This window comes from Theropithecus gelada, chromosome 7b (genome assembly GCF_003255815.1).
Source record: "Theropithecus gelada isolate Dixy chromosome 7b, Tgel_1.0, whole genome shotgun sequence".
Lineage (NCBI taxonomy): Eukaryota > Metazoa > Chordata > Mammalia > Primates > Cercopithecidae > Theropithecus > Theropithecus gelada.
In genome coordinates, this window is record NC_037675.1 from 64,941,280 (window position 1) to 65,085,458 (window position 144,179).

At 41.9% G+C, this 144,179-nt stretch overlaps 2 protein-coding genes, 1 non-coding gene and 2 pseudogenes across 4 annotated transcripts in view; 1 reads left to right on the forward strand and 4 right to left on the reverse strand.

The window, feature by feature from the left end:
• Positions 1-4,427: 4,427 nt before the first annotated feature.
• LOC112629045 lies at positions 4,428-6,234 on the reverse strand (annotated as a pseudogene).
• A 2,146-nt stretch (positions 6,235-8,380) lies between these two features.
• Positions 8,381-55,195, reverse strand: WDR89 (WD repeat domain 89). Of its 2 annotated transcripts, XM_025392053.1 has the most exons (4): positions 54,763-54,831; positions 54,257-54,365; positions 38,253-38,354; positions 8,381-10,927 (listed from the first exon to the last, which is right to left on the reverse strand). In XM_025392053.1, the coding sequence occupies exon 4, from the start codon at positions 10,894-10,896 to the stop codon at positions 9,733-9,735; it is 1,164 nt and encodes a 387-aa protein (XP_025247838.1). In that variant the 5' UTR covers positions 10,897-10,927; positions 38,253-38,354; positions 54,257-54,365; positions 54,763-54,831; the 3' UTR covers positions 8,381-9,732. The 2 variants fall into 2 exon arrangements, with proteins under 2 accessions (XP_025247838.1, XP_025247837.1); XM_025392052.1 differs by having other exon boundaries at positions 54,257-55,195.
• On the forward strand, positions 31,365-31,461 carry LOC112629513 (annotated as a pseudogene).
• A 4,004-nt stretch (positions 55,196-59,199) lies between the features above and the next one.
• LOC112629636 lies at positions 59,200-59,413 on the reverse strand. The gene has a single exon (XR_003120719.1). It is a non-coding gene; the product is annotated as a small nucleolar RNA U3 (small nucleolar RNA).
• Positions 59,414-99,234: 39,821 nt separating this feature from the next.
• Positions 99,235-144,179, reverse strand: part of SGPP1 (sphingosine-1-phosphate phosphatase 1) — a 47,665-nt gene continuing 2,720 nt past the window's right edge. Inside the window, exons 2-3 of the mRNA XM_025393013.1 lie at positions 114,163-114,252; positions 99,235-101,682 (exon numbers count right to left, since the gene is read on the reverse strand). Coding sequence (XP_025248798.1) covers positions 101,131-101,682; positions 114,163-114,252 — 642 coding nt within the window. The 3' untranslated portion in view covers positions 99,235-101,130. The remainder of the gene's footprint in view (positions 101,683-114,162; positions 114,253-144,179) is intronic.

The following is a 144,179-nucleotide window of genomic DNA, read 5'->3' on the forward strand; positions in this document are numbered from 1 at the left end:
GTGTTATGAAGGGATCTAACTTTGGCTGGGCACAGTGGCTCATGCCTGTAATCCTAGCATTTTGGAAGGCTGAGGCAGGTGGATCACCTGAGGTCAGGAGTTCAAGACCAGCCTGACCAACATGGTGAAACCCCATCTCTACTAAAAATACAAAAATTAGCTGGGCACGGTGGTAGGCACCTGTAATCCCAGTTACTCGGGAGGCTGAGGCAGGTGAATCACTTGAACCCAGCAGGCAGAAGTTGCAGTGAGCCGAGACTGCAACATTGCACTCCAGCCTGGGCAGCAATTGCAAATTTCTGTCTCAAAAAACAGAAACAAAAACAAGAAAAACAAAAATTAGCTGGGCGTGGTGGCAGACACCTATAATCCCAGCTATTCAGGAGGCTGAGGCAGGATAATTGCTTGAACCCAGTGGGAGTGGAGGTTGCAGTGAGCCGAGGTCACGCCACTTCACTCCAGCCTGGGTGCAAGAGTGAACCTCTGTCTCAAAAAAAAAAAAAAAAAAAAAAAAGAAAAGAAAAGAAAAAAGACAAAGAAAAAGAAGAAGGGATCTAGTTTCATTTTTCTCTAGCAAGACCGTATCCTCAACTCCATCTAATAAAAACTCTTCCTTTTTCATGGTGTCATCTTTGTAAATATTAAATTGCCATATATCCATGGGTTGTCTCTGGACTCTATTCATTTGCATTATTCTTAGGTCATGTCACAGTTTTTACTACTATGATTTCGTAGAATGTCTTAGTATCTTAGTATCTTAGTAGGGAAAATCATCTCTTTTTTTCGGGGGATGGAGTTTCACTCGTCGCCCAGGCTAGAGTGCAATGGAGCAATCTTGGCTCACTGCAACCTCCACCTCCTAGGTTCAAGCAATTCTTCTGCCTCAGCCTCCCGTGTAGCTGGGATTATGGGCGTGTGCCACCATGCCCAGCTAATTTTTGTATTTTTTAGTAGAAATAAGGTTTCACCATGTTGGTCAGGCTGGTCTCCACCTCCTGACCTCAGGTGATCCACCAGCCTCGGCCTACAAACTGCTGGGATTACAGGCGTGAGCCACTGTGCCTGGCCCTTCCATATAAATTTTAAAGTAAGCTTGAGTTCATCAAAAGATCCAACCAGAATTTTTATTGGGATTAATGTAATCTGCTTTTTCACATTAAATTTAGAATGTTCACTTTTATAATATTGCCATCTCATTGGAAGCAAAGAATGTTCCTTAGATTATTTTCTATGTCTTCATTAGAGTTTTAAAGCTTTCTTCAAATAGACCTTGTGTAACCTTGGTTAATTCCTTGATATTTTACATTTTTATACCTATTGTGAAATGATATGCTTTGGATTTTTGTTGGCTGATCTGATTTATACTGGCGACCTTGCCGAGTCTCTTAGGAGTTAGAATAGTTTGTTGATGGTTGAATTTTTTAGGCAGATATCATTTGCAAAGGAGAGGTTTTGTTTTTGCTTCTCTTCCAATCCTTACATGCTATAATTGTTTTTCTTTCCTTATAGTATTAATCAGGATTCATACTACTATGATAGGCCTCTCCAGTGACTCGTGGTCTCAAAAGGAATGCATTGAATCTAACATTTCTCCATTAAATGTAATGTTTACTGTAGGTTTTGGTGTTTTTTTTTTTTTTTTTTGAGACGGAGTCTTGCTCTGTCGCCCAGGCTGGAGTGCAGTGGCCGGATCTCAGCTCACTGCAAGCTCCGCCTCCCGGGTTCACGCCATTCTCCTGCCTCAGCCTCCGGAGTAGCTGGGACTACAGGCGCCCGCCACCTCGCCCGGCTAGTTTTTGTATTTTTTAGTAGAGACGGGGTTTCACCGTGTTCGCCAGGATGGTCTCGATCTCCTGACCTCGTGATCCGCCCGTCTCAGCCTCCCAAAGTGCTGGGATTACAGGCTTGAGCCACCGCGCCCGGCCCTTGGTTTTTGTTTTGAGACACAGTCTCACTCTGTCACCCAGGCTGGAGTGCAGTGTTGCGATCATGGCTCACTGTAGCCTCCCACCTGAGCCTCCCAAGTAACTGGGACTACAGGAACACACCACCACACCTGGCTAACTTTTTGTGTATCTATTTTTTTTTTTTTTTTTGAGACGGAGTCTTGCTCTGTCACCCAGGCTGGAGTGCAGTGGCCGGATCTCAGCTCACTGCAAGCTCCGCCTCCCAGGTTCATGCCATTCTCCTGCCTCAGCCTCCAGAGTAGCTGGGACTACAGGCGCCCGCCACCTCGCCCGGCTAGTTTTTTTGTATTTTTTAGTAGAGACGGGGTTTCACCGTGTTAGCCAGGATGGTCTTGATCTTGTGACCTCGTGATCCGCCCGTCTCGGCCTCCCAAAGTGCTGGGATTACAGGCTTGAGCCACCGCGCCCGGCCGTGTATCTATTTTTAATTTTTGTAGAGATGGGATTTTGCCATGTTGCCTAGGCTGGTCTCAAATTCCTGGGCTGAAGCACTCTGCCTGCCTTGGCCTTCTGAAATGCTGGGATTACAGGTGTGAGCCAGCAGACCCAGTCCCTACTGTAGGTTTTTATTGTATAAACTTTCACCAGGTTTAAGTACTGTATTGCTAACTTAGCCAGGCGTGGTGGTGTGCACCGGTAGTCCCAGCTACTCAGGAGACTGAGGCAGGAGAAGTGCTTGAATCCAGGAGGTAGAGGTTGCAGTGAGCCAAGATTGCACTCCAGTCTGGGCAACAGAACAAGACCCTGTCTCTCACACACACACACACACACACACTCTATTGCTAAGTTGATGTTTATATTTTTCATAAATAGTTGTGAAACTTTTCCATGTTTTTCTGTATCAATTAAGAAAATCTTGGCCAGGTGCAGTGGCTCACGCCTATAATCCCAGCACTTTCGGAGGCCGAGGTGGGTGGACCACCTGAGGTCAGGAGTTTAAGACCAGCCTGGCCAACATGGCGAAACCCCATCTCTACTAAAAATACAAAAAAAATTAGCTGGGTGTGGTGGTGGGTGCCTGTAATCCCAGCTACTTGGGAGGCTGAGGCAGAAGAATTGCATGAACCTGTAAGGCAGAGGTTGCAGTGAGCCCAGATTGAGCCATTGCACTCCAGCCTGAGCAAAAAGAGTGAAACTTGGTCTCAAAAACAAAAAGATAATCTTGATTTTTTTTTCCGTTTGTCCATCACTGTCATAGATTTTCCTATTTTGAGTCATGCTGGTATTCCTCAAAGTCTACTTGGTCATGTTTTTTCTTTTTAAAGATACCATTGAATTTGGTCACCAAATATTTTTAAATGTGAATACATATTGATAAGCAAAATGGAACTATTTTCATTTTTATCTGGTTTGGGATCAACATTACATCAGCCTTATAAGTTATTAAGATAGCTGCCCTGGCTTTTCTTTCCTATTTGGCATTTTTGTTTTGTTTTGTTTTTGGTAACAGCTTTTACTGAGATAGAATTCATTTATTTAAAGTGTACAATTCAATGGTTCCTAGTATATTCATAGCTGTATAACTATCACCACAGTCACTTTTTTTTTTTTTTTTTTTTGAGGCGGAGTCTTCACTCTGTCCCCCAGGCTGGAGTGCAGTGGCACCATCTCGGCTCACTGCAAGCTCCGCCTCCCGGGTTCGCGCCATTCTCCTGCCTCAGCCTCCCAAGTAGCTGGGACTACAGGCGCCCGCCACCGCGCCCGGCTAATTTTTTTTGTATTTTAGTAGAGACGGGGTTTCACCTTGTTAGCCAGGATGGTCTCGATCTCCTGACCTCGTGATCCGCCCGCCTCGGCCTCCCAAAGTGCAGGGATTACAGGCGTGAGCCACCGCGCCCGGCCTACCACAGTCACTTTTAATACCCCCTCAAAGAAATCTCAAACCCTTTAGCTGTCACCCACCAATCATCCCATCCTTCCCCCTCCTCCCAGACCAAGGTAACCTCTGACACATGTTCTTTCCCTATAGATTTCACTATTTTGGCCATTTCATATAAAGGAGATGGTTCAATATATGGTCTTTTGTGGCTTTTACTTAGCATGTTTTCAGGATTCATCCAAGTTGTGGCATGTATCAATATCAGTATTTTGGGGCTGGGTGTGGTGACTCATGCCTGTAATCCCAGCACTTTGGGAGGCCGAGGCGGGTGGATAATTTGAGGTCAGGAGTTTGAGAGCAGCTTGGCCAACCCAGTGAGACCCCATCTCTACTAAAAATACAACAATTAGCCAGGCATAGTGGTGTGCACCTATAATCCCAGCTACTTGGAGCCTGAGGTAGGAGAATCGCTTGAACCTGGGAGGCAGATGTTTCAGTGAGCTGAGATCGTGCCACTGCACTCCAGCCTGGGCGACAGAGTGAGACTCTGTCTCAAAAAAAAAAAAAAAGATTCATTCATTTTTATGGCTGAATAATATTCCACTGAATGGATATACCACATTGTTTGTTTTGTTGTTTTGTTTTTTTCACAGCCAATTTTCATACTGTTGTTTCACATTCTCACAGCCCTCAGCACATGCCACATCCCAGCCCAGCTCTGGGACTTTGGTTCAGGGCTCAGAGCCTCTGGTCTGGGCTGATCGAAAACCTCCTTTGATCCTGTGGCAGTAGGTGGACCTTGGCTCTGCTCCTCCCTAGTCAGAGCTCAGGGCAGTGCCCCATGCAGCTGCCCCACTTCCACGAAGGCCTCCACGCGGCAGTCAATGTCTTCCTTATTGTGCACTGCTGAGATCTGTACCCAGATCCGGGCCTTGCCCTTGGAGACCATGGGGTAGCTGAACCCAATGACAAAGATGCCTCTCTTCAGCATGTCATCTGCCATGCGAGAGGTCAGCTGGGCATCACCCAGCATCACAGGGCGGATAGGGTGACTGGCTCCTGAGACAGTGAATCCAGCAGCTTCCATCTTACTACAGAACCACTGGGTCTTGGCAGCTATAGAGTGGATGATGGTGTTACTCTCCAGGAGCAGATTTAGGGCCTTGGAAAGGCAGCCAACAACAGCAGGTGGCAGACTGTTAGAGAAGAGGTAGGGCCGGGCGGCAGCAGGGACACCAGGGGCCCATGCCCTGTCGTGTAGCCCCCTGTTGCTCCACCCAGGGCCTTCCCCAGGGAGGAGTTGATGATGGTGACCTGGCCCATCACGTCCAACAGCTCATCTGTGCCCCCTCTTGTGGGTCCCAGGAAGCCAGTGGCATGGCATTCATCCACAAAGACCAGGGCGCCATGTCTAGAGGCGAGGCGGCAGATCTCCTGTGGAAGTATGCTGTCGCCATCCATGAAAAAGGCCCCATCGGTGGCCACCAGGCATAGTCGATGCTTCTGGACCTCCTGCAGCTTCTAGGTCGGCCACGTCCAGGTGGCGATAGCGGTTACTTGTGGGCCTTGCACAGGCAGATGCCGTGGATGATGGTGGCATAGTTCAGCTCGTCCGACAGCACTGCGTCCTTAGAGGTCAGGAGGGCCTCAGAGGCCGGCATTGGCGTCACAACAACTGGAATAGAGGATGGCATCCTCCCGCTGGTGGAAGCGGGTTATTTTTGCTTCTACATTCTTGTGGATGCTTTGGGTTCCACGGACGAAGCAGACAGAGCTAAGGCCAGCTCCAAAGAGCCTTCAGACCTGCCTGAATCACCTCGGGGTGGCTGGCTGCTCAGGCCCAAGTAGTTGTTGGCACAGAAGTTGAGGATTCCACCGGAGACGCCGTCCACGCGGATGTGCGGCCCCTGACGGGACGTGATGACCCGCTCACTCTTCCAGGTGCCAGCTCCGCGGATCCCTTCCAGCTCCCCCTCCAGAATGCCGCGCAGCTGGGCCAGCGCTGACTGCGCGCCGCCCCGCAGGGCACTCCGGAGAGCGCCGCGCGCCAGGCGTTCCCAGCCCACATTGCTCCTACCTCGCCAGAGCGCGCCTGCCTGCCCGAAAGCCGTGCGCACTGCCCACATTGTTTATCCATTCATCTACTGATGAACACTTGGATTGTTTCCACCTTTTGGCTAGTATGAATGTTACTATGAACACTCATGTCCAAGTTATTGTGTGGACATATGTTTTCAATTCTTCTGGGCATATACCCAAGAATGGAATTGCCAGGTCAAATGGCAATCGTACAATTGCTTGAGGAACTTCTAGACTATTTTCAGCTCCACCATTGTACATTCCCACCAGCAGTGTATAAACGTTCTAACTTCTCCACATCTTTAGAAGACACAATTTTTATTACTATTATAGCCACCTAATGGGTGTAAAGTGTTTCGGTTTGCATTTCTCTGCTAATGATATTGAGTATCTTTGCATTTCTCTGCCAATGATATTGAGTATCTTTGCATGCGCATACTGGCCATTTGTATACCTTCTTTGGAGAAATGTCTATTCAGATCCTTTGATCAATTTTAAAATTGGGTTGTCTTTTCAATATTGAGTTTTAAGATTTCTCCATAGTTCCTTATCTATGATTTGCCAACATTTTCTCTCATTCTATGGGTATTCTACGGGTTAATATTCTATGGGTTAGTAGTCTATGGGTTGGTGCAATCACTTTTGTACCAACCTATCTTTCTGAGGGTCTCTTTTAATCGGTGAGTTAAATCCACTTATACTATTTACACTGTTCTCCACATGGTCAAATGCACTGGGTAACCTGTAAGTTGATTCTTCTCCCTGGACAGCTCCCTCCTGACATCCTCTGTCCTGCTCCAATCTGGACTGAATACTCTAGCGCTGCAAAGCTGTTATCTTGCCACAATGCTGGGTTGGTTCCCTGATTTTTGCTATCTCTGCTCTTCCTTGATTTACTTCCTTAATTTCTGTGGAGTATATCCTTCAGCAGCCTTTGAAAAAAATGGCATGGAGAGTAAAGTTTGAGATTTTGTGCCTGCAATGTTTTTAACTTCATGCGTGAAGACAGCCTGATTGGTCATAGAATTACTGTTTCCTGGGTTTGGTCAATGAGAGTTTGGTTACAAATGGATACTTTGTTAGATATATCAATTTGGTTTCTGAGGTTCAGAGAACTAGGAAATATTTATTTGACAAGGGATATCTCAAAAAATTTTTCTTTTTTTTTTTTTTTGAGACGGAGTCTTGCTCTGTCGCCCAGGCTGGAGTGCAGTGGCCGGATCTCAGCTCACTGCAAGCTCCGCCTCCAGGGTTCACGCCATTCTCCTGCCTCAGCCTCCCGAGTAGCTGGGACTACAGGCGTCCGCCACATCGCCCGGCTAGTTTTTTTTTGTTATTTTTTAGTAGAGACGGGGTTTCACCATGTTAGCCAGGATGGTCTCGATCTCCTGACCTCGTGATCCACCCGTCTCGGCCTCCCAAAGTGCTGGGATTACAGGCTTGAGCCACCGTGCCCGGCCAAAAAAATTTTTCATCTATTTACTGCATGAGTTTGGAGAGCTGGAAATTCAATAGGTAGGAATCTGTCCTCAGAACTCTGAAGGCATTGATCCACCATCTTTTGTCATCCAGATTTGCTAATGAGAAGTCTAACACAAATGTAAATCCGTTCCTAAGTGATTTTTTTTCTGGACATTTGCAGGATCTTCTATTTACTCTGGGGGTTCTGAAACTTCACAGTGCTATGCCTTGATGTGGATCTTTTTCATTCATTACACTTGACACTCTGCTATGCCTTTTAATCTAAAGATTGAAGTTCTGGAATAGCCACTGTATTAGTCCATTTTCCCACTCTATAAAGAACTGCCCAAGACTGGGTAATTTATAAAGGAAAGAGGTTTAATTGACTAAGAGTTCAGCATGGCCGGGGAGGCCTCAGGAAACTTACAATCATGGAAGAAGGCAAAGGGGAAGCAAAGCACCATCTTCACAAGGCTTCAGGACAAACAGTGAGGAGTTAAGGGGGCAGAGCCCTTTATAAAACCATCAGATGTTGTGAGAACTCACCCACTATCACAAGAACAGCATAGGGGAAACCAACCCCAGGATCCAATCACCTCCCACCAGGTCTCTCCCTAGACACGTGGGGATTATGGGGATTACAATTCGAGATGAGATTTGGGTGAGGATGGCCGGGGGCGGTGGCTCACGCCTGTAATCTCAGCACTTTGGGAGACTAAGGCGGGCGGATCACAAGGTCAAGAGATCGAGGCTAACCTGGCCAACATGGTGAAAACCCGTCTCTACTCAAAATACAAAAATTAGCTGGGTGTGGTGGCACACGCCTGTAGTCCCAGCTACTCGGGACGCTGAGGCAGGAGAATCACCTGAATGCGGGAGGCAGAGGTTGCAGTGAGCCGAGATTGTGCCACTGCAGTCCAGCCTGGCGACAGAGAGACTCCATCTCAAAACAAAAACAAAAACAAATTTAGGTGAGGACACAGACAAACCATACCAGTCATTTATGTTATTTCTAATAACCCACTGCCTCCATTTCTATTTTAACTTTTTTCACTTTCTAAAACTGTTAGTCTGGTTTTAGACCCCTATATTTCTCTTCTGTGGCTTTCATCTTTTCTCTTTGTCTCTTTCAGTTCCCCTTTCAGGAATATTTTCTCACCCGCATCTTCCAACACTATTAATTACTTTTGAATTTTAAATATTTTTAATTTTAAAAAGCCCTACTGTTTTGATACTGCTTCACTTCCAATTGTTTTATGAATGCGATTTCTCCAGATATCTTTCAAACTAATTCTTTCATTCACTACATAGCACTGTCTTGTATTTTAAAGATTCTGAAAAACACAATTTTTTAACGCTTATGTAGTGCTACATCAAAACATCAATGTACTGAAGATTTTAAGCAGCATGTGGCATCATCAGATGTTTTTGTTTCTTCCCCCTCATTTCCCCACCCCTACCACATCTGTTTTTGATGTTTAGCCTAGAAGTAGCAAGAAGGATGAACTAAAGCAGATTAGGGATCAAGCTGGTAATCCAGGTGAGAAATAATGAGTCTTCTCTAAGGTAATAGTGGTGAGGTAAAGGCAAAAGGATAGCTGACAAACATTAGGAGGTGAAATGGCACAGGACTTGGTGAAAAGCTGGTTAGGAGAAGAGGGAAGAGAAAAGTCCAGGTTATCCTCAAATTTATGGTTTGGACAACAGGAAGAATAGGAATTTCTCCAAGTTGAGTCCTATTATAAACATTTTCAGTTTTGTATTTCACTTTGAGTCTCAATCTACCAAGATAATTTCCTTTCAATCAGCAAAACACCTGTTTACTACTTACTAACAATAGTAAAGATGCAAATATTTACTAAACATATTTTTCTCATTTTACATACATGGCTATCATTTTATTTCTAAAAAAGTTTAATTCTATTTACTCATTAAAATACTTACATTTAAATACTCCAACATAATACATTAGGTGTATTAAATATAGAGATGCTCCTCAAATGAAGAATATAGTCTGATCTGGTTTTATACACAATAACGACAATTTAAAATGTAAAAAACTGGGCTTAAAAAATGCAGCCAACCACCTGTTTTACTAAGTTTTACCAGGTATCTCCTCCTAAAAATTCCTTATCAGAGCTATTTCTTTAAACCCAACATTTACTACACTAACAGATGGGTTCTTTAAATGAGAAATTTTACTTTCAACTCACTGATTTTATACTTAGAGGCTTTAAAATTTTTTAGAATATGTGAAGACCGGAATTAAACCATTCTCTCCGTATTTTTCCTGGACTGTTTGCTGACTGCTTGTTTTTACATAAAGCTTTAAACATGTCTACCATGGGTAGTAAACAAAAAGGACTACTTGAAACTATAAAACCTACCAAAGTGCCAAATGCATTATCACTGCTTTTTCCTTCTTTTATAAGAATCATTACTATGAACTCGTACTCGTTGGTGCACAGAGGATGCTATTTTCATGCTCTCTTTCTTAGTAAAGGTCTTCTCTATAGCTCCAGGTTTCCAAAGTAACAACTGTGCATCTTCTCCTCCAGTCAACAAAGAATCATCTTGCACATTCCAACAGAAAGAACGGACTGTAGCAGCATGCCCTCCCTGAAGGCTAGTCACATGAGTCAGTCCTGACGTGCTGCAGTTCATCAAGTGAATCCTTCCTGTGTTTGTTCCTCCAATAACATGCAATGTGTCTGTCTTTTCATGGTACAGGCCACCAATCAAATAGTCCAAAGAATCTTCTTTCATGTTAACTGCCTCTCTGACATCCTGGATGTTCAAACGTGTAACTGGTTCATCAGTATCCAGATGATTAAGATCCCACCAATAAAATCCTTCATCATGTGTCATGCAGTAAATCTGTTTATAACCTTTCCCAGACCAACCAATACAGCTTACTGATGAAATTGAGTTACAGGTTGTAACCAGTGCATCCTCCTCATTATCAACATTAATATCAAATACATTTACCAGGCCATCAGATGAACCTGAGACTACCATGTTGGGATTGCTGGGATGGAAACGTACTTGAGTGACATCATCACTATGTGTCTCTGAATATGCACCAAGTGGGTCTTTAGTTGTAGATAAATCCTGAGAATTCATCCTTGCATCCCAAAACACCAACAATGCATCATCATCAACTTTTTCTGTACCACCACAAATAATATGATCATTACAATTAATATCAAAACTGATAAAAATATTGGAAGGGTAACCCTTGAAGAGCTGAACAGGTTTTTCTCTGGCTACTCGAGCATCCCAACATTTCACAGTGCCATCAGTACATGCTGAATATACACTATCACAGGAATTTGCAAATCTGACTCCATTAAGAAGTCCAGGATATCCACTAAATTCTCGTAGTACATTTAACCTTTCTTTATCATATATTCTGATTGATCCATTAGAACATAAAACAGCAGCCAAGTTTTCTGTTCCTGCTTGGACAGTCTTTGATGTGTCTATACCAAGAAGGTAAGTGGGCTCTTTGGTTCCTGAGGAAGATTTAACAATGTGCAGATTAGCAAACTGTTCCTCAATCTTTTCCATATCAACAGCAGCATCCAAGGGTAGTAAAACTCTGTAAAAAAAAAAAATAAATAAATAAAAATAAAAATTAATGCTTAACAATGGAGATACATAAAAAATTTTAACCTGAAGTTTCTTTAAAATTGCAAATAAATCAAGAACATTTTCCTGAGGGCTGGCATGAATCAATCAATCAATAGAAATGTATTCTAATACTATAATCGTTTCTTTACTATGATGTAACTAAAACTCAGCTGCCTTCTAATTCAATCACTCTTTAATACTGAATTTACTGCCAGGAGTGGTGGCTCACACCTGTAATTTCAGCACTTTGGGAGGTGAAGGCAGGAGGACTGCTTGAGGCCAGGCATTAGACACCAGCCTGAACAACAAGGTAAGACCCCCGTCTCTTCAAAAAATAAATTAGCAGGGCATGGTGGCCTCTGCCTGTAGTCCTAGCTACTCAGGAGGCTGAGGTAGGAGGATTGCTTGAGACCAGGAAGTTGAGACTACAGTGATCCATGATCATGTCACTGTCCTCTAGCCTGGGGAATGAAGTGAGACCCTGTCTCAAAAAAGAGGAAAAAAAAAAAAAAATGCTGAATTTACTATATATATTTTATGCTAGTAAGAGAATAACAAGCATGTGCAACCACCACCCAGCAGTTCTTTTTAGCTCAAACCCAATTAGTGGTTCTACTCAAGTCATCCTCAGCATTGGCAAGGATCTCCACTTTGGAATAATCTTCTCCTGGCCCCAGCTGCCTTACACAACTTTAGAATTTAAACATAGATATGTGTGGGGGGGGGGGGGGGGGGAAAGGTTTCCCAAAAATATTCATGCCTTAATCCCTGGAACCTGTGAATATGGTTACAAAGGAAAACTGAAGTTGCACATGGAATTAAGGTTGCTAATCAGCCTAATTTAAGGCTAACCTTAAAATAGGGAGATTATCCTAGATTATCTATTATCACCCTGGCCCAATATGGTAACAAGTGTCTTTAAAAGTGGAAGAGGGAGGCAGAAGAGTCAGAGGAAGAGGTTCCCATAGAAGGCAAAGACACAGAGAGATACAATGTTGCTGGTTTTGAAGACAGAGGCTGAGGGTGGCCTCTAGAAACTGAAAAGCAAGAAAAGATTTTCCTCTAAGCCTCCAAATGGAAATGCAGTCCTGTTGACATCTTAATTTTAATTAAGCCCAGTGACATCCATTTTGGACTTCAGACCTCCAGAACTGTAAGATAATAAACTTATGTTATTTAAACAACTAAGTTTGCAGTAATTTGTTATAGCAGCAATAGGAAACAAATACAACAGAGGTTCCCAGTATAGAATCCCGGAGAAGTGCTTCTAAGGCAGTAGCAGCTTGCCATGGTAGAACTGGGATTTGATCCTAGGTATTCTGGCTTCAGGCTTCACACACTGTGCTCTACACCACCATACTAGACTGCCTCTCCAGGGTGGGCTGTATGTAGGACAAGTTCAAGGTCAGAAAAACATGCATGCCTAGTAACACTATTATAAATCCTTCTATTGTGCTTTCTCATCAATGAATATTCTTTCTAGCCTGTGTAACAAATTCATTTTCATTCTTAAGACGAAATGTTTTTTCTGTTGCTTTGGTGATATCTTCTTAAGCATCTGTCTTTTCATCTTTAAAAGGAGAAATGAGTACTAACTCAAGAACTGTTAGGAAGATTAATGCATGCCATGTGTTCTGCACAACGTCTGGCATATCATAGTACATACACAATAGATGTAATAGGCCAGGCGTGGTGGCTCATGCCTGTAATCCCAACACTTCTGGAGGCCGAGGCAGGGATCACTTGAGGTCAGGAGTTCGAGACCAGTCTGTCCAACATGGTAAAATTCTGTCTCTACTAAAAATACAAAAATTAGCTGGGCGTTGTGGCACACACCTGTAATCCAGCTACTCGGGAGGCTGAGGCAGGAGAATCACTTGAACCCAGGAGGCAGAGGTTGCAGTGATCCAAGATCGCACCATTGCAGTCTAGCCTGGGCAACAAGAGTGAAACTCCATCTCAAAAAAAAAAAAAAGATGTACTTTAGTAAGTTGGATTTGGGTTTATTATTATTATTATTATTTTTTCTATATTTTTAGTGGAGATGGGTTTCATCGTATTAGCCAGGATGGTCTCGATCTCCGGACTTCGTGATCCGCCCGCCTTGGCCTCCCAAAGTGAGCCACCATGCCTGGCCTGGATTTGGGTTTAAAATAGAAATAGAAATAAAATAGAAATAAGCATTCCCCCTAACTTTTAATTTTCAACATTTATTTTTACTTATTTTTTTCCTTTGGAGATGGCATCACAGCTCATTAATTTTCTTTTTTTTTTTTTTTTTTTTGAGACGGAGTCTCGCTCTGTCACCCAGGCTGGAGTGCAGTGACCGGATCTCAGCTCACTGCAAGCTCCGCCTCCCGGGTTTACGCCATTCTCCGGCCTCAGCCTCCCGAGTAGCTGGGACTACAGGCGCCCGCCACCTCGCCCGGCTAGTTTTTTGTATTTCTTAATAGAGACGGGGTTTCACCGTGTTAGCCAGGATGGTCTCGATCTCCTGACCTCGTGATCCGCCCGTCTCGGCCTCCCAAAGTGCTGGGATTACAGGCTTGAGCCACCGCGCCCGGCCTAATTTTCAACATTTATAAGTGCACACACACAAAAAGCTCCAATGCACAGACACAGTTCATCCTCTAGGTTCACTGTTAACTTCTTGCCACATTTGCTTTCTCTCTATATACATACACACACATACACACACACACACACACACACACACACACACACACACCCCACTGCTTTTTAAAAATGAACCCTTTGATGAGAGTTAGCTGCAGACAAAATATCACTCCATTCCTAAATACTTCACCATAACAGCATCTCTCCAACCTTCTGTTTTTCATGTCATGGAATTTTTTGAATATCCTATTCTCCAACAACTTTCATCCAAAGAGTTCAGGATCTATTGATTGTTCTTGCCTGAATCAATGATTATGCTAGAATCTGCAAAACAGTCATTTTCTAATTCTATCATTCTTTCTACCTTAGCAGGCATTCTTCTAAAAACAAGAGCTTTTTTCCTTTCTCTATTTCTTTGACTAGAAAATCACGATTCTTAAAAATTGTGTATCACAATCTATTGCTTTGTTGCTTTTTGATGCTCAAAGTGTCTGGATTTGGCCATTAAGACCCTTAAAGCCAGCTTCTGTAGCCTTTTGACAGGACCCCATCAGTCTGTAAACCCTACATGAGAAACTCCATGGAAGCATTAGGTAGCTCTAAAAATGGTGTGCTTCCCTCAACTTAAGTATTCAGACATGAAATGACCATTTTCCAGTAATGCTGGGGTAGTCACCTCCACAGCTGCTGAGGTAACTAGAACAGTTCTGTGGTTTTCCCGCCAGATGAAATGGCCTTACCTTGAACACGTCAGGTTTGCTCCTGCCTCAGGACTGCAGCAACAGCTGTTTGCCTGGAGTATTCTTTTTTTTTTTTGAGGTGGAGTCTCGCTCTGTCACCCAGGCTGGAGTGCAGTGGTACGATCTCCGCTCACTGCAAGCCCCGCCTCCTGGGTTCACACCATTCTCCTGCCTCAGCCTCCTGAGTAGCTATGACTACTGGTGCCTGCCACCACACCCAACTATTTTTTTTTTTTGTATTTTTAGTAGAGACAGAGTTGCCCTGTGTTAGCTAGGATGGTCTCGATCTCCTGACCTTTTGATCTGCCTGCCTCGGCTTCCAAAGTGCTGGGATTACAGGCGTGAGCCACCGTGCCCGGCCTGCCTAGAGTATTCTTTCCCTGCATGTCTGCATGAGTGACTCCTTCCTGTTATCCAGGTCTCAGCATATGTCACCTGCCCAGAGAGAGTCTCTCCCCCACCAATCAACATGAAGAAGTCCCTGGTCATTTCCTATCACATCCTTATCCTGTTTCATTAAAAATTAAAAATGCTGGCCAGGTGCAGTGGCTCATTCCTGTAATCCCAGCACGTTGGGAAGGCAGGGCAGGCAGATTGCTTGAGCCCAGGAGTTTGAGACCAGCCTGGGCAACAAGGCTAAACCCCATCTCTACAAAAAATCCAAAAATGAGTTGGGTGTGGTAGTGTGCGCCTGTAGTCCCAGCTACTCAGGAGGATTGCTCGAGCTCGGGAGGTGGCGGTTGCAATGAGCCAAGATCATGCCACTGCACTCCAGCCAGGACAACAGGGTAAGACTCTGTCTCAAAAAAAAAAAAAAAACGACAAACAAAATTTAAAATGTTTAATTATGAAGTATTTCAAATGTACAAAGGTGTAGAAAAAAGTATAACAGACACCCAAATATGTACCACCAATACTTAACAAATATTAATACAACAAATATTAGTACTTTTTACTCTATCTGCCTCAGTTTTAACAAAATGGAACATTACAGACACAAGTAAAACACTTCACTCCAATAATTAAGAATTTAGAATAATGGCACCACATTTACGTGTATCTTTCTTGCAATTTGCTCTTTTCACTCAATATAATTTTTTAAAAGTCCTGTTTTAGTGGTGAACGTATTACCTGACTCTTTCTTGCTTATTGGTTAATAAGTGGTTGCTGAATACATTAATGCATAATTGATTCAACTTTCACACATTAAAATCACCACGTAAGGACGCTGTGGTCAACGACAGCCCACATTTATGACAGTTAAGATTATAATGGAGGCCAGGTGTGGTAACCCATGTGTGTAATCCCAGCAATTTGGGAGGCCAAGGCGGGCAGATCACTTTAGCCTAGGAGTTTGAAACCAGCCTGAGCAACACAACGAAACCCCGTCTCTACATAAAAAATACAAAAATTAGCCAGGCATGGTGGTGCATGCCTGTACTCCCATCTACTCGGGAGGCTGAGGCAGGGGAATGCTTGAGCCCGGGAGGTTGAGGCTGCAGGGAGCTGCTGTGATTGCACCACTGCACTCCAGCCTTGGCGACAGAGCAAGACTCTCTCTCACTCTCTCTCTCTCTCTCTATAGATATGAGCTGAGAAAGTTCCATCATCTAATTGTGGTCCCTGCAAATTCATGGCACAATGCATTACTCATGTGTCTATGGTGATGCGGGTATAAAGAAACCTACTGCATTGCCAGTCATATAAAAGTATTGCACATACAATTATGTACAGTACATAACACTTCATAAAGACAATAAAGGACTATGTTACGGGTTTATGTTACTGGTTTAAAAGTCCAATACTATACTTTCTTTGAGACGGAGTTTTGCTCTGTCAACCAGGTTGGAGTGCAGTGGCACTATCTTAGCTCACTGCGACCTCTGCCAAAATGCCCAGCTAATTTTTGCATTTTTAGTACAGACAGGGTTTCACCATGTTGGCCAGGCTGATATCGAACTCCTGATCTCAGGTGATCCACCCACCTCAGTCTCCGAAACTGCTGGGATTACAGGCGTGAGCCACCATGCCCGGCAAGCCTATACCTTCAATCGTTATTTTAGAGTGTACTTTCTCTACTTATTAAAAGGAAGTTAACTGTAAAACAGCCTCAGGCAAGTCTTTCAAAGGGTATTCCAGAAGGCACTGTTCTCATAGGAGATGACAACTCCATGTGTTATTGCTCCTAAAAACCTTCCAGTGGGACAAGACATGGAGCAGAAGACCACAAAATTGATGATCCTGACCCTGTGTAGGCCTAGGCTAATGTACATGTTTGTCTTTTTTTTTTTTTTTTGAGGCAGGGTCTTATTCCATCACCCACTGCAGTAGCGCCATCATGGCTCCCTGCAGCCTCAACCTCCCAGGCTCAGGCCACCACATCCAGCTAATTTTTGTATTTTTGGTAGAGACAGGGTCTCACTATTTTGACCAAGCTGGTCTCAAACTTCTGGACTCAAGCAGTCTTCCTGCCTCAGCCTCCCAAAGTGGTGAGACTAGAGGCATGAGCCACTGCCCCCAGCCTGTGTCTTAATTTTTAATAAAAGAGTTTTAAAAGTAACATTAAAAAATAAAATAAAAATTAAAGTAGAAACAGGCTTATGGAATAAGGATATATGAAGAAAATATTTTTGTACAGCTGTACCATGTGTTTGTGTTTTAAGCTAAGCATTATTACAAAAGAGGATAAAGTTAGTATCACGATGAGTGCTCTCTACAGGTATACCATTTGTTATCATTTATACCATAATTTTATTATACCTTTTTATGTTTAGATATACAAGTACTTATCATTGTGTTATAACTGTTTACAGTATTCAGTAGAGTAAAACGCTGCACAGTGTAGTACAGGTCATACTGTATAGCCCAAGTATGTAGTAGGCTACACTATCTAGGTTGGGTAAGTACAGTACACTGCATGATGTTCACAGGATGAAACTGCCTAATGACCCATTTCTCACTGTTAGGCAATGCATGACTGTAATCACAATTGGATTTCAACAAATGCTAGGCTATGTGCTCGAAACTTCTATCCAGTTTTTAAATCCTAATCATTTAACCCTATGAGGCAGATACTATTATCACTATTTTACAAAGGAAATTGAAGCTCAGAGAGACTAATCTGCCCATGCTTTCATAGCTACTAAGTGAACATATTGGAGGAGTCTGGTTTGAAATTCAAGTTATAACTTCAAAACCTGTGAATCTGTGTTCATTCCAATGTTAAGCTATTGATCTTCTATGTAAGTATTAAAGTAATGCTGTCAACTTTAATCCAGGGATATGCCCAACAGGCTTTAGAGGAGGAATTACATGTAAATTATATGTATCAGAAGAGAAAGGAAGCAGTATATGATTGTAAAAACATGTAACAACCCAGAAAAGGGTTACAATAAACAATCATCCTTTACTTTTAATTTTTCATGTGATATACTTTTCTAAAATCTTTTTTTTTTTTTTTTTTGAGACGGAGTCTCACTCAGTCACCCAGGCTGGAGTGCAGTGGCACCATCTCGGCTCACTGCAACCTCCACCTCCCAGGTTCACGCCATTCTTCTGCCTCAGCCTCCCAAGTAGCTGGGACTACAGGCATCCGCCACCATGCCTGGTTAATTTTTTATATTTTTAGTAGAGACGGAGTTTCACCGTATTAGCCAGGATGGTCTTGATCTCCTGACCTCATGATTTGCCCACCTTGGCCTCCCAAAGTGCTGGGATTACAGGCGTGATAAAACTTTTTCTTATGGAATTTGCATGAAGTAGAGAACAGTAAAAGAAATCCCCACATGCCCATTATCCAGCACAATTATATTTCCCAAAAGTTATCAGGGATGGAGAAGTCAGTTATACATATTTTACTGAAGGGCAATTAAGAAACCCCAGGCTGGGCATGGTGGCTCACATCTGTAATCCCAGCACTTTGGGAGGCCAAGGCAGGCAGATCACCTGAGGTTGGGAGTTTGAGACCAGCCTGACCAACATGGAGAAACCCATCTCTACTAAAAACACAAAATTAGCCGAGCATGGTGGCACACACCTGTAATCCCAGCTACTTGGGAAGCTGAGGCAGGAGAATCGCTTGAACCCAGGAGGCGGAGGTTAGAGTGAGCCAAGATCATGCCATTTGCACTCCAGCCTGGGCAACAAGAGTGAGATTATGTCTCAAAAAAAACAAAACAAAACGAACCCCAATGGACAAAATGATGAAACTCTTCAAATTCTTCCTTCCCGACCCCCACACTCCCGCATGTGGCATCAATATAATTTCCGGACTGATCCCAGCTCCAGGGACAGATCCTGATTAGCTCAAACCAATCACAGTAACCCTACCCCCTTTACCAGTTCAGAAACCTTACATTTTGGGCAATCTGGGCATGCAGTCCCTTCCCAACTAAAAGTACCCAGACATGAAACACTAACTTTAAAGTGGACGGACCCAAGCCAACTAATGAACAGCGCTTTTACACCATATCTACGAGCTTCAACATTTTCTGATTATTTAAGTCAGTTTGCAGCAGAAATTTTGTAAGTACAGCCAGAACCACCTTAACTAACTAGAGATAATCAAATAAAGTCTTGGGTATATCACTAAGTACTGACCTAAGGTAAGAGGCCCCTATAAAGAAAGATTTAAGAAACATTTTTTAAAAAGTCAAATTTCTAGGGCTAGGAGTGGTGCCTTACGCCTGTAATCCCAGCACTTTGGGAGGCAAAGGTGGGTAGATCACCTGAGGTCAGGAGTTTGAGACCATCCTGGCCAACATGGTGAAACCCTGTCTCTACTAAAAGTATAAAAAATTTAACTGGGCATAGTGGTGGGTGCCTGTAATCCCAGATACTTGGGAAGCTGAGGCAAGAGAACTGCTTGAACCCTGGAGATGGAGGTTGCAGTGAGCTGACATGGTGCCACTGTACTCAAGCCTGGGCAACAGAGTGAGACTCCATCAAAAAAAAAAAAAAGTCAAATTTATCCACCTGGAGCATGTGCTGGCAAGAAAAAAAAAAAAAAAAAAAAAAAAAATATATATATATATATATATATATATAAAATCCCAGCACTTTGGGAGGCTGAGGCAGGCGGATCACAAGGTCAGGAGTTCGAGACCAGCCTGGTCAACATGGTGAAATCCTGCCTCTATGAAAAATACAAAAATTAGCCAGGCATGGTGGCGCATGCCTGTAATCTCAGCTACTTGGGAGGCTGAGGCAGAAGAATCGCTTTAACTCCCAAGGCGAAGGTTGTAATGAGCCGAGATTGCGCCACTGCACTCCAGCCTGGGGGATAAGAGTGAGATTTCAACTCAAAAAAAAAAAAAAAAAAAAAAAAAGGTCAAACTTCATTCACATTATTTAATTAATTAATTTGGAGATAGGATCTCATCCTGTTGGCCTCGCTGGAGTGGAGTGGTACAATCACAGCTCACTGCAGCCTCAGCCTTCCGGGCTCAAGTGATCCTCCTGCCTTAGCCTCCCAAGGAGCTGGGACTACAGGCACACACCACCATACCTGGCCAATTTTTAAACTTTTTCTCCAGAGACTAGGTCTCATTATGGTGCCCAGGCTGCTCTCGAACTCCTGGGCTCAAGTGATCCACCTTGGCCTCCGAAAGTGCTGGGATTACAGGTGTGAGCCACTGCATCCTGGTCTTCATTCACATTAAAAAGGGTGACTTTGGGCTGGGCATAGTGACTCATGCCTGTAATTCCAGCACTGTGAGAGGCCAAGGTGGGCGGATCACTTGAGGTCAGGAGTTTGAGGCTGTCTGGCAAACATGGTGAAACTCCATCACTATTAAAAACAGAAAAATTATGCAGGCATGGTGACACACTCCTGTACTACTTGGGAGGCTGAGGCACAAGGACTGCTTGAACCCGGGATGTGGAGGTTGCAGTGAGCTGAGATCACGCCACTGCACTCCAGCCTGGGCGACAGAGTGAAATTCTGTCTCAAAAAGAAAAAAGGGAGGGGTACTTTGATCTTTTGTTCTCCCTCGCTCCCTTACTGTTTTTGTTCAAAAATAAAAAGGAAAAATGAGATACACAGAGGAACTCTCAGAAGACTCTCTCTAAAAATCTATGCTCAGTAATAATGGTAGAATCCCTGATTCCAAACACATCAACAAAATGCGAAATGATCTAATTTATCTTACTTTATTTTTTGAGGTGGAGTTTCACTCTGTCACCCAGGCTTGAGTGCAGTGGTGTGACCTTGGCTCACTGCAGCCTCTGCCTCCTGGGTTCAAGTGATTCTCTTGCCTCAGCCTCCCAAGTAGCTGGGATTACAAGCACCCACCACCACGCCCAGCTAACATTTGTATTTTGACTAGAGACAGGGTTTCACCACACTGGCCAAGCTGGTCTCAAACTCCCGACCTTAGGTGATCTGCCCGCCTCGGCCTCCCAAAGTACTGGGATTACCAGGCCGGGCGCAGTGGCTCATGTCTGTAATCCCAACACTTTGGGAGGCTGAGGCGGGCGGATCACAAGGTCAGGAGTTTGAGACCAGCCTGGCCAACATGGTGAAACCCCATCTCTACTAAGATTTTATACAAAAACAAGCCAGGCGTGGTGGTGCACGCCTGTAATCCCAGCTACTCGGGAGGCTGAGGCAGAAGAATCACTTGAACCTGGGAGGCGGAGGTTGCAGTAAGTGGAGATTACGCCACTGCACTCCAGCCTGAGCAAAAGAGTAAGACTCTGCCTCAAAACAACAACAACAAAAACAATTTAATGTAGAATTCCATCTGGCTGGGCATGGTGACTTACGCCTGTAATCCCAGCACTTTGGGAGACTGAGGCAGGAGGATCACTTGCAGCCAGGAGTTCAACACAAGCCTGGGCAACAGAGTAAGTCTTTTTCTCAAAATAAATAAATAAATAAATAAATAAAAATAAAAAATAAAAAATCTGTCTAGCAAGTTTCTATGTTTTAGTAACGTATTTATATTTTTGAATATATAACATAGTCACATGGTTCAAAATTAAAAAGGTCCCCAAACTATCTTAGAACATCTCTGTCCTCAAGTCCCTTTCCTGTCCCAGGAGGCAATGTTACTAGTTTCATATAAATATTAGTAATTTCAGAGGCTGTCAATTTGGAGTACAATGTAAATACTGCAGTGAGGTATCTCAACAAAAACCAGCCAGTGTGGCACATACACACACGTGCACGTGCACACACACACGTGCACACACATGCACACAAATAGGTTTAAGAAGCAAAACCCCTAGTGCTGGCAATTTGGATGAAGACCATGCCTGCCGCCTTTAAGAAGTTGGGAGGCCGGGCGCGGTGGCTCAAGCCTGTAATCCCAGCACTTTGGGAGGCCGAGACGGGCGGATCACGAGGTCAGGAGATCGAGACCATGCTGGCTAACACGGTGAAACCCCGTGTCTACTAAAAAATACAAAAAATTAGCCGGGCGAGGTGGCGGGCGCCTGTGGTCCCAGCTACTCGGGAGGCTGAGGCGGGAGAATGGCGTGAACCCGGGAGGCGGAGCTTGCAGTGAGCTGAGATCCGGCCACTGCACTCCAGCCTGGGCGACAGAGCGAGACTCCGTCTCAAAAAAAAAAATAAAAAAAAAAAAGAAGTTGGGAGACAGAAAAGTAAACAATTACAAAATAGGAAGACAGGTGGCCAGGCGTGGTGGCTTGGTGGCTCACACCTATAATCTGCTCACTTTGGGAGGCTGAGGCGGGTGGATCATGAGGTTGGGAGATCCAGGCCATCCTGGCCAACATAGTGAAACCCCATCTCTACTAAAATACAAAAAATTAGCCGGGCGTGGTGGTGCGCCTGTAGTCCCAGTTACTCGGGAGGCTGAGGCAGGGGAATCGCTTGAAGCCAGGAGGCGGACGTTGCAGTGAGCTGAGATCGCACCACTGCACTCCAGCCTGGCACAGAGCAAAACTCCCATCTCAAAAAAAATAATTAAAAAAAAAAAAAAAGAGAGACTGGTGCTAGGACAGGGGTGATAGAAACACAAAGCAGACGTATGCAGAAGGCACAATTTTTGGCATAAAGAAAATAAACAACGAATATTAATTTCCTTTCTATTTTCATTTCATTTAGTCATTTAAATTCATTTCATATTTTATTTTATTTTATTTCTCGAGATGAAGTCTCACTCTGTCACCCAGGCTGGAGTGCAGTGGCGCGATCTCGGCTCACTGCAAGCTCTGCCTTCCGGGTTCACACCATTCTCCTGCCTCAGCCTGTGGAGTAACTGGGACTACAGGCGCCCGCCACCATGCCTGGCTAATTTTTTGTATTTTTAGTAGAGACGGGGTTTCACCGAGTTAGCCAGGATGGTCTCGATCTCCTGACCTGATCTGCCCACCTTGGCCTCCCAAAGTGCTGGGATTACAGGCGTGAGCCACCGCGCCCGGCCTTCATTTCACATTTTAAAAGCTACGATTCTTACAGCTGTTTGGAAACTTAACACAGTTTACTTTTATATTAACTATTTAAAAAAACAACATGCAATGTTCATGAACACAAAATTAAATAAACAACCCTCAAATCAGAATAACTATAGCCGTACCAAATTGAGCTGGTGCTTTCTTAGATTTTATTTTTCATTTTGTAATTAAAAATACATTTCTAAAGAGCATATGGCCGGGCGTGGTAGCTCCTGCCTGTAATTCCAGCACTTCGGGAGGCCGACTAACCAGAGCCTCAGGAGTTGGAGACCAGCCTGGCCAACATGGTGAAATCCTCTCTCTACTAAAAATATAAAAATTAGCCGAGGGTGGTGGCACCCACCTATAATCCCAGCTACATGGGAGGCTGAGGCAGGAGAATTGCTTATACCTGGGAGGTGGAGGTTACAGTGAGCCAAGACCACGCCACTGCACTCCAGCCTGGAGACAGAGAGAAACTCTGTCTCAAAAAAATAAAAAATAAAAATAAAACAAAACCCAAAAAGCATATGAACTTCACTATGTTTCAAAAGATGACTGTGTTTCACTGCCCAAGGTTCTCAGTGAACTCTCTCAAGATTCTTATCTTTTAGTTAGATACCAATCAGAATGGTTTGAGATGTAAACTATTAAAAATGCCCTTCAGTTCCTTGGAGAAAGAAGAGTTTAAAAGGAAAAACAAAAAGACATAGGAGCCAAGAACTCCACTGGCCACTCTAAAGCAATCTCAACAACAAAATAACAATACTCATCTGAGCGCAGTGGTTCACGCCTGTAATCCCAGCTGCTTGGGAGGCTGAGGTAGGAGAATCGCTTGAACCTGGGAGGTGAAGGCTGCAGTGAGCCAAAGTCATGCCACTGCACTCTGGCGGGGGCAACAGAGTAAGACTCCGACTTAAAAAAAACAAAAAACAAAAAAGAAAAACAAAAAAAACTCTTGGATTACAATCCAAAGAATAAATATCCATGAGTCCATACTGATAAAAACAAATCAGTAAATGAGGAAGAAGGAACAAATCTGCCTTATAGAACTCAAGTAACATGTAGATATACTCCCTCTAGAAAGTAGAGTTGAATTATCCTCCCCTTGAATGTTGGCTGGACTTGGTTACTTGCATTCAAATAACAGAGTACCGAAACAGTAAAAGATAGTAACCTCACTGTGGAGAAGCTCAGATGATATCACTGTGACCAACTGATCAAGGGTAACATCATCAGCAATATGTCATGTTCCTATCATGAACCCCCTGGTATGATAAGAAAGGCATTCCATTCACCTCTGTGATATTCTTCCCCAAATAGAAAACCCCAGTCTAATCATGAGAAAACCTCAAACTAACCCAATTTGAGGGATATTCTTTTTTTTTTTTTGAGAAGGAGTCTCACTCTGTCACCCAGGCTGGAGTGCAGTGGCACGATCTCGGCTCACTGCAACCTTCATCTCCTGGGTTCAATCAATTCTCTTGCCTCAGCTTCCTGAGTAGCTGGGACTACAGGCATGCACCACCACACCTGGCTAATTTTTGTATTTTTAGTAGAGATGTGGTTTCACCACATTGGTCAGGCTGGTCTCGAACTCCTGACCTTGTAATTCACCCACCTTGGCCTCCCAAAGTGCTGGGGTTACAGGCATGAGCCACTGTGCCTGGCCAATTTGAGGGATATTCTACAAATACCTGGCTAATACTCTTCAAAAGCTTCAAGATCAAACCAGGCACGGTGGCTCATGCCTGCAACCCTAGCACTTGGGGAGGCTGAGACAGGCGGATCTTGAGGCTAGGAGTTCGAGACCAGCCTGGCCAGCACGGTGAAACCCCATTTCTACTAAAAATACAAAAATTAGCCGGGAATGGTGGCACACACTTGTAGTATCAGCTACTCAAGAGGCTGAGGCATGAGAATCACTTGAACCCAGGAGTCGGAGGTTGCAGCGAGACAAGATCGCGCCTGCACTCCAGCCTGGGCAACACAGCAAGACCCAGTCTCAAAAAAAAAAAAAAAAAAAAAAAAGGCTTTAAGATTATGAAAACGAAAGACCAAGAGATCATCACAGATTGGGGGAGACCATGATGATGTGATGATGAAATTCAATATGGCGTCCTTGATTAGATCCTGGACTAGTAAAAGGACATTCATGGAAGACCTGGTGAAATCCAAATAAAGTCTGTCATTTAGTTAATAGTATTATCCCAATGTTACTTTCTTAGTTTTGACAAATGTTCCATGGTTATGTTAACATTAGGGAGGCTGGGTGAAGGGTATACAGGAACTCTATACTATTTTTGCAACTTTTCTGTAAATCTAACATTATTCCAAAACATTAACAAAAAAAAATTTTTTTTGAGACAGGGTCTGGCTCTGTCCCCCAGGCTAGGCTACAGTACGGTGGCACAATCTCGGCTCACTGCAACCTCTGCCTCCTGGGTTCAAGCAACTCTCCTGACTCAGCCTCCCAAGTAGTTGGGATTACAGGCGTGTGCCACCACGTCTGGCTAATTTTTTGTATTTTTAGTAGAGATGTGGTTTCACCAAGTTGCCCACGCTGGTCTCGAACTCCTAAACGCAAGTGATCTGCCCACCTCAGCCTCCCAAAGTGCTGGGATTACAGACTTGAGCCACCAGGCCCGGCCAACAAAAAATTTTTAACATATCATGGATGTTTAAAGTTCTAGACAGAAAAATATTTCGGATATTAACACACTAGGAATGTCCCAATGCTGAAAAGCCCTTCAGTCAAACTCAACTCTAGACCTGAGATGGCTCTAGCAGGCCAATCAGGACTACCACCACCAATCTCTGCCCTAGTCGCGTCCCTAATCTAGCTTCATAATAAACTGGAAAATATAGCAGAGCCAACAGAATCTCCTTCCATACACCAATATCCCCTTCCCCAAAGCAGTACTAACGAAAGGTAAAAATAAAATTTCAAGTTTTTGTTTGTTTGTTTTTTTGAGACATAATCTCCCTCTGTTGCCCACGCTGGAGTGCAATGGTGCGATCTCTGCTCACTGCAACCTCTGCCTCCCGGGTTCAAGCGATTCTCTTGCCTCAGCCTCCCGAGTAGCTGGGAATACAGGGGTGCGCCACCACACCTGGCTAATTTTTGTGTTTTTTTGTAGAGACAGGGTTTTGCCATGTTGGCCAGGCTGGTCTCGAACTCCTGACCTCAGGTGATCCATCTGCCTTGGCCTCCCAAAGTGCCCCAAAGTATTGTAATCCTAACAAGCATGAGCCACTGTGCCTGGCCAAATTTCAAGAATTCTCACAAATACTCCCAAATTTGGAAAGAAGCAAACTGAGGGAGTTGGTAGGCAACCTCAAAAAATCTCTCGAAAGTAGTAAGTACTCCTACTTACTACTGCAGGAGCTCAGCAAAGGCATGAAGAGCTGGTAGGGCTATTTTTTAACATCTCCATGCTCAGCTTGGGAAATGAGAAGCAGCCCCTAAGAGTAGAATATATCTGGGACTTGTTGGAATGGGTTTGGTATAGGACATTCAATGGGATCTCAGATGAAAGGATAGATTCCAGGTCACCCACCAAGGACTGTCTCAGCCCCAGTATGTGACTAGTTTTTGCCAGTGGAAGCGATGTCTGCCGCAATTAGGCTAGGATTAACAGATAATGGGTCTTCTCTACCTTATCTTTGCTCAACTGCTGGCTGGATGGAGAGGACTCCTTGGTCCGACAGGATGGTACAGCCATAAAATGAAAGGAGTCGCAGCCTACCAATCACCAGATGAAAGGCTATCTGCTGACCAGGAAAACCTACATTTGGCTGCATCAGTCAATCAGCGGTGAACATATCTGAAACATGTAGTTTTAAAACTCCAAATCTGCTTGCAGAGGTGGCATCCTACAACTTCTTAGGGGACAAGTGAGAAAAAAACCCAAAAAACTCCAAAACACAATGATTTCAACTTCTTAATGTTATTCATTATTTTAAAAAACTTAAAGTGAATTTCAAGAGTCAGAAGCTCTTGTATTAAAATACCTAAATTTCAGTCATTTCTTTCATACTATTTATTTTTTGGGATTCTAGCTCTTTTTAATACTGTTGAAATTTTTTTTTTTTTTTTTGAGACACAGTCTCACTCTGTTGCCCAGACTGGAGTGCAGTGGCGCGATCTCGGCTCACTGCAACTTCCACCTCTAGGGGTCAAGCAATTCTCTGCCTCAGCCTCCCGAGTAGATGGGATTACAGGTGCCCGCCACCACACCCAGCTAATTTTTGTATTTTTAGTAGAGATGGGGTTTCAACATCTTGGCCAGGCTGGTCTTAAACTCATGACCTTGTGATCTACCCGCCTTGGCCTCCCAAAGTGCTGGGATTACAGGTGTGAGCCATTGCACCTGGCCACTGCTGAAATTTTTAAACTTTTTTTTTTTTTTTTAAATACAAACGGGGTTTCACTATGTTGCCCCAGCTGGTCTCGAACTCCCGCATGTAAGAAATCCTCCTGCTTTGGCCTCCCAAAGTGCTGGGATTACAGGCATGAACCAATACGCCCAGTCTATTACTGAAATTTTTAATGATGATGACAACCTCATAACAATCCCAAAAGTACTATTACATCCATTTTGCTGATGAGAAAAGCACAAGTAATATGCAGTAAAGCCGGTTTCTGAATTCAAGTTTTCTTATTCCACAGCCCATGCTCTACATGATTATGTACAGTAGAGTACATAATTCCTGTACTCTACTGTCTCTACATAAGCATGTAGTATATTAATATTTTTAAAGGGGGGGTATTAGCAGAGCACCTGGAAGCAGTAGCTGCTAGTGTCTAAAGTGGCAAGGTCAGTGGCAAACCTGAAAAATCTACTGGCAGCCACAAAAGCTTTATACGAGACATTCAAGTAGCTTAATATTTATCAGGCATATCCTTTCTTTTCTTTTCCTTTTTTTTTTTGAGACAGGGTCTCACTCTGTGGCCCAGGCTGGAGTACAGTGGTGCAATCACAGCTCACCGCAGCCTTGACCTCCCTGGCTCAAGCAATTCTCCCACCTACCTCAGCCTCCCAAGCAGATGGGACCACAGACATGTCACCATACCTGATTATATTATACATATCTGATGTCAGCTTATCTGAAGCAAAACTGCACAGAGGAATCTTAACAATCTGGTTATTAACATTTCAGAGAAACAGGGAAGAGTCAAATAGGAACAATCACACATATGCATTACCAGTATGTCCCAGAGGAAACAATACTTTGGGATAAAAAGCATACATTGGTTTAATTTCAGGAAAATCGTTTCCAGAAAACATTTATAATGTAGAGGAATGTATATGTATGTTTTAAACTAACACAGAATTAGCTCTAAGACAATTTGCCAAAGAGCCATTTGTTTTAAATTCAGAAGAACTGCTGAATATTTAGTGGAAGGTATGCTAAACTGACATCTGCTACAACTCTAATATAATTTTAAATTTCACATTCATTAATGACTAAGACAATGTCTCTGTAAATTAATCCTGCTTAGCTAGTCTGATTATCGTATTCTTATTCACACAAACGTTCAAGATAGTGGTTGCAGCAACATATGGCATCCCATGCATTAAATATACTAAAATTCTCAGGAAAAGCACAATTTTTAAAGGACAGGAATCTGTTACCAAGGAAAAGGGGGAGGACTGGAAGGAAATGACACATACTTTCTCATGCAGTGTGAGATTATGCTGCAGGTTCCAGATATAACATTCAAAGCATCTTTTTAAAAACAAAAATATTTTCCTCAATAACATTCTGAGATGTCCAGTTTTGCATGTACATCTTGCATCCAAACGTCACCCTTTACGGTAATTCCACAAATGCCCAGAATCTTTCAACAAGAACAATTAACTGCCTTTTTCCTTTCCAGAACAACCAGCTGGTTAACCAAACAGAGAAACCAAATTTCCCTAGTCACCAGATGTCTTAATTTGGAACAGTTAGAAGCAATTTGGAATAATCCAATTCTTGAATTGGTACTACTTGTTTACTATTTCTTCATTTTCTAATTTTGAAAAGATGCTTTTAAGAATTAAGCAAATGCTATCTTTAATAACTGCAAAAACAATGAGGAAAAACAAAAAGAACCATATCCTGTTACAGAATGATGTTTACATTATCTAAAAGCCAGCTACTTAAATATTGTACACATTATAGTTAGAAACTGATAAGCTCGAACAACATTAAATCTGCTCAAAAGTTCTAAAGAATTACCCTACTCAAGAATTCAAAAACAGCCAGGCCCAGTGGCTCACGCCTGTAATCCCAGCACTTTGGCAGGCCGAGGCAGGCAGATCACGAGGACAGGAGTTCAAGACCAGCCTGGCCGACGTGGCGAAACCCCATCTCTACTAAAAAATACAAAAATTAGCCAGGCGTGGTGGTGTGTGTCTGTACTCCCGGCTACTCAAGAGGCTGAGGCAGGAGAATCACTTGAACCTGGGAGGCAGAGGTTGCAGTGAGCTGAGATGGTGCCACTGTACTCCAGCCTTGGCGACAGAGCAAGACCCTGTCTTTAAAAAAAAAAAAAAAAAAAAAAGAATTCAAAAACAATTCTTGGCCAGGTGCGGTAGCTCACACCTACAATCCTAGCACTTTGGGAGCCTGAGGTGGGTGGATTGTTTGAGCCCAGGAGTTTGAGACCAGTTTGGGCAACACAGCTAAACTCCATCTCTACAAAATTTAGCTAATTTTTGTACTTTAGAGCTACATGTACAGGGCGTGGTAAAGTGGTGGTAGTCTCAGCTACTCGGTATGCTGAGGTGGGAGAAGCACCTGAGCCCAGGGAAGTTGAGGCTGTAAGTTGAGCTGTGATTGTACCACTGCACAACAGCCTGGGTGACAGAATGAGACTCTGTCTCAATACCAAAACAAACCAACAAAAAAACAGTTCTGGAAAGGTTATGACATGACAGGCCTAGAACATAACAAATTCAGCAAAGAACAGTCATGAAGTCCCTTTCTTCATGCAGGACAGGATAGAAGGAGATAGGTGGATACATAGCCCAATAACTAATTATAATAATAAAAATAGTGATGAGTGTTATAAAAAAATAACAACATAGGGTAAGGCAAGAAAAATGAGGCAGGAAAAGCCATTTCTATTCCATCATTAAAGGAAGCTTCCCCCACGAGGTGACATCTGAGCCAAGACCAGGACAAAATGAGGGAGGCAAGGGAGTGGATTACATGGAGCAAGAGCTGCCTAGGCAGAGAGAAACAGCAAGTGGGCCAGTGTAGCTAAAGTCAGAGAAAGAAAGAAGGGTGTAGAAAATGAGATTAAAGAGGTAGCCGGAGTCAGATACCATGACTCTGTCAGTCATGGTAAGAACTCTGGATTTTATTCCCAAGTGAGAAAGAAAGCCACTGTAGGTTGAGAGCAGGTAAGAGACACTGAGAATGGGTTCCTTGGGCTGCTGCCTGGAGAACAGACCAGAGGGCAAGAGAGTATAAGTAGTTTAGAGGTTTGTGCAAAATTCTGAGAAAGAGTTATGACAGAAATGGCTGGATGTAGGTCACAAATATGAAAGAATTTTCTGGTAAGACTGCAAGTGGTGTGTGAGAAGAGCAGTCAAAAATCATTCTTGTCTCAAAAAAAAAATGATTCTTAGGTTTCTGGCTTAAGCAGCAAGGTAAATATGAAATATGTTGTTGGTATTATTAATACTTTAATTACAAGCTTTTTTTTTTTTTTTGAGACGGAGTTTTGGTCTTGTTGCCCAGGCTGGAGTACAATGGCACGATCTTGGCTCACTGCAATCTTTACCTCCCAGGTACAAGTGATTCTCCTGTCTCAGCCTCCCAAGTAGCTTTAATTACAGGCATGCTCCACCACGCCTGGCTTTTTCTTTTTTTGTATTTAGCAGAGACGGGGTTTCACCACGTTAGCCAGGCTGGTCGCAAACTCCTAACCTCAGTTGATCCACCCGCCTCAGCCTCCCAAAGTGCTGGGATTACGGGAATGCACCACTGTGCCTGGCCTAATTACAAGCTCTTCAGATAAGATGATTAACTGGACAATTTGATAATTATCCAGTTGTTTATACAGGCATTACTGATAAATTGTGGTATGTAAATATAATAGAATTCTCTTTTTTTGTTGTCTTTTTGAGACTGTAACCCAGGCTGGAGTGCAGTGGAATGATCTCGGCTCACTGCAACCTCCCGGGTTCAAGTGATACTCCTGCCTCAGCCTCCCAAATAGCTGGAGTTACAGGCACCCACCACCACACCCAGCTAATTTTTGTAGTTTTAGTCGAGACGGGGTTTCACCATGTTGGCCAGGCTGGTCTCAAACCCCTGGCATCAAGTGATTCGCCCACCTCGGCCTCCCAAAGTGCTGGTATTGCAGGCATGAGCCACTGCGCCTGGCCTAGAAATCTACATAGCAATGAAAAACATACAACTGGTACATGCAACAATGTGGATGAATCTCAGAACTGGTTAGACGCCTGACACAAAAAGGTCCTACAGGATTTCATTTATATAAAGTTTAAAAAAAGGCAAAACAAATCTATAAAATGGCAGAAGTAAGAATATTAGTTATTTTGGGGGGAGATATAAACTGAGAAACAGAACAAGAGAATTCTGGGTGGTGATTACGCTCAGATGCATACATTTAAAAATAAAATCATGGTGCTCACTTCAGCAGCATATGTACTAAAATTGGTACAATACAGATTAGCATGACCCCTGCACAAGAATTACAGTGTGTGAAACATTCCATATTTTTAGAGGCGTGTGTGTGTGTGTGTGTGTGTGTGTGAGAGAGAGAGAGAGAGAGAGAGAGAGAGACAGGGTCTCACTCTCTGTCACACAGGCCGGAGAGAGAGAGAGAGAGAGAGAGAGAGAGACAGGGTCTCACTCTCTGTCACACAGGCCGGAGTGCAATGTCACAATCTTGGCTCACTGCAACATCAGCATCCCAGGATCAAATGGTCCTCTGGCCTCAGCCTACCAAGTAGCTGAGACTACAGGCATGCGCCACCATGCCTGGCTAAGTTTTGTATTTCTGTAAGAGATGGGGTTTTGCCATGTTGCCCAGGCTGGCCTCAAACTCCTGGACTCAAGCAATCTGCCCACCTCAGCCTCCCAAAGTGCTGGAATTATAAGCAGGAGGCACTGTGCCTGGCTTTTACATGTATTTTAACAAAGAAGAACATTCAGATAACAAGAAAGAATTCTTGGAAATTAAGAATAAGATAGCAGAAATACAAAATCCACAGAAGAGCGAAAAGATATGGTTAAGGAATTCTCCCAACTAAAGTAGAAGAAGAAGAAAGAAAGAATGAAATCAGAGGATTGATCAATCAATCTAAGTCAAACATCCTAAAAACGAAAAGTCCAGAAAGAAAAATAGAAAGAAAGAAAGAAACAAACAAACAAACCTGAGTGTTCAGCAAAAAGGACAGCAAAAGAAAGCCATACCAAGTCACATGTATCTTGAAATTTCATAATGCTGGGGATAAAGGAAAGATTCTACAAGTGTCCATGGAGAAAAGGGGTCTCATAAAAAATCTGAAGAATAGTAACAACATCAGACTTCTCAACAGCAACCCTCAGGGAAAAAACGAATAATGGCTTGAAAATTCTGGGTCAAAATTCTCTCTAACCTGGAGTCTTTTTAGCCAGTCAAGTTAACAATGAAATGTGGGTCTAGAACAGAGATATTTTATATGTGTGTATTTTTAAAAATCATGGAGTGAATGACTCCCTACTTTTGCCAAGCCTCAAACTGGAAAGAGCACCGACGGTCGGCAGGTGGTGGGGAAGAGCATGGAGAGAAAACTCCTGTTGGGGCCTGCTGAGACTGAGTAGAGCGGCGACAAGGAGAAAACCCTCCAGCATCCCAGGCCTGACACTAAGCACAAGATCGTAACAGCTCATAGCTGAAGGAATTTGAAGTTTTGGGTATGTTAATGTCAACTATAGTAACACCAAAACCCAAACCAGGCTAGATTGTTCAAACGGCAACACTGAGTCTGATAGAAGCACAGGTATCCATTTCTGAGGCTAAATACTACTTACCTTAGTCTCTACTATTCTTCTACACATGATGTACAGAATTCAATTTTAAAGAGACAGAGAAATATCAACAAGTTATCAAGAAATGAGGCAATAAACAGAAAAAAACCCGGAGAACACTCAGATATATACTATATACCTACTAATAGTGTAACTATACACTCCCACTGCTTCACTTGACAAGCCTTAAAAGCAAACAAAAAAACTTAAATAATTGTGAATTGGTTATTTTTAAGCACCCCCCAAAACAGAAAACAACAAGTATTGGCAAGAATGTAAAGAAACTATAGTACAGCCAAAATGGAAAAGAGTATGAAGGTTCCTAAAAAAATTAAAAATAGGCTGGGCACCGTGGCTCACAGCTGTAATCCCAGCACTCTGGGAGGCCAAGGCAGGAGGATCACCTGACGTCAGGAGTTTGAGATCAGCCTGGCCAACATGGTGAAACCCCATCTCTAGCAAAAATACAAAAATTAGTTGGGCATGGTGGCATGTGCCTCTAATCCAAGCTACCCAGGAGGCTGAGGCAGGAGAATCGCTTGAATCTGGAAGGTGGAGATTGCAGTGAGCCGAGATCATGCCACTGCAATCCAGGCTGGCTGACAGAGTGAGACTCCATCTCAAAAAAAAAAAGAAATGCAATCAGTATGTCAAAGAGATATCTGTACTCCCAGGTTCACTGCAGCATTTTTTCGCAACAGCCAAGATATAGAATCAACCTAAGTGTTCTTCAGTTGATGAATGGATACAGAAAATGTGGTGTAAAAATACAAAAATTAACCGAGCATGGTGGTGTGCACCTGTCGCCCCAGCTACTCAGGTATACATTTGTGTATATACACAATGGAATACTATTCAGCCTTAAAAAAGAATAAAATCCTGTCATTTGTGAAACAGATAAACCTGCAGGACATTATATTATAAACTAAAGTAAACCAGATATAGAAAGCCAAATATCACATGATCTCATCTAGATGTGTGCATGTATACAAACATACATATCTATATGTGAAATCTAAAACAGTCAAACCCATGGAAGCAGAGAGTAGAAAGGTGGTTAACCAGGGCTGGGAAGGAGGGAGAATTGGGGAGATGTAGATCAAAGGGTATAAAATTTCACTTGGAAAGAGGAGTAAGTTCAAGAGCTCTAATGTACAATATGGTGACTATAGTTAGTAACAACGTACTGTATACTTGAAAATTGCTAAGAGGGGGCAGGCACAGTAGCTCACGCCTGTAATCTCAGCACTTTGGGAGGCCGAGGCAGGCTGACTGCTTGAAGTCAGGAGTTTGAGACCAACCTCGCCAATATGGTAAAACCCTGTCTCTACTAAAAATACAAAAAAAAAAAAAAAAAAAAAAAATCAGCTGGGCATGGTAGCAAGTGCCTGTAGTCTCAGCTACTCAGGAGGCTAAGGCACGAAAATTACTTGAACCTGTGAGGTAGAGGTTGCAGTGAGCTGAGACTGTGCCACTGCACTCCAGCCTGGGTGACACGCGAGACTCCATCTCAAAAAAAAAAAAAAAAAAAGAAAAAAAGAAACCTGCCAAGAGTTGCTAAGAGACTAGATTTTAAGTGTTCTCACCACATCCAAAAAAATGTATGTAAGGCAGTGGGTATGTTAATTGGCTAGATCTAGTCATTCTGCAATGTATACACATATCAAAACATCTAGCTGTACACCATAAATATATACAACATTTATTTGTCAATTAAAAAATACATTTTTAAAAAAAGAATATGAAGAAACTGGAACCCTTATATATTGCTGGTGGAAATGTAAAATGTAGCAGCCTCTATGGAAAACACTTTGGCAGTTTCTCATAAAGCTAAACATACGTTCATGTAAAAACTTATAAATAAATTTCATAGTAGCATTATTATTATTTGAGACAAGAGTCTCACTCTGTGGCCCAGGCTGGAGTGCAGCGGCACAATCTCGCAATCTCAGGTGACTGCAACCTCTGCCTTTTGCAGCACTTTGGGAAGCTGAGGCAGGTGGATCACCTGAGGTCAGGAGTTTGAGACCAGCCTGACCAACATGGTGAAACCCCATCTCTACTAAAAATACAAACATTAGCTGGGAGTGGTGGCGGGCACCTGTAATCCCAGCTACTCGGGAGGCTGAGGCAGGAGAATCGCCTGAACCCAGGAAGTGTAGGTTGCAGGGAGATGAGATCATGCGATTGCACGCCAGCCTGGCTGGCAGAGCAAGACTGTCTCAAAAAAAAGAATTACTTCAGTCTTCGCATCAAAAACTATGCAAGCCAGAGAAGAAAGGAATGACAATTTTAAACACCAAAAGGATAGAAAAACCTACCAACACAAAACTCTATACCCAGCAATATCTTCTGAAACAGGGTATAAAACAAAGACTATCAGTCTGGTCCAAAAGTAGTGAGTTACCCAACTGATTGCTCACAGTCAGCTACAGGTCAAACTCCCTGTTCCACTCCTCCCCTCTTCTCACTACTGCACTTGATAGTCTTCAAAAAGGCAAACAAGAAATATTATCAGACAAACACAAACTGAGAAGATTCACTGCCAGCAGAACTGTTGCTGTTAAATTGTTATTCAGGCAGAAAGAGCATGATAACAAACCGAAATCCGGATTGACACAAAGAAATAAAGAACACTGGGAATGGTAAACATGAGGGTAAATACATTTTTTCCTTTTAAATTTTTCCTTAAAAGATAATTGCTGTCGAAAGTAAAAACTAGTAATAATAAACCAAGGGATTTATGACATGTCAAAGTAAAATGCATTGGCCGGGTGTGGTGGCTCACCTGAGGTCAGGAGTTCGAGAACAGCCTGGCCAACATGGTGAAACCACGTCTCTACTAAAAGTACAAAAAAAGTAGCCAGGCAGGCTGGGCGTGGTGGCTCACGCCTGTAATCCCAGCACTTTGGGAGGCTGAGGCGGGTGGATCACTTGAGGTCAGGAGTTCAAGACCAGCCAGGTCAACATGGTGAAACCTCATCTATAGAAAAATACAAACAAATTAGCTGGGCGTGGTGGCACATGCCTATAACCCCAGCTACTTGGGAGGCTGAGATAGGAGAATCGCTTGAACCCAGGGGGTGGAGGTTGCAGTGAGCCGAGATTATGCCATTGCCTTCTAGCCTGGGCAACAGAGCGAGACTTCATCTCAAAAAAAAAAAAAAAAAAAAAAAAGTAGCCAGGCATGGTGGCGGGTGCCTGCAATCCCAGCTACTCGGGAGGCTGAGGCACAAGAATTGCTTGAACCTGGGAGGCAGAGGCTGCCTGAGATCAGCTCACTGCACTCCAGCCTGGGTAACAGTTCAAGACTTCATCTCTAGATAAATAAGTAAATAAATAAAATGCATGACAATAATAGTGAGAGGATGGGAGGAGGGAAGTGGAAGGATAATGTTCTAAGATTCTTATACCATAAAATGTTATCACATTATTTGAAGCTAGATTTTAACAACTCAAAAAGGATATAATGGGCTGGGCACAGAGGCTCACGCCTATAATCCCAGCACTTTGGGTGGCCAAGGTGGGTGGGTCACTTCAACCTAGGAGTTTGAGACCAGCCTGGGCAAAATGGCAAAACTCAATCTCTACAAAAAATATAAAAATTAGCCAGGCATAGTGGCAGGTGCCTGTAGTCCCAGCTACTCAGGAGGCTTAGGTGGGAGGATCACTTGAGCGGGAGACAGAGGTGGCAGTGAACCCAGATCGCACTACTGCACTCCAGTCCGGGTGACAGAGAAAAACCAGGTCTCAAAAAAAAAAAAAAAAAAAAAAAGCATATAGTAAACCCTAGACCAACCACTTCAAACAAACACAAAAAACTAAACAGTAAATTCACAAGCCAAAACCAATCATAGAGAAAATCCACCCAATCAAAAAGATGAAAAAAGAAATAAAGAACTGATGAGAAAAACAGAAAATACAAAAACAACTAGTAAGAAGGTAGATTTAAATCCAACTACACCTGGCCAGGCACAGTGGCTCACGCCTGTAATCCCAGCACTTTGGGAGGGTGAGGTGGGCGGATCACTTGAGATCAGGAGTCCGAGATTAGACTGGTCAACATGGTGAAACCCTGTCTCCACTAAAATTACAAAAATTAGCCAAGTGTGGTGCCATGTGCCTGTAATCTCAGCTACTCAGGAGGTTGGGGCAGAAGAATCTCTTGAACCCGGGAGGCAGAGGTTGCAGTGAGCCTAGCTCACACCACTGCACTCCAGCCTGGGAGACAGAGTGAGACTCCGTCTCGGGGGAAAAGAAAAAAAAATCCAACCATACCAACAATTACGTTAAATATAAATAATATGACACCTTATTTAAAAGACAGAGATAGTCAGGATGCGAGTGGTGGAGAGACAGAAGCAAGACCCAACTACATGCTATCTAAAAGAAACCCATTTTAAATATAAAGCCATAGATAGGTTAAAAGGAAATGGATAGAAAAAAGATATACCATGCAAACATTAATAAAGAGAAAGCTGCAATGGTTTACTAATATGAGACAAATGAGAAGTCAGAACAGAGCATATTAACTCAAAATGGATCATAGACCTAAATGTAAAAGCAAGAACTACAAAACTTGTAAGAGAAAAAAGGGAATCTATGACCTTTGGTTGGGCAAAGATCTCTTAAAATACAATAAGTACAAACCACAAAAGAAAAGTTTGACTTAATTAAAATGTAAAACCTGCTTTGAACAGTCAAGAAAATGCAAACTACAGGCCCAGCACAGTGGCTCATGCCTACAATCCCAGCACTTTGGGAGGCCCAGGGGGGTGGATGGCTTGAGTCCAGGAGTTCAAGACCAGCCTAGGTGACATGGCAAAACCCCATCTCCATCAAAAATACAAAAATTAGCCAGGCGTAGCGGCACATGCCAATAGTCCCAGTTACTCAGGAGGCTGAGATGGAGAGATCACTTTAGCCCAGAAGGTGGAGCTTGTAGTGAGCCGAGATTGCGTCACTGCCACTTCAGCCTGGGTCACCGAGTGAGACCCTGTCTCAAAAAAACAAAACAAAACAAAAAAGCCCACAACAAAACAAACAAAAAAAAATATTAAAAAAAAAAAAAAAAAAAAACAGAAAATTAAAAAAAAGAAAATGCCAACTACAGACTGGGAGACCATATTTGCAAATCACAATCTGATAAAGTTGCTATATCCACAATACATAAAGAATTCTTGCAACCAAATTATAAGACAAATAATTCAATTAAAACATGGGAAAATATTTGAAGAGATACTTCACCAAAGAAAATAAATGAATGACAAATAAGAACGAGAAGCTCAATAATATTAGTCATCAGAGATATGCAAATTATATTAATAATTACCTATTATTACACATTTGCTAAAATGCCTACAATTAAAAAGAACTAACAATACCAAGTTCTGGCAAAAATGCAAAAGTAACAGGAACTTTCATACACTGATGGTAAAATGTTATAGCCACTTTGGAAAGTGGTTTGGCAGTTTGTTTAAAAGTTAAATACATACTTACCCAGCAATCCCACTTTTAGGTATTTACTCAAGAGAAATGACAACTTATGTCCATACAAACACCTGTACACGTGTTCATCACCATTTTATTTGTAACAAATACCTAGAAAAAAACCCAGAAATATGGGTAAGCTTAAGCACAGAAAAAATAAACAACAAAGACCCTCCCTCCCCCAGAAATAACTGTCATCTACTGAATGGAAAAACAAACTGTGGCATATACATATAATGGAATCTGACTCTGCAATAAAAAAGGAACCAGAGATACATGCAACTTAAAAGAGTATATATTGTATGATTCCATTTAAATAACATTCTGGAATAAGCAAAATGATAGGAACTGGTTGTTAGGGGCTGAGGTTGTTGGGAGGGCATTGATGATTAAGGGGCACAAGGAAACTTTCTGCGTGATGAAAATATTCTATATCTTAATCAGGGTGCTGGTTACACAACTGTGTAGGTACACACATGTGTCAACTCATCACACTACATACTTAGAAAGTTTAAAAAGGTAAATTTTATTGAATGTAAATTATACTTCAACAAACCTGATCTCCCATGCCCAAAGGCAAACAAAACATAAAAATCATAGTCAAAACTAATGTATGATGATAGAAATTAGAATGGTGGTTATCTGTAGTGGGAATGACTGGGAAGGGGCATCCAAGAGGTTTCTTTTTTTTTTTTTTGAGACAGAATCTCAACTCTGTCGCCCAGGCTGAAAGTGCAGTGGCACGATGGCTCACTGCAACCTCCGTGCCCCGCCTTGGTTCAAGCAATTCTCCTGCCTCAGCCTCCTGAGTAGCTGGGATCACAGGCGATCACCGCCATGCTCAGCTAATTTTTGTATTTTTAGTAGAGAAAGGGTTTCACCACATTGGCCAGGCTGGTCTCGAACTCCTGACCTCAGGTGATCCACCCACCTTGGCCTCCCAAAGTGCTCGGATCACAGGTGTGAGCCACCGCACCCCGCCTCAAGAGGCTTCTTGGGTGCTGGTACCAATTTGAGTGTCGTTGGCACAGATGTCTTCAGTTTGTAAAAGTTCACCGAGCTCTACCCCAGACTTGTAGACCTTACAGTAGTTATATTTTAAAAAATAAGTACAAATAAATAATAATTAGTGCTATTTTAACTGATCATTGTAGAAAATGTAGAAAATCACATTTTAAACACAAAGAAGCAAAACATACAATTTTGGAGTAGAAGAGTACTTTTTCTTTTTTTTTTTTTTTGAGACAGAGTCTAGCTCTGTCACCAGGCTGGAGAGCAGCAGCGCGATCTCAGCTCACCGCAACCTCTGCCTCCCGGGTTCAAGCGATCCTCCTGCCTCAGCCTCCCGAGTAGCTGAGATTACAAGCATGTGCTGCCACACCCAGCTAATTTTTGTATTTTCAGTAGAGATGGGGTTTCACCATGTTGGCCAGGATGGTCTTGATCTCCTGACCTCATGATCCATCCACCTCAGCCTCCCACAGTGCTGGGATTACAGGCGTGAGCCACCGCACCTAGCCAAAGAGGACTTTTAAAGCAAAACTGGAACCCAGATGCCATGAAGGCAAAAAGTGAGAGATCTGATTAGACAAAAACATAACTAAAATAAGGTAAAATATATTGAAAATATAGTTAAAAGAAAACTGAAATTGGAAGAAAATTTTCATAACACACAATTAAGGGTTAATACCCTTACTATGCAAGGAATTTATCTGAACATAAAATAATAGCTAAAAGAAGCAGTAAGTCATAAAAGGGAAAATTCAAATGAACAAGAAACAAAAAAAGATGTTCAATCTCGGCCAGGCGTGGTGGCTAATGCCCGTGATCCCAGCACTTTGGGAGGCCAAGGTGGGCAGAACACGATCACATGAGCTCAAGAGTTTGAGACCAGCCTGGCCAACACGGCAAAATCCCATCTCTACTAAAAATACAAAAATGAGCTGGGCGTGGTGGTGCACACCTGTAATCCCAGCTGCTTGGGAGGCTGAGGCATGAGAATGGCTTGAGCCCGGGAGGCGGAGATTGCAGAGACAAGATCACACCACTACATTCCAGTCTGGGCTACAGAGTGAGACTGTCTCAAAAAAAAACAAAAACAAAAACAAAAAGTTCAATATTACTAACAGTTGAGGAAATAAGATGCCATTTTCACCTATCAGGTTGGCAAAAATTAAAAACATTGATAACATCAATGCCGATGAGGTATGGGGAAATGGGCATTTGTAAACATTCTAGGCTGGGCACGGTGGCTCACACCTGTAATCCCAGAACTTTGGGAGGCCAAGGCAGGAGGATCACTTTGAGACCAGGAGTCTGAGACCAGCCTGGGGAATCACAAAGAGATCCCGTCATTACAAAAAATACAAAAATTAGCTGGGTGTGATGGCATACACCTGTAGGCCCAGCCACTCAGGAAGCTGAGGTTAGAAGATCACTAGAGGCTAGGAGTTCCAGGCTGCAGTGAGCTATGACTGTGTCAATGCACTCCAGCTTAGGTGACAGAATGAGACTTTATCTCTAACACACACACACACACACACACACACACACACTCTCTCTCTCTCTCTCTCTCTCTCTCTTTCTCTCCCTCTGTTGAAGTTTTTGACAAGTATTCTGGTACTATATAATAAAACTAGAAATATGTGTCTCCTTGAATCCAACAATCTCCCATAAGCATCTACCCAAAATTAAATATATGTGTATGTAAGGAAGGATATTTATTATAGAATCGTAACAACAAAAAAAAACCTAACACCTTGAATCTCCATTAATTGGGAAGTGGTCGAATTAGAGTACTGCCACATAAAACAACATTAAGTAGCTTTTATAAAAAAATTAAAGTACATTGTTTACCTTAGGGTTCACTTTTCGTTTTGTACAGTTCTATGGGTTTTGACAAATACATGTAAGGAATACACCATTATAAAATTTTCGCCACCCTAAAAATCCTGTGTTCTGCCCATTCATCCCTCTGCTCACCCTGAACCTTTATCAACCATTGATCTTTTTACTGTCTCTTTAGTTTTGCCTTTTCCAGAATGTCAAATAGTTAGAATCATAAGGCGAGTGGCCTTTTCTGGTTTCCTTCACAAAGATATAAACACAGAGTTCCTCTACGTCTTTCAGTGTCTTAAAAGCTCATTTCTTCTTATAACTGAGTATCACTGAATTAAATTCCACTGTATGAAAAAAAAAAAAAAATTCAGCTGGGTATGGTGGCACATGCCTGCAGTCCCAGCTACCAGAAAGGTGAGGTAGGAGGATCACTTGAGCCCAGGAGGTCGAGTAGAGAAAGTTATTTCAATACTTGACTGGAAATTTTAATAACTTTTTTGATTAAATTTCTCTAACGGGCTGAGTACGGTGGCTCATGCCTGTAAGCCCAGCACCTTGGGAGACTCAGATGGGAGGATCCCTAGAGCCCAGGAGTTTGAGACCAGTCCGGGCAACATAGTGAGATCCCATTCTCTACAAAAAGTCTAAAACTCAGCCAGACGTGGTGGTGTGCACCTGTCATCTCAGCTACTTGGGAGCTGAGGAGGAAGGATTGCTTAAGCCTGGGAAGTTGAGGCTATGCGATCAATCAGGTGAGCCATGATCACTCCAGTCCAGGCAACAGAGCAAAATCTAGTCTCAAAAAAAAAAAATCTAAAATAGTTTAAAAACTTAGTTTCTTTTTTAGAATTTATAACTTTACTCATAAAATATCTGAAGAGAATTTTTGCTGACCAAAGAAATGCTATAATTTTGTTCCAACAGTTTTACTGAGTTGACTGTTATTCTGAGGCTGCAACATTCATCATTCAACTCAGCTATAAAGAAATAAATATATAACAAGAAGAATGGCAAGCTCTATGACGAAAAATAAACGAGTTTAAGGTATGTAACATGATGAGAAGAGAGAAGATGAGGTCAAGATCTTTTAGATAAGATGGCTAGGACAGACCCTAGAGATGTAACATCTGGGGAGACACCCTAATTTAAAAAGTGAGCAATGCAAATCTCTGGAGAAGTAGCTGTGATCCTAGCAATTTGATGTCAACCTTAAGAAAAAAATAATAATAAAAGAAAGGCCACTGGCCGGGTGCGGTGGCTCATGTCTGTAATCCCAGCACTTTGGGAGGCCGAGGTAGGAGGACTGCCTCAGCCTAGGAGTTTGAGACCAGCCTGGGCAACATGGTGAAACCCTATCTCTACCAAAAACACAAAAAATTAGCCAGGCATGGTGAGGTGCATGCCTGTAGTCCCAGCAACTTGGGAGGCTAAGGTGGGAGGATTGCTTGAGCCTGGGAGGCTGAGGCTGCAGCGAGCCAAGATGGTGCCTACACTCCAGCCTAGGTGACAGTGTGAGACCCTGTCTCAAAAAAAAAAAAAAAAAGGATGTTTGCCTGTAGTAAGGACTTTACACAAACTCTTACTAGTCAAAGTTTCAAATACTGCCTCTCCATCCCTGGTGATGTCCTAAAATGTTCTTCCCTTTATCACTTTCTTGGGTTCCCTTCTCCTTGAATCCCACTGCAACCCAAGCTTAGCAGAATGTTTAATAATTAAACACTAGTGTTAGGCACTCTTCTAGGTGCTAGAGAGACAGTGATAACTAGAACTTGATTCTGCCCTCAAAGTGTTAGTGGATTCAGGAACATTTGTGTCTTTCCATTTTGAAATGTTAATTTTGCATATACCGGATCAAAAGCCTTTAGTAATCACTTCCAGATCTTTATCTACAAATTTTATGTCTTTAATCTCTTTCTGAAGCTCTAGTATTGTTAAATGCCTGCTACATGTGCTGCCAGAACTTAAAATTCAGATTATCCAAAATTTACTTCATTAGCTTCTCTCTTCAACCCATGCTCCCAATTTCCGTGAATGATAGCAAAGTCTGACAATCAGTGGTTCTTCCTTTCTCCCTCAGGAACAGTTTACTTTCTTGGCTTGGCATTCAGGATCTTCCACAATCCACAATGTCTGTTACTCATGAGCTCTGTGGCTTTGTCAAAATGATCTGGTCACTGAACATCTGAATATGCTGAATATGAGGAAGGACAGGCCTGAAAAGTAGTGGAAGCAAGGGAAAAAGAGAAAGTTTGGTATTGCTGATCACAATGCTGGATGGGAAAGGAGATGATGTTGAAGAAAGCAGCAGGGCAGATCTTAAGAGTTTTCTATCTTGTATACCCAACTAAAACGTCAAGCTTTCTTTTTTTATTTCTTCTCACAGAACCAATTCAGTAAGAAAGGAGTTAGAACATTCAATGGGTTATAGGGAATGACTAAAGCAGTATCTTATTTTAACCTAGGGCAGCTATGTTAAACTATTTGAATAAATAAATGAACTGGAAGGGGTCGGTAGCAAAAATATTACATACTCAGAGTCATATACACATTTTTTTTTTCTTGAGATGGAGTCTCACTTTGTCACCCGGGCTGGAGTGCAATGGCGTGATCTTGGCTCACTGTAACTGCCCAGCTTCAAGCGATTTTCCTGCCTCAACCTCCCAAGTAGCTGGGACTATAGGCATATGCCACCAAGCCCAGCTAATTTTTGTATTTTTAGTAGAGACAGGGTTTCGCCATGTTGGCCAGGCTGGTTTCAAACTCCTGACATCAGGTGGTCCACCCGCCTCGGCCTCCCAAAGTGCTGGGATTACAGGCGTGAGCCACTGCGCCCAACCCAGAGTCACATACTCAATTGCTCACATTTACAATGTAGAAGATGGATTTAAATAGGGAGAGGTAAGGGTGAAGGTTGGGAGACCATAAAGGTCATTAAAAAGTCCAGACAAGAGGTGCATGCCACCATGCCTCAGCTAATTTTTTAATATTTTTTTTTTGTAGACACAGGTCTCACTATGCTGCCAGAGCTGGTCTTAAAAAATCCTCTGGCCTTAGCCTCCCAAAGTGCTGGTATTATAGGTGAGAACCACTGGGCCCAGCCTGTACGGTCTATTTCAAAACAGATAGGAGAAGACTGTTGCATGTTCTCACCACAAAGTGATCAACATGTGAGATGATGGATACACTAATTAACTTGATTTGATCATTACACAAAGTATATGTATATCAAAACATCACACTATACCCCAGAAATATGTACATTATGTGTCAACTAAAAATCAAACTAAAAGAGATAATGGAGTTCCCAACAGTAGGAATGGGAAAAAAAGGTAAATTTGAGAAACATTTTTCTTTTCTTTTTTTTGCTTCTATTCACTATCAATACTATATTATAGTTTGACAATTTATGTATTTATTTGCACAGAGTCTTACTCTGTGGCCCAGGCTGGAGTGTAGTGGTGCAACTGCCACTCACTGCAGCCTCAACCTCCCAGGCTCAAGCGATTGTGCCACCTCAGCCTTCCAAATAGCTGAAAATACAGGTGCACACAACCATGCCTGGTCAATTAAAAAAAAAAAGCTTTTAAAAAAAAAAATTTTTAGTACAGATGAAGTCTTGCTATGTTGCTCAGGCTGTTCCCAAACTCCTGAGCTCAAGTGATTCTCCTGCCTCAACCTCCCAGCCTCTCATACCTGGGATTACAAATGTGAGCCACCACACCTGGCCAGAGAAATATTCAGGAAGTTAACATTAGTGAAGCCTAGCACTGACTCGATTTGCAGGCACCGGGGAGGAGCAGGTGGAGAAGGAATCCAGTCTGATTCTTGCATTGGATGACCAAGCGGAGCTGAGTCAGAAAGTGAATCCAGGCCAGGTGCGGTGACTCATGCCTGTAATCCCAGCACTTTGGGAGGCCTAGGCAGGTAGATCACCTGAGGCCAGGAGTTTGAGACCAACCTGGCCAACATGGCGAAAACCCATCTCTACTAAAAATAGAAAAATTAGGCGGGTGTGCTGGGACATGCCTGTAATCCCAGCTACTTGGGAGGCTAAGACAGGAGAATTGCTTGAACCTGGGAGGTGAAGGTTGTAGTGAGCCGAGATGGCGCCACTGCACTCCAGCCTGGGCGATAGAGCGAGACTCTGACTCAAAAAAAAAAAAAACCAAAATAAGAAAATGGGGGAAAAAATAAAGAAACGCCTTAGTTTTACTCATATAAGCCTGAGGGCCTTCTGGGGATGGCCAAGGGCAAATGTGCAGCAAACATTTGTATACATCAGTCTATAACTCAGAGGGAAAGTATGGGATTCTGTTATCAGACTATAGGAAGTATCAGCAATTAAAAACTAGGAAAGTAGGCCAGGCGTGGGGGCTCATGCCCGTTATCCCAGCACCTTGGGAGGCCGAGGTGGGTGGATCACCTGAGGCCAGGAGTTCAAGACTAGGCTGGCCAACATGGTGAAACCTGTCTCTACTTTAAAAAATACAAAAATTAGCCGGGTGTGGTGGCACAAACCTGTACTCTCAGCTACCAGGGAGGCTAAGGCACGAGAATCAGTTGAACCCGGGAGGCAGAGATTGCAGTGAGCTGTGATCACACCACTGCACTCCAGCCTGGATGACAGAGCAAGACTCCGTCTCAAAACAAACAAAAAACAAAACAAACAAACAAAAATACCAAACTAGGAAACTGGATGTGCCTGCTACAGATGAATTATACCGAATGATAACAAGCAGCAGGCCAAGCATCCTATAATAGAGAAAAATGAAAGAAGAATGGGAAGAAAACCAGAAAAGTAGCCAAATGACAGCTAATACTAACTGATCATTACCATTCTAGGTTACTATGTCAGCCTCTTCACATGAATTGCTTCACTGAACCCTCCCCAAAACCCTAAAAGATAGTCCTCTTATTACAATGTTTTAGATAAGGAAGCTGAGACAGGTATTGCATGATAGCTGAGAATGGGTGTAGAGTCTGACTGCCAGAGCGCAAATCCTGGCTTTACAAGCTATATGTTTCAGTTTCCTATAGTTTAAACAGGAGATAGCAATATCAAGGCCATAGGGTTTCATAAATTAATTACCACGTTAAGTGCTCAGAGTGGTACCTGGTGCAAAAGCAGCACTCAAATACCACTAGGTGGGAGTATAGAGAATGTCAAAGAAATGCAATATGTAGTGTCAAATGATAACCTGCAGAATAAACTAGTATTTGACCGGATTACTACCCCTTTTATATATAAATATGTATGTAAGTATATATATATTTATGTACGTGTATAGACTAGATGCTTCCAAGGTGAATTCACAATACAAATGTTCCCCTAAAAATGCTACCCTAATTCATCAAGCAGAAAGACACTTCAACATATTAATGATTTTTTAAATTTCCACTGTTAATTGGTAAATGAAATAAGATTAAGCCTGAATGAGGCTTTTTCTGACACTGGATAGTTTATAATCATGTAAACATATCTCTCAAGACAATAAAGCAATATTTTAAATATTTATTGACAGCTACAGACTCTGTTTTGCATTTTGAGGCTGATTCACTATTTAATTTTCCAAATGAGGAGACCATTCAAAAGGCCTATATTGAAAGAGAAATCAAAACAAATCCCTAAACGTAAATATTTACAGCCTGTATAATACTCATGTAAAGATATAGCAGAACTAGTTCTTTTAACCACTTTGGTGTTATAATCTGGGAAGATCAGAATCTATTAGGTTCTAAACTCATTTCCTCTCTACTGAACACAGTAAAAGACCCTGATCTCAGAGAAATAACAAACAAAAGGCTTAATTATTGAACTATCCAGAAAAAAATGGACACTAAGAGGATAAAAAGTTCACATGTGCTTTACAGATCAGATTACGAAGGATAAAAAGAACTGAAAATCAGCTATAACTTACTAAACTTAAGAATTAGACTTAAGATATCAAATTGTTTTAAAGGTTGCCTTCCCGGCCCTTGGCATTGATTACTACTGCCATCTAGCAGGAGGTCCAAAAATTAAAATTATGAGAACTGTAAAAAATCATAAGGACATAATTCCAATCTCCAAATAGAAAGATGTTTAACATATTAATAATTACTTAAATTTCAGGCTGGACACAGTGACTCACACCTAAAAACCCAACACTTTGTGAAGCTGAGGCAGGTGTATCACTTCAATCCAGGAGTTTGAGACCAGCTTGGCCAACATGGCGAAACCTTGTCTCTGCTAAAAACACAAAAACTGGCCAGGGGCAGTGGCTCACACCTGTAATCCCAGCACTTTGGGAGTCCAAGGCGGGTGGATCACCTGACATCAGGAGCTCATTACCAGCCTGACCAACACAGTGAAATCCTGTCTCTACTAAAAATACAAAAATTAGCTGGGCCTTGTGGTGGGTGCCTGTAATCCCAGCTACTCAGGGGGATGAGGCAGGGAGAACTGCTTGAACCAGGAGGCAGAGGTTGCAGAGAGCCGAGATCACGCCACTGCAATTCAGCCTAGGTGACAGAGCGAGATTCCCTCTCAAAAAAAAAAAAAAAAAAAAAAAAGAAGTGAAGGGAGAAATATTCAAGGAAATATATAGCTTAAAGAAAAAACAAGGCCAGGTGTTGTGGCTCACGCCTGTAATCCCAATACTTTCAGAGGCTAAGGGAGGCAGATTGCCTAAGATCAGGAGTTCCAGACCGGCCTGGCCAGCATGATGAAACCCCGTCTCTACTAAAAATACAAAATTAGCCAGGCATGGTCGCGCATGCCTATAATCCTAGCTACTTGGGAAGGCTGAGGCAGGAGAATTGCTTGAACCCAGGAGGCGGAGGTTGCAGTTAGCCAAGATCACACCATTGCACTGCAGCCTAGGCAACAAAAGCAAAACTCCATCTCAAAAAATAAATAAATAAATAAAATTTAAAAATAAAAAAATAAATCAGCTGGACATGGTAGTGCACACTTGTTGTCCCAGCTACTTGGGAGGCTGAGGCAGGAGAATGCTTGAACCCAGGAGGCAGCGGTTGCAGTGAGCCAAGATTCCAGCCTGGAGACAGAGCAAGACTCCGTCTCAAAAAAAAAAAAAAAAAAAAAAAAAAGTTCAGGACCAGATGGATTCACAGCAGAATTCTACCAGACATTCAAAGAATTGGTACCAATCCTTTTGACACTATTCTACAAGATAACGAAGGAACTCTCCCTAATTTATTCTATGAAGCCAGTATACCAAAACCAGGAAAGGACATAACCAAAAAACAAAACTACAGACCAATATCCTTGATGAACATAGATGCTAAGATCCTTAACAAAATACTAGCTAACTGAATCCAACAACATATCAAGAAGATAATCCTCCATGATCAAGTGGGTTTCATACCAGGGATGCAGGGATGGTTTAACATACACAAGTCAATAAATGTGATACACCACATAAACAGAATTAACAACAAAAATCACATGATCATCTCAATAGATGCAGAAAAAGCATTTGACAAAATCCAGCATCATTTTATGATTAAAACTGTCAGCAAAATCAGCATATAAGGGACATACCTTAATGTAATAAAAACCATCTATGACAAACCACAGCCAACATAATACTGAATGGGGAAAAGTTGAAAGCATTCCCTCTGAGAACTGGAACAAGACAAGGATGCCCACTCTCACCACTCCACCTCAACATAGCACTGGAAGTCCTAGCCAGAGCAATCAGACAACATAAAGAAATAAAGGGCATCCAAATCAGTAAAGGAGAAGTCAAACGGTCACTGTTTGCTGAAGACATGGTCAATTACCTTGAAAACTCTAAGGACTCCTCCAGAAAGCTCCCAGAACTGATAAAAGAATTCAGCAAAACTTCTGGATACAAGATTAAAGTACACAAATCAGTAGCTCTTCTATACAGTCAATAGCAACCAAGCAGAGAATCAAATCAAGAACTCAACCCCTTTCACAATAGCTGCAAAAAAACCCAAAAACAAAAAACTTAGAAATACACCTAACAGGCTGGGCTGTGGCTCAAGCCTGTAATCCCAGCACTTTGGGAGGCCAGGGCACGTGGATTACTTGAGGTCAGGAGTTCGAGACCAGCCTGGTCAACATAGTGAAACCCCATCTCTATCAAAAATACAAAAAATCAGCCAAGCGTGGTGGTGCACGCCTGTAGGCCCAGCTACTTGGGAGGCTCATGCAGGAGAACTGCTCAAACCCGGGAGGTGGAGGTTGCAGTGAGTCGAGATCGTGCCACTGCACTTTAGCCTGGGCAACAGAGCAAGGTTCCATCTCAAAAAAGAAAGAAGGAAAAAAAGAATATACCTAACAAAGGAGTTGAAAGACCTCTACCAGGAAAACTACAAAACACTGCTGAAAGAAATCATAGATGGCCAGGCGCGGTGGCTCAAGCCTGTAATCCCAGCACTTTGGGAGGCCGAGGCGGGCGGATCACGAGGTCAGGAGATCGAGACCATCCTGGCTAACACAGTGAAACCCCGTCTCTACTAAAAATACAAAAAAAAAATTAGCCGGGCGTGGTGGCGGCGCCTGTAGTCCCAGCTACGCGGGAGGCTGAGGCAGGAGAATGGCGTAAACCCGGGAGGCGGAGCTTGCAGTGAGCCGAGATCGCACCACTGTACTCCAGCCTGGGCGACAGAGCGAGACTCCGCCTCAAAAAAAAAAAAAAAAAAAAAAAGAAATTATAGACGACACAAACAAATGGAAACACATCCCATGTTCATGGACGGGTGGAATTAGTATTGTGAAAAAGACCATGCTGTCAAAAGCAATGTATAAATTCAACGCAATCCCCATCAAAGTACCACCATCATTCTTCACAGAACTAGAAAAAACAATCCTAAAATTCATATGGAACCAAAAAGGAGCCTGCAAAGCCAAAGCATGACTAAGCAAAAAGAACAAATCTAGAGGCATCACACTAACTGATTTCAAACTATACTATAAGGCCACAGTCACCAAAACAGCATGGCACTGGTATAAAAATAGGCACACAGACCAATGGAAGAGAATAGAGAACCCAGAAACAAACCCAAATACTTACAGCCAACTGATCTTCGACAAAGCAAACAAAAACATAAAGTAGGGAAAGGACACCCTTTTCAACAAATGGTGCTGGGATAATTGGCTAGCCACATGTAGGAAAAATTAAACTGGGTCCTCATCTCTCACCTTATACAAAAATAAACTCAAGATAGATTAAGGACTTAAACCTAAGACCTGAAACTAAAAATTCTAGAAGATAACATTGGAAAAACCCTTCTAGACATTGGCTTAGGCAAGGATTTCATGACCAAGAACCCAAAAGCAAATGCAATAAAAACAAAGATAAATACCTGGGACCTAATTAAACTAAAGAGACTTTGCACAGCAAAAGGAACAGTGAGCAGAGTCAACAGACAACCCACAGAGTGGGAGAAAATCTTCACAATCTATACATCTGACAAAGGACTAATCCAGAATCTACAACGAACTCAAATCAGTAAGAAAAAACCAAGCCCATCACAATGTGGGTAGGCTAAGGACATGAAGAGACAATTCTCAAAAGAAGATACACAAATGGCCAACAAACCTATGAAAAAAAATGCTCAGCATCACTAATCATCAGGGAAATGCAAATCGATACCACAAAGTGATACCACCACACTCCTGCAAGAATGGCCATAATTGAAGAATCAAAAAACAGTAGATGCTGGCATGGATACAGTAAACAGGGAACACTTCTGCATTACTGGTGGGAATGCAAACTAGTACAACCACTATGGAAACCAGTATGGAGATTCCTTAAAGAATTAAGAAGTAGAACTAACATTTGATCCAGCAATCCCACTACTGGGTATCTACCCAGAGGAAAAAAAGTCATTATTTGAAAAAGATACTTGCACACGCATGTTTATAGCAGCACAATTCACAACTGCAAAATCATGGAACCAACCCAAATGCCCATCAATCAACAAGTGGATAAAGACACTGTGGGGTGTGTGTGTGTGTATACACATGTGTGTATATATAATGGAATACTACACAGCCATAAAAAGGCATGAATTAATAGCATTTGCCATGACCTGGATGAGATTGGAGACTATTATTCTAAGTGAAGTAACTCAGGAATAGAAAACCAAACATCATATGTTCTCACTGATATGTGGGAGCTAAGCTATGAGGACACAAAGGTGTAAGAATGATACAATGGACTTTGAGGACTTGGCCAGGGGTGGGGGGTCAAGGGATTAAAAGACTACAAATATGGTGCAGTGTATACTGCTCAGGTGATAGGTACACCAAAATCTCACAAATCATCACTAAAGAACTTACTCATATAACCAAATACCACCTGTACCCCAATAACTTATGGAAAAATAATTTTTTTTTTTTAAACAGTCTCCCTCTGTTGCCCAGGCTGGAGTGCAGTGGTACGATCTCGGCTCACTGCAACCTCCACCTCCCAGGTTCAAGTGATCCTCCTGCTTCAGCCCCCCTAGTAGCTAGGACTACAGGCATGCACCATCATCCCCGGCTAACTTTTGTATTTTAAGTAGAGACAGGGTTTCGCCATGTTAGCCAGGCTGGTCTCAAACTCCTGACCTCAGGTGATCCACCTGCCTCGGCCTCCCGAAGTGCTGGGATTACAAGTGTGAGCCACCGTGCTTGGCCAAAAAATTATTTTTTTTAAAAAGTCACTGCCCCCTCCAAAAAGGAAAATTACAAGAAGCTACATTAGCTGGGCACTGTGTTGCATGCCCATAGTCCCAACTACTCAGGGGGCTTAGGTGGGAACATCACTGGAGCCCAGGAGTTTGAGTCCAGCATAGGTAACATAGTGAGACCCCCAACTCTAAAAATAAATTTAAAAGTAAAATAGTAATGAAACTACAGAATAAACAGTCTCTTCTCTAGAACAGCAATGCTTTGATATAATTCAAAACGCATCAACTATGAACATATAAAACTGAATGCAGAAGTCACAAACAATTTTAAATTATAAGATTAGAATTCAAAGAAATTTTACTCTTCTAAAGCATTAATTTAGGCTTTGTTTCCAAATATCACAGGAATATTCATTTACCTTTGTTATTAAAGATATTCCAGTGGAAGTTGGAGAAGCTCCAACCTATGGTGACTTAGGTTATTTTCACAGGAATAAAAATGTCTAACTCAGCAACCATTTACTGTGAATTTCTTTTTCTCTTATAGTCCCCATGAAACTTTACGGCATAGGATGTTTTACTCTTCTTTATACCTTCCTGTGGTAGGTTGAACATTGGCCCTCAAAGATACATAGGTCTTAATTCCTGGAACCTATGACTGTTTCATGATATGAAAAAAGGGGCTTTACAAAAGTATCTTGAGATGGAAAGAGTATCCCTGATTATCTGGGGGGTCCTTAATATAAGTGTCCTCATAAGAGAGGCAGAGGGAGATGTGACTACAGATGAGAAAGTGATATGATGATAGAGTGATGTGCTGTGTGGAAAAGAGCCACAAGCCAAGGAAGACAGGCAGCCACTACAAGCTGAAAAAGGTAAGGAAATGGATCTTCCTCTCAGAGCCTCCAGAAGGAATTGGGCCTGCAACACTTTGACTTTAGCCCAGTGAAACTGATTTCATACTTCTGACCTCCAGAACTAAAAGAGAATAAATGAGGCTGGGCATGGTGGCTCATGCCAGTAATGCCAGAACTTTGGGAGGCCAAGGTGGGAGGACTGCTTGAGCCCAGGAGTTTGAGACCAGCCTAAGCAGCATAGTGAGACCTCATCTCTACAAAAAAAAAAAAAAAAAAAGGAAGAGGTGACTCTCTTGAGTACATCTGCACTCGCCTTTCTTGAGTGTGTACTTTTCACCAAAGGGAAAAAAAAAAGAAACAAAGGCAGAAAGAATAAATGTGTGTCATTTGAAGTCACTAAATTTGTTGTAATTTGTGACAGTAGCTATATGAACTAAATACAGCCTTCTGACAGTTTAGCAATATCTGTACATAATCTGCCCTAAAATACTGAACAGAATTAACATAAAGACCATTCCAGTTCAGATTTATCAAAATTCTCCTGTATTTTCTACCGAGTAAATGAAAAGATCTTAAATACACAGAAATCACTGAAAATGTAGTTCTTTAAAGCACATAGGGAAAAAGCAAAAAAGCAGTAGTATCTTCAGTCGTATTTGTAGTTCATAGTGTCAGTCGCAGAAAAAGTAGTCATGACTTCAGTACAAAAACACAACTCAAAAACTTCATGGGTTTGGCACAGTGGCTCGTGTGTAATCCCTGCCACTTGGAAGGCTGAGGCAGGAGGATCACTTGAGCCCAGAAGTTCGAGGCTGCAGTGAGCTAAGACTGCGGCACCGCAGTCCCATCTGGAGAAACACCCTGCATGGATCATAATACAAAGTGAGAGAAAAGAACCCACAAAGTACTTACATGGGCTTGATTTTACTTTTGCTTTACAATAGCCACAGCAATCTAAAGTAAGAATACAAACCAGATACGTAACATAGCTGCACTCACAGGGAGTACTTTCCTGAATACTCAGCAAAAAGATAAGCGGTCCATAAATGTTTCAGAGGATTTCTCACTTAAACCGTACTTGACTGCAAGTTACTACTGTTTTACTCGGCCATAGCTTTTAGTGACTTTTTAAACAATTTCAAAAAGTAAAGTCACTACTGTTTTACTCGGCCAGGCTTTTATTGACTTTTTAAGTAATTTCAAATTACTAAAGAAAACGGCCGGGCACGGTGGCTCACGCCTATAATCCCGGCACTTTGGGAGACAAAGGCGGGTGAATCTCCTGAGGTCAGGAGCCTGACCAGAATGGTGAAACCCCGACTCTACTAAAAACACAAAAATTAGCCGGTCGTGGTGCCAAAAGCCTATAAACTCGGCTACTCGGGATGCTGAGGCTGGAAAATCGCTTGAACTCGGGAGGCGGAGGTTGCAGTGAGCCGAGATCGCCCCACTGCACTCCCGCCTGCGCGACAGAGTGAAACTCCATCACGAAAAAGAAAAGAAAAGAAAGAAAAACAGGAGCAACATTTTACAAGTTATACCATCTTTTAATTTTACATCCATGGAAGCTGAAGGCTGCATTTTGGCAGAGACAAGCTAAAGAAAACACAAGAATGAGTAACGTCTAACACTGCTTCTTCCCGTGAAAATGAGAACACTCACAGTACCTACCTCTTTAGATAGCCATGTGGTTTAAACGATATAATAAACCAGTTGCTGGTATCCTACCAAATCCCATACTACGGGACGTCTCTTCCCAAGAGAAAATCTGCTTTCTGGCCTACGAAAGGATTATACTAAACTCAGACGGTGGTGGAGAGAGTATCCACCGAGAGTGAAGAGCAGGAGGAAACACGTCTTTCCCTGAAAATGAACAAGGGCGTTTGGCTTTTTTACTGAAAAATGCCCCAGAGGAAGTGCTGGGAACGGCAACGGCAACAGCAGCCTCACCCGCAAAAGGTTCTTTGGCCAGGGCCAGCAGGTTTGACCCGGTGACTCCCACTGCGAGGCGAGACCTCCAACACGTGCACACTCCGACCAGACCTCCCACGTCCCTCCTAGCTCCTGCGATAGATGTCCAGCGACTTTAGCTTTCTAGACTCAACCACGGCGTCGCCGCTCGTCGAGAGGGCTGCCCATCCCGGGGACCCAGCCCAGCCTGGCCCAGCAAAATGTACCTCAGGTGCCAGCCCTCAACCTGTACCGGAGAAAACGCAGGCTGCGCGGCGGCTTAGAGCGGTCAACTGGAACCCCGCCTCGACCTCTCTGATTGGGTAATGCGCACAAGAAAATCAAGAGGATTGGTCGGCTGCAGAGAGGCGGGCCGTAACGCGACGCGAAAGCTGTGGGGCATAGAGGCCCGGGGAATTCTTGCTAGCTTCCGATTGGATGAGAGCAGAACAGCTGCCCCTTCGTAGACCCAGCGTACGTACAACTCTCACACCACCACGCCATACATTTCGTTAGCGGAAGTGTCATGGCCCCATTGGTGGGATGCGTGGCCAATAAAGGGCAAGAATAAGGCGGTTTCCGCCTTTCCCCTGGTCGACTACATTTACCCGCTGGTACTGATGTACGTCAGTTTTAGCATTTAGACGTTCGAGTTTCCACCGAGCCAGAGTTGGGTAGAGAGTTATTAAGGTCACTAGGAGACTAATGCGGGGAGAAATAATTTAGTAGTTAGACTTAGGCCCTGAAACTGCCACTCATGTTCAGAAAGTCTACGTAATACCTTAGTGTTCGCACGCCAAGAAACCAGCCCTTCTGGCCGGGCTGAATGTGGTTTAGGAATTTTCTGGCTGTCACTGGGTGAAAAAGCTATCAGTTTGAAGGTAGCTCCGCCTCGACTCTAGGGAACTCTGGGATTTGTAGTCCGGAACTTTCGCGTTCTGTCGCTTTAAATGTGGTTGTTACTAGAGTTCTTCCATATTGTTAATAACACCCGGCCGGGCGCGGTGGCTCACGCCTGTAATCCCAGCACTTTGGGAGGCCGAGGCGGACGGATCACAAGGTCAGGAGATCGAGACCACGGTGAAACCCCGTCTCTACTAAAAATACAAAAAATTAGCCGGGCGCGGTTGTGGGCGCCTGTAGTCCCAGCTACTCGGGAGGCTGAGGCAGGAGAATGGCGTGAACCCAGGAGGCGGAGCTTGCAGTGAGCCGAGATCGCGCCACTGCACTCCAGCCTGGGCGACAGAGCGAGACTCCGTCTCAAAAAAAAAAAAAATAACACCCGTTGACATTTATTGTGGTTTTGTTGTGTTCCGTTGGAGTTTTTTTTTTTTTTTTTTTTTTTTTTTTTTTGAGGGGGGTTCGCGCTTTCGCCCAGGCTGGAGTGCAGTGGCCGGATCTCAGCTCACTGCAAGCTCCGCCTCCCGGGTTTGCGCCATTCTCCTGCCTCAGCCTCCCGAGTAGGTGGGACTACAGGCGCCCGCCACCTCGCCCGGCTATTTTTTTGTATTTTTTAGTAGAGACGGGGTTTCACTGTGTTAGCCAGGATGGTCTCGATCTCCTGACCTCGTGATCCGCCCGTCTCGGCCTCCCAAAGTGCTGGGATTACAGGCTTGAGCCACCGCGCCCGGCCTTCCGTTGGACTTTTTATCCTTTGGTTTATCAGCAGCATTAAAGACAACATTTAAGAAGTGTGTAAACACTGCATGTATGTTCGTAAACAATAAATGTTAGTGTTTCCAACAGTTTACTGCTATGCCCGGCTCTATGCTGTTTGTTCCTGATTACTAAGTAGATACTAAAATTATTTATTTCTAAAACTTTTGCTGTTACAACAAAACAGTCAGATTTTCATATTAGTGTCCATTTACGATTATTTGAACCCTACATTTAGGGATTATGTGTACTGCGATGGCATGGGTAGCAGCTGCTTACACGAGTCAAGTGTTGATATGACATGAAGCAGAACTGGCTGCTGTCTTCACAGGAAAATAGGGCTATGCTTAAAATGACCACCATCAGGAGGAATACACATTGTATGTTATTAAAGATTGGATTATAATGTCTATTATCAGCCTTTATTAAAACAGTTTAGGGCAGGCTTTTCCTGACTCTATAGAATCCTGAACTCTTCTGTGAGCTAATTTAGCAGTATTTCATGTTTGTGTCTAGCAAAAGTAAAACCATTAATAAATACAAAAAACTTCCTGAGTAGACTTTTTGCTTTCGAAAAGTTTTAGTATTTTTTTCCTACTTTACATGTAATACAAACTTAAAGTAGAGACGAGGTTTCACCGTGTTAGCCAGGATGGTCTCAAACTCCTGAGCTTGTGATTCACCTGCCTCATCCTCCCAAAGTGCTGGGATTACAGGCGTGAGCCACCGCACCTGGCCATGTCATCAATTTTGTTTCATAGTCAAACTATGAACTGAATTCCTTCCCAAAGTTAGCTTGGCCTATGTGCAGGAATGAACAAGGACAGCTTAAAGGTTAGAAGCAAGATGGAATCGGTTAGGTCTGATTTCTTTCACTATCATAATTTCCTCAGGTATAATTTCATCAGTTGTAATTTTGCACAGATTGTTTCAACACCCAGGGGTAACTGTTTAAAGACATTTTATTCTGTCCAGGTGTGGAGGCTCACGCCTATGATCCCAGCACTTTGGGAGGCTAGGTACGTGGATCACTTGAGGCCAGGAGTTCTGAGACCAGCCTGACCAACATGGTAAAACCCCGTCTCTACTAAAAATACAAACATTAGCCGGGCATGGTGGCACACGCCTGTAATCCCAGCTACGCGGGCAGCTGAGGCAGGAGAATCCACTTGAACCACGGAGGTGGAGGTTGTAGTGAGTCAAGATCGCACCACTGCACTCCAGCCTGGGCAACAGAGCGAGGCTCTGTCATAGTGATCTACATAAACACGTGTGTATATATATGTATATCATGTATATATATGTATATATATCGTATATATATGATAAACACATTTTATTCTTTTTTTCCCTGTAGTTGCCAGACTAGCTGATAAATTACCTAAAATGTTAAAGTTGCGGAGTAGGACCCTCACCCATTATCTTCATGTTCCTGGAATTTGTGATACAAAGAACAGTGTATCGCCAATCAATAGCTTATGTTATTTTAATGAACCAATATAGGAACTGCCCCACTTTTTAAAACCCACCTGAATATATGATGCTAATCAGAGCATATATTCAAGGCAACTTTAATCTGTGTCTCCCAGGTTGCAGTCCTCAAATTTGACCTAAATAAACTCTACTTATATTAATTTTTACCTCAATTCCTTTAGTTTGACAGTCTTATATTTGTGGGAGTGGGTCAGTATAAGCATACAAGATGTACAAGCTAATCCTATTTTCCCCTCTTTTTATTTTTTTTTGTTTGTTTGTTTGTTGTTGTGGCAGGGTCTTGCTCCATAGCTCAGGCTGGAATGCAGTGGTGCAATCTTGGCTCACTAAACCCCCTCTGATAAAATACATTTAACAGGAATAGCCCTAACCTCACACTCCATTCCAGCCTGGCTCTCTCCCTCTCAAACTCCATTCCAGCCTGGCTCTCTAACTTTCTGCCTCATTCCGCTGGCTAGTCCTTAAGACCCTGACCTAATAATACTCTCTTTTTGAAGTCTCTGGCTCCAATCCTAAGCACCATATTCCTTTGCCCAAATCTGGAATCCCAGGGCCTCCTGAAGGTTTCCCAGTACATGTAAGGCCCACTCCTAGGCATGCATGCATGCCTCTACTATGTAAGGAGTACTTCTGGAAGCCACCAGCTCTAGAGTTTCTGAAAACGTCAACAAGACTGCCTTTGAAACCAGAGGGTGGGTGGTGGTGAGAACATCCTGTGAAGGGTGCCAGCTGGTTTATACCAGTCAGTGTGCCAAACTGCTCCTCTAAAGATAAGAGGTGGTGCTGTTTTCATTCCTCCAGTTTTAAGATGCACTTTACTATTATTACCCTTTTTAGTTTAGAAAGATAAAAGTTGACGAAGAGGCAGGGCTAGCACTGAAACCGATAATTATGTTAATCAAAAATCCCACCCACCTCTAGAAAACCTTTTCACAGAGCTGCTGAAAGTGGTAAATTGATTGGTTTAAGCTGTATGTTCTCTTCATGCCACTTTTCTTTTTTCTTTTTTTTTTTTTCTCTTCCCACCACTTTCAAGCTAAAAGAGTGAACAGATAGTAAAATAGCTACACTAAATGGAGTTAAGAGGAGAAAAAAAGGACAGACTATCTGACAAACCAGTGTCTGGGTCTTCTAGTTAAGAATTAGAGGCCAGGTGCGGCGGCTCACTCCTGTAATTCCAGCACTTTAGGAGGCTGAGGCAGGTGGATCACCTGAGGTCAGGAGTCCAAGGCCAGCCTGACCAACATGGTGAAACCCCGTCTGTACTAAAAATACAAAAATTAGCCGGGCGTGGTGGTGGGCGCCTGTAATCCTAGCTACTTGGGAGGCTGAGGCAGGAGAATCTCTTGAACCCTGAAGGCAGAGGTTGCAGTGAGCCAAGATTGTGTCATTGCACTCCAGCCTGGCAACAAGAGACAGACTCTGTCTCAAAAACAAAACAAAACAAGACAAATAAACAAAACATAAGAATTAGGACCATACTTTTATTTTATTTTATTACTTTTTAGACAGGAATCACTCAGACTACATTCTTTCTCTCTTACTCTCCTGCAGGAAGAGAATGATCATGAATGGCAAATGGCAGGTGCAGTGAAGCAAGAAAAGCTGGCTTCAGGGTCAGAAGAGAATGCTGTGCCTCTTCCTCATGGTTTCCGGTGCCCTGCATGTTCAGAGAAACTTCTCTAGTAATGAATGAACTGTAGAAATGATCCTTGAAAATATGGTCTTGATACTTTATTTTTGTGGCGATTTTTTTTTTTTTTTTTTGAGATGGAATTTTGCTCTTGTTGCCCAGGCTGGAGTGCAATGGCACGATCTCCACTCACCGTAACCTCCGCCTCCCGGGTTCAAGCAATTCTTCTGCCTCAGCCTCCCAAGTAGCTGGGATTACAGGCATGTGCCACCCCACCCGGCTAATGTTGTATTTTTAGTAGAGACAGGGTTTCTCCATTTTGGTCAGGCTGGTCTTGAACTCCCTACCTCAGGTGATCTGCCCGCCTTGGCCTCCCAAAGTTCTGGGATTACAGGGGTGAGCCACCGCACCCGGCCAGGACCAAGAGGAGCAGCTTGGGATCCTTATACTGTGAAAACACGTTCACATCTTTCTTAATTAAGATTTTATGCTGGGCGAGGTGGCTCATGCCTTTAATCCCAACACTTTGAGAGGCCAAGGTGGGCAGATCACTTGAGGTTAGGAGTTCAAGATCAGCCTGGCCAACATGGTGAAACCCCGTCACTACTAAAAATACAACAATTAGCTGGGCATGGTGGTACATGCCTGTAGTCCCAGCCACTCAGGACGCTGAGGCACGAGAATCCCTTGAACCCAGGAGGCAGAGATTGCAGTGAGCCGAAATTGTGCCACTGCACCCCCGCCCAGGCGACAGAGCAAGACTCCGTCTCAGACAAAAAAAAAAAGATTTTAAAATACCTATTTGCCAGTTCATATGTAGTTGATTTGGAGCATGTGCTACAAGATTGGTTCTAAATATACATAAACTAAGAGCTGAGAAAGTTATTGCTAAGCTAAATTCAACCAGTTATACTTTCTTTTTTTCTGCTCTCTCCTTGCACCTATATTATTCTAATTCTATTTGTCAGGCTGCTTACTTTTACAATCTTTTTTAGTATAGAAAAGGTAGAAAAAAGGTAGAAAAAAATGATACCATGAACACTTTTCTTTAATTAAAAAAAATTTTTTTAAATAGAGACGAGGTCTCACTATGTTGCTCAGGTTGGTCTCAAACTCCTGAGCTCAAGCGATCCTCCCTCTTTGGCCTCCCAAAGTGGTGGGATTACAGATATGAGCCATCATAGCAGGCCCAAAGCAGATGTTTCAATAAGCACTATTACTCAAAGCCAGATATGTGATTTTGAACAAGTTACTTTATTTTCCTCAAAACTCCAAATTACTCAAGTGATAATTCCTGTTCAGGGATTTTATGAAGATTAAGTAACAATAAAAATAAGCACAAAATAAACAAAAAAATAGCACAGTGTAGGCATTCAGGAATTATTAGTTGAAGTTCCAACCCTTCCTCTATGTATGCCCCTTACTTTGTGCAATTACAGGAAGGATGACAAAAAAGGATATGGTGGGGTTTTTTTTTTTTTTTTTTTTTTTTTTGAGACGGAGTTTCACTCTTGTTGCCCAGACTGGAGTGCAATGGTGAGATCTCGGCTCACTGCAACCTCCGCCTCCCAGGTTCAAGTGATTCTCCTACCTCAGCCTCCCAAGTAGCTGGGATTACAGGTGCATGCCACCATGCCCAGCTAATTTTTGTATTTTTAGTAGAGACGGGGTTTCATCATATTGGTCAGACTGGTCTCGAACTCCTGACCTCAGGTGATCCACCTGCCTCAGCCTCCCAAAGTGCTGGGATTACAGGAATGAGCCACCACATCTGACCTTTGTTGTTTTTTTGAGATGGAGTCTCCCTTTGTTGCCCAGGCTGGAGTGCAGTGGCACAATCTTAGCTCACTGCAACCTCCGCCTCCCAGGTTCAAGTGATTCTCCTACCTCAGCCTCCTGAGTAGCTGGCATTACAGGTGCCTGCCACCTTGCCCAGCTAATTTTTGTATTTTTAATAGAGACGGGGTTTCACCGTGTTGGCCAGGCTGGTCTCGTACTCCTGACCTCAAGTGATCCACCCACCTCAGCCTCCCAAAGTGCTGGGATTACAGGCATGAGCCACTGCGCCCAGCCCAAAAAAGTATATGTTTGCTGAGGCCTTTAATTGTTGAAAATGATCCTTGGAAAAAAGAAAAATTAATGACAGGACTAGGAATGTACACCAGCCAGGAAGTAGAATTAAGAAAGTTTAAATGCAATGGATGAAAACTATAGGCAGGCCGGGCACAGTGGCTCACGCCTGTAATCATAACACTTAGGATGGCCAAGGCCAATGGATCACTTGAGCTCAGGAGTTTGAGACCAGCCCGGGCAACATAGTGAAACCCCATCTCTACAGAAAAATACAAAAATTAACAGGGCGTGGTGGCTCATGCCTGTATTCCTAGCTACTTGGGGGATGAGGCAGGAGGATTGCTTGAGCCCAGGAGGCAGAGGTTGTAGTGAGCCCAGATCGCTCCACTGCACTCCAGCCTGGGTGACAGAGTCAGATCCTGTCTCAAAACAAAAAAGAAGAAAATTAGAGGCGAAGAAAATTATAGGCAAAGAAATGTAGATTTCTTTTATTTAATACTTAAAAGAGAGTTATTGTGAAGTTGATATGAATTTATGTGAAATAAGACTGCCAGTGCCAGGCATGGTGGCTCACACCTGTAATCCCAGCGCTTTGGGAGGCTGAGGCGGGAGGATCACCTCCGGTCAGGAGTTTGAGACCAGCCTGGCCAACATGGTGAAACCTCATCTCTACTAAAAATACAAAAATAAGCTGGGTGTGGTGGTGCACCTGTAATGTCAACTACTCAGGAGGCTGAGGCAGAAGAATTGCTTGAAACTGGGTGGTAGAGGTTGCAGAAGATTGTGCCACTACACTCCATCCTGGGTGACAGAGCAAAACTCCATCTCAAAAAAAAAAAAAAAAAAAAAAAAGACTACCAGACTAATGTGGTGTTTTTAGGATTTTTTCTTTTTTCTTTTTTTTTTTTTGAGATGGCCTGGCTTCTTCTTTTTTATCATATGATCTCTAACTGATGTATGTGACACAGTAATACAAAACTATCTGAGCTATAAAAGAAATGTGAAAGGCTTCTGTTTTATTTTGTAGGCCTTCTGGAACTTTGCCTCAGACTCAGATACCAATGAGTCCTAATCATACCAATATCCCTACTCATTGCCTGCTTGTTTTTGGATTTACATATTTGACTCTCTCATCTTATATCCTAGAAAAGTATTTAGTAAGAGTTGGATCTGGCCAGGTGGGGTGGCTAATGCCTGTAATCCTAGCACTTTGGGAGGCTGAGGCGAGTGGGTCTCCTAAGGACAGGAGTTGGAAAGCAGCCTGGCCAACATGGTGAAACCCCGTCTCTACTAAAAATACAAAGATTAGCTGGGTGTGGTGGCGGGCGCCTATAATCCCAGCTACTCGGGAGGCTGAGGCAGGAGAATCGCTTGAACCCTGGGGGCGGAGGTTGCCATGAGCCAAGATTGTGCCACTTCCCTCCAGCCTGGGTGAAAGAGCAAAACAACAAAAGAAAAAAAGAGTTGGATTTAATTTTCTAAGCATTAGGTTAAATTTGTTATGCTAGATAACATGATATCCTAAGATAAGCCAAGCATTTTAAAGATGGATCTGATGATTGCCAGGAATGTATTATCTATGCAGTAATGATAACGCATTGAAACAAAGCCATGTTTTCTCCCATTTTTAAAGACATGTTTTGATGATGAAGGATATAAAATACAGAGTCACAGTGAAAGCCTGCAGCTTGAGTGCATTTGTAATCAGATGATTACAGATGATTGCTATGAGGCTAATGAAGTGAAATTTACTCCTAGGTTTGAGTAGATGATAAAAGGAACATTAAGTAGATTATAGTCTCAATCATGAATATATTCATCTAATTAACATTTTCCTACCTTTGAATTTAAATATCAAAATTGATACATGAGAGTTGATTTGTAATACAAAATTTACTACTTTTGATAGTCATTTCTCGCCTAAGCTTGCAGCGTGTAATAATTTTTTTCCCACAAATCTTTTCCTACATTAAAAAAAATATAAAAAACTTGGCCAGGCGTGGTGGCTCTCGCCTGTAATCACAGCACTTTGGGAGGCCGAGGTGGACGAATCACCTGAGGTCAGGAGTTCGAGACTGGCCTGGCCAACATGGCTAAACCCCATCTCTATTAAAAATACAAAAATTAGCCAGGCGCGGTGCCGCGCACCTGTAGTACTAGCTACTCAGAAGGCTGAGGCAGGAGAATCGCTTGAACCTGGGAGGTGGAGGCTGCAGTGAGCCAAGATCATGCCACTGCACTCCAGCCTGGGCAACAGGGCGAGACCCCGTCTTAAGAAAAAAAAAAAAACTAACTTATTTGGGTTGGGCGCAGCGGCTCGCGCCTGTAATCCCAGCATATTGGAAGGCCCTGGTGGGCAGATCACTTGAGATCAGGAGTTCAAGACTATCCTCGACAAAATGGTGAAACCCAGACTCAAGAAAAAATACAAAAAACTAGCTGGGTGCGGTGGCACTTGCCTGTAGTCCCAGCTACTGGGAAAGCTGAGGCACGATCGCTTGAGCCTGGGAGCGGAGGCTGCAGTGAGCAGATTGCAAGATTACACCACTGCACTCCAGCCTGGGCAACAGAGTGAAACTCTGTCTCTAAAACAAACAAACAAAAAAACCTTATTTGACTACTTCTTAAAGCAAAATGTGCAGTGAAAAGAAAACTGTTTCTTTCAAAAAACAAAATCATAAATATATACCTAAGTATAAGTGGGATAAATTATATCCTTTGTCCTCAGCCCCTGCGAGAATGCTCAGGGCAGAAGATAAATCTCCCTCTTTCCCCATACAGATGCCTTAACTACCTATTTGATCAGCTAAGATAAGGAAAAGCAAGGATTGGGTCCTTGAGCATTAGATGATAGCCCTGCAGGTAGAAGACTCTGTAACATGAAACTATCATTATGGTTCTCCTTCCTTATGTACAAATAGGCCTCTGGGCGTGATTAGGTAATTGGAGGATAAAAAATGAGGAACAGAAACCACTCTGCACAAATAACATAAAGTAATACATTACATGGAATGTGTTTTATTTAGAAATATATCTCTCTTTAACGTGATTCATTCAAGAGATGTTATTCATCACCTATTATGCATCAGGTATATTCTGAGTCCTGGAGAGACAACATTTGACGAAGTCCCTGTCCTCGTGTAGTTTATTTTCTCGTGGGCAAACAGACAATATCTATTATTTTTATTAAAAACAATATAAGGTAATTTCAGCCAATGATAAGTACGCTGCCGGGTGGGATATTCAAAATATTTAACACAGGTATGGCCAGCTTGGTATCACATCCTCATGTTCTCTCTTGTGTTTGCTTTCTTCCTTCCTGCCTCACTCCCCTTTCCTGCTCACTCCAACTTCCTTGACATTGAACTTCCCAAAAAAGTGTTAGTATATAAGCTTTAGTTTGTGATTGTGTTCCCATATACTCCCCATCTTACCCCCACATCACCCGCAATTAGAATATAGGCCAACCTTAGCCTTCTTGTGACTAGTGTTATACTTCCGGTTGCTGGATCTTGGGAAGGTCTAGGAGATGCTGGGATAGCAAGAGCAGGGGATGTCTTAGGAAACACCACACTATCCTCTAGTTCTCTTCCATCCCATTTCTCTTTCAGTCCCTTTGATTCTCCTAAATGTAAGTGTCCCAAAGTCCACAAAAAAACTTCTGTGTTCCCTCTGTTAGTGGCTTCACCATCCCAGTCAACCACATTAAAAGATTTAACATCACTTTTGACCCTCAACCTAATCCTCTGCGCTTAGTCACACATTCATAGCACTGTGTGGGGAAGAAAAAGCATTTTCATGCACTCTTGCTCCCCCTCTGGATAACACCCTATTTCAGATTTGTTTGGATTTCGCAATAACTTGAAACCAACTTTGCATGCCTCCATTTTCCACCTCTTCCAGCCCTTTGTATTAAGGCACCAATGTTTAATGCCTTAAAAGATCCAGCGGATCACTTGATGTCAGGAGTTCAAGATCAGCCTGGCCACCATGGTAAAACCCCGCCTCTACTAAAAATACAGAAAAATTAGCTGTGCGTGGTGGTGTGTGCCTGTAGTCCAAGCTACTCAGGAAGCTGAGAGAGGAGAATCGCTTGAACCTGGGAGGCGGAGGTTGCAGTGAACCGAGATTGTGCTAGTGCACTCCAGTGTGGGTGACAAGAGCAAGACTCTGTCCCAAAATAATAAATAAAAATAAATAAATAAATAAAAATAAAGATGAAATCCTTAACTCTCCTACAATGAACTCTTGGTTTAAATAGTGGAGTACTGTAAGAGCGTCTTGCTTCTTCCTCCCATTTTATTTTTTCTTTTCTTTTCTTTTTAGACGGAGTCTCACTCGGTCACCCAGGCTGGAGTACAGGGGCATGATCTTGGCTCACTGCAACCTCCCTCCCAGATTCAAGCGATTCTTTTACCTCAGCCTCCCGAGTAGTAGAGTCAGGGTTTCACTATGTTGGCCAGGCTGGTCTCAAACTTCTGACCTCAAGTGATTCGCCCAACTAAGCCTCCCAAAGTACTGGGATTTCAGGTGTAAGCCGCTGCTCCTGGCTTTTCTCCCATATTCTTATTTATTTATTTATTTATTTTATTTTTGTGAGATGGAGTCTTGCTCTCTCGCCAGACTGGAGTTCAGTGGCGTGATCTCAGCTCACTGTAGCTTCCACCTCCCAGGTTCAAGCAATTCTCCTGCCTCAGCCTCCTGAATGGCTGGGACTACAGGCTTGTACCACCAGGCCCAGCTAATTTTGGTATTTTTAGTAGAGATGCGGTTTTACTATGTTGGCCAGGATGGTCTCGATCTCTTGACCTCGTGATCTGCCTGCCTCAGCCTCCCAAAGTGCTGAGACTACAGGTGTGAGCCATCATACCTGGACCTTTTTTTTTTTTTTTTTTGAGATGGAGTCACATTCTGTCACCCAGGCCGGAGTGTAATGGTGCGATCTTGGCTCACTGCAACCTCTGCTTCCCGGGTTCAAGTGATTCTTCTGCTTCAATCTTGCGAGTAGCTGGGATTACAGGTGTCTACTACCATGCCACGCTAATTTTTGTACTTTTAGTAGAGATGGGGTTTCATCATGTTGGCTAGGCTGGTCTCAAACTCCTGACCTTGTGATCTGCCCACCTGGGCTTCCCAAAGTGCTGGGAACACAGGCATGAGCCACTGCACCCGGCCTTTTCTCTCATTTTCTAAGGTGACCATAAAAAATTTTCTTTTTCTTTTTTTTTTTTTTTTTTTTTTTTGAGACAGGGTCTCGCTGTGTTGCCCAGGCTGGAGTGCAGTGGCACAACCTGGGCTCGCTGCAGACTCCACCTTCGGGGCTCAAGTGATCCTCCCACCTTACCTCTCAAGTAGCTGGGACTACAGGTGTGCACCACCACACCCAGCTGATTTTTGTATTTTTAGTAGAGATGGGGTTTTGCCATGTTACCTAGCCTTGCTTGCCTGCCTGCCTGCCTTCCTTCCTTCCTTCCCTCTTTCTCTCTTTTCCATTCCCTTTCCCTTCCCTTTCCCCTCCCCTCTCTTCCCTTTCCTTCCCCTCCCCTCCATCTCTCTCTCTCTCCCTCTCTCTTCTTTTCTTTTTCTTTTTTTGAGATGGGATCTTACTGTTTTGTCCAGGTTGGTCTCAAACTCCTGGGCTTAAGTCATCCACCCACCTGGGCCTCCTCTGTACCTGGGACTGCAGGTGCACACCACCATTCCCAGCTTGGCTTTGAATTTGTAAAAGGCTAATAACCCAGAAGGACCAGGCACAGTGTTTCACACCTGTTAATCCCGACACTTTGAGAGGCCAATGTGGGAGGATCACTTGAGCCCAAGGAGTTTCAGACCAGCCTGGCAACGTGATGAGACACTATTCTTACAAACAATTTAAAAATAAGCTAGGCATGGTGGTGCATGCCTGTAGTCCTAGCTACTCAGGAGGCTGAAGCAGGAGGATTGCTTGACCCCAGGAGGTCAAGGCTGCAGTGAGCCATGATGGCGCCACTGCACTCCAGCCTGGGCAACAGAGTGAGACTCTGTCTCAAAGGAAAAAACAAATACAAAAAAACCCAGAAGCACAAAGCAAATGAGAGAAGAGATTTTAGTAGATTTATAGAAGACAGGCCGGGTGCAGTGGCTCACACCTGTAATCCTAGCACTTTGGGATACTGAGGCTGGTGGATCGATGGCACCCAGGAGGTTGAGGTTACAGTGAACTCTGATCATGCCACTGTACTCCAGCCTGGGCAACAGAGCCAGAACCTGTCTGAAAAAATAAAAATAAAAATAAAAATAAAAAAAGTATGGAAAGCAGAGACATAAAATAGAAGAAAAAAATTTATTTATTTATTTATTTTTATTTTTTTGAGATGGAGTCTCACTCTGTCCCCAGGCTGGAGTGCAGTGGTGTGATCTCGGCTCACTGCAATCTCTGACTGCCTGGTTCAAGCGATTCTCTGCCTCAGCTTCCCAAGTAACTGGGATTACAGGCACGTGCCACCATGCCCAGCTAATTTTTGTATTTTTAGTAGAGACTGGGTTTCACCATGTTGGCCAGGATGGTCTTGATCTACTGACCTCGTGATCCATCTGCTTCAGCCTCCCAAAGTGCTGGGATTACAGGTGTGAGCCACTGCGCCCGGCCAAAAAAATTTTTTTGAAGGATTACTTCAGGAGGTTTAATTAATGTGACATCCAGAAAGAAGAGAGAAAACAGACACATTTGTCAAAGAAACAATACCAGAACATGTTCTAGAACAGAAGCACGAGTCTCCACTGTGTGCCCACTAAGATGCATAATGCGAAATACCAGTATCTTAGGCCCACAGAGAAGACAGAAAAAGGCATTCAAAATAACAGAGAGGATGGGCCATGGTAGAACAAAGTCCTCATCTGCTATGATGGGAAGTCAATATCCAAAGTTACTAAGTCAGGCCGGGCACGGTGGCTCATGCCTGTAATCCCAGCACTTTGGGAGGCCAAGGCATGCAAATCACATGAAGCCAGGAGTTTGAGACCAGCTTGCCCAACATGGTGAAACCCCATCTCTACTAAAAATATAAAAGTTAGCCAGATATGGTGGTGCATGTCTGTAATCCCAGCTATTTGGGAGGCTAAGACACAAGAATCACTTGAACCCGGGAGGCAGAGATTGCAGTGAGCTGAGATCACCCCACTGCACTCCATCCTGGGTGACACAGTGAGACTCTGTCTCAAAAAATAAACAAATATAAAATAAAATTACCCAAGTCAAAAATTCCTCTACAGAACATTGTTTAGAAATATGGCTGTGTAGGTAGGTAAAGCTAGAAAGCTTGAGGACAGCTGTCTGGTCAACAGAACTGGAGACAAGTGGAGCAGGGAAATGCGTATAAAGCCTGTTAGTATTATATCTTTTTTGTTTGTTTGTTTTTTGAGATGAGTCTCACCTTGTCACCCAGGCCAGAGTGCAGTGGCTCAATCTCAGCTCACCACAAACTTCACCTCCCGGGTTCAAATGATCCTCCTGCCTCAGCCTCCCGAGTAGCTGGGATTACAGGCACCCACCACCACACCCAGCTATTTTTTTGTATTTTTAGTAGAGACGGGGTTTCACTATGTTGGCCAGGCTGATCTCAATCTCCCGACCTTGTGATCCACCTGCCTCAGCCTCCCAAAGTGCTGGGATTACAGGCGTGAGCCACTGCGCCTGGCCTGTATTATGTCTTTTTAAAAATGTAAACATGTATTGCCTTGGGAAAAAATTAATATTATTAAGAAACCTTTAGACTACCTTCAGGGATCATTTCTTTTTTTTTTTTTTTTTTTTTTTTTTGAGACAGAGTCTCGCTCTGTCGCCCAGGCTGGAGTGCAGTGGCCAGATCTCAGCTCACTGCAAGCTCCCCCTCCCGGGTTCCCGCCATTCTCCTGCCTCAGCCTCCCGAGTAGCTGGGACTACAGGCGCCCGCCACCTCGCCCGGCTAGTTTTTTGTATTTTTTTAGTAGAGACGGGGTTTCACCGTGTTAGCCAGGATGGTCTCGATCTCCTGACCTCGTGATCCACCCGTCTCGGCCTCCCAAAGTGCTGGGATTACAGGCTTGAGCCACCGCGCCCGGCCCAGGGATCATTTCTATAATTCGTTACTAGACAGGTTTCTCTGAATGTGTAGAGCAGTTTTTTTTTTTTTTAATTTCAAATGAAATTAAAAAAGAAAAAACAGCTGGGTGCGGTGGCTCACGCCTGTAATCCCAGCACTTTGGGAGGCCAAGGTGGGCGGATCATGAGGTCAAGAGATCGAGACCATCCTGGCCTACATGGTGAAACTTCGTCTCTACTAAAAATATAAAAATTAGCCGGGCATGGTGGCACACGCCTGTAGTCCCAGCTACTCAGGAGGCTGAGGCAGGAGAATCGCCTGAACCCGGGGGGTAGAGGTTGCAGCGAGCCGAGATCGCGCCACTACACTCCAGCCTGGTGACAGAGTGAGACTCCATCTCAAAAAAAAAAAAAAAAAAAAAAAGAAACCTTTCTAGCTTCCCTGTTTCCTTTTGCCTACATGACAAGCCTTACATCGCCACATTGCACTCTTTTAAATCAGGCCTCAGCCTGCCTTCTGAGCTCATCTGACAGCCTTCTCCCCAGCTTCACACATGCCAGTCTCACATTCCTTTAAGGAAATATATTGAGCACCTATGGTGTGCTAGTGGGTATAGAAACATGAATAAGACATCCTCAGTTCCTCAATGAATTGTCTAATGGCAGAAACAGATGCATAAAAAATAAATACACTTCAGTGGATTTGATGCTTAAATAAAAGCAAAGACAATGGCCTCTTCTATGGAAAGGCAAAAAGCAACACGTTGCCCCAGTTTGTCATTTATGGCTCCATGCCCTTGATAATGCTGGTTTGTTTGGTTGAGGTTTTGTGTGTGGGTGGCTGTATAGAAGGACAACATGACATTTTCTCTTACCAGTCCTGCCCTCTCCCTCCCCCAAGAAACAAAGGCTTGTTTTTCTTCCTTGCTCACCAATCAGTTTGTCCATTATGCTCTGATTCTATTTCAGTCAGGAAGCATTATAAGACAGTAATTAAGAAGGCCAGGACGGGCACAGTGGCTCACGCCTGTAATCCCAGCACTCTGGGAGACTGAGGTGGGTGGATCACCTGAGGTCAGGAGTTCAAGACCAACCTGGCCAACATGGTGAAACCCCATCTCTACTAAAAATACAAAAATTAGCTGGGCATGGTGTGGGTGCCTGTAATCCCAGCTAGTTGGGAGGCTGAGGCAGGAAAATTGCTTGAACCTGGGAGGCAGAGGTTGCAGTGCACTGAGATTGTGCCACTGCACTCCAGCGTGGGCAATACAGTGAGACTCTGTCTCAAAAAAAAAAAAAAAAAAAAGTAATTCAAGAATACTTGATGGAGACTTTGGGACCTGAACTGGGGTTAAAGGATGCATAACAGCCAGATGGCGGGAGCGGCCAGTGCAAAAAGTTTGTCTTTGGGAAAGAGCACATGCATGGGGACTAGTGAAGCAGTCAGCCTGGCTGCAGAGAAGGTGCGTTGCTAGTTAATGGGAGATAAGATTGGTACATGGGATAAAGTTATGAGCATGAACACAGGCACCAGTGTTTATATCTGAAGTAAACAGGGACTCTGTAGGCTCTTGAGCAACAATAACATGATAAAATCAATACTTGAGGAACTTTAGTGTGTAAGTTAGCAGGATGCAAAATGAATTCCTGGCGTGCCTCCTTCCCGAACTCTCCACACTGGATTAGCCGCCACACTTGGCATGCAGCTAAATGAAAACTATCCCTCTAAGTTTTAGCAATGAAAGGGAAAAAAGAGTCCATGGCTGCCTATAAAGAGCAGCAGGGTTAAACAAAGATAAATTTGAAAAGAAGAGCAGATCTGGAAGAAAACAGCAATATTCAGTTTTTAATTCACCAAATATTTATTGAGCCTCTAGTACATGCAGAACACTGCTAAGTACTGTGCTGAATACACAGTTCCTTTTTTCAAGGAGAGAGAATAATACAGGTACACAACTCTCTATCATGGAATGTAAGAATGCTGGGAGAATAGGAATGAAGAAGAGAGTATTCTAGACAAGTGGCTCTCAAACTTTTTGGTCTCAGGACCCGTCTAAACTCTTAAAAATTATTGAAGGCCTCAAAGAGCTTTTGTTTATGTGGGTTATGTCTATCTATCGATATGTTCAATATTAGAAATGTAAAAAAAATCTGGCCGGGCGTGGTGGCTCATGCCTGTAATCCCAGCACTTTGGGAGGCCAAGGTGGGCAGATCATGAGGTCAAGAGATCGAGACCATCTTGGCCAACATGGTGAAACCCTGTCTCTACTAAAACTACAAAAATTAGCCGGGCCTGGTGGCACGCGCCTGTAGTCCCAGCTACTTGGGAGGCTGAGGCAGGAGAATTGCTTGAACCCACGAGGTGGAGGTTGCAGTGAGCCGAGATTCTATTTCAGTCAGGAAGCGTCATAAGACTGAGATTGAGCCACTGCACTCCAGCCTGGGTTTGCCTGGGTTACAGACTCTGTCTCAAAAAAAAAAAAAAAAAATCCAAAAGTCTAAAAAGATGTATTTATCCATTTTTGAGTGTCAATATTAAACCCATTACATGTTATCATAAACATTTTAAGAAAACTATATTTTCCAAAACAAAGAAAAATAGGTACAACAAAGAGTTATTCTGTTTAATATATTTGTGGATCCCCTGTCTGGCTTGTAGAAAAACCTGGATTCTCATATCTGACTCTGCCTTCAAACTATTGCGATTTTTTTTTTTTAACTATTTGAAGCAAACCTGTCCTCATACAGACATGGAGTAGGAAAAGGGAGAAGTTTTCAGACCCCTTGAAAGAGTATTGGGGACCCCCCGGAGCCTTCGGTTCACATTTTGAGAACCCCTTTTTAAAACTGTAATTAGTTATATAATCCTCCAGTAGGATTTATTTGTCAAAAAAACTCCCTGCATTCCCAACACCAATTAGAGCTAATAGAATGGGAATGACACTTGTCAGTTTTTTTGTTTGTTTTTTTGCCCAGGCTGGAGTGCAATGGCGTGACCTCGGCTCAAGCGAATCTCCTGCCTCAGCTTCACAAGTAGTTGAGATTACAGGCGCATGCCATCACGCCTGGCTAATTTTTGTATTTTTTGTAGAGATGGGGATTTCACCATGTTGCCCTGGCTAGTCTCGAACTCCTGAGCTCAAGTGATCCACCTGCCTCTACCTCCCAAAGTGCTGGGATTACAGGTGTGAACCACCGCACCTGGCCTAAATTGTTTTTTGTAATCTAAAAAGAGGAAATTAAATTTTATTAATTGTTGTGCCAAACCCCTATTAACCTCTGTAAGGAACCAGGTTCAAGAGGTCAAAGGAGAGACCCAGAGCCAGCAAATAAGACCTGGGGTTTTATTAGGGGATTACATACATGGAAGAGAATCCAGTAGCAGCAGGCTGGACAGGGGAATTGCCTTAATGATAGAAATGGCCCAGTGGCAGTGGGATGGACAAGATATCTGTCTTACCTACAATCCAATGGTGGCAGGTTGGACAACGTGTCCGCCTTCCTATAGTCCAGGGCTGGTGCACTGGACATCACAACCACATGGCCCAGTGGTGGCCGGCTGCATGGAAAAACCGCAACCATTTGCAGATAGCATGCAGTTAATATAGCATTTTCATCTAACACCTTCCCTCTAACAACCTCCACTTGGCAAGCTGCACCCAACCAAAAACTTAGGTCCTTAATCTCCTGTATGGTCCCTGTTCCACAGTGTTACGGGATCCTTGTGGGTGTTGCTTTTCCAGCCGGAAACCTCTGTGGCCAATGCTGCCTTTGCCTGAGTTTTGCTCAGGCCCATTGGGCCCAATTGGCCTGGCAGGCTATGCTCAGCTCATACTACCTGCCAAGATCCCATACCTTCTGAGGTGAGTGGAGTGGTGATAGGTGTGTGAGTGAGCGAGCATGGGGTCCAGCCACTGCAAACAGTCAGGCACATTGGCTGCAGTAGGGCAGGCAGCTCCAGGCACCACCAAGGGCACTGGCTCCCTGCAAGGCTTCAGCTGAACCAGGTGTGCCACAAGTAGCTTCCACAGCTGGCACCGGGGAATGCAGTGCCGCCCAGAAGCTTGGAGATGCCAGGAAATGCAGAGTGTCAAAGAGTGTGTCACAGCCCTGGCTTAGGGAGCTTCTAGGTCTGAGCTCCTCAAAGGGCCACAGCTCTTCTCTCCTTGTCTCCTGCAATGTGGTGAGCAAGGGGTGTGTTTCAGCCCTGTTTGTGTTACATGTGTTACAGCTCTTTTAGACCTGCCATGCAGCAGGTCCTGAGTTCTTGTCCTGTGTCCAGGAAGAATGAGGTATGTGGACAAGTGGAGGGTGAACAAGGCGAAGAGGAGCTTTACTGAGCAACAGAACAGGGGAGGGGGGAGGGATTGCATTGGGAGTTATACCTGATGTAAATGACGAGTTGATGGGTGCAGCAGACCAACATGGCACAAGTATACATATGTAACAAACCTGCACGTTATGCACATGTACCCTACAACTTAAAGTATAATAATAATAAATAAATTAAAAAAAAATTAAAAAAAAACAGAACAGCTCAGAGGAGACCCACAGTGGGTAGCTCCTCTTTGCAGACAGGGTGTCCCATCGAGTGTTCAGCTCTCAGCAGAGAGGAGACCCTGGGGTGGGTAGCTCCTCTCCACAGCTAGTCATCCTGTCATCTCCCTGAGTCTGGCTGAGTCTGGGGTTTTTATCAGCAAGGAAGTGCTTGCTGATTGGTCCATGGGCAACCATGGGCAGGCCCAGAAAAAAGCACAAGTTCCCACTCTGCTCTGCAGGGGGCTGGCAGCCTGGCCCCCAGCCTTCAGGCCTTCCCCAGCTTGAAGGTGGGGCTTCACCAGGGACCTTCCCCTTTCCACCCAGAGCCTACCTGCCTCCTGCCACTGTTCATGGTGACCAGGCTGCTCTTGCAGAAGGATGCCTGCAGCCCAGCACTGAGCTGCCCTCAGACCCCACTCAGCCTCCCTCCCATGCTTGTTCATGCCTAAAGTCCGGAGAGGGTCAAGGTGGCAGGGGGCTGGCATGTCAGCATTGCCCCAAGCATGAGCACACCTGGCTGGATTGCAACAGCACCTTGGCTCGGCCTCAACTTTGCCCCAAGATCTGACTGGGCACCAGGAGTAAGGAGAGGCCAGGCAGCGGGAGCAGGCATTGCCGAGCCTGTAGGGTCAGGGCCGGACTTCCCAGGCCCCTGAGAGTGCAGAGATGCCTGGGTCTGCAGCTGCAGCTTGGGCAGCGGAAGCTGCATCCAGGAGGGTGGGGATCCTGCCTGTTCCATGGAACACACAGCCCCAGCCGCGCCTCCCGGCTGCAGCCAGCATTGTTGGAGAGGCTGCTCCAGATGGGCTGCCACTGCCATGAACAGAACAGGACAGGGGCTCAGATGTTCATCATTGATAAGGAAAAAATCTCCAGGTTGGCCACTCCCAGATTCTCTAGCTCAGAACACACATTCAGATGCATCTGCCATACAGGGTCATTCTCAGGGTGGGCTTCAGTTATTGCTCTCAGGTGTGTTTACACTATTTAGTGTGCAGGTTGACATTTGCATCTTCACCAGTCTGAAGGTCTGATGGTCACATCAGGTAGGGAGTATCAGGGACAAGAACAAGAATTCCGTAAGTGTCACTCTCACTTGTTTGTTTGTTTCCAGTATGACACATTATACAATGGTTAAGTAAAAGATTTACCAATTATAATATTTAGCCTTAAGTAACTTCACAAAATGGGTGTTGCTTCCCTGCCCAGATTCTACTTACTGGTCATTGTCCCCATTCCCTACATGCTGTGACTCTTGGCTGCTAACAGCTCATACCCGTATCTTTCCATGTAGAAGAACTGACCATAAATGATGGATTCTACCTAATCAGGAGCATCACACTCTACCACCATCCTCCTGCACCAACTCCAGGTGGCCCATAGCCCATGACTGAATGATACAGGAATATTAAAACTTGCCTCCTTGCCTCAAGAAAAGACAAGTCCATGGTGCCATCCACACTCCAGAGCTGCTTGTGGGATCAGACTGAAGATAGATTTCAGCTGAACCCATGCCTGGCCTCTTCCTCTATCCTATTCTGTTTCTCTCACTCCCTTACAGGTTTCAGCTGACATCACTCTCTCAAAAGAATCACTGGGATGAAAGAATCTTCATCTCAAGTTCTGCTTCTTGAGAACATAGCCTAAAACAAGTGTATGATTTTAAAACAATCATGCAAAGAAGACAAGGATTGAAAAGATCAACAATGAAGACAAAAGCAACAACAACAAAATGGTAGAACTAGTTCTTTTCCTACTTCTGGTATATAATCTCTTCTTAGCGAAACTAGGTGATAAAAATGACAGTTTATTAAAACCTAATAAGATGTCAGTTAAAAGAGAAAAAGAGGACTATTTGAAATATAAATTTCTTTTTTTTTCTGAGATGGAGTCTTGCTCTGTCACCCAGGCTAGTGTGCACTGGTATGATCTCGGTTCATTGCAACCTCCACCTCCCAGGTTCAAGGGATTCTCATGCCTCAGTCTCCTAAGTAGCAGGGATTACAGGCATGCACCACCATGCCCAGCTAATTTTTTGTATTTTTGGTAGAGACCGGGTTTCACCATGTTGGCCAGGCTGGTCTCGAACTTCTGGCCTTGAGTGATGTACCTGCCTTGGCCTCCCAGAGTGTTGGCATTACAGGGGTGAGCCACTGCGCTTGACCCATTTTCTTTTTTACATTTTTTCATTTTTTTAAATAAATAAAGACGGGGTCTCACAGTGTTGCCCCAGCTGCTCTCCTACTCCTGGCTCAAGTAATCCTTTTTCCTCGGCTTTTCAAAGTGTTGGGTTTACAGGCATAAGCCACCACGCCTGGCCTCTGTTTGACTTTTATTATTTTTTTTCTCCCTATCATTACCCACAATCTATCCACTTTACTAGCAAATGAATCTGTCTTAGTGTATATAAGAATTTGAGATATTAGGTCAGGCACAGTAGCTCATCCCTATAATCCTATCATGTTGGGAGGTCAAGGCAGGAGGATATTTTGAGCTCGGAGTTTGAAACTAGCCTGACCAAAATAGTGAGACCTTGTCTCTATTTTTTTTTTTTTTAAATAAAATAGTCCAGGCACGATGACTCACACCTGTAATCCCAGCACTTTGGGAGGCTGAGGCAGGCAAATCACTTGAGGACAGGAGTTCGAGACCAGACTGGCCAACATGGCAAAACCCCATCTCTACTCAAAATACAAAAATTAGCCGGGTGTGGTGGCGTGTGCCTGTAATCCCAGCTATTTGTGAGGCTGAGACATGAGAATCACTTGAACCTGGGAGGTGGAGGCTGCCGTGAGCCAAGATCACGCCACTGCACTCCAGCCTGGGCAACAGAGCAAAACTCTGTCTCAAAAAATAAATAAGTAAAAATAAAAAATAAAAAGATAGATTAGGGATAATATAAAGCATTACCATTAGCAAAGCATTTAAAATTTATGCATTCAGCATATGAAGCTAAATGTCTACAATCTTTTCAGTAATATATCAAATTATGTGATAGGCATTGCAACACTTTATACATAGTTGCACTAAGTTAAATGGTAAATGTTTAGAAATCTGAGATATCTTACTTCTGAGGTACCTTAATGAAAAAAAAAAACAGACCAGGCGTGGTGGCTCATGCCTATAATCCCAGCACTTTGGGAGGCCGAGGCAGGTGGATCACTTGCAGTCAGGAGTTCAAAACCAGCCTGGCCAGCATAAAACCCCGTCTCTACTAAAAATAAAAAAATTAGCTGCATATGGTGGCATGTGCCTGTAATCCCAGGTACTAGGGAGGCTGAGGCACGAGAATCACTTGAACCTGGGAGGCGGAGGTTGCAGTGAGCGGAGATTGTGCCACTGTACTCCAGCCTAGGTGACAGAGTGAGACTTGGTCTCAAAAAAAAAAAAAAAAAAAAAATCACCATAGCCTCTTTACAAATACTTCTTAATGATCTGTAGAATGGATCTAAAATTTTTTCATACAACAGGGAATTTCACTGGTATTTTATAGCTGCCAAAGTGAAGTTACACAATTTCCTTTTACAAATTTCCTGACCTTTCCTGTGCTAACAAGTGGCTCTCAGTCATTTGCAATGTTGGTAGATATTTTGAGGAAAAGAAAAAAAGAACATTTTATTAGTTTCTTCAAGGTAGTTGTGACCTTTTAATTGCTTATTAAAAGCAAGTATAATTTGAAAACACATATTTGGAAATGTTCCTATCACTTTGTAATTTTATTGTTGAAAATGGTATATTTGTCACCTATAAAAATTCAAGTACAGTATGCTGAAATTTGGAAGCAGAATTGTCAAACCTGTTTGGAAATTTTCCTAATGAAGAGTTACAGTGGATTTTTAATCCAGTTGTTGAATATGAAAATAGATTATCAAGCCAGGTAGCAGTGGCTCACGCCCATCATAATCCCTGGGCTTTAAGAGGCTGAGATGGGAGGATTGCTTCAGTCCAGGAGATCCAGACCAGCCCTGCCCAATGTGATGAGACCTCATCTCTACTGAAAAGAAAAAAGAAAAAATTGTAATTAGCCAGGAATGGTGGTGTGTGCTTGTAGTCCCAGCTACAATCTGGGTGAGAGGATCGCTGGAGCTCAGGAGCGTGAGGTTGCAATGATGGCGCCACTGCACTCCGGCCTGGGCAACAGAGTGAAACCTTGTCTCAAGAAAATTTTTAAAAAGGCAGTATCTTCTGATATTAAGGAAGATGGGTATTTCCAGTGGAATTTCAATAAAAATTTTTCTATAAATAGGGTATAGGACTGAAAAAGTGAGTATCCTGATTTTTTAGTACTTCTTTGAATCTTGGCATCTTTTTCAGCTATGTTTCTCATCTATGATTCTCATCTATGATAGACATTGAAACCAATAATTAAAATAAACTGAATGTAAACACATACCTCCTCAGCAGATCCATAGAACTTATGTAAAAAAAAAAAAATACAAAATAAATAAAACCAGACCTTCAAGTATCTTTATTTCCATGATATTAAACCAAGATTTTTTAAAAAATCTAATGATGGCCGGCCCAGTGGCTCACACCTAAAATCCCAGTGCTTGGGAGGTTGAGGCAGGAACTCACTTGAGGCCACTGGAGTTCAAGGTTGCAGTGAGCTATGATAATGCCACTGTATTCCAGCCTGGGTGGCAGAGTGAGACACTGTTTCTTAAGTAAATAACTTTAACGATTACTATGTATAATGGTAGCAAAATATTTGAAAGTTATTAATAAATAAAGTAGCTGGAGTCTCCCATACTTGCTGACTATAATAGAGAGTCAAAAGAGAAGTGCCACATATGAGCCTTGGCCTTTCACATATTAATTCCACTCGATACAGAAAGATGACTCAGTGGGTGTCATATTCTCACCAAACAGGTAAGTCATTAGGATCTATATCCTAGGGCAAAATAAATAAAATAAAAATAAAAATAAAAAATAAAAACAGGGAAATCACTCTTGTACTCCCAGAGCGGCGGCGAAGACAGCAGCTTCCCCTTTCAAACTTCCAAGAGGGAAGAAGTTTTGACAGATATTCCTAACTTATTAGCTGAAGCAAAAATGTACAAGAATGAGAGAATGGGTTCCCTCAAAACCAAGAAAATTCTAAAGGTAGCTGGTTACATATATAATATATGAAAATCAATAGCTTTCCCATAAATAAAAAATGGTTAAGGCCAGGCGCGGTGGCTCAAGCCTGTAATCCCAGCACTTTGGGAGGCCGAGACGGGCGGATCACGAGGTCAGGAGTTCGAGACCATCCTGGCTAACACGGTGAAACCCCGTCTCTACTAAAAAATACAAAAACTAGCCGGGCGAGGTGGCAGGCGCCTGTAGTCCCGGCTACTCGGGAGGCTGAGGCAGGAGAATGGCATAAAAAAAACCCAGGAGGCGGAGCTTGCAGTGAGCTGAGATCCGGCCACTGCACTCCACCCTGGGCGACACAGCGAGACTCCGTCTCAAAAAAATAAAAATAAAAATAAAAATAAAAAAATAAAAAATAAAAAAATAAAAAATGGTTAAAAATAAAATGAATACAAGAGCTCTTACATCATTACAAGAAAAAAGGTTATATACTCAGGAACAAGCCAAAGAAATGTGCAGAGCCTGTATGGAGCCACCTGGAGGCTGTTTAAGATGCCTTGAGTGTGTTTTCCCAGAGTCAGCTCAGTTCTTACTTCAGGGAAGACTGCCCAGACACTCCACCCCGCAGTTAGATAGAATCACTTATTATAAGCTCACCATATCACCACATATCTCTCCTTCTTAGCACTTCACAACTTTCCATTTATTTGTGCAATTATTTGCTTGATCTCTATCTCCTCTTCTGGATTTTTTTAAGATCCACGATTACAGATACATTAATTTAATTACATTTATCTCTCTAATGCTTAGCAGAGTTCCTGGGGTAATAAGTACTCGTTAAATATTTGAGTGAAAGAATGAGAGGAAAATACATACCTGTAATCCCAGCACTTTGGAAGGCCGAGGCAGGCGGATCACCTGAGGTCGGGAGTTCGAGACCAGCCTGACCAACATGGAGAAACCCTGTCTCTACTAAAAATACAAAATTAGCTGGGCATGGTGGTGCATACCTGTAATTCCAGCTACACGGGAGGCTGAGGCAGGAGAATCGCTTGAACCCAGGAGGTGGAGGTTGTGGTGAGCCAAGATCATTCCATTGTACTCCAGCCTGGGCAACAAGAGCAAAACTCCATCTCAAAAAAAAAAAAAAAAAAAAAAATATATATATATATATATACTGTGCTTCATAGAAAGACAATATTGTAAAAGTATTGTTAAAGTTATATCTATGTAAATTAATCTGTACACAGATTATAATGACAATCAGAATAGCAACATAGCAACAGCAGTTTGTTTTGTTTTGTTTTGTTTCTGAGACCGAATCTCGACCGAATCTCGCTCTGTGGCCCAGGCTGAAGTACAATGGCACAATCTCAGCTCACTGCAACCCCCTGCCTTTTGGGTTCAAGCAATTCTCCTGCCTCAGCCTTCCACGTAGCTGGGATTGCAGGCACCCGCCACCATGCCCAGCTAATTTTTTTGTATTTTTAGTAGAGACGGGGTTTCACCATGTTGACCAGGCTGGTTTTGAACTCCTGACCTCAAATGATCCCCCCGCCTCAGTCTCCCAAAGTGCTAGGATTACAGACGGGAGTCACCGTGCCCAGCCAACAGCAGTATTTTTTGAAACTTGACAAAATGTTAGTATTAGGATTTATCTAGATTCCAGAGTTGCAAGTAGTTGCACAACAATGTGAATGCACTTAATGCCACAGAACAGCATATGTAAAATAGTTAAGATGGTAAATTTTTTTTTTTTTGGGACAGTTGCCCAAGCTGGAGTGCAATGTTGCAATCTCAGCTCACTGCAACCTCCACCTCCCAGGTTCAAGCGATTCTCCCTGCCTCAACCTCCCGAGTACCTGGGATTACAGGTGCCCATCACCATGCCCAGCTAATTTTGTATTTTTAGTAGAGATGGGGTTTCTCCATGTTGACCAGGCTGGTCTCAAACTCCTGACCTCAGGTGATTCACCCGCCTTGGCCTCCCAAAGTGCTGGGATTACAGGCGTGAGCCACTGCGCCTGGCCGAAGATGGTAAATTTTATGCTACATAAATTTTACCACAATAAAAATATCTGGCTGGCAAAAAAAAAATTATCCAGAAATACGAGAATAACCCCAAAAGCACTTAAAGAGAAATAAAAGATGCCTTGTTGGAAATTAAAGCGTATTATAAAGCTACTTGAAACACTGTAGCCAGATAATAAATCAATGAAGCTGAATAAAAAGTCCAGAAGTAGATTAATATTTATATGGGAATTTAGTATATGATAAGAATGACATTTCAATTCAATAGGTAAAAGATGGCTTATTCAACAAAAAGTTTTGGGGAAATAAGAAAGCCATTTTTAAAAAGGCTGAATTTGAATGATCAATTTCTTTAGAAAAATGGAGAAACAAGTCCTCTCATATGCCATTAGTGATACTATAAATTGATACAATCTATCTAGAGGGCAATTTGACCCTATTTATCAACACAAAAAATTCACTACACTTTGACTAATCAATTTCACTTCCCACAAATGCATAAAGATGTATATGCAAAGATGTCACTCTGTTACTGTAACTTTTATTTTTAGTGTATTTCTAGAGAGAAAAAGAGACAGGGTCTCGCTCTGTCACCCAGGCTAAAGTACACTGGTGTGATCTCAGCCCATGGCAGCCTTAACATCCTGGGATCAAGCAATCCTCCCACCTTAGCCTCCTAAGTAGCTGGGCCCACGGGGCAGCCACCATGCCTGGCTACTTTTTTGAATTTTTTGTGGAGATAGGGTTTCACCATTTTGCCCAGGCTGATCTAGAATTCCTAGGCTCAAGCAATCTGCCTGTCTCAGCCTCCCAAAGTGTTGGGATTACAGGTTTGAGACACTGAACCTGGCCCAGAGTCTATACTCTTTGACACATAAGAATTGCACATATTTATGAGGTACAATGTGATGTTTTTATGGTACACAATGCATAATAATCAAGTCAGGGTAATTTTTATATGCATCACCTCAAACCTTTACCATATCTTTATGTTGAGAACATTCAAAATCCTCTTTTCTAGCTTTTGAAAATATGAATAAATTATTATTATTATTATTATTATTTTTTAAGACAGAGTCTCGCTCTGTCGCCCAGGCTGGAGTACAGTGGCCAGATCTCAGCTCACTGCAAGCTCCGCCTCCCGGGTTGACGCCATTCTCCTGCCTCAGCCTCCCGAGTAGCTGGGACTACAGGCGTCCACCACCTCACCCGGCTAGTTTTTTGTATTTTTAATAGAGACGGGGTTTCACCGTATTAGCCAGGATGGTCTCGATCTCCTGACCTCGTGATCCGCCCGTCTCAGCCTCCCAAAGTGCTGGGATTACAGGCTTGAGCCACCGCGCCCGGCTGAATAAATTATTTTTAACTATATTCACTCTACAGGGCTACAGAACACTAGAATTTATTCCTCCTATCTAACTGTAATTTTGTATCTGTTAATCAACTTCTCCCTATTTCCCTCTTCCCCCTAATCCATCCCAGCCTCTAGTTACCACTGTTCCACTCTCTACTTCTATTTGGTCAACTTTTTAGCTCACTGTAATTTTCAAAAACCTTGCAATATCATTAACCAAAAAAAAAAAAAAAGAAAGAAAAAGAAAAGAGTAAAAAAAGAAAGAAAAAACCCTTGCAGTGTCCTAAATATACAAATAGAATACTAGCTAAAATGTCTAATAAGAATACTGTAATAGGCCAGGTATGGTGGCTCATGCCTGTAATCCCTGCACTTTGAGGGGGCCGAGGTGGGCGGATCACGAGGTCAAGAGATCGAGACCATCCTAGACAACATGGTGAAACCCCGTCTCTACTAAAAATACAAAAATTAGCCGGGCGTGGTGGCACGTGCCTGTAATCCCAGCTACTTAGGAGGCTGAGGCAGGAGAATCACTTGAACCCAGGAGGCAGAGGCTGCAGTGAGCCGAGATTGCACCACTGCACTCTAGCCTGGCAACAGAGCGAGATGCTGTCTCAAAAAGAATATAATAATATACAGCTATTAAAATTAGGTAGATCTGGCCGGGCGCGGTGGCTCAAGCCTGTAATCCCAGCACTTTGGGAGGCCGAGACGGGCGGATCACGAGGTCAGGAGATCGAGACCATCCTGGCTAACACGGTGAAACCCCCTCTCTACTAAAAAATACAAAAAACTAGCCGGGCGAAGTGGCGGGCGCCTGTGGTCCCAGCTACTGGGGAGGCTGAGGCAGGAGAATGGCGTGAACCCGGGAGGCGGAGCTTGCAGTGAGCTGAGATCCGGCCACTCCAGCCTGGGCGACAGAGCCAGACTTAGTCTCAAAAAAAAAAAAAAAAAAAAAAAAAAATTAGGTAGATCTTTCAGATACATTTCTAAGTGAGAAAAACTGTACAGAGCCGTATATATAGCTCACTTTTATTTAAACTAACTTTTAAAAGGACATATGTGTGTGTATATATATATTTACATGTATGTATATATACACTAACATATATACATATATACATATATAATACATATATATGTCACTTTATGTATTTTTAAAAAGTCTATGGAAGAACTGATTAACAGTGGTTACCTGGGAGGAGTGAGATTACTTGACTCGGTGGGGGGACATTTTAGTTTTCTTTTTGTTTTAATTTTTTATTTAACTATGAGTTTTATTAATTTATGATAAAGTTTTAAAGTATTAATACATCAAAATGGCCACATAAAACAGCTACATGAAAATGTCATGTACCCAGTCAGAAATCTTTGCTGCAGTCCCCCTTTACAAAAAAACTGCCTCTAAACTCTGAGAGCAGGGTCTCTGAACAGAATAAATACCACATAAAAACTCGTTGTTTCAGATATCAACTGTAAGGAGAGATTAGACTCTCCATTGTCTAAAGAAAATTAAAGTCTAATTACTAAGTTGTGAAGTATTTATGTGTAAATTTAAAAAGACTTCCATCAAGAGGGGCTTCCTTTTTTTTTTTTTTTTTTTTTTTTTTTGAGACGGAGTCTCGCTCTGCCGCCCAGGCTGGAGTGCAGTGGCCGGATCTCAGCTCACTGCAAGCTCCGCCTCCCGGGTTCACGCCATTCTCCTGCCTCAGCCTCCCAAGTAGCTGGGACTACAGGCGCCCGCCACCTCGCCCGGCTAGTTTTTTGTATTTTTTAGTAGAGACGGGGTTTCACCGTGTTAGCCAGGATGGTCTCGATCTCCTGACCTCGTGATCCGCCCATCTCGGCCTCCCAAAGTGCTGGGATTACAGGCTTGAGCCACCGCGCCCGGCCAGGGGCTTCCTTTTTAATACTCAACTAATTAAAAAATAAATCAAATACTTCATCTCAAAGCATTTGGTTAATTTTAATTGATATTTAACTATATAGCAATACACTTGAATATGTAAATTAGTTTTTCCCCCCCAGGGAAAACTACTATTCCTCTCTTTTGTGCTTACACATATTACTAATTTTTCAAAAAAATAAATGTAGTTTTCATTCTACTGAGAACACTCTTTATAAAAATATCAGATTCCTATTCTAGAAATACCATATAGATAAATGGGACAATCTTCTTTAAAAAGTGCCAACCTCTAGCAACAGAATTTGTGTTGAGCATTTATTTGTGAAACATTTATATATTGAGAGCTTTGAAAAAGGCAAGTTATGTAGGTTAAGATCCATGAATATTCCGGCTGGGCACGGTGGCTCACGCCTGTAATCCCAACACTTTGGGAGGCCGAGGCGGGCGGATCACAAGGTCAGGAGTTCGAGACCAGCCTGGCCAATATGGTGAAACCCCGTCTCTACTAAAAATACAAAAATTAGCTGAGGCCTGTAGTCCCAGCTACTCAGGAGGCTGACGCAGGAGAATCGCTTGAACCCAGGAGGCAGAGGTTGTAGTGAGCCGAGATCGGGCCACTGCACTCCAGCCTGGGAGACAGAGTGAGACTCCGTCTCAAAAAAAAAAAAAAAAAAAAAAAAACCATCAATATTCCTAGTGATGACTTGGGAGGTAATATTGGAAATACCTGTAAAGCATTAGTCATGCCCTCTTTCGAGCAAGAAGAACTGTGGAAGTCTGGCAACAAAGGTTAATTTTCAAGCTGGTAATATGTAATACATTTCAGACTGTTATAGTTTGAACCGGTAATTAATAATTAGCAACTGGAAAATCTTCATCCTCTTGCTATTGATTTTAGACCTAGAAAAACATTCTTCACCTCTGCTCAGTCCTTGAGCAGATGAGATTCCTCATGGGAATCTTAAGCTCCAATAGCATGAGAGTTGTGCATTTCTTTCCAGCTGTTCACTTTTATAATTATTACGGCACAAATTAGTGGGGTTTTATTCTGCAACAGAAATATCTTTTTTTTTTTTTTTTTTTTTTTGAGACAGAGTCTCACTCTGTTGCCCAGGCTGGAGTGCAGTGGTGTGATCTTGACTCACTGCAACCTCCGCCTCCTGGGTTCAAGCGATTCTCCTGCCTCAACCTCCCAAGTAGCTGAGGATACACACACGCCACCACACCCGGCTAAGTTTTGTATTTTTAGTAGAGATGGGGTTTCACCAGGTTGGCCAGGCTGGTCTTGAACTCCTGACTTCAAGTGATCCACCCGCCTCGGCCTCCCAAAGTGCCTCTCTCCTTTTAAACCAAATTATTTATAAGCATTATTTTTGAGAAAGGAGAAATTATTGTTTTATATTGGCAGTGCCTCAGTAAAACACTGTCAATTTAAATGTTGATAAACGTTTAGAAGATTATTTGAAAAGTGGTAGTTTATGCTATTGTACCATTATTAATTATCATTAGTGATGTGTGATTTTTCAGCATTAATTAAAATTTGGATTTGGGAAAGAAAAAGAATAATGCACCTGCCTTTTATTGGTGGCAATAAATTTAAAACATATTAGAAAATTAAAAATGAATTACAAATATGTTAAAGACATGAATTTAAAACTGAATCATAAACACCATCAACCATTTCAAAGTTACATGATAATTCTTAAGCATGGGTCATTTAGAGTCATACAGTTACAAGACAAATTAAAGACAAAGTAAATTTAGGAGGAGGAACTAAGATGTCACTCTTAAGGGTGTAAAAAATGCTTTGAAACTGATGGTGCAGATGTTTATTACACTAGTACTACGATTTTCATTATAAATAAAATGTTGATTACTAAAGAGCATTTTCAATTTTTATTAAAAAAAAAAAAAGAAAAATCATGATCTTGGCCAGTTATACCAACACAAAATCACACAATTATTGATCTACATGGTGGGGTTCTGTCTTAGACCTTCCCTTGCCCATGCAATGTTCAGAAATGCAAAGCTGCCACTTCCAGCTTCATGACCATAGCACAGACTGACTGGTGGAAATTACAAGGACCAAATGACAGTCAGCAGAGAAGGTAAGGGAGGGCCTTGGGTAGTGAGCACAGGTTCAGCCAAGTCAGCCCTATGACATGTAAATACTGACTAAATAGCCTGTTTTCTGACTCTGCGTTGACATTATATGAAGAGGCTAGATTTTACTTACTTTAAGACCTTAAACAGTCACAAGACTGAAAGCCAGAACTCAGCAAGAAGTAGCATGCTTTCTAGGTGAAGGGATCTTTTTAAGGGATCTGATCACTTTGAAATGCAGTGTAATATGTAATGGAGCAATGTAAGAGATGTAAAAATAAACTTATTTAAAAATGAGAAGATTTTTATTTATTTATTTATTTTTCAGGGCAGGTGCTGCAAATGGGTAGTGAGCCAAAAATTAACAAAACTATGTTCCTCACAAACATGTCATAAATTATAAATTATTATTATAAAATAATAATAATTATTATTATTGTGTGCAGTTTTGACATGTTAGGCATTGGCTCTGCATGCCTGAGACTTCTGAGTTCAAGTCATAGAGAGAGAGAGAGGAGGTCCTCTCACTTGTGGGGATTGCTGATTTCAAAGGGAATTTTTAGGTCCTCCATGTGAAAAGATGGTATTTTTTCCAGCTCAAATGATAGATCACAGCTGGTCAGTCTGGTCCTCAATACCCTTAAAAGACTGTTAGCCCACCCCGACCACTTGAAAGGGTTTAGCATTAGAGAATCTAGGTCAGGCCAAGGAAGTGGATTAGTAACTTAATAACTATGTGGTTGATTTAATGAGAAACTGCTGTTACAAGACATTAACTTGAGTGTGCATCTGAATGAACTAGCGGGCTTGTTAAACAAATTGCTTGGTCTTTGGCCCCCACATTTTTGATTCAGTAAGCCTGAGATGGGTCCCAGGAGTCTGCAGTTCTAATAAATTCCCAGGTGATGCTGATGATGCATATTAAGAACTACTCCTCCAGGTAGTTCAGCTAATTCCCTTGCCATGGTTCCCTAATATCTTTGTTGTTTGACAAACGTGAGATAAAAAGTAGATTAATGACTGGGTGCAGTGGCTCACGCCTGTAATCCCAGCACTTTGGGAGGCCGAGACGGGCGGATCACGAGGTCAGAAGATCGAGACCATCCGGCTAACACGGTGAAAACCCGTCTCTACTAAAAAATACAAAAAAAACTAGCCGGGCGAGGTGGCGGGCGCCTGTAGTCCCAGCTACTCGGGAGGCTGAGGTCGGAGAATGGCGTGAACAGGGGAGGCGGAGCTTGCAGTGAGCTGAGATCCGGCCACGGGCTACGGAGCGAGACTCCGTCTCAAAAAAAAAAAAAGATAACTTCAGGAGAGAAATCCTATATGAACTCCAAGAGGTATCATTAATTTTTTTAAAAAAGGGGAGTATGGGAGTGTGGGGAGGGGACTTGCAGTATATGTACAATATATTTTTATTTTAAAAACCTAAATTTTATATAACACAATTATATATTTCAACATACATAAATATATAAAAACGCACACACACACACACACACACAGAACATATACTTCAAACTGACAACAGTAGTTACTTCTGAGAGGAGAATACAATTATTATAGTGGGCAGAGGAGGACTTTTTTCCCCAAGTATATAATATATTGCTATTAACTATAGTCATCGTGAGTTAAAATCGATCTCTTGCACTTATTCCTCTTGTCTGAAATTTTCTTTCCACTCATTCATTGATGGACACTTAGGCTACTATAAGTAATGCTGCAATAAACTTGAGAGTGCAGATATTGCTTTGATACACTGATTTCAAATCCTTAAAATATATATTCACTAGTGAGATTACTGGATCATATGGTAGTTCTATTCTTAGTTTTTAAGTATCTCCACACTGTTTTCCATAATGGGTATACTAAAAGAGGATTTTTGCTGTTCTTGCCATTTGAATTAAAAAAAAAAAAAGCAATGTATCTATAGATATCTTGTGTAATTTTTCGTGGCAAGTAACTTCTCATTTTCATGAAATAATTTCCCTATATAAGAAAACAGCTGACTGACATTCAAAAATAACCTCATGTTTTCTAGCAGAATTTCTTATGAAATTAAAAAAAGACTTTCTGCAATAGGCACTGTTACATTCTAGAAATGTTCTAATGAAAGTACTGATTTTTTGTTCTGTTTTTTTTTGTTTTTGTTTTTGTTTTTGAGATAGAGTCTCGTTCTGTTGCCCAGGCTGGAGTGCAGTGGTGTGATGTCGGCTCACCACAACCTCTGTCTCCCAGGTTCAAGCAATTCTCCTGCCTCAGCCTCATGAGTAGCTGGGATTACAGGCATGCACCACCACAACCGGCTAATTTTTGTATTTTTAGTAGGGTCAGGGTTTCACTATGTTGTTCAGGCTGGTCTTGAATTCCTTATCTCAGGTGATCCACCTGCCTCAGCCTCCCGATGTTCTGCTTATTTTTTAAAAACCTTTATGAATAACGTGATTTGCAATTTAAAGATTTATTATGAGGATCTCATTTTCCAAAATAGGATTCTGTAAAGTTCATAAGAGTTTTATGAGGTAGTTTTATATTTCTTTTTCCAGTTTCTCTTTTCTTAGTTCTGAATGAGATTTCTAAAGGAGAGATTTTCTTCTTTTTTTCCTTCACATATCCATCTCTGTAGCTGGCAAGATTTGAATGAATTCTAGAATTACTGAGGCCTTTGGTGTCTAATCTGTCCCTCTCCCCCTCCCCCACTTTTTTTTTTTTTTTTTTTTAAGAAAGAACTATCTGTTTAGAGCCACTTCAGCTCAGAACTGTTTAGATAGTAGGTTGGATTAGGTTACTTCGGTAAAGTGACCTATTAGCTACTTTAAACCTTGTGATTTAACAAAAGTTATGACTCTTCTAAAGCAATTGCCTTATTGTCTTTCTTTGGTGAAACTTGTTAATTTCCTTAGAGGGGTGTATATACAAACTTTTTATAGACAGGAAAAGAGGGGAAGGTTGCTTCGGGGACAAGACATGCTCTCCCAACTCTATTCCCTCACTGAAGGTGCATTAAAATTCTTTTTGTTAAATTCCAGAATCCTAATAGAAACAAACATACTCCATTTCTTTTTGTACACTTGATCTAATAGAGTTGATTAAATTTTTTTTTTTTTTTTTTTTTTTTTGAGACGGAGTCTCGCTGTGTCGCCCAGGCTGGAGTGCAGTGGCCGGATCTCAGCTCACTGAAAGCTCCGCCTTAGAGTTGATTAAATTTTAATAGTGAAAGGGCTAGAGAACATCAAGTCTTACCTCTTCATTTTATCTGTGAGGAAACCATTTATCATTCTGGTGCCAGTACCTAGTTGAAGGAACTTACAATTATAGCCCAAGACAAAACAAAGTCAAAACAAAAATCCTGGTCCTCTGACTTCAGTTAAACACTTTTTTTTTTTTGAGACAGTTTTTCACTTCTGTCACCCAGGCTGGAGTGCAGTGGTGTGATCTGGACTCACTGCAACTCCGCCTCCGGGGCGCAAGGGATTCTACTGCCTTAGTATCCCAAGTAGCTGGGACTACAGGCATGTGCCACCGTGTCCGGCTAACTTTTGTATTTTTAGTACAGATGGATTTTCACTGTGTCACTCAGGCTGGCCTTGAACTCCTAGATTCAAGCGATCCATCCTCCTTGGCCTTCCAAAGTGCTGGGATTGCAGGTATGAGTCACTGCACCCAGCCTCAATGTATTTTTTAGGGGGGGAAAAAAAAAAGACACAGAATGGGAACATGAAAGTCAGTACAGGTTTGGCACCAGCATCTTCACAAACATTAGAATTCAATGCAAACATTTTCACAAGAAGTCAATAAAGTGGTATGTCAGGATTTGGGAAATGCCACTGTTTGCAAGCATAAATCTGAAGTCTGTTTTATGACAGACTAGCAAGGGCAAGAATATGGTATAACATATCATGACTTGGAAAAGCTTAAAGCCTCCCAAAGACAGAAATCTGTAATCTTTCCCCCCTACTTAGGAAACTATCTCATGGAAGAGTCACCAAGGTTTCTTTGAAATGGGAGTTTCAGGTTGATACATAAGGAATGGCTATCTTTACAGATTGGCAATGGCTAGTGGCATGTTTGTGGGCCAATTATAAGGTAAATGTAAGGCAGTGTGATCATCATGTCTTTTTTTATAGGTAATAGACAAACTAATGAGGAAGCCATGAGCCTCTCTGGAATAATACTGAATCAGGAAGAAAGTAGGTGGTTATGGGTGTATTGTGGATTACCTCACAGATGCAGAACATATTCGGGGTATCTCTGTGATTCTGTTAGAAAACATTCTTCCTACACCCATGCCACAATCTTCACCAGCAGTTGAGATTAGCCAGATGTGTGGTCAGGTGTGATCTCAATGCATAAAGGGAATGTCATGGTCTCTTAAGTATGGTGGGATAAGAAATAAGTTCAAGAATACGGTTCCACAGTGAGCAGCAGGTATATTCAAACCTACCTATAAAGCGCAAAGAATAAGGCTGACAAATCCAGTTTCTCGGAAAGAAAATATTTCACAGAGATTTGAAAACATAAGCAATGTCTCGGACAACTGCGAGATGGCGGATCCTCACACCAGTCCTCCAGAAATTATCCTTTAGAAAGCAAGCCTTGGGCCAGGCGTGGTGGCTCACGGCTGTAATCCCAGCACTTTGGGAGGCTGAGGTGGGCGGATCACTGGAGGTCAAGAGTTGGAGACCAGCCCGGCCAACATAGTGAAGCCCTGTCTGTACTAAAAATACAAAAATTAGACGGGCATGGTGGCACATGCCTGTAATCCCAGCTATTCAAGTGGGCTGAGGCATGAGAATCGCTTGAACCTGGGAGGCGGAGGTTGCAGTCAACCGAGATCATGCCACTGTATTCCACCCTTGATGACAGAGCAAGACCCTGTCTCAAAAAAATAAAATAAAATAAAAAAAGTCTTTAGGATAAAGACATGTACAGCTGTTACTTTCTTGTGGAAACTTGTGACCACTGGGGAGGTCAGATAAGCATCTTTATGAGGGTTGTTACAGGCATTGTTTAGAGAACTTACTGCAGAACACTTTGGCATGCAGAGTCAAACATTAGTCATTATGGAGGTTTCACTTCAAGATGGTATCACTCTTGCCATGCAACAGGCTATTTTCCTACAAACACCAACTTTATTGCCAGAGCATACCTGCAAATCTTAGATGGAGTATCTTGGAAGCTCGTCTTCCTTGTAGAACACATTGTAAATTCCTGGTCTGTAATAAAAGTAGCTAGATCTGCAGACTCTTTTTTTTTTTTTTTTTTTTTTTTGAGCCGGAGTCTCGCGCTGTGTCACCCAGGCTGGAGTGCAGTGGCGCGATCTCGGCTCACTACAAGCTCCGCCTCCCAGGTTCAGGCCATTCTCCTGCCTCAGCCTCCGAGTAGCTGGGACTACAGGCGCCCGCCACCACGCCCGGCTAGTTTTTTGTATTTTTAGTAGAGACGGGGTTTCACCATGTTAGCCAGGATGGTCTCGATCTCCTGACCTCGTGATCCGCCCGCCTCGGCCTCCCAAAGTGCTGGGATTACAGGCTTGAGCCACCGCGCCCGGCCCGATCTGCAGACTCTTAACCTAATGACGTCAATCCTCATGGCCTGTGCGTAGGTTTCCAGGTATGTCATTAATCTGTTATACAACCTTCTTGTGAGGGCTTGGAAGGTGAGGGGAGCTTCACATCCAAAGTTCTCCTAACTTCCTGGGGACTCCTCTTCTAAATAATAGCAATTATAGCAGTCATGATACCATGTCACCAAAATGCACCGCTTTGGGATTTTTTCATATAAAATCTAGGATTAATATGTAAATTGCCTTATTTCTCCTCTTAATAAGTAAACATGTAATTGTCTTCTGTTATCACAGATTTTAAAAAAACAAAAAACCAAACACTTAATAATGAAGTACATATCAAAAAATACTTTTGATTACCTTCAAGTTAGGTGTAATTTCACTCATGAGCTAAGAGTGAGCTAAGTGAGTAATAGTGCAGCCCTTCTACTGGCAAAGAAAGACAACACTTCACCACACCCATTGTTTACTGGGTATTTTAACAAGCTTTTCAACTTTAATCTTACTACTCCCTTGCAGGTACCCTGATGCTCCAGGCAAACTACTATTTGTTTGCCAAACATGTCTAACACATTCCCATCTCTGTGCTTTGGTTCATTCAATTTCTTTTCTTTTTTTGAGATGGAGTTTCGGTCTTGTCGCCCAGGCTGGAGTGCAATGGCGCAATTTCGGCTCACTGCAACCTCTGCCTCCTGGGTACAAGCCGTTCTCCTGCCTCAGCCTCCCAACTAGCTGGGACTACAGGTGCCTGCCACCACAACTGGCTAATTTTTGTATATTTAGTAGAGACGGGGGTTTCACCATGTTAGCTAGGCTGGTCTCGAACTCCTGACCTTGTGATCTGCCCACCTCAGCCTCCCAAAGTGCTCGGATTATAGGTGTGAGCCACCGTGCCCGGCCAAATCAATTTGTTATTTAAAAAATTTACACCCTTTGTTCATGAATACTTTAAATATGATTTTGCGAATATACTGCTGAGAAGCAAATATTTAAAAATTCTTATTTGTAAAGCTATTTAAAACATTTTATGGTGACAAATGTTGCAGGATTATTATTGTTTTTTCACTTTTAAGATTGTTATCACATTTTTCAACCAGTGTATTAGTCTATTCCCGCACTGCTATTAAAAACTACCGGAGACCAGGTGCAGTGGCTCACACCTGTAATTTCAGCACTTTGGGAGGCTGAGGCAGGCAGATCATGCCACTGCACTCCAGCCTGGGTGATAGCAAGACTCCATCTCAAAAGAAAAAGAAAAAAACAAAAACAAAAACAAAAAAACTACTGGAGACTGGATAATTTATTTAAGAAAAAAAAAAAAAAAGAGGTTTAATTGGCTCATAGTTCTACTGGTGATACAGGAAGCCTGGCTGGGAAGCCCTCAGGAAACTTACAATCATAGCAGAAGGTAAAGGGGAAGCTGGCACGTCTTACATAGCTGGAGCAGGAGGAAGAGAGGGTGAAGGGGGAGGCACCACACACTTTTAGACAATCAGATCTTTTTTTTTTTTTTGAGACGGAGTTTTGCTCTTATTGCCCAGGCTGGAGTGCAATGGTGCAATCTTGGCTCACTGCAACCTCTACCTCCCGGGTTCGAGTGATTCGCCTGCCTCAGCCCCCTGAATAGCTGGGATTACAGGCATGTGCCACTATGCCAGGCTAATTTTGTATTTTCAGTAGAGACGGGGTTTCACTATGTTGGTCAGGCTGGTCTCGAACCCCTGACCTTAGGTGATCCGCCTACCTTGGCCTCCCAAAGTGCTGGGATTAGAGGTGTGAGCCACCATGCCCGACCAACAACCAGATCTTATGAAAACTCACCATCAGGAGAACAGCCAGAAAGATATCTGCTCCCATGATCCAATCACCTCCCATCAGGCTCCTCCTCCAGCACTGGGATTACAATTTGACAAGAGATTTGGATAGGGACACAAATCCAAACCATATCAACCAAAAAATACTGTGCATTAAAATGAGTTTGGTGAATGTTCCCCCTTAAATTAACCCAGATGAAAAAGGAGAAAAACTCTTAAATAGTAGGAAAATTAAAATCCATCTTATTGTCACCAACCCCACTGATCCTCTGAATTTGGGCCTGGAGACCTTTGGAGACCAGGGTAGCCTTCACTTCACTGAAGTAAAAAAAAGCACTTGACATTTAAGCTCTGAATATATTTTATCAAAATTTTAATTATAAACATCACTTAAGGCCGGGCGCGGTGGCTCAAGCCTGTAATCCCAGCACTTTGGGAGGCCGAGACGGGTGGATCACGAGGTCAGGAGATCAAGACCATCCTGGCGAACACGGTGAAACCCCGTCTCTACTAAAAAATACAAAAAACTAGCCGGGCGAGATGGCGGGCGCCTGTAGTCCCAGCTACTCGGGAGGCTGAGGCAGGAGAATGGCGTGAACCCGGGAGGCGGAGCTTGCAGTGAGCTGAGATCTGGCCACTGCACTCCAGCCTGGGCGGCAGAGCGAGACTCCCTCTCAAAAAAAAAAAAAAAAAAAAAAAAAAAAAAAAAAAAACATCACTTAAAATGTTTAAATGAAGTAGTTGATTATATGAAAAATTAAAGATCAATTGTACAAAATAATATGCTCAGGAACACATTTATTTATTACTAGAAACTAAAAGGTATATCCCTGTATATACAGAATATTTTCTTTTCAGATTTGATTTCAAGTTTAAAAAAAAAAAATCTTAAAACTAATTTGAATACAAATCACATTCATACAATGGGGTACTATAGTAATTACATACAAAACTTTCCTAGAATTAAATTATTAGCCCTTAAATACTGCATGAAAAGTGACAAAATCCTTACTAAATTGGAAGCATTCATTTACAACCTAAACTTTTAAAATATAGGTAGACTATTAAGCAATATTAAAATTTTTAGATCATTAATCTCTTTGAGAATCTGAGAAATGTTATAAAATTTTCCCCAGAAAAATGCACATATAAAGCCTAAGGACTGAATAATCACGTAATTCATTCAACATACCCTAATTGAATGCCTATTGTGTCCCAGGGATCCAGAAGTAAAAAGATGCACAAGGTCTTTTTTCTCATAAAGCTTATATCATAGGGATAATGACAGAAAATTTAAAAAGTAAATAATACGGCCGGGCGCGGTGGCTCACGCCTGTAATCCCAGCACTTTGGGAGGCCGAGGCGGGCGGATCACAAGGTCAGGAGATCGAGACCACGGTGAAACCTCGTCTCTACTAAAAATACAAAAAAAAAAAATTAGCCGGGCGCGGTTGTGGGCGCCTGTAGTCCCAGCTACTCGGGAGGCTGAGCCAGGAGAATGGCGGGAACCCGGGAGGCGGAGCTTGCAGTGAGCTGAGATCCGGCCACTGCACTCCAGCCTGGGCGACAGAGCGAGACTCCGTCTCAAAAAAAAAAAAAAAAAAAAAAAAAAAAAAAAAAAAAAAAAAAAAAAAGTAAATAATACATAATTACAGATTGTGACTGATATGCTTTGCCTTTGTGTCCCCACCCAAATCTCACCTTGAATTGTAATAATCCCCACAAGTCAAGGGCAAGACTAGGTGGAGATACTTGAATCATGGGGGCAATTCCCCCATGCTCTCCTCGTAATAGTGAGTGAGATCTCATGAGATCTGATGGTTTTATAAGGGGCTTCCCACTTCGCTCGCCACTCACTCTTACTTCATCTTGCCGCCCTGTGAAGAGGTGCCTTCTGCCATGATTGTAAGTTTCCTGAGGCCTTCCCAGCCATGCAGAACTGTGGGTCAATTAAACCTCTTTCCTTTATAAATTACTCAGTCTTGGGCATTTTTTTTTCTTTTTTTTTTTTTTTTGAGATGGAGTCTCACTCTGTCGTCCAGGCTGGAGTGCAGTGGCCGGATCTCAGCTCACTGCAAGCTCCACCTCCCGGGTTCACGCCATTCTCCTGCCTCAGCCTCCTGAGTAGCTGGGACTACAGGCGCCCGCCACCACGCCTGGCTAGTTTTTTGTATTTTTTTTTTGGTAGAGACGGGGTTTCATCGTGTTAGCCAGGATGATCTCGATCTCCTGACCTTGTGATCCGCCTGTCTCGGCCTCCCAAAGTGCTGGGATTACAGGCTTGAGCCACTGCACCCGGCCAAAATCTGATTTTCATATTTATATGCAAGAGAGGTTTCACAATCACTAAGGCTTTTTAGCATGAACAGTCGGTATAATAGTTACCAAAGTATATTTTATTCTGCTCATAGATTGCTGTTATCAGACATAGAATCTCGTATTTGGGAAAGAAAGGAAGAAAGGGAAGGGCAAATTAGGAAAAGTCAGCTAGTTGAGATTTAAGAATTAAGATTTTTAGCCTGGCACAGTGGCTCACACCTATAATCCCAGCACTTTGGTTGGCTGAGGTTGGAGGACTGCTTCAGCCCAGGAGTTCAAGACCAGTCTAGACAACATAGTGAGACCCCATCTCTATAAAAATAGAAAAATTAGCCAGACATGGTGGTACATGGCTGTAGTCTCAGCTACTTGGGAGGTTGAGGCAGGAGGATGGATTAAGCCCAGGAGGTGGAGGCTGTAGAGAGCAGTGATCATGCCATTGCACCCCAGCCTGGGTGAGAAAGCAAGACCCTACCTCTAAAAAAAAAAATAAACACATTTATTTCCTTAAACATTTTTATTTTTATTTTTATTTTTTATTTTTTTTGAGACGGAGTCTCGCTCTGTCGCCCAGGCTGGAGTGCAGTGGCCGGACCTCAGCTCACTGCAAGCTCTGCCTCCCGGGTTTACGCCATTCTCCTGCCTCAGCCTCCCGAGTAGCTGGGACTACAGGCGCCTGCCACCTCGCCCGGCTAATTTTTTGTATTTTTTAGTAGAGACGGGGTTTCACCGTGTTAGCCAGGATGGTCTCGATCTCCTGACCTCATGATCCGCCCGTCTCGGCCTCCCAAAGTGCTGGGATTACAGGCTTGAGCCACCGCGCCCGGCCAAACATTTTTATTTTTTAAAAAGTTTATTTTTCTTTGAATATTCCCTCCTGTGTATCTCACAAGGAAGGCCTGTTTCCTTATAAAGTTATCTGGTGGACCTAAAAATGAAGAGCTTTCTAAAAGTCCTTCACAATTAGTATGTTAACATTTTTATTGTGCTATGTATAACTTATGTAACCACAATCAGAATTCAAATGTAAAAGTTCTTCCCTTTTTTTCTTTAAGATGGAGTCTTGCTTTGTCACCCAGACTGGAGTGCAGTAGTGTGATCTCAGTCCACTGCAACCTCCACCTCCTGAGTTAAAGCAATCCTCCCATCTCAGCTTCCCGAGTAGCTGAGACTACAAGCATGTGCCACCATGCCCAGCTGTTTTTGTCTTTTTCTTTTAGTAGAGACTGGGTTCACCATGTTAGCCAGGCTGGTCTCAGACTCCTGACCTTAAGTGATCTGCCCGCCTCGGCCTCCCAAAGTGTTGGATTACAGGCGTGAGCCACCACGCCTGGCCAAATTTTTTCTTTTTAACTTACATATGTATTTCAAAAGGAATGGAAGAACTTGATCAAATAACGAGAAAATACCCAGCACAGTAATATCTACTAAGTTTAATTACTTTTTCTCAAACTGCCACCTCTTCCCTTTCTTAAAAAACCTTATCAAACAACAAAAACCCTTTTCAGAAAAGCTAATGCAGCTATAAAGTAAAATGTTAAAAACGGATCCTTATTGATGTCCAGATTAAACATTTTAGTGGCCTGGTGCGGTGGCTCAAGCCTGTAATTCCAGGACTTTGGGAGGTGGAGGTGGGCGGATCACTTGAGGTCAGGAGTTTGAGAACAGCCTGGCCAACAGGTTGAAACCCCATTTCTACTAAAAATACAAAAAATAGCCGGGTGTGGTGACTTACGCCTGTAGTCCCAGCTACTCAGCAGGCTGAGGCAGGAGAATCGCTTGAACCCGGGAGGCAGAGGTTGCAGTGAGTTGAGATGGTGCCACTGCACTCCAGCCTGGGTGACAGAGCGAGACTCTGTCTAAACCCCCCCTCCTTTTTAGAGATAGGATATCCCTCTATTGCCCAAGCTGGAGTGCAGTGGCGTGAGCATACCTCACTGTAATCTCAAACTCCGGGGTTCAAGCATCCTCCTGTCTCAGCCTTCCAAGTAGTTAGGACTACAGGCCTATGCCACCAGGTCCAGCTAACCTTTGGTGTGTGTGTTGGCATAGGAGGGTAGAGATGGGGTCTTGTTATGTTGCCCAGGCTGGTCTCAAACTCCTGGCCTCAAGTGATCCTCCCACCTTGGCCTCCCAAAATGCTGGGATTACAGGCATGAACCACCAAATCTGGCCACATGTTAGGTTTTAAATCTACAAGAATAAAATAGTTTTACCAATAAAAAACCTTTGTCATATAAAATTGTGTGATTGTATCTTTCTCCACTCCCACTGCTTCACTTGAGTAGCCTTTAAAAATTTTTGTGATTATATATTTTAAAAAACCGCTTTAGTATTTACTCATCTTTACTTAATGCTCTGTTAAAATTTGCCTTTAAGGGAATGACAGGGAGGGTGAGGGAAAATTTGCTTTTAAATTCTATTCATTTCACTGAATTCATTTTTATATTGTCTTTGAAACATACATTTAATAAACACTACTTGTAAAGAAAGCTACAAAATAAAATAAAAATAATTGTGTCAATCTTGAAGTAGCACTGTTTTATATTAGGTCATATAATTAGTTTCTGGCAGACCTGGTTTTTGCAGTTCATACATCATGGCATTTTAAAATTATAAAATAAAATGTCCATATGTTCTATTCTGCTTGAAAAAGTACCTGTTCCTAGTTTTATGATTAATCCTTGACATTCACGGAAAAGCAGTAAACTACCTATAATACTATTAGTCACATTTTACTGAAACATTTTTATCCATAAGCTTTTTTACTTTTTATTTCCTTTTTAAATTTTTAAAAATTTTTTGGTTTTGTGCATAAGCTTTTTAAAAGAAATATTATGAAACTTTTTACTAAAAGTACAATGTTAGGAGTAATCATAAATGGAGGCAAAGTCAGTTTGTACCTCAAAGAATTTCTTCAATGTCTTCTATTGCCAAAACAGCACTTTGATTTTGAACAAAATGCTTCAGAGGAAATGTGTGCTAGAATGAAAATCCAAGACATATTTTTAAAATCTCTACCAGATAAAACAGAAACAATTGCCTGGAAGGCAAACAAAACAAAGCAAAACCTTCAATCTTCAATTTGGCTTTTATTTTAAAATACACTTAGCATAGAAGTGTCACAGGACAGAAAATAATAAAACACAAAGAAATGGAACATTTTCAAATACTTTTTAAGCTAGACATAAAAATCAACAGGATAGCATTGGCCCAAATTATGGGAAACAGTCCCCAAAATTCAACTCATTAAACATACATTTTGAAAGTAAAGCTCTTTTCACATTTTCCAAAGTGCCGACATTTTCCTACATGCCTTGGTTTCCTTTTAACTAATAAGTGTAAATTTAGTTGCTTTACTTAAAATTATCAGCTTCAGTTTCGATAAAAATTACCATGCCCCTAAATTCTCAATCAGAATTATAAAAATATGAGCTCAAATAGTTATGGTGCCCAAAATAGAAACATCTGAAGTGATAGTTCTGGATAATCATATAGATATTGCACTAAAATCAGTAATTTCATACCTGGTATTCATTTATATGGAAAGTTAATCCTCTTCTTTATGAAAAACTTTCTATAAATACACTTAATGCTAACATAAGTACAACCATACTTCAAAATATAAAGGCACAGACAGAAAAAAGAATAGTTTAATACTATACACAAATGTTCCACTGTGAAAATAACAGAAAGTTGAAAAAATAATAGGATCTAAAATACTGATACTAATTTTAGGTTTTATAATTTACCTTAAGTAGCCAATAAATGGGTATTAAAAGTTAACAGTGCTAAATCCAATCCTTTCCAAATTATTTAGAAAAATGCTTTCTTTACATATGAAGTATGTGCATTGTCCCATCTATAAATTTCAACTACGTTTCCATTCACTGGAAATACCTACCTGCAATATAAACAATCAAGACAATGTACAAAAAATATATCCTGTTCCTATAACTTACAATGCACAGAAAAATACCTACAAAAAGGGAAGTATTTATCCATTTAGCTTTATAATAAATTGGTGAGGAAGTTTAGCCCATTCCACATTTCTTTCCAAATAAAGGCTAAAGAGTTAAGGGCAATTTACTTTTATGCCTGTCGCCTTGACACACGTGTTTTAAAATATTTGCTTGATTATATGTAACTTAAGATAAAGTTAATGTCTTATTTTTACATCACAGTATACATAGCATTTCTTAATTTAGCAACAGAAAGGCACAATTAGCAAGCAATAAAATTCAGTACCTGAATTATTAAACTGACGTCCAGAATAGTTGCAAATGAAGTACATTCAAAACAGTATACAGAACTTAAAAAAAAAAGAATCCAAAAACTTATTTTTTCAAAAATTTGGTCCATTAAAAATGCCTCCCATGTTCAACATCATGGGTAACATGAAAGGTAATGGCAGTGTAAAAACAGGCAGTAAATCAATGTATAGTAGCATATGCATTCTGCTCTAGTAATTACGCAATTCAATTAGGAAACGGCTCCCACAGTAAATAAATGTTAAATATATCTGTTAATAACAACATACCTGTATTTAGTTCAAATACACAGGCACAACTGTTTGCATATTATTATCGATTTTATAATACACTCCCATAGTTTAAAAAAACACTTAGGTATATTATTTTATATATAATATATATCAGATATATAATTGCATATTATGTACCTTATATATATTATATATAAGTTGAATCCATAATACAAAATTCTCCAAACATTACATGAACATTCTAAATGGATACTTATCATTTTCTCAGTATTGAAATAGCTCAGCTCACCTAAATCAGTATCTGGATGTGCAATGATAAAATGCACTGACTCTTAAGAATTTACTTAAATAATTATTTAAGTTAAATTCCTGCAAAAGTCTAATTCTGACCTGGCTTTTACCTGGAATATATTTTTAGGTATCAGTAACTGATACCCTCCTTTCTTATCATAAACAATATTTCTCCATCAAGAGATACCAATAAAGAAAAATATGTAAGGAACAAAAAATGTGATGGAGAAACCAACCATTCCATAGGTAATATACCGATAAGGAAGTTCAACTTCCATGTGCTGTCTTGCTTTTCGAATATCATCACACGGTATATTGAAGATTTTGCAGGCTAAAGGAATGGTGATCTTTTTCATTACATCTCTGACTATTAGTACAAATACCATCCCTATGAGGATCCGCAATATGGCTTTTCCAAACAGAGTCATAGTAATGGGGGGCCCAGCTAAAGGTAATATATCTAGAGAAGGATCTAATACTAGACCCATGTTATAAGTAACATGAGATCCACATGCAATTCCAGCACCACTTCCTAGAATCTCAGCTGTGTCTCCTCGGGACGTGCTCCAGGTGTCAAGAGTGAAAGAAAAGATCCCCAAAGCTAAATGAAGCCCGATGATGATTAACGGAGCGTATTTGTGAGTTTGGTTGAAGTTGTCAATCAGGTCCACAAATGGATAGAAGACAGCTAAGATTAAAATGGTATATAGGAATCCAGCAATAATATCCTAGGAAAAGATAAAAGTATTGCTGTTTAGTATAATACTGAACATTTTTGGCATTTAAAAAATAATTTATCTTTAACATTTCAAATGTTGAATATATATAAATTTTTTAAAGTTGTCAAATTCTCAAAGTAAACTTTATTAATGAACCATATAGGAGGCACCAAAAACTGTATTAATAGTAAAAAGATTTATATTTTCATAATTCTACCCTTTTATAAATTAACTACATATATAACATCCACAAATTTATATTCAAATTCTGAACAACAAACTATGCTAAAATTGTGTAGTTTTGATTTCTGGGGAAAAGTAAACTTACTATTCAAAGAAATGGTTTTTATTTTCATGTTTATATATGTAATTATCTCCATGACCACAGAGGATATACAGCCAAGGTAATTTTCTTTTCTCATTCATTCATTCATGGAACAAACATTTATGAGTACCAACCCCTATTTTAGGGGTTGAGGATACACTGCTTTAAAAAATGACAAGAATGTGGCTGGGCGCGGTAGCTCACGCCTGTAATCCCAACCCTTTGGAAGGCTGAGACGGGCGGATCACTTGAGGCCAGGAGTTCAAGACCAGCCTGGGTAACATAGTGAAACCCTGTCTCTACTAAAAATGCAAAAATTAGCCAGGTATGGTGGCTCCAGCCTGTGGTCCCAGCTACCTGGGGATGGAGGCATGAGAATCGCTTGAACCCAGAAGTGGAGGTTGCAGAGAACCAAGATCATGCCATTGCACTCCAGCCTGAGTAACAGAGCGAGACTGTCGATAACCACATAAGAAAGCAGATAAATACTACAATTTCAGATTGTTATGAATCTTATGAAGAAACTAAAACAGGACAATAGAATAGTATGATGAAGGACTCGATTAGAGTACTGATTAAGTAAGCCTGTCTGAGGGTGGTGACACTTGAGTACAGATCTGATTCTAAAGGGAGCCTATATTTAGAGGCAGAAGAAATGTGTTCCAGGTAGAGGGAATATCAAGTGCAAAGGCTTTTGTAGGCTAGGTAAGAGAGTAGATTTCATTTCAAAAGTGATAGGAGCTGGGTGCAGGGGCTCATGCCTATAATCCCAACACTTTGTCGAAACTGCTTGAGCCCAGGAGTTGGAGACCAGGCTGGGCAACATAGTGAGACTTCGTCTCTTAACAATAAAAAGTGAGGCCAGGTGCAGTGGCTCACACCTGTAATCCCAGCACTTTGGGAAGCTGAGGCGGTGGACTACCTGAGGTCAAGAGTTCAAGACCAGCCTGGCCAACATAGTAAAACCCCGTCTCTACTAGAAATACAAAAGAAAATTAGCTGTGTGTGGTGGTGCACACCTATAATCCCAACTACTCGGGAGGCCGAGACAAGAGAATCGCTTGAACCCGGGAGGCGGAGGTTGTGGTGAGTCGAGATCGTGCCACTCCATTCCAGCCTGGACAAGAGCGGAACTCCATCTTGAAAATACATAAATAAATACATAACTACATACATATAAAAATTAGCTCAGCATGGTGGCACGCATTTGTAATCCCAGCTACTTGGGAGGCTGAGACAGGAGAGTTGCCTGAACCCGGGAGGTGGAGGTTGCAGGGAGCCAAGATGGTGCCACTGCACGCCAGCCTGGGTGACAGAGCGAGACAATGTCTCAAAAAAACAAAACAAAACAAAAATTAAAAAAAAGAATTGACAACTGTAACTTGATGATGGATTGAATGTGAAAAAGAGCAAGAAAGAGGAATCAAAGATGGTTCCTAGTTTTAGGCAGGAGCAACTGTGTAGATTTGATAGATGGTTTACTTGAGGAAACAAAGCTATTAAATAACTTTCTGAATCATTCCTGACAACATACAAAAATGTTCCCTATTTCTACCTGATAACAAAACAAAACCCTATGATCTACTCTCTATTACTGAAAAACTTATCAATGCTTATATTCACTGTCTCTACTTCCTTGCCTCCGATTTTTCTCTAAACTCACCACTACACTGAAACCACTTTTCTCATGGATACTAGTGGTCTTCAAAAAAAATGGTCATTTTTTTTTTCTTTTTTTTTCAGACACAGTCTCGCTCTGTTGCCCAGGCTGGAGTACAGTGGCGCGATCTCAGCTCACTGCAACCTCCGCCTCCCGGGTTCACGCCCTTCTCCTGCCTCAGCCTCCAGAGTAGCTGGGACTACAGGTGCCCGCCTCCATGCCCGGCTGTTTTTATTGTATTTTTAGTGGAGACGGGGTTTCACCGTGTTAGCCAGGATGGTCTCGATCTCCTGACCTCGTGATCCGCCCGCCTCGGCCTCCCAAAGTGCTGGGATTACAGGCCTGAGCCACTGTGCCCAGCCAGGTCATTAAGGTCCTTTTTTTTTTTTTTTTTTTTCCGCTCTGTCGCCCAGGCTGGAGCGCAGTGGCGTGATCTAGGCTCACTGCAAGCTCCGCCTCCCGGGTTCATGCCTTTCTCCTGCCTCAGCCTCCCCAGTAGCTGGGACTACAGGCGCCCGCCACCACACCTGGCTAATTTTTTGTATTTTTAGTAGAGACAGGGTTTCACTGTGTTAGCCAGGATGGTCTTGATCTCCTAATGTCGTGATCTGCCCGCCTCAGCCTCCCAAAGTGCTGGGATTACAGGTGTGAGCCACTGCGCCCGCCCACGGCCAGGTCATTTCTGGGTCATTTCTGTACAATATTCAATAAAGGTAAGCAACAGACTAGTTGCTTAATGTTTTTGTCTTAAAATGTTTTATTACATAGGATTTAATACATAGCAAAATACACATAGAATGTATATGAAACTATAAAATTCCTATCTATGAAATCACTTCCCAACAAAAGAACTATAATATTACAAGTATTGTCAAATCTACTGTGCTGTTTCTCAACCTATCACTCTGCATTCCTCCCTGGAGGCAATTTGCAAGCATGAATTTTGGCTTAATAAATACCTGGGATTTTTTGTTTATTTTGTTTTGTTTTGTGTTTGTAGATACCAGGTTTCACCAGGTTGCCAAGACAGGTCTTGAACTCCTGGGCTCAAGTGATCCACCTACCTTGGCCTCCCAAAGAGCTAGTATTACAGGTATGAGCCACTGGGCCCAGCCATAAATATCTATTTTTTAAAATAGTTTTACCACATATCTTCAAGCAAAATAGTATCTAGTTTGGTCTGGTACGGTGGCTCATGCCTGTAATCCCAGCACTTTGGGAGGCCAAGGTGGGAGGATCACCTGAGGTCAGGAGTTTGGACCAGCCTGGCCAACATAGTGAAACCCCATCTCTATTAAAAATAAAATTAGCCGGGTGTGGCGGCACGTGCCTGTAATCCCAGCTGCTCTGGAAGCTGAGGCAGGAGAATCGCTTAGAACCCGCGAGGTGGAGTCTGCAGTGAGCTGAAATTACACCACCGCACTCCAGCCTGGGCGACAGAGTAAGATTCTGTCTCAAAAAAAAAAAAAAAAAATTATCTAGTTTTGCTTCTTTCTGAGCTTTGCTAAAATGTTATAGCAGTCTATTTTGATCTGCTTTTTACACTTAAGAGTCATTCATTATATTATATGTAGCTATTGGTCATTCACTTTCACAATCATGTAATATTTTGCTGCATGATTATACAATTTATCGGTTTTCCCACTTATGGTCATTTAAGTTGTTTTCAGGTTTTAGATTAGTTAATTGATTACGGTTGAACTTGAATGCTTCTGTTTTTTGTTTTGTTTTGTTTTGTTTTTTGAGACAGGGTCTGTCGCCCAGGCTGGACTGCAGTGACACAGTCTTAGCTCACTGCAACCTCCACCTCAAGTTGTCCTCCTCACTTCAGCCTCCTGAGTAACTGGGACTACAAGCATGCATCACCATGCCCTGCTAGGCTAATTTTTGTATTTTTTGTAGACAAGGTTTTGCCATGTTGCCCAGGCTGGTTTCCAACTCCTGAGCTCAAGCAATCCACCTGCCTTGGCCTCCCACAGTGTTGGGATTACAGGTGTGAGCCACTGTGCCCAGCTGGGCTATTCCTTTTCTATGCAATAAAAACTGTGTCATGAAATGACAGGGTCCGCAGTTACAGTGCTTGAAGCCATTGTTCAAAAAGATATATAACTCCAAATCAGAATACTTTGGAATATAAGAATAGCTGGAGAGGGCTGGGTGCAGTGGCTCATGCCTGTAATCCCAGCACTTTGGGAGGCCGAGGCAGGCGGATCACCTGAGGTCAGGAGTTCAAGACTAGCCTGACCAACGTGGAGAAACTCTGTCTCTACTAAAAATACAAAAATTAGCTGGGCGTAGTGGTGCATGCCTGTAATCCCAGCTACTCAGGAGGCTGAGGCAGGAGAATCACTTGAACCTGGGAGGCGGAGGTTGCGGTGAGCCAAGATTGTGCCATTGCACTCCAGCCTGGGCAACAAGAGTGACACTCTGAGTCACAAAAAAAAAAAAAAAAAAAAAAAAAAAAAAAAAAAAGAATAGCTGGAGAAGAAGATACAGATAATTATGAAAGAGAATACAGTTGAACATTCAACTATAAAATGTTGGGGAAATAGATTATGTTTTTTGTTCAACCTCAAATATTTTTTGGATGGACGAATGAACAAATCCTTCACATGAATTTGTTTAATCTAGCAGAATCTACCAAATTACTTGCAAATGAATATCTTTCCTCTTTTTAAATGATGTATTACATTACAGATATAAGAAAATATTTTATTTATTTATTTATTTATTTATTTATTTATTTATTTGAGACTGAGTCTCACTCTGTCCCTCAGACTGGAGTGCAGTGGCAGCATCTCAGCTCACTGCAACCTCTACCTCCCAGCTTCAAGCAATTCTCCTGTTTCAGCCTCCCAAGTAGCTGGGATTGTAGGTGTACGCCACCAACCACACTAAGCTAATTTTTGTATTTTTAGTAGAGAGGGGGTTTCACCACGTTGGCCAGGCTGGTCTCGAACTCCTGACCTCACGTAATCTGACCACCTTGACCTCCCAAAGTGCTGGGGTTACAGGTGTGAGCCACTGTGTCCAGCCATGAAAAACATTTTTAAAAATTTATTTAGATATAAAACACGTTTTGGCTGATAGTCTCCTCTTCTACAATAGTAAGTAAAGTTACTTAAAATTAAAATTGTGTTCTCTTTATTTAAATAAATGATTCCTTTTATAACAGGTCAAGGAAAGATATTACACAATCAATTAACAAAATGTTTATGCTTAATCTTAGCCAAAAGGCTGAGAGGTGATCAATTAACAAAATGTTTAAGAAAGTATCGACTAAAGCAATAAATATCATGTGTGCACTCCAACTCTTAGAAGGACATATAAAGCATTTTTTTTTTTTTTTTTTTTTTTTGAGACGGAGTCTCGCTCTGCCGCCCAGGCTGGAGTGCAGTGGCCAGATCTCAACTCACTGCAAGCTCCGCCTCCCGGGTTCACGCCATTCTCCTGCCTCAGCCTCCCGAGTAGCTGGGACTACAGGCGCCCGCCATCTCGCCCGGCTAGTTTTTTGTATTTTTTTTTTTTTAGTAGAGACGGGGTTTCACCGTGTTCGCCAGGATGGTCTTGATCTCCTGACCTCGTGATCCACCCGTCTCGGCCTCCCAAAGTGCTGGGATTACAGGCTTGAGCCACCGCGCCCGGCCGAAAGCATTTCATAACTGAATTTTGCCTATCATTAAGTTTCATTTAATGCTAGACCCCAAAATGCATTTATAGACTATTTCTTTTTGTCTTAGAATTATCTTTCCTACCTATATTTCAGGCAAACTATTATATATTCTTTGAGATGCTCCTCAGGCATCTACCTTCTCCATAAACTTTCTTTTCCTACCATGTAATAAGAAATTTTCTCTTCTTTGATTCCACTGCATCCTCCACATACCTGCCATGACAGTTTTCCATTCTTTGCTTGTCTGTTTCTTCAGGAGACCAAAAGTTCATAACCCTTGCTGTATATTAAAATCAAGTGGAGAACTTGAAAAAAATACTGATGCCTGGGACAATATTCAGAGATTACGATTGAACTGAAGTGGGGGTGGGGCATCAGTATTTCTAAAAAATCTCCCCGGTGATTCTAATATACACCCCTGGTTGAAAACAACTGCATTACGTTGTTTTATTACATATTGCATATTTAGATTGTGACTACTCAAAGGCAAAGACTTTGCCTTATTTATACCTACATTTTCAGTGCATGAAAAATAAGTAAGCAGGAAATAAATGTTTGGTTAGTTAAATTAAGACAGTTAAGGTAATTCTTTAAAAATAAAAAACAAAAAGAGGAAGAAAAAAAAAGAAGAAAGGAAGAAAGAAAAAGATAGTTAAGGTATTCTTTAGACTCATCACATTGACTACGTAATCCTGCCTGACAAGAGCTCTATAAGAGAAGCAGATGATATATAATTTATTGAACCAGGCCTAAGGCATTTTTGGAGAATAACAACCTTCTGTACTAAAAACACTGCTTCAATACTTTACAATTATTGTCACATTTAATCATAACAATCAACATGAAACAGCTTGCCTTTTAAGAGTGCCATTTTGCTCTTGTCCCCAGGACAGGTATTAAAAGCACCTTTTTCCCTTTCAAAAGTGTGCAAATATGATGGAAATTTATGGTTACCTTAATCAACCAGTTTTTAAATAATCAAAACTGGAGTAAGGTCACATACCTGCTTATTTAACCTCTTACACTGAAGGTACTTAACACAGTTGTTACAAAAATTAACATTTTGAGAATCAGAAATTAAATATTGGGAGTGAAGAGAAACTAAATTTTTTTTTTTTTTTTTTTTTGATACAGGTCTTGCTGTGTCATTCAGCCTGTAGTGTAGTGGCATGATCATAGCTCACTATAGCCTCAACCCCCTGGGCTCAATTGATCCTCCCACCTCAGCTTCCCAAGTAGTTGGGACTACAGGTGCAAGTCACCACACTTGGCTAATATTTTGCAGTTTTTTGTATAGACAGGCTTTCCCCATGTTTCCCAGGCTGGTCTTGAACTCCTGGGCTCAAGTGATCCACCCCGCTCAGCTTCCCAGAGCTGGAATTTAGGCGTTACCCACCATACCCAGCCTCGACATTTTTTTTGAACAGGATGTCTTCCGACAAAACTCACTGATACATACTAAAAATTACCAAAGAATTCTGATCAACTGGATTTTATTTCAGTTACTCAAAGATTCCACAAGTGACTCAAACTCTGACCACGCATTTGGATATGGAGATCTCAAATGATGTGACTGTCAAATCTCTATTCATCATATTTCTTTTTTTGAGAGAGGATCTCACTCTATGGCCATGGCCTAGATTGGAGGGGAGATCATGGCTCACCACAGCCTCGACTTCCTGGGCTCAAATGATCCTCCCACCTCCCAAGTAGCTGGGACCACAGGCGCACACCACCACACCTGGCTAACTTTTTGTATTATTATTATTTTTTTTTATAAAGATGGGGTTTTGCCATGTTGCCCAGGCTGATCCAGATATCCTGGGCTCAAGTGATCCACCTGCCTCGGCCTTCCAAAGTGTTGGGATTACAGGCGTGAGCCACTGCGCCTGGCCAATTCTTCATATTCCAGAGCACAAATTGCCAAAATAATTTAATCTTATGAGGTTATATTCCCTTTCTTTGCTATCTTACCCTTACTTGTCTACCTTGTAATTAAAGGTACAAGTCTTGGGAAATACCCATAGGATTTTGGCTACAAAAATAAAAGCTGTTGCTTTATTTTTTATCTTAAATTTCATGAGTGATTTAAAATTTCATGTTATATGCTAAAGTGAAAATATTCTAAAATTTGTACTTTTCACATAGAATTTATATCAAGTCAGATGTTTTAGACAAATGACAATTGATGAGTTATTTATATAAAGTCATACATATTTACTCTAAGGTTAAGTGAAAGGAAGGGTTAACAGTTCTAAAGTTAGCTTTTTATTAATTATTTTTATTTTTAGATAGAATCTTGCTCTGTTGCCCAGGCTGGAGCACAGTGGCAAAATCACAGCTTACTGCAGCCTCAACCTTCCTGGCTCAAGCAATCCTCCCACCTTGACTTCACGAGTAGCTGGGACTACTCCTCCCGCTTTGGCTTTGCAAATTGTTGGGATTATAGGTGTGGGCTGCTGTGCCCAGCCAGGTATTTTTTTAAATTATGTATTTTTCATAATATAGATATAAGCATATGTTCAATCCTGTAAAACGTTTCTCTTATAGTACCTTAAAAAATGAAAAAATTGGCCAGGCACAGTGGCTCATGCCTATAATCCCAGCAAACTGAGAGGTCAGGGCAAGTGGATCGCTTGAGCTCAGGAGTTTGAAAGCCGCCTGGGCAATATGGCCAAACCCTGTCTCTTCCAAAAAGAAAAAATACAAAAATCAGCAGGGCATGGTGGTCCAGCTACTTGGGAGGCTGAGGTGGGACGATCGCTTGAGCCCAGGAGGCAAAGCTTGCAGTGAGCAGAGATTATGCCACTGCACTCCAGCCTGGTTAACAGAAGAAGACCCTGTCTCAGAAAAAAAGAAAAAAAAAGGGAAAAAATTCATTAAATATCTTTAAATGGTTATGTTTGATCCCCTTAACATTAAGAATTCTTTAAAATAATAACTTCTCATGTATCAACTGACATAAAAAATCCAATATTTGCTGTCCTCTACTTTTTGTGTATAGCTCCACGAGTATTAAACTTAAGATTGTTCCACACCTTGTCTGACCAGGAAAAAAAACAAAACAAAACTTAGATTGCTACGAAACTATACAAATCTGCTTCCTTTTCTGTTCGAGTTTTAAATTGTTTATATTTCCCTAGATAGGGTATATTGAACTTCTATCCAACAGAATCAGAAAAAGAAACATTCAAATTTACGACATAATCATGTTGGCTATCAATCATATCAATATAATGGATAACATTAAAATACATAACTAAGTGGTTTTAAGTATTACAGCACAAAGTATGCAATAAAGAACAATTAATGTTAAAGGTAACAAAGAGCTCAAAGTAGCAAATTTTCTAAAAGGAAATTTAGCAAGTAATTTTAGCTATTTATCATTATAAATAACTCTTATACCCTAAAAGTTGTTAATTACAGATCTAAAAGGAATACTCCAGGTTATCATCAATTTATGGTAGACAATATGGTATTTAAATGTATTAAATACCATACATTTAATGAAGATTCATTACATATTAAATTTGAATTTTTTTTTCATTTCTAGTGATCAAACCTAGAGAGGCTAGTGATTTGCTGAGACTGAAATTCAGGTCTCCTATCTCATAATGGCTTTTTTGTTTTTATTTTAACTATAATATATTTCGGGTGTCCTGGTTCCAGTTTAAACATGATAGTGATGACAATGGAGTTTCTGACAACAAAAAGTATTGTTATAATGCATTGTTTTTTATTATAAAAGCTATGATTAGGGATGACTTTTGAAGTATCTATCTTCTTTCTTTAAAATACACATTTAATACATGCTCACTACAGAAAAAGTAAAAATTACAGATAAACAATAACAAGCAGTTTTTAACCTAACAATAACCATTGTTAAAACTCTTAGTGTTAGGCTGGACATAGTGGCTCACATCTGTAATCCCAGCACCTTGAGAGGCTGAGGTGGAAAGATCACTTGAGACCAGGAGTTTAGTACCAGCCTGGGCATCATAGCTAGACCCTATCTCTACAAAAAATTTAAAAATTTGCTGGGCATGGTGGTGCATATTTGTAGTCCTAGACACCCAGGAGGCTAAGGTGGGAGGATCGCTTGAGCCCAGGAGTTTGAGATTGCAGTGAGCTATGTTCGCACCATCACACTCCAGCCTGGGTGACAGAGATGTCTGTTTTAGAGATAGACCTTGTCTCTAAAAAAGCAAGCAAACAAAAAAGAACAGATGTTGTCCATCCTGGATATTTGACTAACCCAACTAAACATTTCATTTTTTAAAAAGAACAGTATCAGCCAGGCATGGTGGCTCACACCTGTAATCCCAGCACTTTGGGAGGCTGAGGCGGGCAGATCACTTGAGGTCAGGAGTTCGAGACCAGCCTGGCCAACATGGTGAAACCCCGTTTCCACTAAAAATACAAAAATTAGCAGGGCACGGTGGCGTGCACCTGTAATCTCAGCTACTTGGAAGAATCTCTTGAACTCAAGAGATGGAAGGTGCAGTGAGCTGAGATCACACCTCTGCACTTCAGCCTGGGTGACAGAGCAAGATGCCATTTCAAAAACAAACAAACAAAACCAGTATCTTTGAGATTATATACTCAATGTAATCACATAGATTCTTGTTCTTCCTTATATGATGACAAAGAGTCAAGGGATATTATCTAATATCTTTTTCTCCAAGAAATATCAGGAAATCACTTTTTATCACTAAAGATGCATAACCATTTGGTAGTTTTTTTAGAAGTAGTGATGCTAGCTTTAGGGGTGGAACAGAATAACTCTAACAAGACACAGAAGATAGAAAACATTTTCTTGCAACAAGTATTTGATTTTACATAAAAACATGATACTTAATCTGATTATAAAATTAGGTGAGATCAGTAAGAAAGAATTGTATGTAAATTCACAATTCATATTAAATACAAATAATTACAAAAAGTCCAACACAAATAATTTGTTTATTAAAATAGTGTTTAGAGCTGGGTGCAGTGGCTTACATCTATAATCCCAGCACTTTGGGAGGCTGAGGCGGGCGGATCACTTGAGGTCAGGAGTTCGAGACCAGCCTGGCCAACATGGTGAAACCCCATCTCTACTAAAAATACAAAAATTAGCCAGGTGTGGTGGTACATGCCTGTAATCCCAGCTACTTAGGAGGTTGAGGCACAAGAATCGCTTGAACCTGGGAGACAGCTGCAGTGAGCCGAGATTGCGTCACTGCCCTCCAGCCTGGGCGACAGAGCAAGACTCTGCTTCTAAAAGAAAAAAAAGTGTTTGGTAGGGACTCCAAAAGGAGGGAGAGCGGGAGGAAAGGGCTGAAAAACTTCCTGTTGGGTACTATGTTCACCATCTGGGTCATAGGATCAATAGAAGCCCAAATCTTGGCACCACACAATATACCTTTACAAACAAATCTGCTTATGTACCCCTTGAATCTAAAATTAAAATTTAAAAAACCTAGAAACAATGACCAACCCAAAAATTACAGCACACCCTGCATCCCAACAAAATAAAATAGTGTTTGAGACTTCTGGAAATTTATCTGTGAAGGAGCAGGTGCTGGAAACAAGAAATTTGAGAAATAGAAACCAACATTTCTATAGCTATGAAATAAGCAAATGAAATAATATGACAAAAAAATTCTAAAAATCTTAAGTTGTTACAGACAAGAAAAAAACTGATATGACCCATTAGAAACTAGAATTCCATTAATTCCTCCACCTCTTTTTCTGATCCTTTATCTCCATGATAATACATAATTCATTCATAGATGCCTCATGAGACACCATGTTGGATGCTAAAGGTAGAGTTAAAACACACAGTTGCTGTTCTCAAGGAATTTGGAGTCTAGTATACTTGACAGATAAGGAAAAAAGCAATTGCAATTTAGGATAAGTGGGGAAGGGTCACCTCACAAGTCTTGAGAAAGAGAAGATGGGGAAGGTAATAAGGCTTTGAGGGGTTAAGAACATCTATAGTGAGTCTTGAAGAATGAATGGGATAGTTAAGGTAAAGAAAGTGAAAAGGACATTCCAAGTAGATGTTATAGCATTTGTAAAATTATGGAGGTAAGAAACCCTCTGCATTGGAGGAAACCTAATAATTCAGTATGGAATGATATTTGTGTTTTGGAAAGTCTATTAAACAGACTGAATACTGGTGGAGCAGTGTCACACTGGAAGCTGGCTACTAATTAAGACGCTATCACAGTAATCTGGTCAGATATGTTGCAGGCCAGAGCTAAGGGGGTGTCAGTAGGGATAGAGAGGAAGAAAAGTGAATGGGTGTGGCTGCAAATAGTACAGGGTCCCTGTGCTGCTGCTTTGGGAACCGAATTGCATTCTCAAAACACAATGTCCACTGTGAGTCCTAACATACTGATGGGAAAGAAAAGCAGAGTTTAATATGTAAATACAAATGGCACCTGGAAAGTTTAAGTTCACATAGTTTCTAGTCACTGCTTCTTCAACAATACTTAGGAGCTCTCCTTGGTTTCTGTAGTCACATTGCTGGTTTTGACTCAGTGATAGGAGAGACACAGAAAAGACTGCGAAGGAAAATAAAAGTGAGACTGGAAGGAGGAAGAAATTTTATTTTGACTATTATACTTGACTATTGTGATTGCTGGAAACTGTTTCTATGAAATATGTGACTACTACATTAATACTTCATAAACCATCATGTTGATATTTTCACAAAACAAAGTCAGAAGACTTACAATATTTTCTCATTTAGGCTCCAGGTAAGTTTGCAAATGATTAAAAATTATAAAATTGACTGTCAATGTCATAAAAAATAAAGTATTAAGAAGACAACATTTTCCTTACCAGAATGGAGTGCATTCCCATGTAAATTCTACTTAGGCAAACTAGAGAACACCAGCAGGGAATAAGAATCAGTCCATATATAAGAGGATACTAAAGGGGAAAAAAAGGAAAATCAGTTAAACAAATTTAAGTTAGATATAAACAAATAAAAGACAAATCAAATCACTATTCTGTAAACTCCACTAAAACAAGAAATTTGTGTTTTTACTCCCCATTATATTCCCAGCACCTAACCCTGAGTATGGCACATAGCAGACATTCAAGAAATACTTTTGCACAGATGAATGAAATCTCATGTGTCTACATTCTTTATTGTGGGAACTGGCTCATTTCTGCTTCTACAATGAAGATTCAATCACTGGCATGGTATAGGAGGAGGAGGACAGGTAAGAGACATACTTTCAATATGGCTGCCAAAATGAAAGGGCCTCTGGAATAGTACCTGAATCTGGTCCATGTAAATGTCTTCAGTTGTCTGGGGAGGAGGATTGGCATTATCTCCCTCTCACTTCATCAGTGACTGCTATCTGCAATTTATATTGCTATTCCCCTACCTTGTATTCAGTATTCAACATTTTGTACTTAGCTTTTCACTTTTGCCCATCGACTAAAATTTCAAATAGTCCCCTTACTGAGAAAAATTTTTGTGGAATACTAGGAACAGAAATCATAAAAGGGAAAAAGCATAAACAGAAAGTGTAGACAATTCTTGGTATCAATGGCACTAGTGGAAGAGTTGGCTGTGAAATGTCCTGAGATTGGAGGGAAAGAAGAAAGGATGGATGGGCATGGTGGTAAGTTTGTAAAGGGAAGAAGGGAGGGCACATTTGGGGCCGTTTATGCCTGATGACTTCAAATTTCTCAATGAAACTGAAGCCAAGGTGGTTAGGGAAGTTGGGTTGAAATAAAGGAGCAAAGGAGTTAAGTAAGCTTGTAACAAGAGTAGAAAATATTTAGTACACAATTGTTGTTTGGTGGTTTGTTTTTTTTGTTTGTTTTTTAGAGAGACAGGGTCTATGTTGCCCAGGTTGGAGTACTAAGGCTATCCCCAGGTGTGATAATAGCGTACTACCACCTTCAACTCCTGGACCTAAGTGATCCTCCTGCCTTGGCCTCCTGAGTAGCTGGAACTACAGGCAGAGTTGTTTTGTTGTTGTTGTTGTTGTTGTTTACATATCTACTACATTTAACGTGGTCCCTCACTTTCTCCTTGAAACTCTAAATATCCTTGATAGTCATAGCTTCATACTCTCCTGGTTCCCCTTTCACCATTTTTTTGTTGCATTTCCCACACAAGAGCGTATCTTCCTCTTTTTGTTCTTTAAACATTAGTATAAAGAAGGATTCTGTCCTTAGTAGTTACTGACAGTCTTACCTTTTTCTTTCTTCTTCTTTTTTTTTTTTTTTTTGAGACAGGGTCTTACTCTGTCACCAAGGTTGATGTTCAGCAGCACAATCATGGCTCACTGCAGCCTCAACCTCCCAGGCTTAAGCAATCCTCCTGCCTCAGGCTCCCAAGCAGCTAGGACTACAGATGGGATCTCAAACTCCTGAGTTCAAGCGATCCACACACCTTGGCCTCGCAAAATGCTGAGATTACAGGCGCAGAGAGCCAATGCACCTGGCCCCCTTTCCTATTTTTTAACTATTACTAGGCATGCTGAAGACCTACCCATTTCCCAGGGTTTAAGAAGCATATATCCAACTCTGCACATTATCTCCACCTTGAGGTCCCTATGGCGGTAAACCCATTTACACCTCAAACCAAACTCATGTCCTATCACCCACACTTGTTCCTCCTCTGATATTCCCTATTTCATTTGGAAACACCAAAAACCATGTAATCCAAATGAGAAACATGAATTATCCCAAATTCTTTCCTTAGCCATTGCATTCAACCAATAATCAAGTTTTGCTAATTTTACATTCTAAATATTCCTTAGGAGAATAATTATATTCTTTTCTGGGAGCGTAAGTTTTTACTCTTGCTAGAGGAGGCACTAAATAATAAACACAAAAGTATGCAAATGATATGATATGTAAATATGTATAAGTGACTTACGCCACTGTCAATCTTCCTTTGAACTTTCTCTTTCCTATAGATGTGACCCTGGGAAACCACAGGTTGAGATGCATCACAAGATGGGCAAGCTTCCATCAGCCTAGGTCCTTGTGGGTCAAAGTGGACAAAGCTGTTTGCCAACTCATAATGGATTTGTAACACAAGAACCTTTTTTTTTTTTTTTTCGAGACAGGGTCTCGCTCTGTTGCCCAGGCTGGAGTGCAGTGGTGTGATCTTGGCTCACTGCAACCTCCACCTCTCAGACTCAAGCGACCCTCCTACCTCAGCCTACAGAGTAGTTGGGACTAGAGGTGTGCCACCACATCCAGCTATTTTATTTTTTTTTTTAATATTTTGCAGAGACAGGGTCTCACCATGTTGCTTATGACTGGTCTTAAATTCCCGGGCTCAAGCGATTCACCCGCCTTGGCCTCCCACAATGCTGAGATGAGAGGCATGAGCCACCACTCCTGGCCAAGATACAAGATTTTGTTGTGTTAAGTCATTGCAATTTGGGGATTAAGTCATTGCCACAGTATAAACAAGCCTATCTTAATTAAAACAGAAATAAAAATAGGGTCGAGTTTCAGAGTGTAAATGGGACAGGTTACAGTATTAAATAGAAGATAGTCAGCATAGGCTTTATTGAGAAGTTGAGACTGAGGCAAGACGGAATGGAGGTGACGTGAGTATACTTGCCAAGCAGATTATCTGTGGGAATAGCATATACTAGGCAGGGGAATCAGTGAACAAAGTATCTGATCACCAAGTATGACTGGCAAGGAGGCTAGCTAGCTGTGGCCATAGTAGAGAGAGCAAGTAGAAGAGGTTAGGGAGGTAATGCATGGCCAGATCAAGTAGAGCCTGGGAGGCCACCATAAGAAATCTGGCTTCTACTGTTAATCAAATGGGGAGCCACTGCAGGGTTTTGAGTAAAGCTGCTACGTAGAGATTAAATTTTTTTTTTTTTTTTTTTTTTTTTTTTTTTTGAGACGGAGTCTCGGTCTGTCGCCCAGGCTGGAGTGCAGTGGCCGGATCTCAGCTCACTGCAAGCTCCGCCTCCTGGGTTCACGCCATTCTCCCGCCTCAGCCTCCCGAGTAGCTGGGACCACAGGCGCCCGCCACCTCGCCCGGCTAATTTTTTGTATTTTTTAGTAGAGACGGGGTTTCACCGTATTAGCCAGCATGGTCTCGATCTCCTGACCTCGTGATCCGCCCATCTCGGCCTCCCAAAGTGCTGGGATTACAGGCTTGAGCCACCGCGCCCGGCCCGTAGAGATTAAATTTTAAGAGAGCAAGCTGAAAACAGGGAGACCAGTTAGGAGGCTGTTGGTATAATCTGGGTGAGAGGGAATAGTGGTGTCTGTCTCTACAGCAGGGACTTGAACCTTTAAAGTCTTTAAAAATCTTTAAAGTCTAATTTTTAAAAGGCTGTTGACAGAAAAAAAAAAGAACCAAAGAAGAAGAAAAAAAATCAACTTAAAAAAAAATCTTTCTACGCTTCCTTCTCTTTTTTAACTTGGACCCTATAAGGAAGTAAAAATGTACAAAATTACTGATAAGAGTTCTTCATACACAACAGACTGAAGAAAAAATCACCTATAGAGTCTCAGAAGCTAGAGCTGAAGGTAGGGAGGGGAAAGGTAGAGCTTTTCAACAGGAGCAATGAAACCAAGTATGACTTAACCCACATTTATTCAATTTTACTATGTCCAAGGAGTTTAAAAAGGAGAGTTGGAATGTTCTCAAGCCAGATGCAGAGGCTAAAGAAGCTGAGGCTTTCTTTTCCTCTGCTCCATGGCACCTTCAGATTTCACTGGGATGAGGTGATTAAAGAAAACAAAATAAGTCATTTTTATTGACTGACTTTTTTTGGTCATTAGTCTCTACCTTTATGATAGGTTCTCTAGATTTTTTTATGGAAAAAAAATTTTGGGGCCAAGCACGGTGGCTCATGCCTATAATCTCAGCAGCACTTTGGGAGGTCGAGGCAGGCAGATCACTTGAGATCAGGAGTTCGAGACCAGCCTGGCCAACAGGGTGAAACCTCGTCTCTACTAAAAATACAAAAATTATCCAGGTGTAGTGGCACGCACCTGTAGTCCAAGCTACTTGGGAGGCTGAGGCATGAGAATCGCTTGAACCTGGGAGGTGGAGGTTACAGTGAGCCGAGATCACGCCACTGCACTCCAGTCTGGGTGATGACATGAGACTATGTCTTTAAAAAAAAAAAATTAAATAAATTTAAAAAAAAACAAAACATTTTGGGGAACACTTGAATCTAGTTTTGACATGATGACTTTCATATTTACTCCCCATTGAATAACAGAATTCTGAACTTTTAAGTGTCAAAGAATTTCATCAGTAAGCAGACAAAAAAGATTACAGATCTTAATGACTAAAGGAAATAATAAATTAGATAGTGATTTTTTTTTTTTTTTTACTGTGCTTAATTTATAAATTAAACTTTACCACAGATACATATGTACAGGAAAAAAAAGTATATATAGGGTTGAGTACTATCCACAGTTTCAGGCACCTCCTGGGGGTCGTGAAACATATCTTCTGCTGATGAGGGGGCCTACTACATCCCTATTCACAGATGAAGTGATCCTAAAGACAGAAAATCCAAATAATCCATAAAGAAAACAAATTAGAATTAATAAATGAATTCAGCAAAGTTGCAGGGTATAAGATCAACACTCACAAATCAGCTGTGTTTCTATACACCAGCAATTAAAAAATCCTAAAATGAAAGTAAGAAAAATAATTCCACTTTCAGTAGCATCCTAAAGAATACAATACCTATACCTAGGAATAAATTTAACTAAGGAAGTGAAAGGTTTGTCCACTGAAAACTATAAAAATTACTGAAAGAAATTAAAGACCTAATTAAGGCCAGGTGCAGTGGCTCACACCTATAATCCCAGCACTTTGGGAGGCCGAGGCGGGCAGATCACAAGGTCAAGAGATCGAAACCTGGCCGGGCGCAGTGGCTCAAGCTTGTAATCCCAGCACTTTGGGAGGCCGAGACGGGCGGATCACGAGGTCAGGAGATCGAGACCATCCTGGCTAACACGGTGAAACCCTGTCTCTACTAAAAAATACAAAAAACTAGCCGGGCGAGGTGGTGGGCGCCTGTAGTCCCAGCTACGCGGGAGGCTGAGGCAGGAGAATGGCGTAAACCCGGGAGGCGGAGGTTGCAGTGAGCTGAGATCCGGCCACTGCACTCCAGCCTGGGCGACAGACCGAGACTCCGTCTCCAAAAAAAAAAAGAGAGATCGAAACCATCCTGGCCAACCTGGTGAAACCCCGTCTCTACTAAAAACACAAAAATTAGCTGGGCATGGTGGCGTGCGCCTATAATCCCAGCTACTCAGGAAGCCGAGGCAGGAGAACTGCTTGAACCCGGGAGGCGGAGATTGCAGTGAGCTGAGATTGCACCCCTGCACTCCAGCCTGGCAACAGAGCGAGAGAGAGACTGTCTCAAAATAAAAGAAAAGGACCTAATTAATGAAAAGACATCTCATGTTTATGGATTAGAAGACATAATACATTAAAACTTAATATGTTAAGATAGCACTATTATCTAAAGTGATCTATAGTCAATGTAATCCCTATTGAAGTTTTGTTTTTTTTGTTTTTTTTTTTTTGGTTGGGGGTGGGGAGTGGAGTCTTGCTTTATCACCCAGGCTGGAGTATAATCTAGCAGTGGTTCAATCATAGTTCACCATAGCCTCCAACTCCTGGACTCATGCGATCCTCCTGCTGCAGCCTCCCATGTAGCTGGGACTACAGGTGTGCACCACCATACCCTGCTAATTTTTTAATGTTTTATAGAGATGGGGGTCTCATTATGTTGCCTGGGCTCAACTCCTGGGCTCGAACTCCTGGGCTCAAGTGATCCTCCCATTTTAGCCTCCCAAAGCACTGGAATTACAGGCCTAAGCCACCATGCCCAGCCCTTCTGTCAAAGTTCTAATTGCATTTTTGCAGATACTGAAAAGCTGATCCTCAAATTTATATGGAATTGCAAAACGTCCTGAAGAGCCACAACAATACTAAAAAAGAACAACAACGTGGAAGGACTCATATTTTCTGATTTCAAAATTTACTACAGTATTCAAAACAGTGTGGTACTGACATAAGGTCAGACATACAGACCAGTGAAATAGAATTGTGGGCCCCAAGCTAAACCCATATACCTATGGTTAACTGATTTTTCAATAAGAATGTCAAGACCATTAAATAGGTAAAGAAGACCGGGAGCGGTGGCTCAAGCCTGTAATCCCAGCACTTTGGGAGGCCGAGATGGGCGGATCACGAGGTCAGGAGATGGAGACCATCCTGGCTAACACGGTGAAACCCCATCTCTACTAAAAAATACAAAAAACTAGCCAGACGAGGTGGTGGGCGCCTGTAGTCCCAGCTACTTGGGAGGCTGAGGCAGGAGAATGGCGTAAACGCGGGAGGCAGAGCTTGCAGTGAGCTGAGATCTGGCCACTGCACTCCAGCCTGGGTGACAGAGTGAGACTCCGTCTCAAAAAAAAAAAAAAAAAAAAAAAGAAAAGAAAAAAAAATAGGTAAAGAATAGTCTCTTTAACAAATAGTGCTAGGACTTCTGAATATCTATATGCAAAATGATGAAGCTGGACTCCTATCTCATACCATATATACACTCAAAATGGGTCAACAACTTAAATATCAGAGCTAAAAACTTTTAGAAGAAAACACAGGGGCCGGGTGTGGTGACTCACACCTGTAATTCCAGCACTTCGGGAGGCCAAGGCAGAAGGATTGCTTGAGCCCAGGTGTTCAAGGCTCCTTGACAACCTTACTCAGCCTCAACCAGGCTGAGTAAGACCCTGACTCAATAAAGAAAGAAAATCTACAAAAACATTTTGGAAAAGAAAACACAGGGATAAATCTTTATGACTCTGGATTAGGCAACAGATTCTTAACTATGACACCAAAAACGTGTGTAACAAAATAAAAACATAGGTAAACTGGAATTTCATCAAAACTTACAACTTGGCTGGGTGTGGTGGCTCAGGCCTGTAATCTCAGCACTTTGGAAGCCTAGGCGGGAAGATCACTTGAGGTCAGGAGTTCAAGACCAGCCTGGCCAACATGGTGAAACTCTGTCTCTACGAAAAATACAAAAAATTAGCCAGGTGTGGTGATGTATGCCTATAGTCCCAGCTACTCGGGAGGCTGAGGTGGAAGACTCGCTTGAACCCGGGAGGTGGGGGTTGCAGTGAGCTGAGATCATGCTATTGAATTCTAGTCTCGGTGACAAAGTGAAACCCTGTCTCAAAAAATGGGAAATGAAAATGAAAAATCAAAATCAAAATCACAGTGAGGTACAACTTCATACTCCACTAGGATAGCTATAATAATTAACAGAAAGAAAAAAGACAGGAAAGTAACAAGTATTGGTGAGGATGTGGGGAAACTGCAAGCTTTGTACATTGCTGTTGGGATGTAAAATGATGCAGCTGCTATGAAAAGCAGTTTAGCAGTTCCTCAAAAAGTTAAACACGGAATTACCATATGACTTACACATTTCCACTTTTAACTATATCCCCCAAAGAAATGAAAACCAGTACTCAAACAGATACATTTATACCATTTATACATATGTTCATACCAGTACTATTCACAATAACCAAAAGGCAGGCATAGCCCAAGTGTTCATCAACAGATGAATGGGTAAAAAATTTGTGGTATATACAAACAATGTAGTAGTAGTCAACACAAAAGGGATGAAGTATTGATGCATGCTACAACATGGATGAACTTCAAAAACATTATGTTAAGTGAATAAAGCCAGACACCAAAGGTCACATACTATACAATTTCATTTATATGAAATATCCAAAATAGGTAAACCTATAGAGCCACAACATGGATGGCTGCCAGGAGTCAGGGGGGAGAGAGAAAGGGGGAGCAAATGCTTAATGGGTAGAGGGTTCCCTTTTGGGGTGATGAAAGTGTTTTGGAACTAGATAGAAACAACGGTTGTATGACATTGTGAATGTACTAGAGCTGAATTATTCACTTCAAAATTATTAGTTTTATGGAAGCTTTACCTCAAGTTAAAAAAACAAAAACAAAAACAAAAATAAACATATCCAGAATGTGACCACTTCTAACGCTACCATTATTACCTGCTCTAAACCACCAGCAATTCTCTCCTGCCTGTATTACTATGTGTCTGGCACATAGTAGGCAGTCAATTAATACTTGTTGAATGAAGTAAACATAAGCCTTCAGCCACCAGTCTTACCATATTACATTCATGAAAACATGGTGTCAAAGGCCAAAGTATCATTCAGTTCCTGGCCTGAAACATGGGCTGTGTTAACCTCTAGTTCTAAGAGCATCTGTGAAACCCACCATAATAAACTGCAATCTGAAAATCCTTTTGAGTAAACTTAAGAAACAGAATCCCAGCACTTTGGGAGGCTGCGATGGGTGGATCACCTGAGGTCAGGAGTTTGAGACCAGCCTGGCCAACGTGGCAAAACCCTATCTCTATTAAAAATACAAAAATTAGCTGGGCCTGGTGGCATGCGCCTGTAGTCCCAGCTACTTGGGAGGCTGAGGTGAGAGAATGAATCACTTGAACCCGGGAGGTAGAGGTTGTAATGAATGAGATCATGCCACTGCACTCCAGCCTGGGCGACAGAGTGAGACTCCTTCTCAAAAACAAAACAAAACAAAACAAAAACAACAAAAAAACTGATCCATATATAATCATTTAATGTACACATTAAATGAGAAAAATATAATTTAAAACATTCTCAATCTATGGTTTTGACCTATTTGCATCTGATGTCAGTGTTACTACTGTTTTTTTGAACTCTTAAGTTACAAAGAATCAACTTAGCAACTGAACTCACCACATACACATTATAATTAAAAACATATTTTATATCACACCTGTAATCCCAGCACTTTGGGAGGCTGAGGCGGGCGGATCATGAAGTCAGGAGATTGAGACCATCCCGGCTAACACAGTGAAACTCCATCTCTACTAAAAATTAAAAAAAAAAAAATTAGCCGGGCGAGATGGCGGGCGCCTGTAGTCCCAGCTACTCGGGAGGCTGAGGCAGGAGAATAGCGTGAACCTGGCAGGCGGAGCTTGCAGTGAGCTGAGATCGCGCCACTGCACGCCAGCCTGGGCGACAGAGCGAGACTGTCTCAAAATAAAATAAAAAATATATTTTATATCAAAAACCATAATAAGGGAAGTGCTATTTACTACCATACTAGTTGATATAATCTTACGTTAAAAAAACAGGACCCGTGTTCCAGTTCCTATTAAGGAAAGGATCTGTGATGAAAGAGTAGGGCTACATGTTATAGCTTGTAACATGTCAGAGCTACGGGCAGGCGCCAGCATTCCAGATGATGGGGAAGAAATTCCTGATTCCCTCTCCAGAAACCAATAAATATAGACTTCCAGGCAGTTTCCAAGTCATTAGTACTTCTTCATTATCTACTGAATTTTTTTTTTTTTTTTTTTTTTTTGAGATGGAGTTTCTCTCTTGTTGTCCAGGCTGAAGCGCAATGGCGCGATCTCGGCTCATCGCGATCTCCGCCTCCTGGGTTCAAGCGATTCTCCTGCTGGCCACGCTGGTCTTGAACTGCCGACCTCAGGTGATCCGTCTACCTTGGCCTCCCAAAGTGCTGGGATTACAGGCAAGAGCCACTGCACCAGGCCCTTACTGAAGTATTTTTTTATGTCTTGGATAATCCAGCCTCATCATCTTCGAGGCTCAAGAAAACTTCTCCAATGTCTTGTGTGGATTCTGTGCAGATTTTTTTTTTTTTAATCCTTATTCAAACCTCCAGGGTTGAGAACAAATCTAGTCTGTGGTGATAACAGTTGTATAGCTGCCTTGGCACTCAGGAAAAAGTGAGTGTGGTAAGCTCATTAAGTACGATAATTTTCAAAATGCGAAACGCATTATAATGGGAAACTCAAATTCTGTCTTTTCCACATTAGTAAATTTAGCAATTCTACAAGAGCTTAGTTTCTATTTTATAAAAAGTCAGAACTAGGGGGACTATCTCTTCCCCCATTCCTCAGTCATAGCAATCTAACTGACCTTTCTCTAACTGACCTTTCTGATACAAATATGTATCAGAAACTCTCTCCACTTCTTTTCTATTCCTACCTAACCCAATCTTTCTTTTTTTCTTGGTACTCACTGGCTATAGCAGCAATCCTTTTTTTTTTTTTTTCCTTTGAGACGGAGTTTCACTCTTGTCCCCCAGGCTGGAGTGCAACGGTCTCAGCTTACTGCAATCTCTGCCTCTCAGGTTCAAATGATTCTCCAGCCTCAGCCTCCCAAGTAGCTGGGATTACAGGTGCCCGCCACCACACAGGCTAATTTTTTTTTTTTTTTTGTATTTTTAGTAGAGATGGGGTTTTGCCATATTGGCCAGGCTTGTCTCGAACTCCTGACCTCAGATGATCCGCTCGCCTTGGCCTCTCAAAGTGCTGGGATTATAGGCGTGAGCCACCGCGCCCAGCCAGCAAACCTTTATTTCTGACCGTTAATTTGGCTAGACTTTTTTTTTAAGCCAAAATTCAATTCTAGGCAGACACTAGGAGAAATGAATATGGATTTATTATTTACTGAGAAGTTAATAATTTTTATTTGACATACAATTTACTACATACCAGGTGCTATTCTAAAATCTTTATAAATATTAATCCATGTAATCATCAGAACAACTGTATGGGGTAGCTATTCTAATTCAACTCATTTTATAGATGAAACCGAGGCACAGAGGGGTCAAGTTTTTGCCCAAAGTCAACCAGCTATCAGGTTATGGATCTGTGATTCAAGTACAGGAAGTCTGATTCCTGAGTCTTGAGCTCTTAACTACTATACTATGCTGCCCTTCATATATAAAGTTGTTCAAAGTGTGTTATTTCATTTCTTTTATCCTTAGGATCAAGCAGAGTATCACCCAAATATTTTTTAAGTTTTTCTTAGAATGAAGGTTAAATAAAAATTTCATTTAATTAGAGGTAGAAGAGATCTTAAAGATATTAATTCCAGCTGGGCATGGTGGGTCCACACCTGTAATCCCAGCACTTTGGGAGGCCAAGGTGGGTGGATCACCTGAGGTCAGGAGTTCGTGACCACCTTGGCCAACATAGTAAAACTCCGTCTCTACTAAAAACACAAAAAATTAGCTGGGTGTGGTGGTGGAGGCCTGTAATCCCAGCTACTCAGGAGGCACTTGAATCCGGGAGGCAGAGGTTGCAGTGAGCTGAAACTATGCCATTGCACTCCAGCCTGGGCAACAAGAGTGAGACTCCATCTCAAAAAAAAAAAAAAAGCTATTAATTCTATCCTTCTCTCTTTACAGTTAAAGAACAGACCTATGGATGCTAAGTAACATTTAGTATTATATTCTAGTGACCTATTCTAATTCTAATTCTTTTTCCAATTTATCATGCTTCTTACTTTATACTTTTATCATTACACAAATGGATAACCATTTTAAGTTTGGCAGGGGTTTCCTGGCTTCTGTTTTCATTTTCATAGAGAATGTTGAGCTGTATCTGTGGCACTTACATATTTCCTCTAATAAGAATGTTTTTGCTGAAATTAAATCTGTAGATATTATAAAGAGAGTAGAAAGTAAAAATTACAAGTCCTTCACATTATTTTCAAATACATAAAAATGTACCAAACCCAAAACAGATCACATGACATCCTAGATGTTTTAAATTTCATACCACTATCTAATCTTTTCACTGCACATCCTTCATCACAAGAAAATTTATCTAAACGTTTCCTTCGGTTATTCTACAAAAGGGCTTTTATCTTTCTGATATACTTTTCTCACTGTTATACATAATAAGAATTATTTTGTATATTTTAGCACGTTCCATTTACATTCATTGAAGATAGTAAATTAAGTCAATAAAATCACTTGCAATTAAAACAATTACAAAAACTGTCTTTAATACAATTTAAAATTTTCAGAGTAACTTAAATATGGGAGGCAGGCACAGGAAAGAATTTTTGTTCAATTCTAGGAATGAATAGTACACATGTAAACAGATGACAATAATGGCACATTAAAGATAGACATGCCTTGTTCTCATACTAGTGTAATGAAAACTGATACAACCTTTATGGAAAGCATTTTGTCAACACACAGAAGAGCTCTAAATGTTCATATATATTGACCCAGCAATCCTAGAATTCTAATAAATGTTCATATATATTGACCCAGCAATCCTAGAATTCTATACTAAGGATATAGAAACATGGGTAAGGATTCATATTTTTAAATGTTTCTCATAAAATTATTGATAACATACGATAATTATAAATCAAATTTATTGGTTACAATGAAGTAGTTAAAATATGAGTTTATAGAACTATATAGACCTATCACCATTTACTTCATGCATTATATTGGAACTCCAAACATGTAGATAACGGAAACCAATTTAGATTATTTTAAGAAGGAAAAAAGAAGATGTATTAAAAGGATAGAGGGTGTCTCGCAGAACCCTAAGGTGGGATGAGGCTAAGCTTGGAGAAGAAACCACAACTATAAACAGAACAGTCACAGGACCATCTTTTCTTTCCGTATTTCCACTTCATTTTTCTTTTTCTGCTGACCAGCTTCTCTGCCTTTCAGTCCACATGACAAAGGCTTCTGAATTTACTTCCTCATTGAGAAAACCAGCTCAGACTCTGTACCTGTTCTCAAATCCTAAGGGACGAGATCATGTAAAGAAAATACAGCCTCCCTATAGGTAAGGGAGCTTTTAGAGAGTTGCAAACTAGGCAGACACCCTAAAAGCTGCTTCTTTAGTTGTAGGACCATGGGCTAGGGCTAGTCACATAATCTCTTTACATCTTAGTTTCCTCGTCTATAAATGGGGATACTAAGACCTATAATAATCATAACCCTACAGTATAAAACCTATTTCATAGGAACATTTTTAAAATTTCATTAAGATTTTATTATTTCATTAAGATTTTATTATTATTATTATTATTTTGAGACAGTTTCACTCTTGTTGCCCAGGCTTGAGTGCAATGGTGCAATCTTGGCTCACTGCAAACTCTGTCTCCCATGTTCAAGCGATTCTCCCGCCTCAGCCTCCCGAGTAGCTGGGATTACAGGTGTGCGCCACCACACCTAATTTTTTGTATTTTTAGTAGAGACAGGGTTTCACCACGTTGGCCAGGCTGGTCTTGAACTCCTGACCTCAGGTGATCTGCCCGCCTCAGTCTCCCAAAGGGCTAGGATTACAGGCGTAAGCCACTGTGCCTGGCCATTAAGATTGTTTTCTAGGAATTTATATTGGTGGGAAAATTCATTACATAATGTATCACTCGAGGTTCTCTAGAGAAACAAAACCAATAGGATATGTATATCTACATATACAAAGAAAAGTTTAAGTAATTGGTCATGCAATTGTAGAGGCTGGCAAGTCCAAAATCTGCAGGGCAGGCCAAAAGGCTGAAGACCCAGGAAAGAGTTAATGTGTAGCTCAAGTCTGAAACCATTCTGTTGGCAGAATTCACTCTTCTCTGGGGGAGGTCAGTCTTTCTTCTCTTAAGGCCATCATTTAATTGGATAAGACCTACTCACATTATAGAGGGTAATCTGCTTTACTCAAAGTCCACTGATATAAACGTTAAACTCATCTAAAAACTACCTTCAGAAAAACATCTAGAATAGATGTTCTGATCATTTTTGATAAAAAATCTGAGTACTTTGGCTGGCCATGGTGGTCAAGGCCTGTAATCCCAGGAAGGCCAAGGCGGGCAGATCACTTGAGGTCAGGAGTTCCAGACCAGCCTGGCCAACATGGTGAAACCACACCTCTACTAAAAATACAAAACTTAGCTAGGCGTGGTGGTAGGCGCCTGTATTCCCAACTACTGGGGAGGCTGAGGCAGGAGAATCGCTTGAACCTGGCAGGCAGAGGTTGCAGTGAGCCAAGATCAAGGTCACTGCACTCCAGCCTGGGCAACAGAACAAGACTCCATCTCAAAAAAAAAAAAAAAAAAAAAAAAAAAAAAGAAAAAAGATCTGAGTAGCTTTACCCAAATAAACTGATATATAAAATTAATAATCACGTATAATATTAAATAAAAATAAACTCCACATATAATATGGTCCCAACTATTTCCAAATTGTAAGGAAATGAAAAATTAACATTAGCTTTTTCTTTTTTTTAATTTTTAAATTTTTCTAAGTCTTCTATAAATTTCAGTACTTATCTTGCTTGTTCTCTTAGCAGAATAACAATGTTAACTTGTAGCTTCCCTCTGTACTACATTCTTTTTTTTTCCTTTCTTTTCTTTTTTTTTGAGACGGAGTCTCGCTCTGTTGCCCAGGCTGGAGCGCAATGGCGCAATCTCGGCTCACTGCAAGCTCCACCTCCTGGGTTTACGTCATTCTCCTGCCTCCGCCTCCCGAGTAGCTGGGACTACAGGGGCCCGCCACCTCACCCGGCTAGTTTTTTGTACTTTTTAGTAGAGACGGGGTTTCACCGTGTTCGCCAGGATGGTCTCGATCTCCTGACCTCGTGATCCGCCCGTCTCGGCCTCCCAAAGTGCTGGGATTACAGGCTTGAGCCACCGCGCCCGGCCAGTACTACATTCTTTTTATGATACTGTCCAATCTACACCCCTCTCTTCTGAAAACATCCCCCACTTGGACCCAGCAGTGTGGCCCTGGAGACATGCCCATCCCCTGTGATCCTGCTCCCTTGACCACAGCTACTTGGATCAGGAATGGACACTTGGCCCTAGGGAAGCAAAACCACTGGCTATGCTGAGCCAATCAGATTCTTTTTTCTAAAAGTAGCTGCAAATAAAGTCAGAAAGAGAGTCTCTACTGTCTGCTTGAACTTATAAAAATAGAACTATGAGTGAGGCAGACATGTGTGTATGAAAACAGAGAGAGAGAAGAAAGCAGCAGAAATAAGAGACCATGCAACCCTAAGAAACAAAGATTGAGAGTGGACCTTTAGTTCTGATAGGGGTCCAGAGTCTGGTTCCAATTCCTCAGAAGGTCCAAAAGAACTTTCTTACCCTTGGCTTCCATGAGATGCCCCTTCTAGCCTTCAAATAAATGTCCTCTTTTTGCTTAAGCTAGTCCAAATAAGTTTTTTACTAGAACCCCCAGCACATACATAGACTATCCCTAAGATATAGTCTTACCTCTCAAACTGCTATTTTTCATATTCTGTTACAGGTTTTCTTCTGTTTTCTTTTGAGACAAGGTCTCACTCTGTTGCCCAGGCTGGAGTGCTGTGGTGCCTTCAAAGATCACTGCAGCTTTGACCTCCTGGGCTCAAGGGATTCTCCCATCTCAGCTTCCTTAGCAGCTAGGACTACAGGCATGAGCCGCAACACCTGGTTAATTTTTTTTTTTTTCCCGTAGCACCCGGGTCTCACTATGTTGCCCAGGCTGGTCTTGAACTCCTGGCTCCAGCAATCCTCCAGCCTCGGCCTCCCAAAGTGCTAGGATTACAAGCATGAGCCACCACATCCAGACTGTTTCAGGTTCTTTTTACTCTATTCATTCTTTGAATATTGATATCTTTAAAGATTCTTTTCCTAGACCCTCTGCTATTTATTTTGAGAAAAGATCTCACTCCATCCCCCAGACTGAAGTGCAGTTAGCGCGGTCATGGCTCACTGTAGTTTTAACTTCCCAGGCTTAGGTGTTTCTCCCACCTCAGCCTTCCAAGTAGTTGGGACTACAGGCACATGGCACCATGCCTAGCTATTTTTTTTTTGTATTTTTCATAGAGAATGGGGTTTTGGCTGGGCACGGTGGCTCATGCCTGTAATCCCAGAACTTTGGGAGGCTGAGATGGGTGGCTCACTTCAGGTCAGGAGTTCGAGACCAGCCTGGCCAATGTGATGAAACCCCATCTCTACTAAAAATACAAAAAATTAGGCATGGTGGCAGATGCCTGTAATTCCAGTCACTCAGGAGGCTAAGGCAGAACAATCACTTGAACCCTGGAGGTGGAGGTTGCAGTCAGCCGAGATCGTGCCATTGCATTCCAGCCTGGGCAACAAGAACGAAACTCTGTCTCAAAAAAAAAAAAAAAAAAGGGCGGGGCGGTTTCACCATGTTGCCCAACCTGGTCTTGAGCTCCTGGGCTCAAGGAATCCACCCTTCTCAGCCTCCCAAAGTGCTGGGATTACAGATGTGCGCCACTGTGCCCAGCAGACCCTCTCTTCTTCTGTGTGTACTCTTTCAGGGCAATATTATCCACTCTCACCACCTCATATTGCACCTATATGCTGATGACACGAAACCAGTCCTGATCTTTCATGTATAGAACCATCTCCTGGACAGCTCCAGATGACTTACAGACACCTCAAACTCAACATACCTAAAACTGAAGTCATCTCCATGCCCTTGCCACTTTCCCCAAATCTGAACCACTTTCAATATTTGCTATTTCTATAAACCAAACTACTACTTCTCAGCTTGCCAAGCAGGAAACCTCAGAACAATACTTTTTTCCTTCTTACTGATATATCCAATAAGTCACCATGTTTTGTCAATTCTGCCTCTTAGTATCTATCAAATTCACCCATTTCTCTCTACTGCCATTGACACTACCTAAGTCAGGGACTTAGCAAAGCTTTTTGTAAAGAGCCTTATAGCAACTATTTAGGCTCTGTGGCCTAAACAGTCTATGTCAGAACTGGTGTCAGCCATAATCCCAAAAGACACAATCCTGAATGTTGAAATCCTGAAAGATCAAAATCTCTAAAGTCTAAAATCTCTAATATCTAAAATCCTGAAAATTACAAACCCAAAATATTAAAATCCTGGAAGTTGAAAGCCAAATTCTAGGGAAGAAATTAGCACATTTTTTATTGTACATGGGGTAGCTGTATCATGTTAGGTGAAGTATTTTCTTGCTATTGTCTTTACATGGAAATTGTGTATAGTTTACACATATGGGTGTGAAGTTGAAAAGGTCTGAATTTTTGGACTTAATTTTAGGTGTCAGCTTGACTGGATTAAGAAATATCTAGATATCTGGTAAAGTATCATTTTAGGTGTGTCTGTGAGCATGTTTCCAGAGGAGATTAGTGTATGAGTCAGAGTGGACTAGATGGGAAAGATCTGCCCTCAGTGTTGGCATGCACCATCTAATCTGCAGGAGGCCCAGAGAGAACATATCCAGAAGGTGAACTGGATTCTTTGGGAGCTGGGACAGGCTTTTCTTCTGCTGCCTTGGATGTTAGAACTCCAGGCTCACCAGTCTTTGGATTCCAGCACATACTTACACCAGCAACCACTCAGATCCTGAGGCTTTCAGCCATGGACTGGGAGTTACACCATCAGCTTCCCTGGTTCTCAAGGTAAAAATGTAGAAACTTAATAAATGAAGTGATGTACATCTGCATTTGTGAAAGATAAAATTTCTTGAGATCTTGACTCTTTGGGTGACTGCACGTGTGGTAGCTGGCCCATGTGGTTTTTGATGGATCTCATCAAAAGGCTCAGGTTGTCTATCATGGTATTTCAGATGATGGTCACAGTTAATAGAGTTCACACAATTACCAGCCATAGTGATACATGTTTGTACTTCACTTTTTTAACTCTTTATTTTTTTAAATTTTCATTTTTTACTTACAGGGTCTCGTTCTATCTCCCAGGCTAAGACACAGTGGCATGATCATAGTTCGCTGCAGCCTCCAACTCCTGGGCTCAAGTGATCGTCCCACCTCAGCTTCCATATCTGGGACTACAAGTACATACCACCACACCTGGCTAATTTTTAAATTTTGTGTAAAGACAGGGTCTTAATTTTTTGCCCAGGCTGGTCTCGAACTCCTGGCCTCAAGTGATCCTCCTGCTTTGGCTTTCCAAAGTGCTGGGATTACAGGCAGGTGCCACCATGCCCAGCCTTGACCTCCTTCTATTATTATTATTATTTTTTGAGACAGGGTCTCACTCAGTTGCCCAAGCTAGAGTACAGTGATGTGGTTACAGCTCACTACAGCCTCGGGTGATTTTCCCCACCTTAGCCTCCAGAGTAGCTGGGACTACAGGCACACACCACCATGCCTGGTTAACTTTCTGTATTTTTGTAGTGATGGGGTTTCACCATGTTGCCCAGGCTAGTATCCTGAGCTCAAGTTATCCTCCTGCCTCAGCCTCCCAAAGTGCTGGGATTACAGGCATGAGCCACTGCTCCCGGCCGACCTCCTTTTTTTTGTTTGTTTTTTGAGACGGAGTGTCGCTCTTGTTGCTCAGGCTGGAGTGCAATGGTGTGATCTTGGCTCGCTGCAACCTCCACCTCCTGAGTTCAAGTGATTCTCCTGCCTCAGCCTCCCGAGTAGTTGGGATTACAGGCGCCTACCACCACACCCAGTTAATTTTTTATATTTTCAGTAGAGACAGGGATTCACCATGTTGGCCAGGCTGGTCTCGAACTCCTGACCTCAGGTGATCCGCCTGCCTCAGCCTCCCAAAGTGCTGGGATTACAGGCGTGAGCCACCACGCCCAGCCAATGACCTTCTTTATGAATACAGTTCATCTGCTCATAACTGTTGTACCTGTGCAACTGTCATTAGTATACCTGAGTATGCTTATAAAAATGTTATTATTGCCTATTTTATTGTTTAAAGTGACTTATGAAGCATTCTGTTGTGTGTTTATGTTTTTCGAATAAATCCTCCTTTTTTTTTTTGAGAGTTTTTCTTGTGAAACTCATATCCATGAGAAAAGGGAAACAATGAGCCCTGTGATTGCATTATCCTGCTGCTATAGGCAGTTTCCAGGCTGTAGAGCACAGGAGGAAGAATCAAAACTGAGTCCAGCAGTTTCCCTGAGTTAAGGGGAGAAAGACTAGTATTCTCAGAGGCCGAAAAGGCTGTAATTTGCAGGACAGAGTATTGGAGAGACAAATCTCAGAGACTGAGCCCTGGAGATGTGTAGAGGGAACTCATGAAGTTGCTGGCTAAGTACTAATCTGTGCATGCATGGGGAGAAAGTCCACCAGAGTGGAGAAAAAACTACTGGAGAGGAGCAGGCCAAACAATTCCCAAAGCTCATATAAGTTTGGAATTGCTTTCCCACCAAGCAGTGAAGAGGGAATTGGGTAGAATGGTTGGAAGGTTATCATGTAAGCAGTGAGGCTAAATTAGCCTTAGCCTACGATTATTCCGGACCATCCTATCAAACCTAGAAGGATTTAAACTGACAAGTAATTTAACTGCACACCAGAATAAAGTCCAAGACTATGTAAAAAAATACAACAAAATCCAAAACTCTATAAAAATTACCGAGCAAGGAGTTAGGGAAATATGATCTATAATCAGGAGAAATATTAGAAACAGAGAAAGATGACAAATATGATGGAATTAGAAGATAAATATCTTAAGACTGCTATAAAACATCTTACAAATTGTCTGGGCAAGGTGCTGTAATCCCAGCACTTTGGGAAAACGGGGTCAGAGGACAGCATGAGCCCAGGGGTTCGAGACCAGCCTGGCCAACATGGTGAAACCCCACCTCTACTAAAAATACAAAAATTACCTGGGCGCAGTGGCAAGCACCTGTAATCCCATCTACTTGGGAGGCTGAGGCAGGAGAATCACTTGAATCCAGGGGGCGGAAGTTGCAGTGAGCCAATATCGCACCATTGCACTCTAGCCTGGGCAACAGAGCAAGACTCTGACTCAAAAAAACAAACCAAAAAATTAGAAATTAAAAAATTTAAAAAATTTTTTTTAAATTAATTTTTTAATTAATTTTTTTTTTAGTTAATTTTTTTTAAAAAAGTAGCTAGCACCTGCGGTCCTAGCTACTCTGGATGCTGAGGCAGGAGGTTCCCTTAAACCGAAGAGTTCGAGGCTCTTGGGTTTAAGATCTCTCAATTGAACCCCAGTCTGGGTGACAGTGAGACTCTGTACCCAATAATTTTTTTTTTTTTTGAGACAGAGTCTCATGCTGTCACCCAGGCTGGAGTGCAGTGGCACAATCTCAGTTCACAGCAACCTCCACCTCCTGGGTTCAAGCAATTCTCCTGCCTCAGACTCCCAAGTAGCTGGGATTACAGGCACCCACCACCATGCCAGCTAATTTTTGTATTTTCAGTAGAGATGGGGTTTCTCCATGTTGGCCAGGCTGGTCTCAAACTCCTGACCTCAGGTGATCCGCCTGCCTTGGCCTCCCAAAGTGCTGGGATTACAGGTGGGAGTCACTGTGCCCAGGACCCAATTATAACTTTTAAAAATCTTCTGAACTTACTCAAGAATATAGAGGATTTTTTAAAAGACCCAAATGCAATTTTTAGATATAAACTACACCGAATCTGAAATTATACACTATCCTACTTGATAAAATTACCAGAAAATTAGAGATTGCAAAAGAACAGGTAAGTGAACTTAAAGCCACAGCAACAGAAACTGTAAAAAAGGAAGCAGGGAAAGCAAAAATGCTGGAAAAAAGAAAAAGAAAGAATACAGCTTCAGCGACCTGTGAAGGAACAGTTTAAAACACATGAAATTGTAATTTCTTCTTTTTTTTTTTTTTGAGATGGAGTATCACTCTGTCACCCAGGCTGGAGTGCAGTGGCGTGATCTCAGCTCACTGCAAGCTCCACCTCTCGGGTTCACACCATTCTCCTGCCTCAGCCTCCCGAGTAGCTGGGACGCCTGCCACCATGCCCAGTTAATTTTTTTGTATTTTTAGTAGAGACGGGGTTTCACTGTGTTAGCCAGGATGATCTTGATCTCCTGACCTCGTGATCCGCCAGCCTCGGCCTCCCAAAGTGCTGGGGTTATAGGCGTGAGCCATCCCACCCAGCCTGAAATTGGAATTTCAAAAGAAGAGAATGGAAGTGGGGAAGGGAGAGGAAAAACATTCTAAAAATAATGCTGAAGATCTTCCAAATATAATGAAAACTACAAACCCATGGATTCAAGCTCAATGACCTCAAAGCAGAAGAAATATAAAGAAAAAAGCATGTTAAAGCATATCATTTTTAAATTGCTCAAAACTACGGAAAAAGAGAAATTTTTAAAACCAGCCAGAATAAACAATACATATTAAGTACTGGGGATCACAAATAAGAATTTCAGCAGATTTTTGCCAAAAACTATGCAAGCCAGAAGGCCATGGTACAACATAGTACTAAAGTGCCAAAAGTGGCTGGGCACAGTGGTTTACAACCGTAATCCCAACACTTTGGGAGGCTGAGGCGGGCAGATTACTTGAGGTTCGGAGTTTGAGACCTGCCTGGCCAACATGGTGAAACCCTATGTCTACTAAAATTACAAAAAAATTAGTCTGGCATGTTCGTGCTCGCCTGTAGTCCCAGCTACTTGGGAAGCTGAGGCAGGAGAACTGCTTGAACCCAGGAGGTGGAGGTTGCAGTGAGCCCAGATCAGGCCACTGCATGCCATCCTGGGGAAGAACACAAGACTCCATCTCAAAAAAAAAAAAAAAAAAAAAAGAAGTGCCAAGAGAAAACACAAAACTATCAACCTAGAATTCTGAATTCTGTATCTCTTCATTTTTGGAATTCTGTATCTCATGAAAATATTTTTCCAAAAATTAATTCAAAATATTTTTCAAATAAAAGAGCTAAGGAAATGTTATCACCAGCAGATCTGTAGTAGAAAAAATGTGAAAAGAGGCTCTTTAGGTAGGAGAAAAATTATAAAACCATATTAGGTTTTATAATTTCAAAACCATATTAGGACATTCTATATCATATATTGGAACATTATACAAAAATAATAATGATGAATTGTATGTCTTAGGACATATGTAGATATAAATGCATGACAAAGGCAGGGCGGGGAAAAGTGGAAACATACTGTTGCAAGGTTCTGATGCTATACTTGAACTAGTGTAGTATTATTTTAAGGTGAAGCAACCACTAAAAAAGATACAGTTTTTAAAAATCAACATGTACCCTATAAATATGCCTACTAGGTATCCATAGAAATAAAAAATTTTTTAAAGTCTGTAAAGATCAGTAAGTAAAATACCAATAATCTAACTGAAAAAAATAAGAGAAACGCTTTGAATAGACAGCTCACAGAAAAGGAAACATAAGTGGTCAATAAACCTATGGAATGTTCTTCAACTTCACTCGTAAGATTAATTCAAATTAAATACAATGTTAAAATTACTTATATATAATATATATTTTATATATAACATACATTTTTTTTTTTGAGATGGCGTTTCACTCCTGTCATCCAAGCTGGAGTGCAGTGGCATGATCTTGGCTCACTGCAACCTCCACCTCCCAGGTTCAAGCGATTCTCCTGCCTCAGCCTCCCGAGTAGCCGGGATTACAGGTGCCTGCCACCACACCGAGCTAATTTTTGTATTTTTAGTTGAGACAGGGTTTCTCCATGTCTGACCTCAGGTGATCTGCCCACCTCAGCCTCCCAAAGTGCTGTGATTACAGGCATGAGCCACCACACCCGGCCATGTAAAAATTATTTTTTAAAAATTTAAGAAAAATTATTTTGAGGAAGATCAATAAATTTGATAACATACTGCAACAGTAAGAGCATAGGAAACCAGATACTCTCATACATTTCCGGGAGGAATGTAAGTTAGTAGTCTTTATGACAGGCAATTTTACGTTATCTGTTAAAATTTAAATGCCTATATATTCTTTGACATAGTAATGTGTTCCAACAAACAGTCACTGTGTCATTATACTAGCAAACGACTGGAAAACTAAAGGTATTGGAATATTTCTTGAGGGGAGCTCTGGGAAAATAAATAAATATCTAAATATATGTATAGAAATAGTCAACTTATTAAATTATGTCATATTAATATATTGGAACAGCATGCAAATGTGACAAATATTATATAGCATTTTCTCTCTCCTTCTCTGTTTGCCTCTCCCTCTCTCTCTCTCGCCATATATATATATATGTGTGTGTATATATATATATATAAAAAATGTAGAATGTATTAATATGGACACTTTAAGAGGCTAAGGTGGGCAGATCACTTGAGGTCAGGAGTTCAAGACCAGCCTGGCCAACATGGTGAAACCCCATTTCTACTAAAAATACAAAAATTAGCCAGGCATGTTGGCACGTGCCTATAATCCCAGCTACTCAGGAGGCTGAGACAGGAGAATTGCTTGAACCCGGGAGATGGAGGTTGCAGTGAGCTGAGATCGCACCACTGCACTCCAGCCTGGGTGACAAAGTGAGACTCCATCTCAAAAAACAAAAAGAAAAGAAAAGAAAAAAATATATATATATAGAGAGAGAGACAGAGAGACAGACAGAAGCAGCAACATGATCCAGTAGTATAGCATCATTTTGCAGTCAAAGTGCTTGGGTTTGAATCCAGGCTCTGTAAGGTATGTACTTGCTGAGTAATCTTAGGCAAGTTAGTCAACCGTCCTCTGCCTCAGTTTCTTTGGCAACCTAGTGAAAATACAGGATTTCATGAGTATTAAAAGAATTAATTTAGGCCAGGTATGGTGGCTCACACCTGTAATTCCAGCACTTTGGGAGGCTGCAGCAGGTGGATCACTAAGGTCAGGAGTTCAAGACCAGCGTGGTTAACATGGCAAAACCCCGTCTCTACTAAAAATACAAAAATTAGCCGGGCGTGGTAGCATGTCTGTAATCCCAGCTACTTGGGAGGCTGAGGCAGGAGAATTGTTTGAACCTGAGAGGTAGAGGTTGCAATGAGTTGAGATCGGGCCTTTGCATTCCAGACTGGGCAACAAGAGTGAAACTCTGTCTCAAAAAGAAAAAAAAGAAAAAGAAAAATTAGCTGGGCATGGTGGTGGGCGCCTGTAATCCTAGCTACTCGGGAGGCTGATGCAGGAGAATCACTTGAACCCAGGAGGTGGAGGTTGCAGTGAGCTGAGATCGCATGCCACTGCACTCCAGCCTAGGCAACAAGCATGAAACTCAGTCTCAAAAAAAAAAGATTTATGTAAGGCATTTTAAAATATCACAGATACATAATTAGTATTCATTAATTGTTGGAATTTAAAAAAAAGGGCCAGACACGGTGGCTCACGCCTATAATCCCAGAGCTTTGGGAGGCAGAGGCGGGTGCATCACTAAAGGTCAGGAATTGGAGACCAGCCTGTCCACTACAGTGAAACCCCATCTCTACTGAAAACACGAAAAAATAAATAAATAAAATTAGCTGGGCATGGTGGTGGGTGCCTGTAATTCTAGCTATTTGGGAGGCTGGGAGAGGAGAATTGCTTGAACACGGAAGGTGTAGGCTGCAGTGAGCCAAGATGGCACCACTGCACTCCATCCTGGGCGATAGAGGGAGCCTGAATCTTAAAAAAAAAAAAAAAAAAAAAAAAAGTTTGGGCATGGTGGCTCATGCCTGTAATCCCAGCACTTTGGGAGGCCGAAGCAGGGGAATCATTTGAGCCCAGGAGATTGAGATCAAACTGGGCAACATGGTGAAACCTATGTAAAAACAAAAATGGTAAGAAAAAAAGAAGAAATAGAAAGGAAGGAAGGAAGGATGGGAAGGAAAGAGAAAGAGGAAAAGAAAGATGGATGGAAGGAAGAACAGGAGGGAGGGAGGGGAAAGAAGGTCTTCGCAATACGTTACTAAGTGATAAAAGCAAGATCCAGAACAGTACAGTACGTCACCTTGTGTATGAATAATAAACTATATAGGCCGGGTGTGGTGGCTCATGCCTGTAATCCCAGCACTTTGGGAGGCCGAGGCGGGTGGATCACCTGAGGTCAAGAGCTCAAGACCAGCCTGGCCAACACGTTGAAAACCCATTTCTACTAAAAATTCAAAAAATTAGCTGGGCGTGGTGGTGGGCGCCTGTAATCCCAGCTAGTTGGGAGGCTGAGCAGGAGAATCGCTTGAACCTGGGAGCCTAAGGTTGCAGTGAGCCAAGGTCGTGCCATTGCACTCCAGCCTGGGCAACAAAAGCAAAATTCTGTCTCAAAATAAACAAACAACTACATAAATGTATGTCTGCAAAAGTAGAGACTACCTCTGAGAAGCTAAACAAGAAATGTCTAACACTGAATCCTTTAAAAAAAGACCCTAGAAGCTGTGGGACAGAGAAAGAAATGTACTCTCCTCTTCATATTTTTTTTGAGACGGAGTCTCACTCTGTCACCAGGGTTCAAGCAACCTCTGCCTCCCAGTTCAAGCAATTCTCCTGTCTCAGCCTCCCGAGTAGCTGGGACTTCTCTGGGAAGCTAAACAAGAAATAGTCTAACACTGAATCCTTTAGAAAAAAAGACCCTAGAAGCTGTGGGGCAGAGAAAGAAATGTTCTCTCCTCTTCATGTTTTTTTTTCCTTTCTTTTCTTTTTTTTTTTAACACGGAGTCTCACTCTGTCACCAGGGTTCACGCAACCTCTGCCTCTCAGGTTCAAGCAATTCTCCTGTCTCAGCCTCTCGAGCAGCTGGGACTATAGGCACCCGCCACCACACCCAGCTAATTTTTGTATTTTCAGTAGAGACAGGGTTTCACCATATTGGTCAGGCTGGTCTTGAACTCCTGACCTCAGGCGATCCATGCTCCTCGGCCTCCAAAAGTGCTGGGATTACAGGCGTGAGCCACAGCACCCAGTCTAATTTCTGTATTTTTAGAAGAGATGGGTATGTGGTGGGTGAGCCAAGATCGTGCCACTGCACTCCAGGCTGGGCGACACAGCAAGACTCCATCTCAAAAAAAAAATACGAAAATTGGCCAGGTGTGGTGGTGCGCACCTGTAATCCCAGCTACACAGGAGGCTGAGGTAGAAGAATCATTTGAACATAGGAGGCAGAGGTTGTAGTTAGCCACGATCATGCCACTGCTCTCCAGCCTGGTGACAAGAAGACGACTCCGTATCCAAAAAAAAAAAAAAGAAAAAAGAAAAAAAGAATTAGTAATAAGCACTTATAAACTCAGGAAAATGTGAATTTCAAACACAAGTATCATGCTCAGTAAAAAAGAGGCAAACCAATTCAATTTTTTAATAAACTGTGTTTCTTTCCAGAATTACCATAGTGATCAATTTTTCTTGGATCTTGCAGCCTTCTCTGGTCTTTATTGTGACCTACTTTTGTAACTCTTACTCTTTGCCTTTCTTCCATTTATCTTTTCATGACCTCACAGATAGCTTCCTCTATTTACAGTAAACCACGTTTTGACAGAATATTCTTACGTGTCTTTCTTTTCCAAAGCTCTTACTGTGTTTATCAAATTTTTTATTTATATTAGGAGACAAATCAGCGTTTGATTTCAGTCAACATCTTAATACATGTTTAAAACACAAATATTTGCGGATGTTGCATATGTATGTATATACACAAACACAAATTATCTTCTCAAAGTATATAAAAGCTATTCTTGTATTTTAAGAACACAATCATATATTTCAAAAATAATATTACTGCAAGCATACTTAAAAATCACACACAAAGTGTGATTTAAAATGAATTTTCTATATAAGCTCCTGAGTCAGTCTGAGGCCCTGTCACTTACTGGCTATGTTACTTTGCTTAAGTTATATAATATAACCTCCCTGAACCTCAGTTTCCTCATCTGTAAACCCATGCTAATAATAGGATCAAACATTGGGATATTATTACAGAAGAGTGAATTAGGTAAAAGACATTTCAAACAATGTCAGATTCATAGTAAGTGCTTAAAAATATATATTAACAGCCAGGCACGGTGGCTCATGCCTGTAATCCCAGCACTTTGGAAGTCCGAGGTGGGCAGATCCCAAGGTCAGGAGTTTGAGGTCAGCCTGACCAACATGGTGAAATACCGTCTCTACTGAGAGAAAAAAAAAAAAAAAATTAGCTGGGCATGGTGGTAGGTGCCTGTAATCCCAGCTACTCAGAAGGCTGAGGCAGGAGAATCACCTGAACTTAGGAGGCGGAGGTTGCAGTGAGCCAATATTGCACCACTGCACTCCAGCCTGGGCAACAGAGTGAGACACCATCTCAAAATAAATAAATATTAACAATGTTATCATAACATTACTAATATAATTAATATTATAAAATATAAGTTATTAAAATACAAAGTAGTAAAAGCACATAAAGTGAAAGACTAGTTGGCAATGAGTTGTCTACAAAGTAAGTGCTATGGCTAATTTTTGGCCGGGCAAGGTTGCTGACACCTGTAATACCAGCACTTTGGGAGGCCGAGGTGGGAGGATCACTTGAGCCCAGGAGTTCAAGACCAGCCTAAGCAACATGGCAAAACCCTGTCTCTACAATAAACAAACAAACAAAATTATCTGTCCATGGCAGTGTGTGCCTGTGGTCCCAGCTACTTGGGAGGCTGAGGTGGGAGGATCACTTAAGCCTGGGAGGTTGAGGCTGCAGTGAGCCGGAACTGTGCCACTGCACTCCAGTCTGGGCGACAGAATGAGACGATGTCTCAAAAAAAAAAAAAAAAAAAAAAAGACTAATTTTTAAAAAATGAAACTAATCGGCTGGGCACGGTGGCTCAAGCCTGTAATCCCAGCACTTTGGGAGGCCGAGACGGGCGGATCACGAGGTCAGGAGATCAAGACGATCCTGGTTAACATGCATGGTGAAACCCCATCTCTACTAAAAAAATACAAAAAACTAGCCGGGGGTGGTGGCAGGCGCCTGTAGTCCCAGCTACTCGGGAGGCTGAGGCAGGAGAATGTTGTAAACCCGGGAGGCGGAGCTTGCAGTGAGCTGAGATCCGACCACTGCACTCCAGCCTGGGCGAAAGAGCGAGACTCCGTCTCAAAAAAAAAAAAAGAAACTAATCTAAAACCTTATAATTAAACAAAGTATACAATTAGAACTGATTATATTCCATATTATTTTAAAATTAAATTAATTCAAGTCAGAGCTTTAAAAATTAAGAAATTTTATTTCTGAAAAGAACATGCAAACATAAATGGAAAAGGAACGTCATATTGTTTATCTTATTCTTCAAAGGACTATTTATTGTCTTTATATCAGATGCTCCTTTTTTTCTTAATTTGTTTTCCAATTCGGGCTACAAAAAATTCCAATGAATAATATGAGAGCAATAATCATTATCCTACGCAATGGATCTCAAGTTATTTAATCCCTGGAAAAAGGTCATAACATTTTCTATTATCCATCACCATAAAATATATGCAGAAAACTCTTTAAGTAACTACTTGGAGCTACACTATTCCAAACTCTCCTTTGTCTTATAATGGTACCTTAAAAAAATTCAGGTGGGGCGCAATGACTCACGTCTGTAATCCCAGCACTTTGGGAGGCTGAGGGGGGTGGATCACGAGGTCAAGAGATCAAGATCATCCTGGCCAACATGGTGAAACCCCAACTCTACTAAAAATACAAAAATTAGCTGGGGGTGGTGGTGTGCTCCTGTAGTCCCAGCTACTCAGGAGGCTGAGTCAGGAGAATTGCTTGAATCCAGGAGGCAGAGTTTGCAGTGAGCTGAGATCACGACCCTGCACTCCAGCCTGGGCGACAAAGAGAGATTTCGTTTTCCAAAAAAAAAAAAGATCAAAGACTGGAATTTCAAAGAAGCTGAGACAACAATCTTGAAGAAATACAACTCCTCACTTATCTAATGGATCAGAATCACTGGGAAACTTACCCTGGGAAATGTAGAAATCTGCATTTTTAAACAACCCCCGAGTTTGTACACTTGTCTTTGTTTATCTCTGAGATAGGGTCTTGACCCATCACCCAGGCTGGAATGCAGTGGTGCAATCACAGCTCACTGCAGCCTCAGCCTCCCAGGCTCAAGTGATGCTCCCACCTCAGCCTCCCTAGTAGCTAGAACTACAGGCACATGCCACCATGCCCAGCTAATTTTAGCTAGAACTATAGACATATGCCACCATGCCCAGCTAATTTTTGATTTTTTTTTTTTTTTTTTTTTTGCAGAAACAGGGTCTCACTATATTGCCCAGGCTGGTCTCCAACTCCTGGGCTCAAGGGATCCTCCTGCCTCAGCCTCCCAAAGTGCTAGGATTACAGGGGTGAACCACTACACCTGGCCATATACTGTCATTTCAAGTGTAAGTGAGGAATAATGAAACAGAAAGGGTTAATTTAAAATTTTCTGGGTGGTGAATCTTGAGCAAATTTCAATGAGGGGAGAAACATTAAGTAGTAGGGAGGAGTGAAGCAGTAAAGCCAAGACAAAGGAATGGTATATGTAAGAGAACTCAGTTTCAAAAGATGTTTCAGCATCCTAGGCATATATAAGTAACCATACCTGTACCAAATAAGCAGCTGAGGCACAGGAGATAGGCAAGACTGCCAACCAAAACTTCTTAGAAAAACACCAGGCTTTCATTGTTTAATTCTTCGCCCAGTTTCTAGGGGAAAGGCTTTCTATACAAGCCTCCAATGCAGTACAATACTAATTGACAGAGCAGAGGACCCAAACAACTGAAGCAAAGGAGGGTACTTTTGTTTTCAATAGATAACAAGGATCTTAAAAAAAAAAGGAAAAGGGGCTGAGCAAGGTGGCACTTTGGAACTTGAGCCCAGGAGTTCGAGACCAGCCTAGGCAATATAGTGAGACCCCGAGTCTTAGGGGAAAAAAAGGAAAAAGGTTAAAAAGCCATCTTGTTTTTTGTACTGGATTATTACAAACATTTATAAACACAGAAGTTTCATATAAGGGAGGCTTAGGCCAGGTGTGGCGGCTCACACCTGTAATCCCAGCACTTTGGGAGGCCAAGGCGTGTGGATCACCTGATGTCAGGAGTACAAGACCAGCCTGGACAAGACGGTGAAACCCTGTCTCTACTAAAAATCCTAAAAAAATTAGCCAGCATGGTGGCGGGCGCCTGTAATCCCAGCTACTCCGGAGGCTGAGGCAGAGAATTGCTTGAACCCGGGAGGCGGAAGTTGCAGTGAGCTGAGACTGCACCACTGCACTTCAGCCTGGGCGACAGAGCAAGACTCCGTCAGGAAGCTT

What these genes read in the sequence shown, in the direction of transcription:
- WDR89 (XM_025392052.1), bottom strand. Translation starts at nt 10,896, where the DNA reads ATGGAAAAGATTGAGGAACAGTTTGCTAATCTGCACATTGTTAAATCT.